The sequence below is a fragment of the Theropithecus gelada genome, chromosome 1 (genome assembly GCF_003255815.1).
Source record: "Theropithecus gelada isolate Dixy chromosome 1, Tgel_1.0, whole genome shotgun sequence".
In the NCBI taxonomy this organism is placed as follows: Eukaryota; Metazoa; Chordata; class Mammalia; order Primates; family Cercopithecidae; genus Theropithecus; species Theropithecus gelada.
In genome coordinates, this window is record NC_037668.1 from 194680041 (window position 1) to 194809811 (window position 129771).

Genomic DNA, 129771 nt, shown 5'->3' on the forward strand with positions numbered 1-129771 from the left:
TATGATTTTTGTTTATTGGATATTAGCATCTCATCAGATACATGGTTTGAAAATCTTTTCTCCCATTCAATAGGTTGTCTCTTCACTCTGTTGATTGTTTCCTTTGCTGTGCAGCTTTTTAGTTTAATATAGTCCCATTTGTCTATTTCTATTACAGTTGTCTGTGCTTTTGAGGTTTTAGCCATGAAATCTTTGCCTAGACTGATGTCCTGAAGTGTTTTACCTGTTTTATTTTCTAGTAGTTTTATAGTTTTGGGTTTTATGTTTAAGTCTTTCTTTCTTTCTTTCTTTCTTTCTTTCTTTCTTTCTTTCTTTCTTTCTTTCCTTCTTTCTTTCCTTCTTTCTCTCCTTCTTTCTCTCTTTCTTTCTTTCCTTCTTTCTTTCCTTCTTTCTCTCTCTTTCTCCTTCCTTCCTTCCTTCCTTCCTTCCTTCCTTCCTTCCTTTCCTTCCTTTCCTTCTTTCTTTCTTTCTTTCTTTCTTTCTTTCTTTCTTTCTTTCTTTCTTTCTTTCTTTCTTTCTTTCTTTCTTTCTTTCTTTCTTTCTTTCTTTCTTCTTTCTTTCTTTTCATGGCATGATCTCAGCTCACTGCAACCTCAAGTTATTTTCCTGCCTCAGCCTCCTGAGTAGTTGGGATTACAGGCATGTGCCACAATGCCCAGCTAATTTTTGTATTTTTAGTAGCGACAGGGTTTCACCATGTTGGCCAGGATGGTCTCGATCTCTTGACCTCATGATCCACCTGCCTCGGCCTCCCAAAGTGCTGGAATTACAGGCATGAGCCACTGCACCTAGTCTTATGTTTAAGTCTTTAATTCACTTTGTGTTGATTTTTGTATATGAGAAGAGATAGGGATCCAGTTTCATTCTTCTACATATGGATATCCAGTATTCCTAGCACCATTTATTGAAGAGGGTGTCCTTTCTCCAGTGCATGTTCTTGGTGCCTTTATTGAAAATCATTTGGCTTAAGCACACGGATTTATTTCTGGACTTACCATTCTAGTCTGTTGTTCATGTCTGTCTGTTTTTATATCAATATTATGCTGTTTTGGTAATGTAGTCATATATATATATATATAAATTTTTTCATATATATATACACACACATATATATGTGTGGTTTTTTTTTTTTTTTTTTTTTTTTTTTTTTTTTGAGACAGTCTAACTCTGTCACCCAGGCTGAAGCACAGTGGCATGATCTCGGCTCACTGCAAGCTCTGCCTCCTGGGTTCCTGCCATTCTCCTGCCTCAGCCTCCTGAGTAGTTGGGACTACAGGCGCCCACCACTATGCCCGGCTAATTTTTTATATTTTTAGTAGAAACGGGGTTTTACCTGCGTTAGCCAGGATGATCTCGATCTCCTGAGCTCGTGATCCACTCATCTCAGCCTCCCAAAGTCCTGGGATTACAGGCGTGAGCTACTGTGCCCGGCCCTTGTGATATATTTTAAAGTCAGGTAGTCTGATGCCTCCAGTTTTGTTCTTTTTGCACAGGACTGCGTTGGCTCTTTTGACTCTTTTTTGATTCCATATAAATTTTAGGATTGTTTTTTGAAATCTGTGAAAAATGACATTGTCCTTTTGATAGAGTTTGCATTGAATCTGTAGATTTCTTTGGGCAGTATGATCATTTTAATGATATTAATTCTTCTGACCCAATAGCGTGAGATATCTTTCCATTTATTTGTGTCCTCTTCAATTTCTTTCATTAGCATTTTGTAGTTTTTCTTGAGGATATCTTTTACTTTCTTGATTAAATTTACTCCTAAGTGTTTTATTTATTTATTTATTTATTTATTTATTTATTTATTTATTTATTTATTTATTTATTTATTTATTTTTGGCTATTGTAAATGGGATTGCTTTCTTGATTTCTTTCTCAGCTGGTTCATTATTGGCGAATGGAAACGTTACTGATTTTTGTATGTTGATTTTCTATCCTGCAATTTAACTTAATTTGTTTACCAGTTATAAGGGTTTTCTGATGGAATATTTAGGGTTTTCTCGATGTAAGATCATGTCATCAGTAAGGAGGGACAATTTGACATTCTCTTTTACAGTTTGGATGTCTTCTTTTGCTTTCTCTTGTCTAATTGCTCTGGCTAGGACTTCCAGTACTATGTTGAATAGGAGTGGTGAAAATGGGCATTCTTGTCTTGTTCCAGATCTTAGAGGAAAGGTTTTCAGCTTGTCCCCATTCAGTATGATGTTAGCTGTGATTTTTCATATAAAGCCTTTATTATATTGAGGGATGTTCCTTCTATTCCGAGTTTATTAGTAGTTTTTATCACGAAAGGATGTTGACTTTTATCAAAAGCTTTTTCTCTATCTATTGAGATGATCATGTGGTTTTGTCCTTCATTCCGCTTTTTAGGTTTATTTTCATTATAGTTAATTTTTTACTGAGTGGTTCTTACAGAGACAGCTTCATTTTGTGGATGTGATATATCATGTTTATTGATTTGTATATGTTGAACCATTCTTGCATCCCTGTATAAATCTCCCTTGGTCATGGTGTGCTATCTTTTTGATGCACTTTTGGTTTCAATTTGCTAGTATTTTGCTGAGGAGCAGGGCTGTTACTGGTACTTTTCTTTTTGTGTTTTGTCCTCTGATTTTGGCATCAGGATAAATGCTAGACTCATAGAATGAGTTACAGAGACTTCTTTCCTCTTCAATTTTTTCAATAGTTTCAGGAGGATTGATATTAGTCCTTCTTTATATATTTGGTAGAATTCAGCTGTGAATTTATCCAGCCCTGGGTTTTTCTTTGTTGGGAGACATTTTATTACTGATTCAGTCTCACTACTCGTTATTAGTCTGTTCAGCTTTCAAATGTATTTTGTATTCATTCAATAAATTTTTTACTTCTAAAATTTCTTTTTGTTCTTTAAAAAATATCTATCTCTTGGTAAATTTCTCTTTCATATCTTGAATTGTTTTCCTGATTTCTCTGTATTGTTTTCAGTACAGAGAAACCTGTATTTGCAGCATTCTCTTGTATCACACTGAGCTGCTTTAAACTCAGTATTTTGAATTCTTTATCCAGGATTTCATGAATTTCTTTTTGCTTGGGATCTGTTGCTGGAAAATTATTGTGTTCCTTTGGGGGTGTCATATTTTCTTGTTCTTGTTTCCTTGTTCACATTTTCTCTTCCCTTATATTGATATCTCTGCATCTGGTATAGCAATAACTTCTTCCAATTTCTTGAAGTTGCTTTTGCTGGGGAGGATTTTTCCTGAAGATGTATATACATTTTTGGTTGCATGGGGTGCTTTTACTTTGATTTTGGGTGCATACAGGAGTGTAGACACCGAATAATTTCTTCAGCTGTAAACAGTATCCATAGTATCTACGATTTCCTCAGTGGCTTAGGGTGTGGTTGTTAGTAGAGTCTAACTCCCCTCTTCCTAGGCAGCAGGTTTGATGTGAGCAATGGCAGTAGCAATGGTGGAGTAACCCTCTGGAGCCCACGCAGTCTGTGCTAGTTTTAGTGTTGGTTGTGACAGGTTGTGTAGGCCAGTCCCCTGGCCTACTGGTAGTGCATGTGAGTGGGTGCTTGCTGTGGTGGTATCAGTAGGTTGGGTCAGCCTGTTTAGGTGCCAGTGAAGGTAACTAGATTTGGCAATCTCCAGGCCTCTGGATAGTGTGTTTGAGTTCTAGAGGGATGGGACTGGACTGGCTGTATTGACCTTGCCATGACTATGACTGCTTGCAAAAAAGAGAAAGTGAGAAGTTTAGAGTAAAAAATTTCCTTTTTTAAGTAAATGAGGGAGAAATTGCGCACATTATCACTATTCATATTCTATGTCAAGAACTTCGTCACATGGCCACACAAACTGCAAGGAAGACTGGGAAATGTACTTGCCAGAGAAGTGACAATGTGACCAGGATAAAGGGAGAAACAGACTTTTTGGGTACAAGCAGCTGCCTGTCAGATTCTCCTTCTGGAAGGCTCCTGGAATTACTTCCCCCTCTTTTTCTGCAGATTGTGGTCTGAAATTTTGGTCCTATCCACTTACTACCCTGAGAATGAAGCTGGCCCACGGAGAAGGGCAGATCCAAGGGAAATGTGGAGAATTCCCATTCTAAGGGAATGTCACCAAAGCTACTGGATTAAGTCAACCCAGAAGCCCTCCCTATTGCTGGACTCCCAATTATGTGAGCCACCAACTGTTTCTTGTCATGCTGGTTAACTTTGAAATTTCTGTTTCTTGACGTAAGATGTTTCATAAATTAACCACTAACACAGGAGTTATTAAGAAATTATTTTTAGACCACTAGAAAGGGTAAAAGAGTTCTCAGTGAAATTTTCCTTCAGTAAAAAGCAGCCCCCAAACCATTTCTTCCCTAACAGAAAGCAGCCTGAAAAGTCAAGCTGCAAGCATAAATATGCAAGCTATAAGCTTTTATATGTAAATGCCAGCAGTTGTACCTGGAAGTCAGGTATGTTCAATATAGCGTTTTGTGCTCTCTTTTCCTTGTCACCACCTGTGCAGGTGTCATAGTGACCGCCAGGTAGAAGCCACATTTGCATAATAAAAAATTAGGGTGGAAGGGCCAGTCTTTTCATGGGCCATTTAAATAGCACACCCGGTCAAACCAATTTTCTGGGTCCAAGGTAAATCAATCACTGTCTCCTCAAGCCTCTGTGCAAAATTGATTGTGTTCCACCCCAAACCTGGAGATCTTCTCTTGGGCAATCTGCTTTCTCAGCATGAGAAAGCTTTCTTTCTCTTCTTTGTCTATTGAACTTTCCACTTCTAAACCCAATCCTTGTGTATCCATGTCCTGAATTCTTTCTTGGAGCAAGACAAAGAACCACAGGTATATCCTCAGACAACGGAGCCATTTCCATATCATTACTGAGAGACACTGTTATTTACACTGAGAAAGGAAATTAATTTGGGGACCCCAAACACATTTAGCCAAAGGGAAAAGTCAAGCTGGGAACTGGGTCATGAAAATCTGTCTTCCCCTTTTAGTTCCTAAATAAGATGGCTACAAGATGAAGAGCTACACACTTCCCCCATATTTTGCCCACAAGGAAATTACTAGTGAATTGTTAAAACTTCACCACGGCAGTGCAAATTGATAGCTTATCTTTATAAGGTACAGTTACCTCGGCTCACCAGACCTAAATGCATATCTGCTTGTTCCCCTACCCCATGTTGTCTGTGTTATCTTATGTAAAATGCAGATTCCTGCATTTTTCCTCTGCTCCTTAAGATGCATTTTTCTCTGCTTACGTAAGATGCTTCATGTCATCTTACGTAAAAAATGCACTCACCTGAAAACTGTGTGCTTCTCAATATCCTGCCCTTTCCACTTTAAATTTGGAGCCCTCAAAATCACCTTTGGAGAAAGGCATAGATCTGTCTCCTGGGTTAGTCTTTAACTTTGGCAAATAAATCTCATAAAATGATTGAGACTTGTCTCATCATTTTTCTTGATTGACATCTGGTAACCACAAAGGGATCCTGAGTGAAAGATACCTGGCTTGCTGCAGTTTGCCTCTTGGTGCTTGGTACTAGCTTGGGCACCTCAGAGCCCAAACCAATAGGATGATTTGCCAAAGTCTGGGACTTCTTTCCTCCAGGGAATCTTCCAACGTTTTTCAGTTGGGGATCTGAAGTTTGAATGCTGTTTAAAAAAAAGGTCTTTATTTTGTGGGAGTTTTTCCACTCGCTTCCATCAAGGAAGGCAAGCTCATCTGCTTCTGTGTCAATGGAGAGTGGTCTTCAGTTCGGGCCCCCATCACTAGGTAAGAAACTGATTTGGGGTTCTGTCTTGCAAATTCCTTTAAATGACTAACAATAGCATTAACAACAAGCTGGTGTTAATTTCTTGCTTACACTTAGAACACTCAGAAATCGTATAATTTGTGTGATCATTGTGAGTTTTGCTTAACTGTTTTGTTTATGTTTTTGTGTATGTGTGTATGTGTATGTTTCCATCCTTTCCCCTGTTGGATTTGACCAATACCAAAACCCTCTAGCTCATTAGTGTGGAATCTTCCACTCTGAAGAAATAGAACACCTTGCTCCCCTTAGCCTTTCTAGGCATTCTCAGGTAACTGAGAATCACATGAGGGTGTCTGGGAGAAATGCTCCCTAAGATGTGCAGTGGCTCTAAATGTTTCCCCCTCAGAAGAACATACTTAGGTTCTAATCTCAGTTGGCAGGTGCATATAAGGAACTGACCCCTCCTGCACCTTGAGCCCCAACACATTGCGCCTGGTAGCTGCAATATGTGTGGACCAAACCAGTTCAGCATGTAATGGCCCTGAAAAGCTAAGTTTCCAAGCAGCACATTTTGGGTGTTCCACATGTCCTGACTTAGTCAAATCCAAAGAAGAACTCTAAATTATGGAGAATGAGGCCTCTAAGACCTCAGCAGCTGCGGAAGATAAACTTCCCCCTTTAGAAACTCTGGCTGGGTATATGCAAAATACTTAATGGTGAATCATCACGCAAATATTTAACCAAGTGGACCACTATAACTAAAGTAGTTTCTAAATTACAATGGCTTAAATGGGGATCTTTTGAGATGCCCAAATTAGTGAACCTGCAAACCAAGATGGAAAACGGAGGGACAAAACCTAAACAACCAGAATGGGAGAGCCATTTTTAGTGGTATCTGGAAAGTAGCAAAAGTGGGAAAGACCATCTCATCTCCCTATAGGAGGTGAACAAACAAGTTAGAAATGCTAGTCAAGAATTCTCTAATCTTTTAACTCCCTTAAAGGAAATCCTCGGGGTCTCTTGCTTCCCCCGAGGCATCTCCCTCACCTCCACCTCCACTCCCACTCTACCCTGACCTCTCTGAAATTCCCGACCAGATCTGTCCCCTACTTCTCCTGCATGTTTAACACTTGCTTAACACAAGGCAGGTGGGAATCTGACTTCAAAGACCCCACCCGCTGATGATTACCTGACAGCCCCAGTGCAGCATCTCATTTGGAAGATGTGGAAAAGGGGACTCCGCAGGGACTTCCCTCATGATAACCCCATTTTGGGACCAACCAATAATAGGTAGGGGAAGCCCATTGGTTGTCTACCAACCCTGGTCAAAGGCCAGATTACTAGGCATAAAGAATTTCCTGACCCTCATAAATATCCAGTTGGGTTTGCCTGAGAATTTGAGCTCATTATCAGAAGCTATGACCCAGGTCATTCAGACCTTTATCAGCTAGTCCACATGTTGATCTCAGAAGTTGAAGCTAAGGAATGGCTGGAAAAAGCATAATGGTCAGATCCTATAGCAGATTTGACCCCTGAAGGCCCCATAGCATCGCAAGAACCAGCCCCACCGAATTCAGAAGACAGGCGTAAAAACATGCAGGAAGGAGTCACTGCTCTTTTAAATAGCATTCCTTCAGTGTTCCAAAGGGTTATGGATTGGAATAAAATCCAACAATTCTGCTAGAACCCAAATGAATCAGTTTTAGATTATTTCACACATTCTGATAAAACTTTAAGACAGTGTTGCAATATGTCAGCTAATTGCTTTAAAAACAATAAAAATGATACATTATTATATGCAAATTTCTTTATTAATTTTTTTTTTTTTTTTTTGAGACGGAGTCTCGCTGTGTCACCCAGGCTGGAGTGCAGTGGTGTGATCTCGGCTCACTGTAACCTCTAACTCCCTGGTTCAGGCAATTCTTCTGCCTCAGCCTCCTAAGTAGCTGGCATGACAGTCACGTATCACCATGCCTAGCTAATTTTTGTACTTTTAGTAGAGACAGGATTTCACCATGTTGGCCAGGATGGTCTCGATTTCCTGACCTCATGCTCCCAAAGTGCTGGAATTACAGGCACAAGCCACTGCGCCCAGACAAAAAATTTCTCAATTACACGGACTAGATGATGATTTAGCCACCCTTGTAAAACACCACATGACAAATTGGGCCATAGCCAGAACTAATGAACTAGTTAACCTAGCTGACCAATTAGCCCACACTATGATAAAAAAGGAAAAACAAGATTGAAGATTGCCTGAGTTATACATTTACAGCTAAAGCAATTAACTTCTCAAACCTCTTGGCCACAGGAAGATTCTAAGCTTCCTCAGTCTGAGAACTCTTCACTCCCAGTCTGTTACTACTATAAAGACTGGGACACCTTAAGAGGAATTGCCTTAGGCTGAAAGAAAAGGCAGGAAAATGCAACTCTGGAAGACAAGGGATGCTCCAAGGAAATGCAGGGGTTTCACCTCTTTAAATATTCTACCCTGACAGACAAATTGGGAGAGACTAATAAAATAAACCGTAAGCTTACAACTGCCTTAATTGACGCAGGTGTGACTATATTTCTGCTAACTCCCATCTTAATTAGAACCCCATTGTTGGAGTAATGAAAGAATTTACATGGCGGGTGTGTCTAATAAAACAATCTTTTGTTTTAAGTCCAAACCTGTACCTTACCGGTTCATCAGGTTCAGCTCCTCCACTGAAGGCTCTAAGTGTGACATGCACAATAGGTCCTATATGTTTCTTATATGCCCTGGGTCCCCTGTCAATCTTTTGGGCGGTGATCTCCTCAACATCCATAATGCCCATATCTCTTTTTCATGAAAAGGTGAACTTTTTTTAGAATTGGAGCCAGGGTACCAAAAATAGCAAATTAAAAAATGTCCTGACAATGTACCACAATTTACTACTAGTAACGTTAAAACATCAGCTTGTGACTGGGAAAATGAAATGGAGACAGAGGAGGAAATATTGGGGGGAAGAGAAAACATTGGAATAAAAAGCAGGAAACATTACAACTCTTTCTAGCTTCCCCAATCGTCCTTTTAACGCCAGAAGCAGAGCACTTACTCAAGGATGTCCCCTCCCATTTATGGTCTCAGTCAAATACAGATATAGGAAAAATATTCTCAGCCACTCCAATAAAAGCAGAGATGAACCCAAAGAAACCCCTACCCAAACTTAAACAATATTTTCTACGACAGGAAGCCATAGATGGAACTGCCCCTCTCATACAAGATTATCTGATAAAGGGGCCTCATTATTCCCTGCACGAGCCCCTGCAACAGCCCTATGTTGCCTGTAAAGAAACCAAGCTGGAGAAGACAGAGAGTTGTGCAGGACTTGAGGGCAACAAACAATACTGTAATACCCAGGTACCCAGTAGTCCAAACCCACATACCCTTCTATCAGCTAAACCCACTACCAGCCAGTATTTCTCAGTTGTGAATCTCTGTAGTGCCTTCTTTAGTATTCCTGTAGATCCAGACAGTCAGTATTTGTGTGCTTTTACTTGGAAAGAACAGCAATATATTGGACTGCAATGTCCCAAAGGGTATACAGAAAGTCCCACTTTCTTTTCCCAAATATTAAAAGCTGATTTAGATTTAATTTTTCCCCAGGGCTCAACACTTACTCAGTATGTGGATGACTTTCTCCTTGGTCCAGACACACTATCTATCCTTTCAGGAAGATAGTCTATATTTACTCAAACAGCCAACAAGGGACACAAAATGTCCAAAGACAAACTTCTGCTATGATTACTGCAAGCTAAGTGTTTGGGGCTTATTATCTTGGTCAAAAGACTGAGTATTAACCCTGACAGAGTGAGAGGAATTTTAGCTTTCCCAATGCCCATCGCTAAGAAAAAACTTAGAGGATTTTTAGGCCTGGGAGGCTATTGTAGAAACTGGATACCATATTTCTCCCTTATGTCTCAACCTCTGTATGCATACCTAAAAAATAAACAACCTGATCCCCTCGGGTGGACTCCAGAGGCACAATCAGCTGTACAACAAATAAAGGAAATTCTAACTAATGCCCCAGCTTAAGGCACCCAAATTGCCTTTCTCCCTTTTCGTACATGAAACTGGAGGTACTGCACCCAAGGTACTGACACAGAGACATGGTGATCATCAGAGACCTATAAGCTATTATAGCCAACACCTGTACCCTGTGGCTCAAGGGCTGCTTCCTTGTGTGACAGCAATATCAGCCATGACCCTTCTGCACAAGTCTGTTGAAGATATAATTATGGGTTCCCCTCTTACCATTTTTGTGCCACATTCTCTTGAGGCCCTTCTAAACTCTCATCATACTCAACATCTGTCTGTCAACTAGTTAGCCTCTTATGAAATTTTGCTTTTATCATCTCCTAATATTACAATTTCCTGCTGTAATAATCTTAATCCAGCCACTCTTTTGCCAGGCCCTTCCAATGAAACCCCCCATGATTGTGTTCTGATGACTGACCGACTTCTCTCCCCCAAGACAAACCTACAGGAGATGCCACTGGATAATGCTGAATGGTATACAGATGGATCTTATTTAAGAGGAGAGGATGAAAATTTTAGAGCAGGATACGCTGTGGTTTCCTTACTAGAGGTAATTAAAGCCAGTCCTCTTCCCCAGACCAGATCAGCTGAAGAGGCCAAATTGATTGCCCTGACCCGACCTTGTCAACTGGCAAAAAGACAAGGCTGCAACCATTTACACTGACAGCTGCTACGCTTTTGGGGTTGCTCATGACTTTGTTATGTTATGGAAAGAGAGAGGATATTTAACCTCCTTGGGGCAACCCATAAAAAATGGACAACAAGTATCAGAGCTGTTAGAAGCTATTCCAAAACCAAAATGTTTGGCAACTGTAAAAATCCCAGGTTATTCAAAATTAGACACCAAAGAAAGTTAAGGTAACCAACTGGCTGATGCTACAGCTGAAAGGGCGGCATCTGAGCCACAAGTCCCAACTCGGGAAATGGCCATAAAACCCTAAATACTTAAAAACATGTTGAAAGAAACCCAGAGCATAGCTCCTACAGAGGAGAAATCTACTTGGAAATAGGCAGGGGGATACTTATCTCTTGAAAGTGAAATATGATGTGGACCTAATAATAAACCCATTATTCCAATGAGATGTCAGGTGTCCCTTATGGAATATGTTCATAATCTAACCCATTGGAATCTAGATAAAATAATACCCCGGTGTAAACGATATCACTGGAAACCATCCTTCACAGTGGCACAAAAAAGTTACTCTCGATGTGCTATTTGTCCCAAATATAACTTAGGAAAGGCCCTCCATGAGGCCTAGGGTCATTTTTTACTTCTGGCTCGACCTTTTGAGGTATGGCAGCTTGATTTTCTCTGGCTGCCATCATCTCAAGGTTGGAAATATGTTTTTGTAATGGTCTGCATGTTTGCCCATTGGGTTGAAGCTTTTCCCTGCAGGCAAGCAGCAGCCATGGCAGTTGGAAAATTCTACTAGAAAAAATTATCCCACTGTGGGGAGTCTCCTGTGAACTTCACAGTGACAGGGGAGCTCACTTTACTGGCCAGGTTATTCAAAATGTTTGTGAAATTTGACCCATATTTCAACATTTCCATTGTGCCTACCATCCCCAATCCTCAGGCCTGGTAGACAGGACCAATGGAATAATTAAAACACAATTGGCTAAGTTCACAGAGGCGTTTCAGCCCCTGGCCCAAAGCTGCTTACACTCTGATCCACCCCTTTTGGAAAACATTAACTTTCCCCTTATGAAATTATAACGGGAAGGCCCATGTGTATGGGAATGAACATAACCAATCCAACTCTTCTCAAGGGAGATATATAGCAATATTGTGAGGGACTCATTTATTATCTTAAAAAAAAATTAAGATTTGGACCAGGCGCCATGGCTCATGCCTGTAATCCCAGCACTTTGGGAGGCCGAGGCAGGTGGATCATGAGGTCAGGAATTCAAGACCAGCCTGGTCAATATGCTGAAAACTGTCCCTTCTAAAAATACAAAAATTAGCTGGGTGTGGTGGCATGCACCTGTAGTTCCAGCTACTTGGGAGGGTGAGGCAGAAGAATCCCTTGAACCTGGGAGGCAGAGGTTGCAGTGTGCTGAGATCTCTTGAACCCAGGAGGCGGAGGTTGCAGTGTGCTGAGATCATGTCACTGCACTCCAGCCTGGGTGACAGAGTGAGACTCCGTCTTAAAAAAAAAAAAAAAGAGAAATCAAGATTTGGTAAATAATGCTTTTCACACTGTGCTCCCTGAAGATAAGGTGCCTGGTCATGGTCTGCAACTCAGAAATTTTGTCTACTGGAAAGGACATCTAATAAAGGATTTCCTTCAACCCCAGTGGAAGGGGTACCGTACCAGGTATTATTGACTAATCCATAAGCCACAAAATTAGAGGGTATAGACTCATGGATTCACATCTCTCATTTTAAAAAGGCACAACCTCCTGAGTGGACTGTAACTCCCACCAAAGACCTTTGCCTCCAGTTCATTAAACATCAACCTTTAACACAGGATTAGAAGCAGACGACAGCTGTTGTGGACTGCTTAAACCCAAGACATAGAACTAGACCTGTATACAAAGAAATGTCTATGTTTATTGTACAATAACCATTACCATTATTGTCCTAGATATGCTGGCAACCACTGTCTTATAAAGAACAGAGCACTTACCTTGTCTGATTTAACACCCTTTAGTAACTAAATAAATTTCACAACCTTGAAATGAGACTTGTCTCATCATTTTCCTCCATTGACAACACTTTTTTGTTTTCACAAACAATATGACAGTGAACATCTTTGTATAAATATCTTTGTATACATGACAATTTCTATAGAATAGACTCCGAGATACATAATTGTGTCAAAGGATACATGTATTTAAAATTATGGACAATATTGCCAAATCGCCCCCAAATACATTTAGTATCATTTTAATTCCACAATGACAACTTTCCTCCCCTAATGGCCTGGAATATCTCCCTTTGAGTCCTTTTATGTCTTGATTTTATAGTATGGCTTTTGCAGAGGAGCATTTTGTTAACATGGATTCTCCTTTGCTGCCGGCATTTAAGATTAGCTCCTATTTCTAACCTCATATTGCACTCGCTCCTTCTCTGTTTACTAATCTGGCTATAACTCTAATAAGAAGCATACTCTTTATAAAGGCTGCTTATACTTCCACAAAAATGAATGTCTGAAATTAAAAATAATGCATAGTTAAATAGTATAAGTTTTACTCTGTAGGAAAATTTGCTCAATAATAGAGGCTGATCTCATATTTTTCCTTTTGGCTTAAAATATTTAGGTCCACTTTAAAATGTCTAACCAAGGTTTCTTTTTTCAGAGGAAGAATTAAATGCAGTCTTCATTCATTTTTAATCAAAGTGCTCTCAAGTTAGAGTATGTTAAAAAATGTATTCTGTCTCATGAGGGACAGGACAACCCTAAATGGTGTTGTTTTTCTCAGTTGTTTACAGCCCCCATGTGAAACTTCCTAAATTGGGAAGCAGTGATTGAGACAGGGACACTGAGGTCAGGAGAACCTAGGAAGCTCTTTATTTTTATCTCCTCTTACTATAACTGCTTCTGAGAATGGCATCACCCACAAATTATTCTGGGGGAAGCAGGGAGACAGGAGTAGAGGGACTAAATGGTGGCAAGAGGACCGGGGAAGCCGGGTAGCACTAACCTAGGCAAGAAATTAAACGGGCCTAAACTACCCAGTGAGGAAGGAGGGAGGGTAAGGGAGAGATGAGTCTGTGAGATATTAATAGTTAACCTTTAGGTGAGCACTGACCACATGCCAGGCACTGGGCTAAATGCTTTACATGTATTATCTTTATTAATTCTCTCTTATAGCAATGCTAAAGTGTTACTTCAATATTTTACAGATAAAGGAGTTGAAGCTAGAAGACACTAAATAACTAGTCCAAGTTTGTGCAGCAAAGTAGGATTCAACCTGGGCCATCTGACTCTACAGCCCATGTGTTTGCACTCGGTACCACAGTGGTCTTTGCTCTGTGTTAGAGACACACTTGATAAGGCTCATAGACTGTTGGATATGAGGCATCAGGGTCAGAGTGTCAAAGGTGATGTCTTTCAGTGGAAACATAACTATTAGTAGTAAATGGTGTTGCTATTCCTTGGAAGAGGTGTTAAAAGATAATTTTCAAAGAAAGTAGAATGGTGATTCATACAAATATAAGATAGACTCATGTTAGAGATTTTATTTCACTTGTCATTAAAAAGGAAATTGGTAAGATGTTACAATCAGTTCAAAAGAAAATTTAAAGATAAAATGCACATGTATAAATCAGGAATGTTGAAATGAATGTGCAAATGGAGGCAAAACTAGTTATCTGCACAGTGGCGAAGGGACGCCAATTAGACCTCTACTGGACATTATCTACATGTCTATAGACAAGAATTATTTTGCATTGCTATTAGTTATCTACAATTTACTGAGTTATAAAATAGTTACCATAGAATAAAAATCGGATAACCTCATTATCGTCCTTAGTCAATGTGTAATTATTCATGGAAATTATTCATTTCCCTACAGAGGATAAGGATGATGACATCAGTAGTTAAGTAAGGACTGTTGGGGAAATAAGGACTGTTGGGAAATGAGGTTAATTTTGGGCATATTGCATTTGAGAGGCCTGTGACATACTGTGGTGTCAATGCCCTATGAGAAACTAGGTCTATGGCCTAGAAAAAATAAATCAGGTGATAAAACGTACATCTTGCTTAGGTAACATAGTAATAATAGCTGTCATTTATTGAACACATACCTTGTACAGTATTTATGCTAAGTACTTTATGTGGATCATGCCATTTAATCCTCATAACACCCTTATGAGGCAAAATAAATGTTCGGAAGATAACTTCTATGTTATAGAAGGGAAAAGTGTGGCTTAGGAAAAGTAAGTGACTTGCTCAAGGTCACACAGCTAGTAAGTGGCAGGGGCGTTGCTCCTAAGCACTGGGCTTGTTCTCCAAGCATCTCCAAGTGACGGGACGTGGAAAGACCCAGAGCATTGGTACATGAGAAGATAGGTAATTTTACTTAAGACTGATCTAGCAGGGGGTACTATTAATAGACATTAAAAATAATTTCAGAAAATGTAAAATTACTCTTGGTGATGAAATGCCTCAGAAGCTCTTCTGATTTAAATAGTGTGCAAGAAACAGAGTAATGTCAAAATGTTTTACATATTTCCTATTTTGCTAGGTTTATGAGAATTCACTCTTTTCTGAACAGAAAAAAATGATACTTTTTTCAGTAGTGTGCATGGAATAATTTCTAGACTAGAAATGAGAAACCTTTCTTTCTTTTGAGTCTGTTCTATAATATAGTCCTAGAGTAGTCCTAGCACAGCCATAGTCAGGAAAAAAAAAGGGAGGAATAAGCAGGGAAAAAGATGCATGTGGAGATTCAAACCCATGGATTCAGAAATGAAAGGTATATATAAAGGGAAAGATATGAAATTCTAGGCACGGCATGAACTATTGACAATTGACAGGCAGACAGGTCCACACACACTCATAGGGAGAGTGAGAAAGGGAGAGAGACCTACAGATACTTTTATGGAGTAACATTCTTGTAATACGGCTTTTGCGATATCACTACTAAGGCTTCTGGAGTCATTTGGACATTGGAGACTGTGGGCTTAAATGGTAAAGAGCCTATGATGTATGTTCTGGAGTCTTGTGTTCTGACTCAGCCACATTTTACCTGTTATCTGGGACAAATCAATTGACATCTCCTTGTCTGAGTTTTCTTACTTGTCAAATTGTGTATGTAGTACAGTCGTCTTCCCAATCACCTAATTATTGTGAGGATTAAGTGAGACAACAGTTGGCATTTTATTAATTTTAAAGTAGTATAAAATGTGCAGCATTATAATTACTGCTGTAGTCTTTACATAATATGTGTTTTGTTTTTGCTGGCACCACCACTAATGTTTGGCACAGATTCAAAGGCAGCAGGGGAGGTTTGGTGTGTGTATGTGTGTGTGTGTGTGTGTGTGTGTGTTTGTGTTTATAGTGAAAGAAAGGGAAGGCTTCAGGTACTCTCATTGGTGGTTGTTGGCAAGGGGAAGGTGGAGGTGGGTTAACTAGAAGCAAGAGATCACATGGGACTGGTTTGGGAAGCTTATTTGGCTTTCTTTGGTCACTCCTGAGTTAGAAGCAGGGGCAACAAGTAGAGAAGCTGGCACTCATTAACCAAGTCCTGACTGTTCTGAGCTGATTGCTGCAGGGGTTGTGGGTTAGAAATCTATTGCTGTAAACAGTCTGGTCATTGTCCATATGTATATTCAGTCTCCCAGTGCAGTAGATATGATCAGGTTCAGGTGGCCGCTTGTGTCATGATTTGCCACTGTGGCCTGGGGAGTTTATCCTTCCCTGTTTCACCTTGGGCACTAAACTTCCCCCCCAGTCAGCTTCATGAGGAAAGTTAAAATATCAGCTTTGTTTCAATGGAGGGAAAAGCATTTCTAGGAGTAATCTAGATTGTATACAGTAGGGGCAATTCTTCATCATGAGTTTCTGTGGTAAGAGTGAAATAGGTCATGAGGAAAAGTAAGAAATGGAACAATACTGAAGAGTTGACAGAGCCAACCAAAGTTGGGGAGAAGTGATCCGTATCTATACAGGCCCCATAGAGCTCACTCTTTCCTGACTCCACAGTTTTTGAATCTTGTCCCTGCATCCAAACTGTGGACCTCTCTGTGAGGTGAGGTTTACCCACAGGGTTTTCCATATAAGCCACAAGATGAAGTGAAGCAAAGCCTTTCCTGGTTATGAGTCATATCTTCATCAGATGTAACTGTGAGATAGGCTGGGTCTAGTTTGGTTGAAAACTGCTGCTTTTGACATGATGTTTGCTTTCGTTCCTCTTTTTCTTTCCCTTTTTTCCTCTCCCTGCTTTCTCTCCGTTAAAAGCTTCTTGGCTGTGCTCTTTATCTAATGAATTCCAGTTGAATTTGGCTGGTTCTCACTGACTCTTTCAAAGGAGGCAGCTCAATTTGCCTCTTACAGCAGGGTAGTCTAAGGAGTATCTAAGCAGGTGGAATTTTTCCTTCGGCTGCTGGAGGCTTGCTCTAAGAGCCCACGGAGGTGGTGGTTTTCTGTGGAATCTGACTGAGGTCTTTGGGAGGCCAGCTGGAGTACCAGCTTTGTTATAAAGAGTGTTCTGGAGGAATGAACAGTCTCAGGCAGGTACAGTCCTTTGGGAAACTCTCAATGTAACTCATTGAACCCCCTATCCTTTTATGGGCTTTATTCATAGAATCCTCATCTTTTTCTCTGTTTTATGAACCTTTAATAAGACAACAAAAGATCACTTGAAACAATCAATTTCTAGGTTTATTTTTTACTTTTAATGAGCCAATACTATAAGAGCACCATTTCAACACAACGCAATCATTTGTGAAGTAAGGGGTTTTAGTTTAGATCTGTGAAAATAGTTTACATGGGAAAGAGGTATGATGGCTCAGAGTGCTGTCAAGAACAGCTTTCTTTCTAAAATGAACCTGTAACTTTCCAACAACCTTCAAATGAACAGAAATCTTAGTTATCATTCTCTAGCGTTAGACACAGTGGAGCTGGGAGAGCCTCAGGAATACCAGTGGTAGCCCTGGGGCCAGCCAGGGAAGCGAGAGGGTGCCCTTTATTAGTGAATATGGTTTATAACTGTGAAGGCAATATTGCTGTAAGAGAGGAATTGGAGCATTGTAAATCTACTCTGTGCATCTGCCATTTAGGAAATCTTCCACTTATAGCACAATCAGAAAAATAGCCACAAGCAAAGCCAGAAAGCTAAAGAGTTTAAGAAAACTTTCAAAGGGAGATGGAGACTCTTGTACAACTCGACCTTTGGTGACCTTGAATGTTCGGTCCCACTGGGTCATGATGGCATTTCTGGCTCCTTCCCATTTTCCTGGGCCAGTCAAGCGGAACTGGTATGGTGAGCATGGGCCAAAGAAGACGGTCAGAGCCAGGTGTGGATCCGTTAGGAGCATAGAGAACAGCTTGGGTTTTGCATTGATATAGGTCAGGAGTTCATCTATGTATGTGATATAATCTGATTGTAAAGCCTTGCAGTAGCACAAGCCAAACCTTTATAAAAGGAAAATTGGGGAAAAAGGTGAAGACAAAAAAATTAATAATGGTAATCTTAGAACAAGTACAAGTGCCCAAAGCAAACAAATACTGCTGCAGAATTTGGGATGGTTTCTGCATTTTCCCCTTTATTTCCCTAGCTATCTAATGGTCGCCTTCTGTTTCTTAAATCAAGATGAGTCCCTTCAAAAGATACTTTATACATATGGCTTTTAATGGGTGTTCTGAATGCTCATAATACATCTTAGTTCTTTTGTGAAATAATTAGCAATTTCTAGAGGAAAATACATTTTAAAATTTCTAAATCTTTATAAAATTCCATTATTCAGAAATAACAAATCTAGTGATTTGTATAATGTGAAAAGCCACAAAAATCCATAGGGTAAAATTCCCTGAAATGCTGGTATTAGGCTTTAATTAATTAATTAATTTTTCTTTTAATTTCGTTTTTCTTTCTTTCTTTTTTTTTTTTTTTGAGACAAGGTCTTGCTCTGTCACCTAAGCTGGAGTGCAGTGGCATGACCATAGCTTACTGCAACCTTGAACTCCTCAGCTCAAGCGATCCTCCTGGCTCAGCCTCCTGGGACTACAAGCATAAGCCACCATGCCTAACTAACTTTTATTTTGTAGGGATAGGGGCTTGCTCTGTTGTCCAGGCTGGTCTCAAAGTCCTGAGCTCAAATGATCCTCCTACATTGGCCTCCCAAAGTGCTGGGATTACAGGCATGAGCCACTGCACCTGGCCCCTAAAATTGTCTGCTGACATGCATGACAAGATTTTCATTGTATAGAAGTTCTAATTAGTTATCTATTACACTGGAGTTCCATAATGAAGATCACATCATATCCCAGGTTGATAAAGAAGAGACATCTAAAATGCTATTATTGTTTTGGAATTTGGTACTTTGACAAGGATAGATCGACCCTTGAAGTTTGGGAATATATATGAATAAGAGAGTGATAATAAGTTCCTTAGATGCAATGATTTTAAAACTTGCTTTTTTTTTTTTTTGCCACAGAACCTTTATTTCAAGTGAAAATGTATATCAAATGCAGAAACAGAAGAACATATAAAACAAAATGGGTACAATCGAAATGTTTTGGTTGGATTGAGAGTGAGAGGGGAGGGCAAAGACTCTACTTTGCTGGCCATCAGCCTTCCATTGTCTCCGGCCTTGAGTGGTAGCCACAGAGCACAGCACAAGCGAAAACCTTTCCCACAGAGAAGTGGTCAATAAACTTTATTCTGAAAAAGGCCAGACAGTAAATGCCTCAGGCTTTGAGAGCCACATTACAGTTTCTATCTCAACTGCTAAACAACTTTGGTACTGTAACACAAAAACAGCCATTGACAATATGTACATTAATAAACATGGCTGTGTTCTAATAAAATCTTACTTACGGCCAATAAGGTTTCCATTTCATGTGATTTTCCACATATCACAAAATTTTATTTTTCTTCTTCCTTTTTTCCAGCCAATTAAAAATGGAAAGCAAAAGCAACAATAGAACGGATAAAGACTTGTTCAATGAATGAATGAATGAGCAGACACTTCTAGTGTCAGAGTAAATAGGTACAACTGCTTGCCTGCTGATTATGGATAAGGCATGGAATAATGTACCTGGTAGATTAGGGTTAATTATGTAGTACTTGGATTGGAATCCAAACTCTATGTGATGCTAGAAAACTATGGGCTGAAGTGATGACTTTGGGGATATTAAAAATTCTAAATTCCCCTTTCCCTTCTCTCTTCTTAAATAGGCTCTCCTAGTATTTTTCTTCTAAGTCTCAGATGCTTCTTTTTTTCTCCAATGTAACTTTCATCTCTCTTCTACATTTTTTTTGTTTGTTTTTTTTTTTACAAATTTCAGTTATAATTTAAAAAGGGTGCATAAGTAGTTAACTTACCAACTGGGCTTGTTTTCTCTCCTTGCATTAATTTCCTCTATCATGACACTCGGTGGTGGTAACTTATTTACACCTGTAGGATTAAAATGAAAACCCAAAATGCAACTTAAGTTTAGGTCTAGCTGTTGACTTATGGATAAGGATGCTTTACTATGGCTCTCCTTTCATGTCCAGTACCAGCTACTCATTGATCCTTCTGGCAAAAATGTTAGCAGCCTGAGCTGACTGCTTGGGACTCCTGGTAATAAAGCCATCAGCTGAAAAGATAAGCATTTGGTCATCTCACTAGTTATTTGACATAGCAGAATCTCACAACTAGTTTGGCTGAATTTTGTCATTCAGTTGCTTGAGTTTAAAAATTTTAATTGAACCAGTTGATTCAGTCAACTGACAGAACTGTTACCTGTCATTTTGCTTTATTCAAAATAACAGGCAGCTGGGTGCAGTGTGCATGTCGGTAGTCTCAGATACTCAGGAGGCTGAGGCAGGAGGATTGCTTGAGACCAGGACTTTGATGGTGCAGTAATCTATGATCATGCCTATGAATAGCCACTGCACACTAGTCTGGACAAGATAGTGAGACTCTGTCTCTTAAAAATAAAAGGAAAAAATATAACAGTAGACTTAGATACAGCCTATATTTTTGACCCTGATATACCATTTATGCTGGTAATGGAACACATCATTATGACGGTATAATTCAGCAAACAATAGAATACATCCTGCTTTTAAAGATTCTGTTATTTTAAATAGAAGCTGGATAATAGTCTCAACATTTCCAGTATCCAGAATCACATGGCAAACCAAAAACACATGCCCTGCTATTTCTTCCACTTACCTTTCAGGACTCGAACAGCCCAACGAGCTTGTGTTTCTCCTGTAGGTATCATGGAGCCCAAGGGTTTGATGAGGCCAATAATGGCCAGGGTTGGCTTTTGCAGATGTGCAGGGAAGATATACTTGTACAGTGAGGCCTGGCCATCTTCAACTTTCACTACAGACTCATCAAGAAAGGGGAAAGCAAATGTGTATCCAGTGGCAAAGACAATGATATCGATAGGCTCTTCCTTTGAAGTGTTGTTAAACGTGACAGAGTTTTCCTTTACCTCTTTTATGCTTGGCCTGATGAACACTTTCCCAGTGATGATGCGGCCTGGGAGCTCATCATTTAGTACAAACTCTTTCAGCTGAGTCCTAAACAAAAACATGGACAGGGAGGAGACCTGTCAGTGAACAATGCAGCCAGCTCTCCCTTCTCTTTACCTTCCTCTCTCATTCTGGGGCTCTCTCCTTGGTTGGACAAGGATTGCTGCAAGTCTTGGGAGATGTTACTTCAGTGGAAGGGGATTCATGAATGTTCAAGAAGGATTATAAAATATGCTTGCCATTTACTAGAGTTTGTAAGCCTGAGGAGGAAGCCAGCACCTTTTCTAACTTCTGTTTCTCTTGCTGATTTTTAGCATTCATCTATCATTGTCATTCTAGAGAGGGTTGAGAGCTGAAGGGCTACAAGGGAAACCAGGGACTTCTAGATTAGATGAGAACTTCTGAAAGCTCTAGTCTCTTCCTAGGAAGCAGCTGCATAAGGGAAACATGCATGTATTTAAAGGAACAAGGGCAGAATTATCTTTTTCTGGCTATACCTTTGGAATCACAAGACAAACACTTTGTGAGTTGATCTTGTATAAGCTGAACCATTTTTGGGGCCAAGGTCAATCTTGACAAAGGGAAGAAGGCTCCACCATTAGAGAGATGGTGAGAGGCAACTGTGGGATTCGGTTTTTCCCACACAGTGAGACTAGGCAAGTGTGTTTCTTTTGTCAACAAAGTCATAGACAAATCATTCTCTTTTTGCTACAGCTGAGGCTCAAGTAACTTGCAAGGTCACAGAGTTCACTTACTACTCAGCGAGCTTGGGTAAATGGCTAAATTTTGCTGTTTCAGTTTCTCCATAATAAAAGGATTATTATAGTAATACTTAAAGTGTTGCTAACAAGGTGAAATACATAATTTCACTTTCTGAGCACTTAAGAACAGTTAGCTGTTATTATCGAGCAACTTTGTATCAAGTGTTCCAACACATTCAGTCATGTTGCTATGGTACTGCCTGGCTTATACAGACTGCTGGAAAGGCCGAGGCGCCTCCTTCCTGAAAGCCCTTGGCAATCACATTATATTTACCTCTCTTCTGGTATTAAGCCGTAATTTGCGTGATTGAGCCAGTTGTTTATCTTTCGCATCATCAACCAAGTCACAATTGGAGTTGGGAGAGAATTTCTCAACATGTTCTGAAATCGTGTCGTGAACACCATGTCCCATGGGTAGCCTGAGTCAAAGATTCGGCTGATCACCCATCCCCCTCCGGTGGTGCTGAGGAACACCTGGAAGCAATCAAAGACATTCCTTCATTTGACACTGTGAAAAGGGCCGGCTGGTTCTGCCAGAGATTCAAGAAGTGCCATGAATAGAAAGGCGTTGAAAAGTCTGCCACTCTGAAAATACATCCCTGACAAGATAGTCTTGGTTCTTCTAACTTCTATTTTAAAGCCAATCCTTTTGAAATTAGAATTCAGAGCATCTAGAGTGTTAAAATGCCTTAAGACATATTATTGAATACTTATTATCTGCCAGCCTTTAGCAAACCATAGGGACCTAAAGTTTATCTGAGGAAACAAGGAACAAGTGATTGCTACTTTGTGAGCTCACTATAATTGTAGGCAGTAAGAACAGGGCATGGCAGTATCAGAGTTGTCTACAGAGTTTCAGTGCAAACCATTGGCTTAACTGACAAATTCTGTACTACTATTACTTTTGGTGTTTGTTCTTTATAACATTGGCTGTTTGAGTTTACCAGTTGACTGAGTTCATGAAGCTAATAGTTTTAGTACTTGCATAATAAGGAGTTTCCTGTTCAATTGTTTACAAAGAAAATAGTTAAGCAATCTGTTACTTTGCTGATACAAAACAGCTGATTTAACAGATTGTTTCTTCCCCCACCCCTCCCCAAACTGGGGCATGATGGCCACAGCTCCAGCGTCCGTGTTTGTGTTATATATTTTCTTTGGCCTCATAATGGAGCTGGAAAGACAACACTGGAAATGCGGTGGCAAGAATTACAGATACATCAGTGGTTCTGAAATGAGCCTTTTGCACTAAACCTGCCTCTCTGTGTCATGATGTAGAATTGGATACAACATTTTGCTAGATGTGAATGATCTTCTAAGCTACAGGGAGTTTCTTTGTTAATAGATAAATGATAATATGTATGTCAAAGCATGTTTTCTGATTGAAGACATTTCTGAACAATTAGCGAAACAGAAATAATGATATGCACGTGTGATGGTCACAGTGGATGGGCCTATGTTAATATTTGTTTCAGGGCCTCCTTTCTCTTCCTTTAGGATAATGCCACCAAATTGCTGAGTTTCTACAAATCAATCAGTCAATGGGCCAGGCATAATGGCTCACATCTGTAATCCTAGCACTTTGGGAGGCTAAGGTGAGTGGATCACTTGAGGTCAGGAGTTCAAGACCAGCCTGGCCAACATGGCGAAAACCCGTCTCTATAATAAAAAAACAACAACAAAATATAATCTTTCGATGAATGAATCAATCATCGAGCCTTGTTTTGAAAGTCCAAAAAAGAGATATCAATGTTACACGCTCCCAACCTTTTTTCTTGACAGCTGTTTTCACTTCTGAAATTATTGGTCTAATTATTTACACTTGTTTATTTGGCATCTGTTTTTCCTACAACTATAAGCTCCATGACAGTGGGTGTCTTGATTTTGTTGGTTGTGTTTGCCAGTGTATCTCCAGAGCCTGGCACAATGTTTGGCACATGAGATGCCAGCATCTAGTATATATTAGTCAGCTGAATGGCCCTCAATGAGTTTACAGCATAGTTGAAAAGAAGATATATATGATAAAAGGTAATTTGCAATATTAAGAATTTAAAAGTGAAAACTGAGGGGTGCAAATTACAATATTACATAAATTCTGAATAGGGAGAGATCACTTCATGTTGGAGTGAGATATCTGGGAATGTAAAGGTAGATTGTAATAGAAGAGAAAGGGGCTCTGCAGAAGAGAGAGGGGTGGCGTGATCAAAGCGGAACTAAAGACAGGAACTGGAAAGCGCTACAGTTGATCATCATGCAGGAAACAGAAGTTAAAATTAAAATGGCAGATTTGGTCCAGATTATAGAAAACTCTCGGATGCAGAGCCACTACATCTGTAATTTATTTTTTTCAGGTAAAGAGAATAATTAGAGGTTTTTCAGCATGAGAGTGCTACAATAAGAGCAGGCTTTTCTGAGGATTTGTTTGTTGGTAGTTGGGGTCTAGATGGCTTGTGCTGGGTGGCAGTGACCTGTGAGTAGTGGTACAAGGCAANCTCTTTAGTAGAGTGGTGGTTCTCAAAGTTGTTCAGGCAGGTAACCAGAAGATGTGATGCTCTGTATAAAGAAAGAGCCACAGAGCACTAACTGATTTCATTCCCCCAAACACACAGAATTCTTACCAGCAGAAAATATGACTCTGCTGTATGTAAACAATGTGAAATAATAGAATCATAGCCATAAGGACACTATCCACAAAAGAGCAAAGCATTACACTAAGCACCTTTGGCTACTTACAAGTGCTTTCTGTTTTTCCAAAGAGCAAAGCCTAAGGCAAACTGAAAAGAAGCGATTCTATTTGCCCTATTTTTTTGTCTCCAGTGATCTGTGAAAACAGACCCATTATTTTAGCAGCTGGACAATTCCACCCAATATCCTGTTGGAAAACACTTTGAGAGCCACTATTTTAGAAAAAAAAAATTCTCCTCAAAGGGTCCTGGATTCTTCTTTTTTCTTCTCCTTTATTACTTCCATCCTCCATTTCAAGCACACAACACGCTAAGGCTCTTTCTTACACTTCCTTTGTAAAAAAATAATGATTACTATTATTCAATAAATGTCTTCACAATGAGATGTACATTAATATTAAGGCAAAATGTTTGATCATATGCAAGGATATTTACTTGTTTAATAAAAAGAATAAATAGCAGTAGTTAAATAAATGAAGCTCTAATTATAGGCATCAATTAGCAAGGTAAGGAGCTCAAACTTCGGCTAGTGAGGACAGGGAAAGACAAGAGCACTGAGCTCTCATAAGAATGAAAGGTGACAGGTTGGGCGTGGTGGCCCACACCTGTAATCCCAACACTTTGGGAGGCCAAGGTGGGTGGATCACCTGAGGTCAGGAGTTCGAGACCAACCTGGCCAACATGGTGAAACCCCATCTCTACTAAAAATACAAAAATTAGCCAGGCGTGGTGGCAGATGCCTGTAATCCCCACTACTTGGGAGGCTAAGGCAGGAGAATCACTTGAACCTGGGAGGCAGAGGCTGCAGTGAGCCAAGATCGTGTCATTGTACTCCAACCTGGGTGACAAAAGCAAGACTTTGTCTCAGAAAAAAAAAAAAAAATTAAAGGTGACATTGCACATTCCAGGAAGAAATGGCTGAGTTCTGAAGAGTGTAAAACTACATAAGGAGAAGGAAGAAACAGTAGAAAAAACTGTTTTATCTTAAGGTGGCTTTCTTAAAGTTTGTATTTCCTCATTTGGATGTAGTATTGATTAATGAAGGATTATCTGAAGTTTGGATTATTGCTGAAGTTCTAATTTTCTCCACCTAAAATTAGGGTATCACTGCCCATTTTTCTATATTCTAAGCGCTTGGATTTATTTTTTAATTAGCATTATGTTTTCATTTTTTCATATTTATTTTATCTTGAAATAATTCAACTCATAAAAACATACAAAATAGCAGTGTTTTTTTCAGCCTACCCTTTGCAGAGCTTTTCCAAATGTTACATCTTATTTAAGCATAGTACAATGATCAAAACCCAAAAATAAAAACATTGATACAATGCTATTAAGTTAATCTACAGTCATACCTTATTCAAATTTTACCGGTTGTCCCACTAATGTTCTTTTTCTTGTACAGGATTCATTTAGTTGCCATGTGTTCTTAGCCTCATCTAATCTGGAATTGTTTCTCAATCTTTCTTTGTCTTTCATGACCTTGAAACTTTCAATGAGTCCCTCAGTTTGTTTTGTCTGATGTTTTCTCATGATTAATTCAAGATATTTATTTTTGGCAAGGATACCATGAAAGGGATCTTGCCCCCTTCTTAGTACCTTCATATTAGGAGATGTCAGATACTGATATGTCTCATTACTGGTGACAGTAACTTCGATGCCATGGTTAAGGTGGCAACTTTGATTTCTAAACTGTTGTTACTCTTTTTCTCCTTGCAATGAGTAAATACCTTGTGGAGATATACTTTGAGAAAATGCAAATATCCTGTTTTTTGTCATACTTTTGTTCATTAATTTTTATATCCAATATGATTCTTGCCTGCAACAGTTATTACAGTGGTGTTTGACAAATGGTGATGTTCTATAGAATTCATTCTTTCTACTTTTTTCTCCCCTCCTCCCTTCTCCTCTTCTCACCTCTCTCCTTTTCTTCCTTCCTTTTTGTTCAAATTGTCCCAATTTAGCCATTGGGAATTTCTTCAAGTTGGTTTACATATCTTCTCAATATATCTCTATCAGTTTTCAGCACTTCCTTAAACCCTGGCACCACAGAATATTATAGATTCTTCCTGTCCTTTCTTTGACCCAGCCCTGGAATCATCCGTTTTTCCAAGGAACCCTGGTTTCTTTTACTGAACAGTATTATTTAGAAACTAAAATCTTGGTGCTTTTTATGTTAATTCTATTAAGTGTCATTGCTTCTAGGCCTTTCCCCAGAGAAAGCTAGGAAATATATGTATATACATACATACACATGCACATGTCTGTATTTCTTTCTATCTGTCATCTATCTATCTATCTAGCTATCATCTATCTGTCTATCCAATCTACTTATTATCTATCACCTGTTAAAGACCATGAGTTCATACTGATATCTCCAATTTGAATCCAATACCATAGTTTTTTTTGTTGTTTTTTGTTTGTTTGTTTGTTTTTTCTTAACCTAGATTTCTCTTCTTCCTTATTTGTAACTCTTTTTTCTGACGGGGGAAATCTGACTCTCATTGTCCACAACATATTTTCATATTTGTTCAATCCCTGCAAAACACATAGAGTAGCTTCAGAACTGCTAAAACATACCACAGTGCAAACCAAGTTTATTAGCTAGAGCACATGTGTGCTACATCCTTTTTGTGCTTAGTCTTATACCATATACTCAAAATCTGTTTCCCAAAGTTACTTAGGATAACTGTGTTCTTCCCCAACCTCTTCATTGTGGCTTGGTTATTCATTTGTTATACGGTTAGGTTTATTTGTTACTATTTGTTTTACATTTTGGGTTGACCTCCACACCTCAGTTGATTTAGTTGTTTATTTATTTGGGGGCTATGTGAAACACTACCATGTTGCTAAACACCCGAACTAAGCAAAAGGATATATCCAGAGAAGTTAGACTGATGGCTTATAATTAATATGCTTTCTGTATTCATTTACTTATTTATTTATATGTTTTCTGGTTACTATTTCAGCCCCACATTCATAGTTAACATTTTTCCTTTTCTGTCACTCTCTTGGGTAGTTTAGTGAAGGGAACTCTAGATATAGGTGATGTTAAAGATAGATATACAGAGATATGCACAAGGATTTATACAGGCACATATTTATACATTAATAGAAATCACTTCCTGCTTCAAAATGATTTTTCTCAACAATCTATATTCCAAAACAATACTTCCACAGCACTCCTGCCTGAGGCAAAGTCATTCAGAAACTGTTGATAGAAGTATAGCAGAGGCTGCTGAGGAGTTTGAAGAGAACTCTGCCCTGACCCTCCTCCTCCACAAAACATAAGGACGCATGGCCAGCTGTGTGATCTTTTCCCCTTGCTGATTTTCTATGTCCTCCTTGAAGCTTTTGGCTGTTCTGAGCACCCTCCTTTTTTTTTTTTTTTCTGGCTCTTGCAACACCTTGTATACATGGCTGCCTTTTCTGTTTCTTCTTCTGTCGCTAATATTCCAAATTATTGTTCTCTATCAGAGAGTATCTTAGCTACTTTTGGTGCCACAAAATCTGAGAAAAAATGTACAACAAATGCAAGATCGAAAATCAAAATTTGCGCTGTCTTTTTTTATACATGGCTACTCTGGCTCTTTCCTTTCCCTCCAAACTACTGCTGAACATTTCCCCAAAATAGCTGGAACACATGGTTCAAAGCAAATCATAAACTAATTAGTGAGCAGAAAATCCTCCCCAGTGCCCTCTTGACCACAGGTACAGAGCTGCACTGAAAGGTCATGAGGCAGTAGAATCCTCAGAAGAGGGCTGGTGCGTGGGCATGCTGGGTGAAGAGCCTGCTCTGGCTGGAGAGTTAAACCATGCCAGACTAGCCAGGTTGTAAGTCTCACAAATGCGTCCTTTCTTTTGTGTATCACACAAATCATGGTATTAAATTTAGTTTTATATGAATATCACAGAATATAAAGAAATCAAAGTAAAACAAAGAATTATGAACTTCAGATGATTTTTTTCTACAACAAAAATTATTATTCACGCTTCAACAAATCTCTAAAATTGGCGCACAATCTCCTGAGAAGCATTGTTAAGTTGGAGTATCATACTGGAAAACTGTATTTAATATTTGACAGGATCTAATGATTCTCTACTATGATATATGAGGAAAACAATTCACCCAAGATTTTTGCTAATTATGTTACTTTTACAGTTTCAAAATGTAAGTCATTTTCTCCTATTATCTGGCTTCAGTTTCATAGTTGTGTAATTCTAACTCTGTACTTAAATAAAGTCACTAATTTCCACCAGTTCTTGTGTCACGGCTTCTCTGTTCCTGGCATCTTGGTGGCTAGATTTTGTCAAGAAGTGTGTTTTGAGATGTGCTAATGAGACCTGTCTTCTGAGTTCTTATAAGCTTGAAAGCAGGTGTTTTTGTTTTGTTTTGTTTTCGACAGAGTCTTGCTGTGTCAACCAGGCTGGAGTGCGGCGGTGTGATCTTGGCTCACTGCAACCTCTGCTGCTGGGATCAAATGATGCTTCTACCTCAGCCTCCTCAGCAGCTGGGATTACAGGTACCTACCACCATGCCCTGTTAATTTTCGTATTTTCAGTAGAGACAGGATTTTGCCATGTTGGCCAGGTTGGTCTCAAACCCTTGACCTCAACTGATCAGCCCACCTTGGCCTCCCAAAGTACTGAGATTACAGGCATGAGCCACCATGCTCAGTCAGCAAGTGTCTCTTGACCTGGACAATGCTTCATCTAGCAATGATATATTTTGGTTTCGCTTTCCTCTTTTAGATATTGTTCCACTGTCTTCTGGTATTGACCACTGCAGTGGTTAAGTCTGACACCAGTTTGGTTTCTCCTTCTTATAAGAGACTTGCACGTCTGTTTTGTTTTAGGGCCTGACTGATTCGATACACTTTCTTTCTCTTTGAAGTTCAGTAACTTTACTAAGATATTTTCCCAAGTATATACCCTGTGCCAGTTTCTCCTGGGATACAGTTTGTCTTTATGTCCAACACACCTTGCTCCTCAACTTGCATCCTCTCAGACCACTTTTCACTCCAATCTTTTCTGTAGTAGCCAACTTGATAAGCTGTGACCTGACAATATCTTGCCTCAAATAATACTCAAATCCATCTCTTTCTGTCTAGGGCGTTGCCGATGTAGGGATTTGGGATTCCTGGGGGGACCCTATAGACTCCTCTTCATGTGCAACTTTGGAAGTACAAGGGAGTTAACTTTGTGCAAGATGGTACCCTTGATTCCAGGGGGGGAAATAGAAAGAGGTGTTGCCCATTTCTCCTTTTGAGTAGTGCAGGGTGCCACAGCAAGGCCTGACTTGGGAAGCACTGATGTTTGTATCCCCTTCCCTCTTATGCTCTTCCAAGTTCTTCTCTTCTAATGCCTGGTATTACTTCCCAAAATAACTACCTGAACATAATACCTTGTCTCAGGCTAGGAAGAACAATTATTTCTAAAATGTCCTTAGATTATAGGTTTGTAACTTTTTGTTTATTCATTTATATTTATTTCACTTTTTCTCCTCTGTAAATGTTTCCCTATCTTCACTTTTTTTTTCCATTTTATTTATTGAGCTTGCCTCAAGCCTACTCCGGGTTTCCAAACAGATTTTCTCAGTCCAACATGACATAAATCTCTGTGATTATTTCATTTGTCTCTTTGATATCTTTCCGGCACTTTGCCAGTCTATTTTTCATTACTTTTAATAGGTTATTGTCTCCTCTTTGATTCCTCGTTTCTCCTATTGGTAAGTTTTTTAAACTTTCAAGGGATCACAGTGTATGGAAGGGTAATTAATTGTGTGATGTATGTTCTTCACCTGCTTTTTGCTTATGTTCATGTCTTATCTATGCATTGTCTCTATGTGAGTTTTTTTCTGCATATCTGTCATTTTTAACGGGTCAACAATTTGCCGGAGTACAGTGTGGAGGAGAATGGTGAGAGTGAGTGATGCAGTCTGTGTTTTGGGGCTTGTGTTATTTCTTTTTCCTTGGGGGACCATCTCAGCTTGGTTTTCAACATTCTAATAGATCATATCGATCACTGCAAAGCTCTTTCTATACTTGCCTGTGCTGCACATTTGTGGTTTCCTTTTCCCCTCCCTTTTCCATCTCTCTCTCTCTCTCTTTTAACCTTTGGCAGCCTCTCTAAGCCAGGAGACCAGAATATAGACAGTAGCTGCTTCCCTTATGTTATTTTGTGGTATTTTACTTGGTATCTAAAAAGAAAAATCTTTGATTTTCTAAGGGCCAGTACCAACCCCTAGAGCTCCTTGCTCTAATTAAAAGACTATACAGGGCTTTTAGATTCCCAAGCTAGGATCTCTAACCAATAATATCAGCATTACCTATAGACTTGTTAGAATTGCAGTTTCTCAAGCCTCACCTGCTGAATGAGAAACTCTAGGGGTGGAAATGAGCAGTCTGTGCCTTTAGGAAACTCCCTGGGTGATTCTGATGCACACTGAAGCTTGAGAAACACTCTTTTAAAAGAATCTCCTCTCTAAAGACAGGACTAAGGAGATTTGTCTCACTTCTGAGTTATCCTTGCTCATTTTAGAGCAAATTACAGAAAATTTGGGGTTTAGGATTGTGGTTTAGGGTTGTGGCTCTTTGTTCTAAGAAGATAGAGGGTATTTTTTTCTCTTCTTATTGTTTTCAGTGTGATTTGAGAGAGAAGGCAGGAATAAAAACATACATTTAAGCCCACAATTTAAAACTGGAATTCTAGGCCATTATTCTGAAAGAGCTATATAGAAGAAGGATGGACTTTCTAGGTATAAAATCATGTCCTTTGCAAACAGTGACAATTTAACTTCTTTCTTTCCAATTTAGATGCCTTTTATTTTCTTTCTCTTGCCTGATTGCTCTGGCTAGGACTTCCAGTACTATGTTGAATAGGAGTGGTGAAAGTGAACATCTTTGTTTTGCCCCAGTTCTTCAAGGAATAGTTTTCAACTTTTTCCCACTTGGTAGGATATTAGTTGTGGATTTCTCATAGATGGTGGCATTTAGTGTGCTGAGCAAATTGCATTTGTTCTATAACTAATTTGTGAAGATTTTTTAATAATGAAGGTATGTTGAATTTTGTCAGATGTTTCTTCTACACCTATTGAAATGATCATAGGGCTTTTGTCCATTCTATTAGTAAGAATGTATTAGTCTGTTTTCACATTGCTGATAAAGACATACCTGAGACTGGCCAATTTACAAAGGAAAGAGGTTTAATGGAGAACTCAGAGTTCTACATGGCTAGGGAAACCTCACAATTATGGCAGAAGGTAAGGAGGAGCAAGTCACATCTTGTGTGGATGGCGGCAAACAAAGAGAGAGCTTGTGCAGGCAAACTCCTGTTTTTTAAAAACCATCTGATCTCATGAGACTCATTCACTATCAGGAGAACAGAGCAGGAAAGACCCACCCCCATAATTCAATCACCTCCCACCGGGTTCCTCACGGGACATGTGGGAACTGTGGAAGTTACAATTCAAGATGAGATTTGGGTGGGGACACTGAGCCAAACCATATCAGAGATGTATCATGCTTTTGATTTGTATGCATTCCACCATCATTGCATCCTTGGGATAAATCCTACTTGATCATGGTGACTAATCTTTTTAGTGTGCTGTTGAATTTGAATTCAGGTTGCTGGTATTTGGTTGAGAATTTCTGCATCTATGTTCATCAGGGATATTGACTTGTAGTTTTCTTTTTTTTCCCCTCTGGTTTTATTATTAAAATAATGCTGGCTTCATAGAATAAGTTTGGTAGAATTCTCTCTTCGATTTTTTATATATAGTTAGGAAACATCTGTATTAGAGTAGAGCGTTTTTAATGTTTGGTAGACTTCATCACTAAAGTCATCAGGTCCTAGGTTTTTTGTTTTTTGTTTTTTGTTTTGAGACAGAATCTAGCTCTATCCCCCAGGCTGGAGTTCAGTGGTGTGATATTTTTAATAGAGTTGGCGTTTTGCCACGTTGGCCAGGTTGATTTCAAACTCCTTATCTCAGGTGATCTGCCTGCCTCGGCCTCTCCAAGTGCTGGGATTAAAGGCATGAACCACTGTGGTGGCCCTGGGCTTTCTTTTGATGGGAGACTTTTGTTGGATTGGTGCAAAAGTAATTGCCATAATGGCAAAAACTGCAATTACTTTTGCACCAACCTATGAAGTCTTCATTCTTTATTGGTATGTTCAGACATTCTATTCTTCATACTTTTACACATAGAAAACCCCAAAGACTCCACCAGAAAAACTTAGAATAAATGAATCTGATAAAGTTGCAGGAAATGAAATCAACATACAAAAATCAGTAGCATTTCGATATGCTAATAGAAAATTATCTGCCAAAAAACAAGAAAACAATCTCATTTACAATAGCTACAAAAACCCTATGAGTTAATTTAACCACAGAGGTAAAAGATCTTTACAATGAAAATTATAAATCACTGATGAAAAATGGAAGAAGACACAAATAGAAAGATGGCTGTGTTCGTGGATTGAAATAATTAATATTGTTTAAATGTCAATAGTATCCAAGGTGATTTACAAATTCAATGTATAATCCCTATCAAAATACCAATGGCATTCTTCATGGAAGTAGAAAAAGAAATCCTAAAATTTGTATAGAACAACAAGAGACCCTGAATAGCCAAAGCAATCTTGAGCAAAAAGAATAGAGCTGGAAGTGTCACACTATTTGACTTCAAAATGTGCTATAAAGCTATAACAACCAAAACAGTATGGTACTAGCATAAAAACAGACACACAGACTAATGGAACAGAATTAAGAGCCCACAAATAAATCTATGCATTTACAACCAATAGATTTGTTTTACGAAAGTGCCAGAAACATATGTTGGGGAAAGAATAGTCTTTTCAATAAATCATGCTAGAAAACTGGATATTCACATGTAGAAGACTGAAACTATATGCTTATCTCTCACCACATTAAAAAAAAATCAAAATGGATTAAATACTTAAATGTAAAACCTGGAACTATAAAACTACTAGAAAAAAAAAAACATAGAGGAAATGCTTCATGATATTGATATGGCCAAGGAGTTTTTGGATAAGTCATCCAAAGCACATGCAATACATGCAAAAATGGACAAATGGGATTGTATCAAAGTAAAAAGCTTCTGCATAGGAAAAAAAAATCAACAGAGTGAAGAGACAACCTACGGAATGGGAGATAATATTTGTAACTATATTGTAACTGTGTATCTGACAAGGGTTTGATATCTAAACTATATAAGGAGCTGAATAGCAAAACAAAACAATGTGCAAACAAACAAACAAACCCCAAAACAATAAATGGGAAAAAATACCTGAATAGACATTCTCAAAATAAGATATACTAATAGTCAATAAGTATATGAAAATCACGCTCAACATCACTAAACAGTAAGGAAATGCATATCAAAACCATAATGAGATGTGGCCTCTCTCCTGTTAGAATGGTTATTATAGGCCGGACGTGGTGGCTCATGTACTTTGGGAGGCTGAAGCGGGTGGATCACCCGGGTCAGGAGTTTGAGACCAGCCTGGCCAACATGATGAAACCTCATATCTACAAAAAATACAAAAAATTAGCTGGGCATGATGGCAGGTACCTGTAATCCCAGCTACTTGGGAGGCTGAGGCAGGAGAATCACTTGAACCTGGAAGGCAGAGGTTGCAGTGTGCCAAGATCGCGCCACTGCACTCCAGCCTGGGCAACAGGAGCGAAACTCCATCTCAAAAAAAAAAAAGAAAAAGAAAAAAGAAAAAAAAGGAACAGCTATTATCAAAAGGACAAAAAATAAGAATTGTTGACAAGGCTGTGGAGAAAAGGGAACCCTTAAACACTGTTGGTGTGAATGTAAATTAGTGTAGCCATTATGGAAAATGGTATGGATGTTTATCAAAAAATTAAATATAGAACCACCATATGATCCAGAAATCCCACTACTGGGTATTAAGCCAAAGGAAATAAAATCCATATGTTGAAGAGATAGCTGTACTTCCATGCTTATTGCAGCACTATCGTCAAAAGCCAAGATATGGAATCAACCTAAATGTCCAGCAATGGATGAATGGTTAAAGAAAATATATACCCAGTGGAATAGTATTGAGCTATAAAAACAAATGAAATTCTGTCATTTGCAACATGGTTGAACCTGGAGGACATTATATTAAGTGAAATAAGCCAGGCACGGAAAGATAAATACTGCATAGTCACACTTACACGTGAAAACTAAAGTTGAATTGATGGAACTAAAGAGTATAATGGTGGTTGCTAGAGGCTGGGGTGGTTGGGCAGGGGATGAGGAGATGTTGATCAAAGAATACATAATTACAGTTAGGAGAAACAAATTTCAAGGTATCTATTGTATAGCAAGGTGACAATAGTTAATTTGATATTTTATATTCTTTAAAAATGTAAACAGTGGATGTTAAATGCTCTCACCACAAAAATGATAACCATGTGAGAGAATGCATTTGTTCATTAGCTAGATTTAACATTCCACTATGTATATATACAAGTCAAAACATCATGTTATATGTGATGAAAACACATCATATTATCTATCAACCTAAAAAAAAAATAAAAGAAAATGATAGGCTTAGCAGCTAGAGGCCCAGCTTGGTTCCCAGTTCTGCATCTCATTAGTTTATGACCTCTGACAAGCCACTTAACCTCTTCAGGCTCCTCTGGGCCATGTAAACTCCATGCCTTTGAGCAACAAAAATGCTCCTTGTGATTTTCCTCCTTAGCTCAAGTTTAAATGCCTCAAAAGATAGGATTTGTTTTCTTTCCCGTAAGAGGTCATCACTGGGGAGTGCTCACAGCCATAGCCTTGAAGCCTAAACTAATTCTACTCTTAATTTATATTTATTCTTGTTCAAAGACAGTGACACCTTCCTTCAGTGAGGGTAATTTATTCAGATTTCAAGTCTTTGTCAAAAGCTATGGAGCCCCTGCAAGGCCTGCTTTCCATTAATCCTGTAACTCTGGTTCTTTAGGAGAGAGAACATAGCTGACTCCTGCTAGCAAATGGTGAGGTGGAGGCCAAGGCACCATAAAATTTATATGTGATTTCTGACTTCTCCTGTGCCTCATCACATTTGAAATAATCACACCCCTTCTTCGTTGGCTAAATGATTGTTGTTAAAAATTTACCATAGTGCTCAGGTAACCCGTAACAAATATCCTAGCAGGCATACCGAAAAAGAGAAGACTCCTGGCCTCTAGTTATTTCTAGGGACCCCTTCTCCCACATCCAAAGGGATTCATTGCTTCCTTCATTTTATTCGTCACTGATTTAATGTCTAGGAAAGTGCCACTTGAGGTGGGCCTGTTAGCCAATCCATGACTGGTCGTTACCAATGTGTGATGAGATAATCCTGGAAATGAACAGTAAACATTTAGAAAAGTATACAGCAATTTGCTTGACATTGCATGATATCCAAGCAGGTGGTCAATGGACTGGTCTCACTGAACAGAGGATAAGCCAATTTGAGTGTGACTAACTCAGAAAGTGAGCTGCATGTGCCTTGAGTTATATTTTTCATGCCAGCAAGGACTCATTACATAATTTCCTGAGCCCAACACAAAATGGTGGGAATTGTGTGAATACACAGGTTCTTTGCCCATGGAGTGAGACCTGAATGCACTGTAGAATAATGTTACGATGTGACATGATTATTTTAAAGTTGGCTCATCATCTGGAAACTAAAAGCATGTAAAAATTTGAGAAAATATAAGCATATTTTTTATAACTTACCATTTTTATACTCAGCTTAAATTTAAATCAAGCCTGGTTTTCAATTTAGCTGAATAGTATCAAGTATAATAGGATAGAAAATATTTGTCTTGTTTATTTTTAATTCTCTTGTTCAGTTTGTACTATGTCATTGGGGTTTTTTTTGTTTTTTTTTGTCAAGAAAAGACACATCTCTTATGAATGTGGCAGTAGTAGAAAAGCAAATGTTGAAAACAGAAGTTATTTAAAAAACTGAAGATCCAAAGAGTTTGTATTGATTTGACATGTAAGTGTGATCCCCCATATATTGATTTTGTAACCATAGTTGAGGTTGAAGTGTGTTATTGCAGAGATGTAGTAGCTGATAAAGCAATGAGACCATCAGAGCAAAAGTACCATTAACATGTGAAACTTGAAGAACTACATTAAAAATCAAACACTTTGAAGAAAGACTATTAAATTAGAAAACTGACAGAGCAGCGCATATGCTCAAATACCATGCTTGTATGTATATAAGTATATAGGAATATGTATAAATACTACACCTGTAAATATGAGGCCACTGTAGCTTTCTTGTAAAGTAACACTTCGAATTGCTAAAACAAACAATAACAAACCCATTTAGAGCTTTGATGGTTTCATTCTTTATAAGCCAGTGCACCTCTGCAACAACACACTTCAACCTCAATATGTTAATATGAGAATGTATTAAAGATAGATGCTTTGAAATTTGGAATAAATCTGCAACCAAGAAGAGAACTCAAGTAGAACTCTCCAATGATTCTGTTGGCTGGTGTGTTCAGGAGTGAACTAGTGATAAGGAAGACAGAGTCATAGAACAAATAAAGCTGGTAAACAATTCTTTACTGCATTTTGAAAAATGCACAAGCACCCCTACCATGATAATTATTTTCATATATGTCCAATTTAATCATGATACGCTGAAGGAAGCACTTGACTTTCAGCTTCATTGCTGACAACCGCAGCTAACTTGTAACTATATAAAACTAGTAAGAATTATATCATCTAAAATGTGATTTGGAATTTAAGTTTTGTGTAGGAGAATGTTCGGATGGCACAGCTGCAATGATGAAAACATTTGGGAGTCTGTTGAAGATTATGGAGCTTGCACTAGAATGTAAACCAATGCACCAGTTTCTCACCAAGAAAATGTTGTTATGAATAAAGTGTCTTCTGATCTAAACAGTGTGATTAGTGATACAGTAAAAATTGTGAAATGCTTAGAGACAAATGTGTTAAATTTGAGAATTCTCTTCATTATTATGGTAATTTGCAAGCTGATAGTAAACAACTCTTGTATGCTGAGATACAATTGTCTTCCTGGGGAAAAGTTATATTGGAATTATTTGAACTATGAAAGGAACTCTTAGTATTTCTGCAAGGTAAAAAACCAATTTGTTTCCATCTTCTTAAACCCATGAATTAAAAATTTAGACTTGCTGATTTTTACAGCATTGTAAAAATATCTGATAGCTACATTAGTATTTCTAATGATTTCAATAATTCCATTTAAGAAAAGAATGAAATGCATTTTTTTAAAGGCACATAAGATTAAAGGACAAAAATGAAAGATAGAAACTTGGAAAAACAGTTTCTACAGATTATTATGACATTTAATTAATTTCACAATAATAGTCCATGAAATAATGATTCTGATATTGCTTATCTGAAAAAAAATTATCAACCTAATAGCTTAGAATTTGATAGAATTTTGGATTTTATTTTTCAACAAAAGGAGATAGATGCTTAGAGTCATGAATCTGAAATCTATTTCTTTCTTTGAAAACTAATTTAAATTGAACTTGAAATTTTAGAATATATTGTTGGAACTGGGTATTGATGGATTGAATTTGAAAATTTAGCAACACTTGCTTTATTTATTTTCAATAAAAGATTAAAATGACTATCCAGAGCTTGCTAAAATTGCTTTAATATATCATCTTCCATTCCTGTCGGTAAAGCTCTGTAAAGGTCTGGTTTCTCTACTCTGAGTGTTATAAAAGCAAAACAAAATAATTTAGATGCACATTATCTCACGGGAATAACATTGTCATAGGTCTAACTACTATTATATGAGAAAAAAGCAAACTCATTTATCACATTAATATTGATATACATAGTATGTTTTCAAAGTGTGAATACGGCATTTAATCGGAAAGGCTATTTTACTTAAAACTTACTGTTTAGTCATAATTGCAACTGACCAAAAATTACAAGTGTAATAGAAGTTATCTATTTTAATCACCTGTCTACACATTTCAGTGATCACTATTTATAATTTTTCTGTTATGCTTATTCGAATTATATTCATTAAAACGTAATGTTTGTTTGAATCTAATAATAAAAAATTGTTATTGTCTGTTTTTCAATTTTATTTTTGAATTATTTTTATTGTACTTTACTAAAATATTAATTTGATATGGACTAGAAATTTAAAAACATTTAGGAAATTTTAAAAGAAAAATTTTAATTTAAAGTTTTTAAATTAAGAAGTTTTTTCAAAACAGCATTGATTTTAAGGGGAAACTCAAAGCTTCCCTCACTCCATCTTCAGCAATGAGGAACTTTAATGTAGACAAAACAAGGAATACATGTAGCAGATACTACCATTTGCGTAGAAAAAGTAAGTCCCATCCCTTAATTTTTAAGATCAAGCCCTCAGTTACATTCTAAAATGCAATGTGCCCAGTTAAAGCATTATGTTTATTAGCCTCTCTGAAAGTACTGGGTGGCCAATGAAACGTAAGCCAAAATTGTTTGGTGAGAACCCTGGAAAACTCTCCTAAGGATATATGTGGGCAGGAGGCATGAGCCTCTTTTGGTATTTTCCTCTTTTCCCTATTTCCTGCTTGGAATAAGGGTATGATCAGTAGAGATGCAGTTGACACCAAGAGCCAATCTAGAGGATAATAACCACCATTTAAAAAAGTGTACCAAAAACATATAAAGAGTCAAAGTTTCTGAAGGCTAGGGTGATTTTATCATTGGGATCCTAAAGCAGGTCTGTTCTGAAGTGAGAGGACATCAGTGAAATAATTCAGTATACTTTTAAAATATTTATCTCTTAATTTACAACTTGGTTTTATTTTACTGATGAACCTATAAACTAGTTTCATCCAAAAAATATTTTGAAACAGTGAATTTTGCTCTAAGAAAACAACATCTATCCGTATGCTTAAAACAAAATTGTAAAAATTCTTAAGTAGGCTGAGTGTAGTGGCTCATGACTGTAAACCCAACTACTTGGGAGGCTGGGCAGGTGGAAGGGATCACTTGAGGCTAGGAGTTTGGGACCAGCCTGGGCAACATAGCAAGACCCCATCTCTACAAAAATATTTAAAAATTAGCTGAGCATGGTGGCATGTACCTACAGTCCCAGCTACTGGGGATGCTAAGGCAGGCGGATCGCTTGAGCCCAGGAACTCAAGGTTGCAGTGAGCTATGATCATGCCACTGCACCTTAGCCTGAGTAACAGAGTAAGATCTCATTTCTTATTTAAAAAATAATAAATTATTAAGTGGATTATCTGAATATTTAAAAATAACAAGTAGAATAATACTGTGATCCGGCTATTTTTCTGCAATATATTGTCTTGCCATATGGTCGTATTATATTTATTTTTTCATAAAATTGTCTTCAACCAGCCTTAATGTCTTTTACTTCATGCTTCTTCAATTGATGCGTCTCTGTAGACCATGTTACTTCTAATTGAGAAGATACTTTCCCACAGGTGCTAAGGTATCTGTAAGTTGGAGCAAATTTCGCTATATGGAGGGTATTCTACATTTAGGTTTTGTGGAATTGACCGGTGACTATCTCAGCCCATTTCACTTGTGCTATCTTTTTGTCTCCATCCAGGGTCCATTTCTTCAAAAAAACAGTTTTACAAGACAAAACGTCAAATAAATTCTCTTTAGCCATAATTCTTTTGAATTTTTTGGTACACTGAAATGTTGAAAAATCACTGACCATCTTAAAATTTTATTTCATCCTGATATGATTGTAAATTCATTTTGTGAAAAATAGAAGCTCCCTCAAAAAATTCTCAGCAAAATTGAGATTTCCAAATTATAATTATAGAATTTTAAAATTAAATCTTACAAACCATTTGAGCTTTAGTCATTATTTTATTGTTATTTCACCCTGGCTTTTGGAGGTATATATTCTAGTCTGTAAGCATTTTTTTCAATATTGCAATCTTATAAAAGCCCCAAATCTATCATTTTGGGCCCTCCATTTATTGATTCTTTTTTTGGAATAAAAATTTTTCATGAATTTTTAGGAACCAAGAAAGGTTTTTTTAAAAGCTATGCATTGGCCGGGCGCGGTGGCTCAAGCCTGTAATCCCAGCACTTTGGGAGGCCGAGACGGGCGGATCACGAGGTCAGGAGATCGAGACCATCCTGGCTAACACGGCGAAACCCCGTCTCTACTAAAAAATACAAAAAACTAGCCGGGCGAGGTGGCGGGCGCCTGTAGTCCCAGCTACTCTGGAGGCTGAGGCAGGAGAATGGCGTGAACCCGGGAGGCGGAGCTTGCAGTGAGCTGAGATCCGGCCACTGCACTCCAACCTGGGCCACACAGTGAGACTCCGTCTCAAAAAAAAAAAAGCTATGCATTTAAGTCAAGAAATTTGTAATAGATCAGGAACAAACATCAAAAATAAGAAAGAAACTACACAATGAATTATTATTCAGCCATAAAAAATTAAATCCTCTCATTTGTAACAACGTGGATGGAACTGAATGACATTATATTAAGTGAAATTAGCCAGACACAGAAAGACAAATATTGTGCGTTCTCATTTATATGTGGGAGCTAAAAAATATATAATCTCATGGAGACAGAGAGTAAAATGATGCTTACCAGAGGCTGGGAAGGGTAGTGGGGAGGAGGATCAAGAAGGGTTAGTTAATTGGGTACAGAAATACAATCAGAAAGGAAGAATAAGATCTAGTGTTTGGTAACACAATAGAGCCACTATAGTTAGCAATAATTTATTGTACATTTCAGAGTAACTAGAAGAGTGGAATTGTAATGTTTGTAACACAAAGAAATAATAAATGTTTAAGATGATAGATGTCCCAATTACCCTGATTTGATCATTATACAGTGTATGCTTGCATCAAAAATCACACATGCCACATAAATATATACAACTATTATGTATCCATAGAATTAAATAAAACAAATAAAAGAACAGGAAAATTGATGAAAGAATAGCAACCTAAACCTGAATCTGAAAAAAAAAACACTGATATAGATGAATCTCATAAGATTAATCAAGAGAAAAGATAGAAGATGCCAATAAACAAAGTATGGAATGAAAAATGGGAAAGAAATACAAGCATAATAGAAGTTTTATATACACATATATAGATATACATGACTATTTTGAATATCTATGTACTAGTAAGTTTGGAAAGCTAAATAAAATAGATACATTACACTATATTTATAAAGTGTCATATTCGCTCAAGAGTAGAGGACTTGAGTAGATAAATATTATTTAAATATACTTATATATTTAAAGGTGATCAAAGACTTATTTTCTTCAAAACCCTAGGCTCATGTAACTTTATAGGTAAATTTTACTGTACTTTTAAGAAATCAAATCTTATCATATTGAAGCTTCCCCCTAAATAATAAAAGAAAATAAAGCTGCCAAGACCGTTTTTGAAGCTATCATAATCTTGATTCCAAAACTGGAAAAGGACAGTGCAAGAAAAAAATATTATGACCCATTTTACTTTGGAACAGAAGGTAAACATCCTAAATACAATGTTAACTAACCAAATCCAACACTGTATTTTTAAAATAATCAATGTAATTAAGAAGAAATGTCCTCCTTAATGAAAGAATGATTATTGATCAGGAAAATCTATTAACAAAATTATAAGAAATCTTTGATCATCTCAAAGCAGAAAACTATTTCATAAGGTTCAATACTCATTTGTGATTTTTAATTATAGCAAATTAAACTACAAGAGGGCTTTTAAATTGAATATAAATATTCAAGTATAAAAATTTAGAACACATAGTCCAATTCTTTTAAGAACTGGAATAAGACATGGTGATTTACTTTGAAAATATTACTCAATATAGAAGTAGAAGTATTTGTCAATGTAATAAGGAGAAAAGGAGATAAAATCATCATTATTTGCAGATGATATGATTGTCAACAAAACAACCAAAACTCTTACCACCAATAAGATAATTCAGAAAGATATCGGATAGGAGACAAACTTATAAAAATCAGCAGTATTCATTGATAACAACAATAACCAGAAAAAAGTATATAGAATAACACAATTTTCACAATGTTAAGAAAAATAATCTCTAGGAAATAATCTAAGCAAGAATACACAAAACTTCATGGCCTTTAATAAGGAATAAAATAGTTAATTTGATTAAATGGAAAGAAATTTCATGCACTTGGATAGAAGGCTTTTATATTACAAATATATCAATTCTTCCTCAAGTTAATCTATTAAGTAAATGCAAACTCAATCAAAATTACTGTTTTATTTTTATGTTTTTTCTATTTGTAGTTTATATTTAAATTTTTAGAGAGGACCAAAAACCTATGAATAATTATAGCAAATTAAAAATTTAAGAGTTAAATGGTGGGATTGTCCTATCATATATTATGGCACACTACAAAGTTGGAGCAATTAGAAAATATGGCATTGGTGTAAGGTCAAATAGGTGGTCAACATCATCGATCATCAGAGAAATGAAAATCAAAACTACAATAAGATATCTTCCTTCCCCAGTTAAAATGGCTTATATCCAAAAGACAGGTGATAACAAATGGTTGCGAGGATGTGGAGGAAAGGGAACCCTCGTACACTGTTGGTGGGAATGTAAATTAGTACAACCACTATGGCGAAGACCTTGGAGGTTCCTTAAATAATTAAAAATAGAGCCATCATATGATCCAGCAATTCTGCTCCTAGGTGTACACCCAAAAGAAAGGAAATTTGTGGCCGACTGCCACAATTACTACTTGAGACCGTCACTATGACAGTTACTACTGTTACTACTTGAGAGTGTCATTACAAGACTGAACAAAGGGACAAATGTAGAAATAAAAACTTGAAGACAAAAGAAACTGTTTTAAAGGAGGGGTCCAGGCGAAGAAGGAGAGCTCCCTGCTTTTGGTGAGCAAAGGCAACCACCCCTGAGCTTCCACAGCCCTTCGTATTTATTAGGTAGAATGAGCAGGGAGGAGGAGGTAATGATTGGTCAGCTGCTTAATTGATCGCAGGTTCATATTATTACTAACAGGCTTCAGATGTGCTTAATCACAAGAAACACTGCACTTGGGGCATGACTGCCCTCAGCATTCCTTCTGGGCGGCAGACACAGTTTGTCAGTTTGCCTACATTCTGCATTCATGAGAAACAGCTCGCTGCTTACTCATATAGGCTCCAGTGGTATATTGAGTTGATCACGACCCTCACTCTTTGAGCCTGTAACAGAAATCAGTGTATCAAAGGGATATCTGCACTCTGATGTTTGTTGCAGCTCTGTTCACAATAGGCAAGATTTGGAAGCAACCTAAGTGTCCATCAACAAATGAATGGATAAAGAAAATGAGGTACATATACACAATGAGGTACTATTCAGCCACAAAAAGGAATGAGACTCTGTCATTTGCAATAACATGGATGGAACTGGAGATCATTATGTGAAGTGACAAAGCCAGGCACAGAAACACAAACATTTCATGTTCTCTCTTATTTGTGAAACCGAAAAATTAAAACAATTGAACTCATGGATATAGAGAGTAGAAGGATGGTTACCATAGGCTGGGAAGGCTAGTTGGGTGATGAGGGGGAGGCAGGAATGGTTAATGGGTACAAAAAAATAGAAAATTAAGACCTACTATTTGATAGCACAACAGGGTGACTATAGTCAATAATAAGTTAATTGTACATTTTAAAATCACTAAAAGAGTTTAATTGGACTGTTTGTAACACAAAGAATAAATGCTTGAGGGGATGGATACCTCATTCTCCATGATGAAATTATTACGCATTGCATGACTGTATCAAAACATTCCATATACCTACATTGTACCCGTAAGATTAAAAATTTTTAAATTAAAAAAATAATCAAAAGGTCAAGTAGACTGACAGAACAGAATATGGAATACAGAGACAAAGCCATTTTTACTGAGCAAATTAATGTACAATAAAGTTGATATCAGAAATCAGTGGAAGGGGAAGATAAATTATTTGACAGATATTAGAAAGCTGGCTCAACATATGAAAAAAAGTACTGAATTCCTAGACATCACATACAAAAATGAATTGTACATTAAATTAAAATTTTTAAAAAAGAATATTAAATTTATGTAGTTAATGGAAAAATGTGATTGAATAATTTAGATTAATATTTCTTAAATCATATTAAATAACATAAGGCAACATAATTGTACCTTTTTCTCTCTCTTCACACACACGCACACACACACACACACTCTCCCCATCTCTCTCTCTCTCTCATATGTATATAATTATGTTTAAATTAACACTTCCCATTCAATGAAAGACCCTTAGGAAAAGTTAACAGTGGCTGGGCGCGGTGGCTTACGCTTATAATCCCAGCATTTTGGGAGGCCGAGACAGGTGGATCACCTGAGGTCAGGAGTTCAAGACCAGCCTGACCAACATGGTGAAACCCTGTCTCTACTAAAAATACACACACACACACACACACACAAATTAGCCAAGCATAGTGTTGTAAGCCTATAATCCCAGCTACTCAGAAAGCTGAGGCAGGAGAATCGCTTGAACCCAGGAGGCAGAGGTTGCAGTGAGCCTAGATCACGCCATTGCACTCCAGCCTGGGCAACAAGAGCAAAACTCTGTCTCAAAAAAAAAAAAAAAATAGTTAACAGATGGATGAAATCATAGGAAATTATATTTCTGATGCCAAAAACTAAAATGTAATTATTTAGAATTTATTGGAAACTCTTCATAATTAACAAGAAGACAAAAATACCAAAGGTATAAAAACATATTTGACAGAAGTGGAACCCCAGAGGACTAACAAGCACATGAACAAGCTACTCATAATCATGACTAATCAGAGAACACAGGCTAGATTCGTGAGCTATTACTTATATGTATTTGATTGGCAAAAGAAAAATGGGTTGGGGAATGATTGGAATGCCAAATATTAGAGAGAATGTGGGTATATAGGAACCCTCAATACTGCAACGAACACATAACAAAGTCAACTGCTGCAGCCATTCTGGACAGCAAATTGACACTATATGCACAAGTCACCAATCTGTACCCCCATGACCTGGCAATTCTACCTAGCCATATTTACCAAAGACTACTCACTCAGGTCAATAAGAGGGCATACTGAAGATGTTCAATTCTGTGTATTCTTGATAGTGGGTGTTTGATGATGAGAAGTTTGAAACACTGTAGGTGTCCATTTCAGGAGAATGGTTAGAAAAATGTGCTGAATGAAAACCATGCAGCAGTTAGAAGTAACCAAGTAGATGAACAGAAAGCAACTTCAACAGATATACATTACCTAATGAAAAAAAAAAGGGAAACAACATGTAATATAAAAATGATCTGTCATAAAATGAGTTAGGGAGGAGTCCCTCTTTTTCTACTGTTTGGAATAATTTCAGAAGGAATGGTACCAGCTCCTATTTGTACCTCTGGTAGAATTCAACTGTGAATCCAACTGGTCCTGGGCTTTTTTTTGGTTGGTAGACTATTAATTAGTGCCTCAATTTCAGAATGTGTTATTGGTCTGTTCAGGGATTACACTTCTTCCTGGTTTAGTCTTGGGAGAGTGTATGTGTCCAGGAATTTTTCCATTTCTTCTAGATTTTCTAGTCAAAAAGTGGGTGAAGGATATGAACAAATGCTTCTCAAAAGAAGACAGTTATGTGGCCAAGAAACACATGAAAAAAAAGCTCATCAACACTGGTCATTAGAGAAATGCAAATCAAAATCATAGTGAGATACCATCTCACACCAGTTAGAATGACAATCATTAAAAAGTCAGTAAACAACAGATGCTGGAGAGGATGTGGAGAAACAGGAATGCTTTTACACTGTTGGTGGGAGTGTAAATTAGTTCAACCATTGTGGGAGACAGTATGGTGATTCCTCAAGGATCTAGAACCAGAAATACCATTTGACCCAGCAATTCCATTACTGGGTATATGCCCAAAGGATTATAAATCATTCTACTATAAAGACACATGCACACATATGTTTATTGCAGCACTGTTCACAACAGCAAAGACTTGAAACCAGCCTAAATGTTCATCAATGATAGACTGGATAAAGAAAATGTGGCACATATACACCATGGAATACTATGCAGCCATCTTTTGCAGGGACATGGATGAAGCTGGAAACCATCATTCTCAGCAAACTAACACACGAACAGAAAACCAAACACTGTATGTTCTCACTCATAAGTGGGAGTTGAACAATGAGAACACATAGACACAGGGAGGGGAACATCACGCAGTGGGGCCTGTCGGGGGATGGGGGCCTAGGGGAGGGATAGCATTAAGAGAAACACCTAATGTAGATGATGGGTTGATGGGTGCAGCAAACCACCATGGCATGTGTATACACCTATGTAACATACCTGCATGTTCTGCACATGTATCCCAAAACTTAAAGTATAATTTTTAAAAAGAGCCCAATATCACTTAGATAAATTAAAAATGCATGCTGTATTAGTCCATTTTCATGCTGCTGATAAAGACATACCTGAGACTAAGCAATTTATAAAAGAAAGAGGTTTAATTGGACTCACAGTTCCAAGTGACTGGGGAGGTCTCACGATCATGGTGGAAGGCAAGGAGGAGCAAGTCACATATTACATGGATGGTGGCTGGCAAAGAGGAAGAGCTTTTGCAGGGAAACTCCTCTTTTTAAAGCCATTGGGTCTCGTGAGACTTATTCACTATCATGAGAACAGCACAGGAAAGACCTGACCCCATGATTCAAGTACCTCCCACCGGGTCCCTCCCACAACACGTGGGAATTCAAGATGAGATTTGTGTGGGGAGACAGTCAAATCATATCATTCCACCCCAGCCCCTCCCAAGTATCATGTCCCACCATTTCAAAACCAACTGTGTCTTCCCAACAGTTCCCCAAAGTCTTAACTCATTTCAGCATTAACTCAAAAGTCCACAGTCCAAAGTTATTTGAGATAAGGCAAGTCCCTTCTGCCTATGAGCCTATAAAATCAAAAGCAAGTTAGTTACTTCCTAGATACAATGGGGACACAGGCATTGGGTAAATACAGCTATTCCGAATGGGAGATATTGGGCAAAACTAAGGGACTATAGGCCTGATGCAAGTCTGAAATTCAGTGGTGCAGTCCAATCTTAAAGCTCCAAAATGATCTTTGACTCCACGTCTCGCATCTGGGTCATGCTGATGCAAGTGGTGCATTCCCATGGTCTTGGGTAGCTTCGCCCCTGTGGCTCTGCAGGATACAGCCTCCCTCATAATCATGACTAATCAGATTATGCCTGATTAATCATATATGTCTAAGCATGACTAGCTGCTTTCATGGGCTGGCATTGAGTGTCTTCAGCTTTTCTGTGCATGGTGCAAGCTGTTGGTGGATCTACCATTCTGAGGTCTGGAAGATGGTGGCCCTCTTCTCACAGCTCCACTAGGCAATGCCCCAGTAGGGACTCTGTGTGGGGCTCTGACCCCATATGTCCATTCCACACTGCCCTAGTAGAGGTTCTCCATGAGAACCCTGCCCCTGCAGCAAACTTCTGCCTGGGCATCCAGGCATTTTCATACATCCTCTGAAATCTAGGCAGAGGCTCCCAAACCCCAGTTCTTGATTTCTGTGCACTTGCAGGCTCAATATCACATGGAAGCTGCCAAGGTTTGGGGCTTGCACTCTCTGAAGCCATGGTCTGAGTTCTACACTGGCCACTTTCAGCCACAATTGGAGTGGCTAGGACACAGGGCACAAAGTCCCTAGGCTACACACAGCACAGGTACCCTCAGCCCAGTCTACAAAACCATTTTTGCCTCCTACGTCTTCAGGCCTGTGATGAGAGGGGCTGCCATGAAGACATCTGACATGCCCTGGAGACATTTTCCCCATTGTCTTGGTGAATAACATTCAGCGCCTCATTATTTATGCAAATTTCTGCAGCCTGCTTGATTTTCGCCTCAGAAAATGGGATTTTCTTTTCTATCACATCATCAGGCTGCAAATGTTCTGAAGTTTTATACTCTGCTTCTCTTATAAAACTGAATGCCTTTATCAGCACCCAAGTCACATCTTGAATGCTTTGCTGTTTAGAAATTTCTTCTATCACATACCCCAAATCATCTTTCTCAAGTTCAAGGTTCCACAAATCTCTAGGGCAGGGGCAAAATGCCACCAATCTCTTTGCTAAAACATAACAAGAGTCACCTTTGCTCCAATCCCCAACAAGTTCCTCATCTCCATCTGAGACCATCTCAGCCTGGATTTCATTGTCCACATCATTATCAGCATTTTTGTCAACAAGTCTCTAAAGAGTTCCAAACTTTCCCACATTTTCCTGTCTTCTCCTGAGCCTTCCAAACTGTTCCAACCTCTGCCTGTTACCCAGTTCCAGTTGATTCCACATTTTCAGATATCTTTTCAGCAGCATCTCCTCTACTGGTACCAATTTACCATATTAGTTCATTTTCATACTGCTACTAAAAACATACTGAGACTGGGCAATTTACAAAAGAAAGAGGTTCCATGTGGCTGGGGAAGCTTCACAATCATGGTTGAAGGCAAGGAGGGGCAAGTCACATCTTATGTGGATGGTGGCAGACAAAAAGAGAGCTTGTGCAGGGAAACTCTCATTTTTAAAACCATCAAATCTTGTGAGACTTATTCACTAGCATGAGAACAGCACAGGAAAGACCAGCTCCTATGATTCTATTACCTCCCATCAGGTACTTTCCACAACATGTGGGAATTCAAGATGAGATTTGGGTGAAGACACAGCCAAATCATATCACATGCCATGATAAGTACACAATATATATTTTGCAAGAACATATTAAAACCGTTATGCGCCATCTGAGAATGTTTGTCTATGTGTAGAGAGAACAATGGGAGTGGGATATAGGAATTTAAGTGTGGATGTGGGAAAAGTGTTCCCTTATACACTGCTGGTGGGAATGTACAACCACTAAGAAAGATGGTATGGAGATTTCTCAAAAAGCTAAAAGTAGATCTACCATTTAATCTAGCAATCTCACTACTGGGTATCTACCCAAAGGAAAAGAAGTCATTATGTAAAAAAGACACCTTCTTGTGCATGTTTATTGTGGCACAATTCATAATTGCAAAGTTATGGAAACAACTGAAGTGCCCATCAACCGATGAGTGGATAAAGAAAATGTGATGTCTATATACCATGAAATATTACTCAGCCAAAAAAAAAAAAAAAAAAATCATGTCTCTTACAACAACTTGGATGGAATTGGAGGCTATTATCCTAAGTGAAGTAAATCAGAAACAGAAAACCAAATACCACATGTGGCTTTTAAGTGGGAGCTAAGCTATGGGTATGCAAAGTATTCAAGAGGTGTACACAATTCTACCTATTGTGTACAACGTACACTGTTCAGGTGATGGGTACACTAAAAGCCCAGATTTCACCACTATATAATTTATCCATGTAACCAAAAACCATGTGTACCCATGAAAGTATTGTAAAAAAAAAAATTTTTTTTTGAGACGGAATTTTGCTCTTATTGCCCAGGCTGAAATGCAATGGCACTCTCTCGGCTCACTGCAACCTCCACCTCCCAGGTACATGTGATGCTCCTGTCTCAGCCTCCCAAGTAGTTGTGATTACAGGCATGTGCCACCATGCTGGGCTAATTTTTTTGTATTTAGTAGAGACGGGGTTTCACCATGTTAGTCAGGCTGGTCACGAACTCCTGACCTCAGGCGTGTGCCTGATTACAGGCGTGATTACAAGTGTGTGCCACCACACCTGACCTGGAAAAAAAAATTTAATAAGATAAAATAAAAACTTTTAAAAGAAATTAATAAACAAACAATAAACAAAACAAGAAAAGACCCGTGAATGGACTCATGATGGTAAAGTGCCATGAACTAAGAAAAGCAATGAACTTTTTTTTTTTTATGGAGTCTTACTCTATGGCCCAGGCTGGAGGGCAGTGGCACAATCTTGGCTCACTGCAACCTCCACCTTCCAGGCTCAAGTGTTCTTTCATCTCAGCTTCCCAAGTAGCTTGACTATAGGTGCCTGCCACCAGGCCCGGCTAATTTTTGTATTTTTTTGTAGAGATGGGGTTTTACCATGTTGCCCAGGCTGGTCTCGAACTCCTGGGCTCAAGTGATCTGTCCACCTCAGCCTCCCAAACTGTTGGAATTACAGTCATGAGCCACCATACTCAGCCAGCAGATGTTTTTATGTTTGTATGCATCAATGCACCTGAAGCAAAAACAAAGAACTATATAAAAGAAAATGAAGGAAGAAAAGAAGGGATGGAGGGAGGAAGAGAGAGAGAGGGAGAGGGCAACACAGGAGCATCAGGGTGTGACTCAGATAAAATGTAAAGGAACTGATGGCAAAGACAAGTTCTGCTTCCAGCTGTCGGGAGGGAAGAGGAATTCTCTTTGATTCCTTCCTTTTCTCACAAAGGTGACATTCAGGATAATGAGTGGGCCACATTCAATGTGTCTCTACATATATTTTCTTCTAAGGAACAAGGCCAATTATGAGAAAAGCATTTATCATTTGTAGCCTCCAATATTTTGACACCATCCCTGTATTTTTATAGTTCTCCACCGCGTTCATCTTGCCTTTCACAGGAAGATGTCAGAACATTCATTTTCTCAGTTCACTTGCAGCTAGGCTGTAGACATGTGACCTGGATCATCACTCAGTCATACCTATTTGAGATTTTAATTTGGTGACTATATTAGTCAGAGTTTTTCAGAGAAACAGAAGCAACAGTACATTGTGTATATATACATACATGTGTTTATATACATACATATATATATTATATATTTTTTTTAAAAAAGAGAGAGACAAAGATTTATTATAAGGAATTGGCAGCAGGGCGCGGTGGCTCATGCCTACAATTCCAGAACTTTGGGAAGTCAAGGCGAGCAGACCACTTGAGGTCAGGAGTTCAAGACCAGCCTGGCCAATGTGGTGAAACCCCATCTCTACTAAAAATACAAAAATTAGCTGGTCAGGGTGGCATGCACCTGTAATCCCAGCTACTTGGGAGTCTGAGGTAGGATAATTGCTTGAACCTGGGAGATGGAAGTTGCAGTGAGCTGAGGTTACGCCATTGCACTCCAGCCTGGGCAACAGAATGAGACTCCATCTCAAAAAAAAAAAAAAAAAAAAGGGCGGGGGGAATTGGCTCATGTAATTCTGGAGGTTGACAAGTTCCAAAATCTGCAGTCAGAAAGCTGGACACCCAGGAGAGCTGATGATGTGGTTTCAGTCTGAATGCTGACTGGCTCAAGACCCAGGAAGAGCCAATATTTCAGTATGAGTGGAAAAAGAAAAAAAAAAAAAACAAAACCCTATGTCTCAGCTCAAAAGCAGTCAGGCAGGAGGTGGGATGAATTCCTCCTTACTCCTGGGAGGGTGAGAGTTTTGCTCGACTCAGGCCTTCACCAGATGGGATGAGTTCCCCCCACATTGGGGAAGAGGATCTCCTTTACTCAGTCTGCTAATTCAAATGTTAATCCCATCTAGAAAACCCTCACAGACCTTCCCAGAATAATGTTCCACCAAATGTTGGAGCACTCATAGCCCAGTGAAGTTGACACATAAAATTAACAATCATAGAGAGCAATGTGAGGAAGAGTATGCATGAGAAATCAAGCACCTTGGTGATCACACAGATGATGGCATCTGCTTCTTTGGGGCTAGCAAGGGAAGACCTTCTAGCATTCCATTGCTCATCATGGGTAGACACTATGGTGGTGGTGTTGAGAGGTGGCACCGGCACTGCTTTGCTAAAACAGATCTATAGCATGGTTGAGCATGGTTGGGCATGGTTCCTGGCTGGGCTATTATGTTCCTAGTTTGGTTCTTCAGCCCTCCCAAATCTCTGTGAGTGCCCTATCTCCTTTAATACTTACAAGGAATGACTTTTTTTCCTTTGTAACTAATAATCCTGATTGATACAAGCCCACAAATACCACTTTCAGGTTATAACTTTTTGCACTGCACAAATATATATTAATGCAAGGCACTGCACTATATGATGGGAGTACAAAGGCAAAAGCCTTCCTGCTCTTTCTGGCATTTGAGTGGGGCAATGCCAGTTATCTAGGATAGAAAACCAGATTGGGGTCAGACCATGATAAGCAACAACTCTATGGACAAAAGCCATGTGCCAAGAATGGTAGAGCAGAAAAATGGAGGGTCTTCCTCCTTAAGTCATCACTGAATCTTCTTTAAGTTACCACACTGCCCTGGATTGCTTTTCTTCAGATTATCTTAAGCGCAGGGGGAAAAATACAACTCAAACCCCTTTTCTCTATAGCAGTGGTTCTCAGCCAGGGACTATTTTCCCCCAAAGATACATTTCTATGAGACATTTTTGGTTTTTACGACGAGGGAAGTACTACTGGCATCTAGTGAGCAGAGGCCAAGAATGATGCTAAACATTTCACAACGCACAGGACAGCCCTTCACAATAAGGAATTATCTGGTTCAAAATTCCATAGTGCTAAAGTTCAGAAACCTTGCTTTATAGCTATGCCTTGTCAGGTTCTGTGTAACTAACAACAGAGCACAATCATATCTGATATGGGTAGGAAGTATTGTAATTCTCATTTTACATATGGAAAAACTAATGTATGGAATTAAGTAATTTGCCTACATCATTGTGGCATAGGCAAATCTCTCCTAGGCTTATTTCCCTATCTATGGCAATTTACATTTTACCTGGCACATCGCTATCCCACTAAGGCTTTACTTCTCAGATTCTGTTTCAGCAAAGAAGAGCCATGTGATCAAGTGCTGGTTGAAGGGCTATGACCGGAAATGATTGATACAACTTCCTGGTCATGCCCCTTAGTGGTAGAAATATGCCTTCCCTTCCTTCTCCTGTCTACTGTCTAGAATGCAGACATGAGAGTGTGAACTGGAGCGGCCTTCTTGGAGCAAGAGTTGGAAACAGAATTTTGAGGGTGGAAAGGCTATTTGAAAAAAGAGATCCTGCATTCCTAATACTGGTAGAGCTTCCATAGCAGTTCTGGACCATCTACCTGGAATTAACAGCCCAAATCACCTCACCCAGAATTTTACGTGTTATATAAACTAATTTCTAACTTGTTTAAGGCACTGATTTTTTTGAATCCCTTTGTTATAGAAGCCATACCTGTAGCCTAATTAATACAGATACACAGTTACCAAATGGAGGACTGGAATTCAAACCCAAATGCACCTTCATGTGCATGGAACCCATGCCCTTAACCACTTGAATTGTATAGAACCCATTGTATCTCTTTGTCTTCCTCCTTCCCACATCATTATCCTATCCCTGCCACAATAACCTCTCTTTATTACTGATTTAGGCATTCCAACAAATCTACTGCCTCTGCCCCTTCCTCACTCCAGCCCTGCACAGAGTAAACTCTAACTACTCCTACAGGAGCAACATCAGAAACTCTAAAGAATTCTTTCTCCATTGACTTTATCAGCTATTGTTCCAGAAGTAGTGAGCCAGATCCCAGTAAAATGAAGCTGTTAGACTGAATGATATCCAGGATCTGTTTAGTACCCAGAATATTCTTATCTTCTCAGGTAATTTCTTCTTACTCTCATAGGCAATCAGGGGATGCAAAAAAAATATCATACAAGCATATGTCACTCTTTAGCTAAGTAAAACCTACAGGCCATTTCAGGTTCATATGTCATGCTATGCATACTTCCCCAGAGGAGAGGATATATTTTATTTTAAATACATAATTTAGGACTTACACCTGAAAATATGACTGATGGGCTTCCCTTTCACAAGCCAAAACTATTTCCAAAGACGGCGTGTCTCATATTTCCCAGAGGACGAAGTGAAGCAGGCTAAAATGAGTTAGAGTTCTGATGGGAAATGGGGTGTGACAGACCTTTTTCACAGCAGATTTTTACTTTAAATGAACATATATGTTTTAGCAAGTCAGTGACCCAAAGAATTATCCTCCAAGGTATTTAGTATTTTCAAGGCAAAGGCATATATTATCTGTGTATAAAAGACTGGAGAGAAGAAAACTAAGGTCTCAGAATGAAAAATCCTGAGAAAGGTCATACTCAGTGTCATAGCAGTGTGGCACAGGTTTCTTGGGAACTGGATTCAGGTTTATACAATTTAGAGATTATCTAATATATTTCGTATATCATTAATATGTATTAGGCATTTAATGTAGGAGCAACACTGAAATCCAAACTTAAGAAAGAGAACGATCAAGCAATGTGATTTTCTTTACACAAAGGTCAGTGTAGAGTTCATTTTGATGAGTTCCCCAATGCAATTCCAGGTTGGTATTCTATTTAGAATGCTTTTGGTTGCAGGAAGCAGAAAATATGCAACTATGAGTGGCTTAAATGTTAAGTAATGTTGAGGTTCTCACATGACAGGAAATCTTAAGGTAGGACAGTTCTGGAGTTGATCTATTCAAAACTCAGGCAGGTCATCAGGAACCAGATGCATCTGTCTCCCCTCTGCTGTCTTCAGCATACTGACACTCCTGGTGGACCCAAGATGGTCAAAGCAGATTAAAACATGAAATGCTGATGACAGCATGGCGACAGACATGCCACAACCTCTCACTGTGTCCTTAAAAAAAAAAAAAAAAAAAAAAAACAGGATGCCCTAGAGTAGACTTTCCTTTAAATATTACTGGCAAAATTGGTTTTATATGCCCATTCCTAAATGAGCTCTTAGAGAGGGGAATAGGATTACTATCTTTGCTTAGACTAATACAGATTGCCTTTGTGGATCAGGGAAGCTCAGCTTTCTCTAAAATACAAGGCCACCAAATATCTAAATTAAAGGAATTATATTTTTACTGAAGCCAAAGAGGAAGATTGGCTATTGGATAGGGAACCAATGATGTCCTTCAGGTTTTGCATTTGTCTTAAATACTTTCAAGGCAAAGGCATACATAGAGAGAGGTTTATAACATCTGCATATATAAGGCTGAACAGAAAACAGTTTAAAGATCCATAACAACTTGGAGTGAATTGAAAGTGGCAAGTGGGTGCTACTGCGAAATGACCATGAACACAAAGCACAAAGTCAATATTACAGTGTAAGCATAAGAGAGGATAAGTTAAAAAAAACCTGTGGTATTGTAAAGTGAGAACCAGATTGGAAATCAGAATTGGAAGCAGCCCAAGTTCTGCCCCTTGCTGGTGTTATGGCTTTGGGCACACATAAATTTCCTTAACTTTAGTTAATTAGTCTGTAAAAATAAATAAGGTTGCTTGCCTTGAAGGGTGTTTCTGAGGGCCAAATGAGGTAATGCAGTCATTTATTCAAGTATTATTTAATAAGTGCTTACTGTGTATTATGACACAATCTTTGCCCTAAAGAAGCACAGCTTAAAGGGCCAATGCAAGAAGGAAAGTGGCAATGACAATACATTGTTCCAACAGGGCTGAGCATTTTGGGTTGTGGGTAAACAGAAGAGAGCCCTCCTCACTCAATCATGATGTGTCCAGAAAGGAGTCCCAGAGAAAATAACATCTGATCTGAGAAAAGAGAGAAACAAGGAGCAGAAATTAGGTAAGTGAAGGAAGGGCAATTCAGGCGGAGAAAGGGGCATAGAGCGAGACAAAGAGAAAGAGTGGTTTAAGAATCTGTTAATAAGTGCAGTATAACTGCATTTGAGAAGGTAGCATAAGTTTGGGGAAATCATTAAAGACAAGACCAGAGAAGTTCACCACAGATCAAAGACTGATAAGCACCTTTTTTGTTTTTTGTTTTTGAGACAGGGTCTCACTCTGTCACCCAGGCTGGAGTGCCTTGCCTCAGGTGATCCTCCCACTTCAGCCTCCCAGGTAGCTGGAACTACAGGCGCACGCCACCATGCCTGGCTAATTTTTTTGTATTTATTGTACAGACAGAGCTTCACCATGTTGCCCAGACTGGTCTTGAACACCTGGGCTCAAACAATCTGACTGCCTCTGCTTCCCTAAGTGGTAGGATTGCAGACATGAGCCACCACACCCAGCTGTGATTAGCATTTTAAACCTCTTTAATTAGGGGGTTCAAAATTTATTCTATTTGTCATATAGAGTCATCTAAAAAGGATTTTAAGCAGAAATTGCATGATCATTTTTTCTCTTTAGAAAGATGACTCTGACTTTCTGGCAGAGACTATTTGGTTGTTACACAATATGTATTTTCTCACACCTTCCTTAATAGTAGAAATAGTAATTTTTAGTTAAATCCACAGGCACTTGAAATAAGCCCCACATTTGACAGGCTTTCATAGCTAAGTGTGGCAGTAGGACTAAGTAAAGTCTGATGAGCTGTAAGCAGAACAAATATGTTTAACTTCTAGGAGGTTAACCCTTTCTTTGCCATTTCCCCTCTTGCTAGTTGACACAGTGGTTGTGATTGTCGTTGCTCAATCAAATGCTTCGGAACACATAGAAAAATTCACATGTTAAAGATGGCAAAGTAGCAAGGTAGAACAAACTTGGGTCCATGCCAAGGAACTCTACTTTTAACCCTGGACCCACCTAACTTCAGACTTCTTTTGCATGAGAGAAAAATAAATTTATATCTTGCTTATTTTAATTTTATTTCTTAAATAACCAGACCTTAATTGATATAGAATGCATTATGCAAAGTGAAATGAATGGCAGCAAAATTGGACATCCCAGTTAGAAAAATGATGCAAGTGAAATAATACCAGTGAAAAATGATAGTTACTTGAAGTAGGAAAGTGAGAGTTAGCATTCACAGAGGCTAGTCATTTATGGGAGGTGGGAGATAACAAAGAATGTTGACACTATTGATATTTTAGGCTGGCAATCCTTTGTTGTAGGGGGATATCCTGTGCATGGTAGGATGTTTTGCAGCATCACTGGCCTCTACCCACTAGATGCCATTACTACCCCACCCCAGTCATAACCGTAAAAAATTACTCCAGACAATACCAAATGTACCCTCAGGGATAAAATCACTCCTGGTTGAGAACTATTGATATATGAGAAATTTTAATGTTTGTAAGTGAGACACTTGCATGGCATCCCTCTGGCCTTAATAATTGTTTCAGGAATTGGCACATAACAGATAATTCACACCAAGAAAATGTGAAAGGAAATTTCTGAGACTTTGTAGGAAAAGTTTCTATGTTTCCAAAAAACCTGTAAGAAGGGATGGCTTTCCGTCTTCTGAATATTGTTTGTGTGCCAAGGTGAAGTCAGGACCAGCTGCAGCCATCTTGTGCCCAGTTGATTCATGTAAGAGAGCAGACCTGTAGCCACAGGATGGAATGATGTCTGATCAGTTTTCTATCCCTGGTATTCCAGTTAAGTGAGCCAAAATTTCCTTCATAATTTAATCCAGTTGGAGTTGGGTTTTCTTGTACTTATAGTCAGACTTCTAACCTACCCAGTGACTTTGGCAGACTGTCATGGCTTGAGAATTAAAGGGGAGGTGAAGAGTAAGAGAGTAAGACCATAGTTACAAATAACTTATTGTATATTTCCAAAACAACTAAAAGACAAGATTTGAAATGTTCCCAACACAAAGAAGTGATAATATTTGAGGAAATGGATATCTCTACTACCCTGATTTGATCATTATAGTTTGTGTGCATGTATCAAAATGCCATGTGATCCCTGTAAATACGTACAACTATTACATATCTATCTATTTTACAAAAGTTTAGCAGTGAAAGAAGGATACATATAAGGCAGAAGATGGAGGTGGAGTTTGACAGAGGCTTATTTGCTTATTAAAATATGTGGAGGACTTGAGTCTGTTTAAATGATAATGGGAAGGGGTCAGTAAAAACAGAAATGGTTGTAAATAGAGCAAGGATGAGAAAAAAATTCGGTACTGCAAAGTCCCTGGGGAGTGGGGAGCGAGGGAAGGGACAAAAAGGATGAAACTCCAGGAGAGGTAGAATGACTCATCATGAGTCAAGGGAAGAACGTGTCTCCCATGCTGACATCAGGGATGGAAAAGAAGATGCAGATACATTTGTAATGTAGATGCAAGATGTTAGAAAAGTTCTTTTTTTGATCATTTCAATTTTTCTATAGAGTAGCAGGTAAGGGGGAAGAGGATGTAGATCAAATGCATGGAGAAATTCTCAGAAACTCTAAGGAGCTGTCCAGATAGAAAATGCTCTACTTAATTTACATATATTGGAGCTGTTAGCAGGTGACTGGTATCACAACTATTGGACAAAGCAAGTTCTTTTCATTCTTCACCCTGTAGAAGGTGCCCTAGAGACAGGTTAAAACAGAGATGCCTGAGATGATAATCAACATAAAATAGAGATGCCTGTGCTTTACATACTGAGAAGTTGCAAAGGTCAAAGGGGGCTCCCAAAACCAAGGCTGCTTCCTCTTGATGACCTATGTTGTCCATTCTAAGCCTGTCTGCTGAGATGGAGTTCAGAGCTGGGGCACTCATTACGGCTATTGTTCATCAAACAAATGTGAGAAATGGCTATTTAAAGTCCATTTTAACATGGCTTTCCTCTCAAACCTCTTGTCTGAACTTTAATAATAGAATGTTTGGAAATCGTTAAGTAGTTGCCTTGACTTGTTTAATGCGATGGCCATAGACATTTCATCGAGCTGACATAGGATTTATGTCTCAATAACACAATAACATTTAGTGAGCACTGTAGTTTCAGAACGATTTATGTCTGATCTGCAATTGGAGAATGATTTACACTCAAGTGAGGGGCAGAGTTATGAGAGACTCTGCTAAGACGCCCTGTATCCTGTTGCTTACCTGCTTGCTTTCCACTAGAGGTGGAGGGAGATGGCAATATTCACTCTCTGACATGTTTCCTTTATGGCTTTTTCGTTAGAAAAAAAATGGAAGTCTGAACTTGCTAGCTTATCTCTGCAAAATGTTTCCAATTACTCTGGTTCCTATTAGTTTTTTCCGTAAACTCCAAATTGGTCTGGGACAGCACCAGGGTGAAAGCAGTCACAGGAACTCCACACCAGACAAGACTCTTCAGTTTTCCCATCGCTAATCTGGCGTTATTGAAGGGACCATGGCGACGGCCAAGTTTTGCACATCTACTTGTAGATCATTTCAGTGCCAAGGTCACTGGATGTTTTTTTCAAGCCTCCAGTGATACCCACAACAAATAAACCAGTGGGTCCTCAGGATCCTAGGGAGATCACAGTCAAAACGGGATGGCCTCTTGGAAACCAAGAGGCAGAAAAAGCCCCAGGGTTGGCTCAGATCATGGTGGCATGCCTGAGATGGCACCCTGGCTGTACTGTTATCTAGCTCTGCAACACTGGCTTGTTGCCTAATCTGTTTGTGCCTCAATTATCTCATCTATAAATTGGAACAATCGTACCTAATTCAGGGAGATATTCAGAGAAAATGTGACTAAGAATATCCAAAATGCCAATAGTGGGATCGTTAGAGAGAAAAAGGAAACAAGTAGTGCCAGGAAATGAACAATCATCTTGAAAAGGAAAAAGAGAATTGGACTTATTGTTAGAATTCTGGGTTTACATTCCAACTCTGTTTTTCATTAGCTATAGAAATGATAACTGGTATGCCATGCAACTGTTACGAGAAGTACATAAAAAATCATTTGTGAAAACACCTAGTAATCACAAATATTGAAGGTATAAGAATTCTCTTCCTTCTTTCCATGCAAGCAAGAAAGTGGATGAGCTTAAATCTTGATTATCAACATGTTAGGTCATAAGGACGATGTCTGTTTTGTAGGGTAAGGCTGTCCTCGGACAAATTTGTGAAGCAATCATAGGTTTCCTCTAGCACCTTCCCACTTTTCCTGCTAGATCTTTTTCTCCAGTCAGGAGCAGCTACTTTCTGACGCCACATAGATTTTCCTTTTCAAATTGTTGTCATAGGTAAAAAACAATACTTACTTCTTGACAAATAATGGTAAAAAAATTGTACAAAACAAGGGTACTGGAATTTTAATACAAAAACTCCAACAGACAAAGAAAAACTGTAGAGATTCACAGGGCACTATAATGATAAAAATGACATTTTTCAAAGGCTTTTTTTGGATGCAAGCCCTTTCAAGCCTTTCCATCTTTTCCACAATATAATGCAGTCTAATAGCCTGAGCTTTCTGTTTTCCACATCCTTCTCTTTTTGCCCAAGCCAGTTCTCACCAACCTGCTCTTTCTTTTTCTTTTTCTTTTTTTTTTCTTTTTTTTGTTGTTTTGGGTTTTTTGTTGTTGTTGTTTGTTTGTTTGCGACAGAGTCTCACTCTGTTCCCTAGGCTGGAGTGCAGCGGCATGATCACGGTTCAACGCAGACTTGATCTCACCTCAACTTCCCCAGTAGCTGTGACTACAGGCACACACCACCGCATTCGACTAATTCTGTATATTTTGTAGAGACAGGGTCTTCTCATGTTGCCTAGGCTAGTCTCAAATTCCAGGCCTCAACCAATCCTCCTGCCTCGGCCTCCCAAAGTGTTGGGACTATAGGTGTGAGCCACTGTGTGGCGCCCAACCTGCTCTTTTCTTGTGTGGTCCTATCAGCCCTAGTCTTTTTGTAATTGGTTCTGTCCTTCAGTGTATCTGTCACTAAGCCATTCTAAGGGCTCTCACCCTGGACAGGAAGGATGATGACTTCATGTTGTCATAGTTTTTTTTTCTTCTTTTTCCTCTGCTACACATTCATTACCATGAAAATAAATGCCCAGATCGGTTCAAATTTCTCACAATGAAAGCACCTGGATTCTTGGTGCTTTCTATTACTAGTTTAAGAAAAATCTGCATAAGCTATTGAACTTGAATTTTATTCAAGTATTTGTTTTCTAAACAATAAGGAAATAGGAAGTGAAAACACACATGAGTTTCAAAAAAAATGCCTCAAAGTTGCCCAATCATTCTTTCTCAAACGATTTTATTTCCTTTGGATCTGAGGAAAAGTAAATAAATTATAACTGATTTAGTTTAAGAAAAATTGTTGAAGGTGAGAAAAATAGATTAGTAAATAGATCCAGAGTTGCACTATTTCTTCAATTTGATTCTGCAAGTAGTTACTTACCACATACGTGAATGTTGCTAGGTATTGTCCAGGGCACAACTTAGATCTAGCACCTGCTCCCTGAGACAGCACACCCTCTGCATATATGCTATTGAGTTTACCAGACTGTATTCAAATTACCTGTCTAGGTTGTCCATCTGTCTCCACTAGTCAGTGAGCTACTCCAAGGGAAGAGTGTGACTTAGTTATCGTTGTGATTCAGATGTCTTCTATCCTCTGTTGACACCTCAAGTCAATTTTGATGCAGATTTCAATACTACTTAATATCCTCCAGGAACAAAAGAAAAAAGCACCAAAAGCATTCTTGAACAATAGAGATTTTGGTGAAACTTTTGTAAGATTATGTTGGGGGTTTAATGTCATAATCCCCACAGCAACCTCTTAAAGCTTTTTATCAGACATGAATTTTCTCCCAATTCCTCTTGTCTCCTCGGAGAGTCAATGCAGTAGTTATGTTAGTTCAGCAGGTGAAGTAAATGAGGCCTCAGATCCCGTCCTTGCCACCCTTTCCAGGTACACAGCCCAAGTGTGGGCGGTAGCCACCCAGAAGCACCAACTTCTTTTTTCCTGCACATAGGCACTGTCCACTTTGCAAACCACATGCCCCTAGGAGCTACTTCTCACCTGAACAAGAACTTTCTTTTTCTACTTCCTATGAAGCTCTAATGACTTAGAGGCCGTAATTCTTCTCCACCCTCTGAAATTGCATTTGTCCTTTTTACGGTGTTCAACTCCTTTCTTGCCCTCATACCCACCCCGTCTGCTACCCTGCAGTCAGGCCACGGTGAGATTACCAATGAGAATGAATTTTTATTTTTTGTATTTGATTCTCTGGAGTCCTGACAACACCAGGCACATAGTAGGCTCTCAGTGCATGTGTGTTAAACTGAACTTCATTTAGAATAAAAATTTTAAAAGTAAGAAACAAGTATAAAACATTACTAGACCAATGCCAAAAGAACATCAGAGATAACAAATGTAAAGTAGTCTTATAATAGAAAGTGGTATCACTTTTAAGTCAGTAGGAAATAATGTGTCTGGGCCAAATTTGCTGTGGTATCAACATAATTCTCACTAACATCCAGTTTTAGCATGTGAACAATTTATCTTTTTTAATAGAAAAATCTATAAAAATACTCTCTTCTTAACTGCCAATAAAATTTAATTCAGGGCAATAGAAAATGGAGAAAGTTTGTTCGCCATTAGTGAAATGTTTGAATTATAAAATGTCTTCAGAGAAATACAGTTGTGTTACTTCCAATTACTGGGTGACATCTAATTAGAAAAACAAAGTTTTGCCAAATGGAGGAACTTTAGTAATCTGTTTTAGTGAGTACATAAAAGTTTGTGATTAAAATATGAATTACTGTACCACAAATAGACCTTTCCAGAATTAGGAAATGTGTTCTCTCGTAAGTGAAATCTCTCTCTTTCTTTCCATTTTTATTAAAAGTCATGATCATTCAGTAAATTACTTGTAAATAATGTAAGAGTAAATTTCATTTTCGCATCTGTGAAAGTGGTCATTTTTATAAATATTGAGGCCTCGGTGTTGACTTTACTTTTTGTTTCGGTGCTGCTGGGTACGTAGGATTACTATTCCTCCTGTTACAACCTCCTGCTCATTGTCCCCACTTTCCAAAATCCTTACACACATAGACACTATTTTCCCTTCCAAGAAATCCTCAGGGAAGAGAATATAGAAGTACCACTATTGGATGTGGTCAGGGCTCATAAATAAAAGAGTTAAATTTCAGTTACCTGGAAATACTTACATTCTGCCAAGGCTGCAATCATTCTCTCACTTATAAATTCTAAGTTTAAATTAAATCAAATCCCAGTCTTTCTTGGTTCCAACTCTTCCCTTTTGGCAAGACTTGTATTCTTGGTTCAAAGAAAGAAAAGCTTTCTTTTTTTTTAAGAGGCTAAATTCTTCTTGGACATTGAATGGCTTTTACAAAGTACCATTTGGTTGTTTAAAAGATTAAAAAACAGCTGGGTTACATTTTCTTTGAAATGCACACTTAGTTAAAAATTAAAAAAATTAAAAGTACTAGAGAAAAAGACTTTTTGGTTTTGCCAAGACCCAAACCATTTAGGAGGAAGATGGGGTAAGAGAGAGGAAAAAAGAATAGTGTGAAATGTGTTGCCAAACCCGTTCCCCCTCCTGTGGCAGTGAAGTTCAGTAAGCCCAAAATAAAATAGTGCAAGACACAAAATTAGATTGAACTGGTTCTGGAAACAGTTATGGGTCTGGTAAGTGTGAAGGGATTTAATAAATATTTCTCATCTCTGTTCTCTTCTATCCCAAGAATAGTTGCAGTCATTTTTTTCTTACCAGTTTCTGAATTTTGCCAGACTCTCTCTGATAGAAGTTTCCTAAATAGAGGAATTGAATTTAAGTAGGAAACTACATTCTAGTCGCTTAAGTTCCTGGAAACATGTTTGTACTACAAATAGTAAATAAATAATAAAAGTGATTCCAGGGAATGAAAAGTTGCTAGCTCCTGCCAAATTGCTTTCATCACTCAACAGAAAGACAAAAAGTCAACCTTGTCCTAAAATCGTAGGTAAAATGGGCCCATATGTGGTGATGTTGACTTAAATTCAATTTAACAAACACTGTTCACCACCTACCATGTTCAAATCACAGAACTAGGTGCTATAAGTGGATTAAAAACATGAGCAAGGATCTAAAAAATGGATAGAGGAAAGAGAAGGGAAGGGAAAAACTAAAAAACAAAGTACAGAATAGAACCAGAAAACAAAAATCTTCTATTTTTCAACATAAAATTGTTTTATTCAGTTCAAAAGTTCTCAAGATGCAAAACTTTATTAAATTATCCTTTTTCTAAAGTAGTTTTCAGTTTGGGGTACAGAAATATATATTAAAAACTTGCATTTGAAGTATCATATAATTATTCAATTATTCCAGAAACAAAGTGTTTCAAAATGACTGAATTGGTGATTAATTGTGCTTTATTTGAAAGGCTCCCTTTAGAATTTCCAGAACCAAGTTAAGCGACAAGAAAAATACTTTTATGGTTTCATACATTTGTAAGGCATGATTCTAACAGCCTCATGCCAGTGTTGGCAAAACTGAGAAAAGCTAATCTATACTTGCAGTTTTTAACCTTTTCAGATTTCTTTTTACCCCCAACACAAACTCAATAGACTCAACATTTTAATGACACTTTCCTGCTGCCTATATTTTTCCACTGAAAGATAATCTGATATGTTAATTAACACTAAAATGACACCATTTTACATTTTCCTGTCTTTCTACTTTTTTTTTGTTATTATACTATTAGTTCTAGGGTACACGTGCACAACTTGCAGGTTTGTTACATAGGTATACATGTGCCATGTTGGTTTACTGCACCCATCAACTCATCACTTACATTAGGTGTTTCTCCTAATGTTATCCCCACCCCAGCCCCCAACTCCCCGAACAGGCCCCACTGCATGATGTTCCCCACCCTGTGTCCAAGTGTTCTCATGTTCAATTCCCACCTATGAGTGAGAGCATGCAGTGTTTGGTTTTCTGTCCTTGGTGAGAACATTCAGTTTGCTGAGAATGATGGTTTCCAGTTTCATCCATGTCCCTGGAAAGAACATGAACTCATCCTTTTTTACGGCTGCATAGTATTCCATGGTGTATATTCCACATTTTCTTAAATCAGTCTATCATTGACGGACATTTGGGTTGGTTCCAAGTCTTTGCTATTGTGAATAGTGCTGCAATAAACATACATGTGCATGTGTCTTTATAGTAGCATGATTTATAATTCTTTGGGCATACACCCAGTAATGAGATCGCTGGGTCAAATGGTATTTGTAGCTCTAGATCCTTGAGGAATCACCACACTGTCTTCCACAATGGTTGAAATAATTTACACTCCCACCAACAATGTAAAAGCATTCCTATTTCTCCACATCCTCTCTAGCATCTGTTGTTTCCTGCCTTTTTAACAATTGCCATTCTAACTGGCATAAGATGGTATCTCATTGTGGTTTTGATTTGCATTTCTCTGATGACCAGTGATGAGCATTTTTTCATGTGTCTGTTGGCTACATAAATGTCTTCTTTTGAGAAGTGTCTGTTCGTATCCTTTGTCCACTTTTTGATAGGGTTGTTTGTTTTTTTCTTGTAAATTTGTTTGAGTTCTTTGTAGATTCTGGATATTAGCCCTTTGTCAGATGGATAGACTGCAAAAATTTTCTCCCATTCTGTAGGTTGCCTGTTCACTCTGATGGTAGTTTCTTTTGCTGTGCAGAAGTTATTTAGTTCAATTAGATCCCATTTGTCTATTTTGGCTTTTGTTGACATTGCTTTTGGTGTTTTGCTCATGAACTCTTTGCTCATGCCTATGTCCTGAATGGTATTGCCTAGGTTTTCTTCTAGACTTTTTATTGTTTTAGGTCTAATATTTAAGTCTTTAGTCCATCTTGAATTAATTTTTGTATAAGGAGTAAGGAAGGGATCCAGTTTCAGCTTTCTGCTTATGGCTAGCCAGTTTTCCCAGCCCCATTTATTAAATATGGAATCCTTTCCCCATTTCTTGTTTTTGTCAGGTTTGTCAAAGGTCAGATGGCTGTAGATGTGTGGTGTTATTTCTGAGGCCTCTGTTCTTTTACATTGATCTATATCTCTGTTTTGGTACCAGTACCATGCTGTTTTGGTTACTGTAGCCTTGTAGTATAGTTTGAAGTCAGGTAGCGTGATACGTCCAGCCTTTTTCCTTTTGCTTAAGATTGTCTTGCCTGTGTGGGCTCTTTTTTGGTTCCATATGAACTTCAAAGTAGTTTTTTTCCAATTCTGTGAAGAAAGTCAGTGGTAGCTTGATGGGAATGGCATTGAATCTATAAACTACCTTGGGCAGTATGACCATTTTCATGATATTGATTCTTCCTATCTGTGAGCATGGACTGTTCTTCCATTTGTTTGTGTCCTCTTTTATTTCACTGAGCAGTGGTTTGTAGTTCTCTTTGAAAAGTTCTTTCACATCCCTTGTAAGTTGGATTACTAGGTATTTTATTCTCTTTGTAGCAATTGTGAATGGGAGTTCAGTCATGATTTGACTCTCTGTTTGTCTGTTATTGGTGTATAGGAATGCTTGTGACTTTTGCACGTTGATTTTGTATCCAGAGACTTTGCTGAAGTTTCATCAGTTTAAGGAGATTTGGGGCTGAGACAATGGGGTTTTCTCAATATACAATCATGTCATCTGCAAACAGGGCCATTTTGGCTACCTCTTTTCCTAATTGAATACGCTTTATTTCTTTCTCTTGCCTGATTGCCCTAGCCAGAACTTCCAACACTATGTTGAATAGGAATGGTGAGAGAGGGCGTTCCTCATCTTGTGCCACTTTTCAAAGGGAATGCTTTCAGTTTTTGCCCATTCAGTATAATATTGGCTGTGGGTTTGTCATAAATAGCTCATTATTTTGAGATATGTTCCATCAATACCTAGTTTATTGAGCATTTTTAGCATGAAGGACTGTTGGATTTTGTCGAAGACCTTTTCTGCATCAATTGAGATAATCTTGTGGGTTTTGTCATTGGTTCTGTTTATATATGGATTACATTTATTGATTTGTGTATGTTGAACCAGCCTTGTATCCCAGGCATGACGCTGACTTGATCATGGTGGATAAGTTTTTTGATGTGCTGTTGGATTCTGTTTGCCAGTATTTTATTGAGGATTTTTGCATTGATGTTCATCAGGAATATTGGTCTAAAATTCTCTTTTTTTGTTGTGTCTCTGCCAGGCTTTGGTATCACAATGATGTTGGCCTCATAAAATAAGTTAGGGAGGAGTCCCTCTTTTTCTATTGATTGGAATAATTTCAGAAGGAATGGTACTATCTCCTCTTTGTACCTTTGGTAGAATTTGGCTGTGAATCCATCTGGTCCTGGACTTTTTTTGGTTGATAGGCTATTAATTATTGCCTCAATTTCAGAGCCTGTTATTGGTATATTCAAAGATTTATCTTCTTCCTGGTTTAGTCTTGGGAGGATGTATGTGTCCAGGAATTTATCCATTTCTTCTAGATTTTCTGGTTTATTTGCATAGAGGTGTTTATAGTATTCTCTGATAGTAGTTTGTATTTCTGTGGGATCGATGGTGATATCTCCTTTATCATTTTTTATTGTGTCTATTTAATTCTCTCTTTTCTTCTTTATTAGTCTTGCTAGTGATCTATCAATTTTGTTGATCTTTTCAAAAACCCAGCTTCTGGATTCATTGAGTTTTCGAGGATTTTTTTGTGTCTCTATCTCCATCAGTTCTGCTCTGATCTTAGTTATTTCTTGTCTTCTGCTAGCTTTTGAATTTGTTTGCTCTTGCTTCTCTAGTTCTTTTAATTGTAATGTTTGGGTATTGATTTTAGATCTTTCCTGCTTTCCCTTGTGGGCATTTAGTGCTGTAAATTTCCCTGTACACACTGCTTTAAATGTGTCCCAGAGATTCTGGTATGTTGTGTCTTTGTTCTCATTGGTTTCAAAGAACATCTTTATTCCTGCCTTCATTTCATTATTTACCCAGTAGTCATTCAGGAGTATGTTGTTCAGTTTCCATGTAGTTGTGCAGTTTTGAGTGAATTTCTTAGTCCTGAGTTCTAATTTAATTTCACTATGTGGTCTGAGAGACAGTTTGTTGCGATTTCCATTCCTTTGCATTTGCTGAGGAGTGCTTTACTTCCAATTATGTGGTCAATTTTAGAGTAAGTGCGATGTAGTGCTGAGAAGAATGTTTATTCTGTTGATTTGGGGTGGGGTGGAGAGTTCTGTGGATGTTTTCTAGGTCTGCTTATTGCAGAGCTGAGTTCAAGTCCTAGATATCCTTGTTAACCTTCTGTCTCATTGATCTGTCTAATATTGACAGTGGGGTGTTAAAGTCTCCCATTATTATTGTTTGGCATTCTAAGCCTCTTTGTAGGTCTCTAAGGACTTGCTTTATGAATCTGGGTGCTCCTGTATTGGGTGCATATATATTTAGCATAGTTCTTCTTGGTGAATTGATCCCTTTACCATTATGTAATGGCCTTCGTTGTCTCTTTTGATCTTTGTTGGGTTAAAGGTTTGTTTCATCAATGACTAGAATTGCATCCCTCCCCCACCCATTTTTTTTGTTTGTTTGTTTTGCTTTCCATTTGCTTGGTAGATCTTCCTCCATCCCTTTATTTTGTGCCTATGTGTGTCTCTGCATGTGAGATGAGTCTCCTGAATACAGCACACTGATAGGTCTTGACTCTTTATCCAATTTGCCAGACTGCATCTGTTAATTGGGGCATTTAGTCCATTTACATTTAAGGTTAATATTGTTATGTGTGAATTTGATCCTGTCATTATGATGTTAGCTGGTTATTTTGCCCATTAATTGATGCAGTTTCTTCCTAGCATTGATGGTCTTTACAATTTGGCATGTTTCTGCAGTGGCTGGTAATGGTTGTTCCTTTCCATGTTTAGTGCTTCCTTCAGGAGCTCTTGTAAGGTGGGCCTGGTGGTCACAAAAATCTCTCAGAATTTGCTTGTCTGTAAAGGATTTTATTTCTCCTTCATGAAGCTTAGTTTGGCTGGATATGAAATTCTGGGTTGAAAATTCTTTTCTTTAAGAATGTTGAATATTGGCCCTCACTCTCTTCTCGCTTGCAGGGTTTCTGCCGAGAGATCTGCTGTTGGTCTGACGGGCTTCCTTTTGTGGGTAACCCAACCTTTCTCTCTGGCTGCCCTTAACGTTTTTCTCTTTATTTCAACCTTGGTGAATCTGAAAATTATGTGTCTTGCTGTTGCTCTTCTCAAGGAGTATCTTTGTTGTGTTCTCTGTATTTGCTGAATTTGAATATTGGCCTGCCTTGCTAGGTTGGAAAAATTCTCCTGGATAATATCCTGAAGAGTGTTTTCCAACTTGGTTCCATTCTCCCTGTCACTTTCAGGTACATCAATCAAATGTAGATTTGTTCTTTTCACATAGTCCCATATTTCTTGGAGTCTTTATTCGTTCCTTTTAACTCTTTTTTCTCTAATCTTGGTGTCTCACTTTATTTCATTAATTTGATCTTCAATTGCTGATATCTCTTCTTCCACTTGATCGAATCACCTATTGAAGCTTGTGCATGCATCACGAAGTTCTCATGCCATGGTTTTCAGCTCCGTCAGTTCATTTAAGGTCTTCTCTACAATGTTTATTCTAGTTAGACATTTGTCTAACTTTTTTCAAGAATTTTAGCTTCCTTGTAATGGGTTAGAACATGCTCCTTTAGCTCAGAGAAGTTTGTTATTGCCAACCTTCTGAAGCCTACTTCTGTCAACTTGTCAAAGTCATTCTCCATCCAGCTTTGTTCCATTGCTGATGAGGAACTGCAATCCTTTGGAGCAGAATAGGTGCTCTGGTTTTTAGAATTTTCAGCTTTTCTGCTCTGGTTTCTCCCCATCTTTGTGGTTTTATCTACTTTTGGTCTTTAATGTTGGTGACCTACAGATGGGGTTTTGATGTAGATGTCCTTTTTCTTGATGTTGATGCTATTCCTTTCTGCTTGTTCATCTTCCTTCTAACAGTCAGGTCCCGCAGCTGCATGTCTGTTGGCGTTTGCTGGAGGTCCACTCCAGACCCTGTTTGCCTGGGTATCACCAGCACAGGCTGCAGAACAGCAAATATTGCTGCCTGATCCTTCCTCTGGAAGCTTTGTCCCAGAGGGGCATCCCCCTGTATGACGTGTCTGTTGACCCCTACTGGGAGGTGTCTCCCAGTTAAGCTACACAGGGATCAGGGACCCACTTGAGAAGGCAGTGTGTCTGTTCTCAGAGCTCAAATGCCATACTGGGAGAACCACTGCTCTCTTCAGAGCTGTCAGACAGGGATGTTTAAGTCTGCAGAAGTTTTCTGCTGCCTTTTGTTCAGCTATGCCCTGCCCACAGAGGTGGAGTCTATAGAGGCAGTAGGCCTTGCTGAGCTGCGGTGGGCTCTGCCCACCCAGTTCCTGCTTCCTGGTCTCTTTGTTTACACTGTGAGCTACTCAAGCCTCAGCAATGGCGGGTGCCCCTCCCCCCACCAGGCTGCAGCCTCACAGTTCAATCTCAGACTGCTGTGCTAGGAGTGAGTAAGGCTCCGTGGGCGTGGGACCCGCTGAGATAGGCACAGAAGAGGATCTCCTGGTCTACCAGTTGCTAAGACCTTGGGAAAAGCACAGTATTTGGGTGGGAGTGTCCCAGTTTTCCAGGTACAGTCTATCATGGCTTCCCTTGGCTAGGAAAGGGAAATTCCCTGACCCCTCGTGTTTCCTGGGTAAGGCAATGCCCCACCCTGCTTCGGCTCGCCCTCCATGGGCTACACCCACTGTCCAACCAGTCCCAATGAGATGAACAAGGTACCTCAGTTGGAAATGCAGAAATCACCCATCTTCTGCATTGACCATGTTGGGAGCTGCAGACCAGCGCTGTTCCTATTCGTCCATCTTGGAATGGATGTCCTGTCTTTCTACTTTTTAAGAAGATACTTGAGAGAGGGCTTAAATAACCCAGAAGTATTGTTTTCTCTCAGGATTTGTAAGTAGTCCAGTATGATAGGAGCTATCAGGAGGCCCAGGGTAGTAGTGAACAGATGATGACTTGACAGCAGCAGGACTGAGAGGTGGCTCATCATGGCTAAACATTATTGTGGTTTTCAGTCAATTTTCAGGCACATGGTTGGCACTGAGAACCAACATGATGGAGCAGGAGTCCTGCAGATGAATAGGACCCAGAAGAAAGGAATCTTGACCCCAGATGACACTCTGATCCTAGAAAGCCACACTGACTTGCAGACAATATCCAGCCCTAACCACTAAGTTGGGTCTGCGGGAGGAACCCCACTGACTGGAGAAGGAAAAGGCAGAAGCTGAAGAAAAGACCTGGAAAAACTACAGAACTTCTCAGAAGGGGGCCCAGAATGAAAGCTCCAGTGTAGACTGGGACAGTGATAAGTTTCCTGGTGATTATAAGGGCTAGGAGGGTATGATGAAGAGTGAGGTGCTATTATAGACTCAGAATCAAAAACAAGAACCTCAGGCTCCCAAAGCTGCACGTTCTCTAGGAATTAACTGCAGGAAGTAGCTGGGAATCCAGAACCAATGGTGGGAACTCCTTTGGCCAACTCTGGGACTGACTGAGTCAAGTTAATTCAAGAACAGAACCTGCAGCCACGGAAAGGCACAGAAGGCAAGGCTGGAAAGAGGCATCAGGAGCAGGCAGAAATGGATCCCTTTACTAGTGGGAGAAATATAACAAGGGTGAAGGAAGGGACTTCCTTTGGTGGTCAAAGGGTGCTTCTATTTCTCCTTCTGAGTTGACATTTAGCTTTGGGATAATGCTGATTTTGAAGTCTGATACAATACTTCCTTTTCTCCTTTCAGCAGAAGACCCTGGGCAATGGATTATCTAAGCTTCAACTTTAAAACTTAATAGAATAGGATTTACATACTTTCTAACAAGGTCATTGCAAATATTATAAAGTGGGAGCTCTCCAAAAAATTCCAGTAGGATAAAAATTTCATTTTTGCAAAAGCTGATAAAATTTGATAACAGAGTCATAGGAAATAAGAAATTCCTGGGTAAACTTAGGATAATAAAACATCCATTAGGGGCCATGCCTATCATTCCATTATTACCCTCTTAAAACCCTAGAAATACTGGGACTGATCCCTTTGAGACTGGGCTGGACAGGATGATCCCATACATGAAGAAACTGCTAACATGGTGGCAGTGGGTGGCTCTCCACATAATCTCACCTTACCTTGCCCAGCTCAGATGTTGTCTTGCTAAGGACCCCATTCTAGTCTGCCCACCCTCTCAGGCTTTTGTCTTTCCTTCCTGTGTGGCCCTTCTAGAAATGGCCTGCCTCCCAGACTCCCTGCACCCCAGCCCAGCACCATCCCAGCCACCACACTGGCCTCACCCCAGAGAATCCTTAAGTCCAGGATCTTCCTTTGTTCTTTGACAGTGCCTAATAGTACTTGGCACTATTTAAAGGTATTTTAAATATTTAAAATATTAAAAAGATACTTAAAACCCTTATTATATTTAACTTAATTCTGGTTGCAGTCTTCTTTTTCCTAAGAGTTAACACTAGTAGGATTTCACAAAGTATTCTGTCTTTAATATAATGAAAAAGCTTCTAAGATATACCTGGGGTCAGAAGTCTGAGAGCCATGAGGAGCAAGGCAAAAACCAATTATGCTACCTCTGTTGTGTGGGCAAGTCCGTGAGATTAATAAAGCCTGCCATGCTGTATTCTATGGGTTGTTATAAAGATCAGACTGAAATAAGAAAAACAAATGAACAAAATTATTTTGCAAATTTTGTTATTAAATTATAACATAAACCTAAATATCATCGAAAAATGTGTTTCTGTGGCACATCTGTTTTGAAAGGGGCAGGATAAGTGAGATATCGCTGTGTTTGAGTCTGTTTTATAAACAATTTAGGACTTTTAAGAAAACCCTCTGAGCTTCTCTAGTAAGGCTGAGCCTGGCCACAAGCCACTCCTGCTGCAGACTGGAATACTAAAACCCTCTTTTTAAAAAAAAAAAAAAATTATTATTATTATATTTTAAGTTCTAGGGTACATGTGCACAACTTGCAGGTTTGTTACATATGTATACTTGTGCCATGTTGGTGTGCTGCACCCATCAACTTGTCAGCACCCATCAACTCGTCGTTTACATCAGGTATAACTCCCAGTGCAATCCCTCCCCTCTCCACCTTCCCCATGATAGGCCCTGGTGTGTGATGTTCCCCTTCCGGAGTCCAGGTGATCTCATTGTTCAGTTCCCACCTATGAGTGAGAACATGCGGTGTTTGGTTTTCTGTTCTTGGGATAGTTTGCTGAGAATGATGGTTTCCAGCTGCATCCAGGTCCCTACAAAGGACACAAACTCATCCTTTTTTATGGCTGCATAATATTCCATGGTATATATGTGCCACATTTTCTTAATCCAGTCTGTCACTGATGGACATTTGGGTTGATTCCAAGTCTTTGCTATTGTGAATAGTGCCGCAATAAACATACGTGTGCATATTGTTTTATAACCCAAACCTCAGCCGGTCTTCTGCATGGCAGTTCATCGTTGTTGCTACTGCTGGTTAACTTACAGGTTTTCAGAAAGGAACTGTTTCCTATTTTTCATACCAAGACATTTGGGAACCCCTCCTCCGTGTCTCTCCTCTGAGTCTTCACCTCCCCTGCCTACCCTGTGCAACCCCCACCAGCAGGAATGTGTCACTATAAGCACCCAATAAAAAAAGCAACATGTGCCCTTCAAAAACAGGTTTATCAACTTGAAATAGTACAATTCAGAGCAGAAAAGCTTCCTTTTCAAGTGTAAAGTAAACGTGTGCCTATTTTTCCAAGAACCAGATGGGGCCATTGTTCTTCCAGGACCCATTTCCTCAAAATACTATATTTTGTACTTTGATAGATTGGTGCTTGTCTCCAGTAGAAACTGTTAATAGCCATCGGATACGCCTCCTACCCCTTAAAATGCCCATAAGTAAGAAGCTGTTGAAATCAAACTATTTCTATCTTCGTTTTACTCATGGCCCCCCCAAAATATACTCCAACTTTCCCCACATCTCAAAATAAGATGATCAATGCAGGGTTTGCAAAGAAGGTAGTTAAATACAGGTTTTGAGGCTTTGGCCTGGCATCCACTTGAGAGCACAAAATATTTGAAGTTAATGGGCCTGGGGGGTATACAACTTTAAAATATTTTTGAAAAGAGCTATTAATATACTGTGCATTTCTTTCCCATCCCCCCTTCAACCATCATCCTAGGGACAGAGGCATTTTGGAGAGTTTGATACGTGGCCCTTGGAGCCCAGGATATCTAGTGAACTGGCATTTGGCTCATACCTGAGAGATCTACAAGGCAAGAGACTGAGATGGACTAGCTGTTCCTCTAGAAGAACAGAGACAGTATTGTTTTGGACAACCTACCCTTTCAGAGAAGGGTGCCTCATTCCTGTGAGTCACCAGAGAGAGAGATGCCCTTTCATAATAGTCCCAGTTAAGCAAAACCATTTTTTCCTCCTTTAGAGGTACTAGCTGAAAGATGGGAATGCGAATGGATTACCAACCCTGCTGCAGGTGCTTAAAGAAGATGGAATCAGAGTGTGGGAACCAGGCCTGAACTACATGACTGACCGTAGATGACCGCCACTGCCATGGGATCCATAGGGCCCACAAAGGTGCTTTTCACTGGACTGCTATACTTATTCTCAGGTGACATATTGCTTTGAGAATTTAACCAAAGTTTCAAGTTTTCTTCTTGCACAACATTTTAAAGAAGAGTTCAGGGTTTTTCCAGACCTCTTGAAGGCTGTCCTTGGATCACTGTTCTCTCTCTCAGGCCACCCCTTCCACCAGATGAAGAACTCTCGTTTTAACCCAGCTTGTCCCGTGAAACCAGCATGATGTAACAGCAGGTTTCTGTCCCTCTCCGCATTGTTCACAGCTTCCCCTGAACCACTGGTCCTGGAACCCTCGTCTCATGCTTCTGCTTTCCAACCCGGGCCCCTTCTTCCTGGTATCTAACCTGAAGTCTTATTTCTTCACATTTATGTTGCCCCCCCTTTAGATTTGATCTAGTGCTTTGTTCTCTGCCTGATCATAATTTTTACAGTTCCCTGGTTAAACTCTAGTAATCCCTCCATAATGTCCAATCTAGCCTCTGGGAACTCCCTACTTCCCATCCAACATCCAGGCATCCTTGTCTGGAGAACACTCCTTTGAAAACTTTTTCTAAATTTTGCTTGGTTTAAGGATTGGATCCACAGCAATATTTTTTAAAACACCTGTGGGAAAAGTAACAATTAACCTATTGTCTTTCATTTGGATTCCCGTGTCAATAAGTTTTAGGTCTTTGCTTCAGAGATTATGTTGAGGAGAGTTTGAGAATTAAATAGAATGAAAAGAAGAAACTCTGCTACCAAAGGAAAGGGGCTTTTGAAAGCTGGAGTGTAAAATCATTAATTTTTCCTATCCCTCGTTCTGCTTCAGTCCCACACTCAGCTGAAGTGTTGAAAACTTAGTACAGAAAAAGTTTTTCTGACAGAAAAACATTTGAGTTCTTGCTGAGAGTGCCTTGAGATGGTGTGGCACGCAGCCAGGCCTTTGGCATTGACTGCCACTAGGTAAAAACTGTGTGTTTATAGTGTTGATGTGTGCCTGATGAGCGAGAGACCAGCCCACTAGGCTCAACCCCTGAGCCTGGCCTCTCTTAAGACCTTAGAAGGAGCATAGCACACTCCCTAGGCTAGAGCTCTCCGTGGTTCAACAATTGACTTAGGTCAGCATGCCAGTCAAACTAGACAGCTGACTTTTTCTTCCCCAACAGAAACTTGAATTTATAAAATGTATTCACATCTCATCATTTGGGGATTTATGCCTGCAAGTTCACTATCATTAAAGAGTTACATGCATACATTCTGCTTTCCATTGTAGGGATTACAAACGCCTAACGATAGTAAATTATTCTCTTCTGCGTTGTACACTACGATTACCCTGGGAATGTTTCAGACTGTTTTGTAAGGCACTACAGCACTAATGAAGTGTTATTTATACTACACACTGATTTTCTGTTTTGTTTTTCTTGAAGTTTCTCCTTGTTCCATCTTTTTTGATTTATCATACATTTAGCAGACTTGAGTATGAAAGCCATTTTTCTGTCACTCTTCAAACTTTAAATGAACAAGACTTTTTATGAAGTGTAATTTTCAATAACAATGAAATATTAGAAGTCCCTCTTGGAGTTCCTTGTTCCATTCGTGTGTGTGTCTGTGTGTGTGTGTGTGTGTGTGTGCATGTGCGTGTGTTCTGTTCTGCTTTCCCACCAGTGCTGCCTGTGATTGCCTTAGCCTCTGATATATGGAAGCAAGGATCCAGTGGGAGATCACAGAAGTTTCCTCTTGCTCAGAGAACACCGAGAAGTAAAAACATAGACAACTGCACAACACGCTGTGCATACAACTAACGGATGAATGACTTAGCTTAATTCGGGGTGTTGAGAAGGTTGGAGGTGCAAAGAGGCATTAGACAAGCTTTCCAAAAGATGGGAGTTATCCTTCAATATTGGTCTGTTTTATACTTGCATCTAAGGTGAATAACTTCCAGCCATTCTCCCCTAAAGGGAGAAGTTATACACCTCAGATACAAGTATAAAACAGACCAGTGTCTCTAGAGAGCATGTACTTTCTAATCAGTCATTTTGAATTCAGATCATCACTGCCATTTTCAAGTGTGATTTGAAGGACTTAAAAGAGCTTCTAGAAAATGGGTAAAATAAAAGCACCATGTGAAGGGCATATTGTGAAGTATGTAAAAGGAGCTAACATTAATTCATGGAAGTGCTCAATACATTTTCCCTCTCTCTTCTCCCCTCTTGTCTGTACTCCGCTCTTCTCCCAACCTCCATTTCCATCAGCCATATTAAAACTAAATTCATCCCCAGAACAATAAGTTGGTGGTAGTGCTTGTGACAGACAATTTTTTTTCCATAACAACAGCCATCACCAGCCCTCTCCCAGTGTACCTTCTTTTTTTTGCTGGCTAAGGGAAATTGACATCTTAGACAACCTCAGAGAGTGAATCATGATTGATGTAAGTTAATCATAGTAAGACCAAAATCTTGGAAGGTGATTGGATTTAGGCCTAGATGTGTGACTTATGACTAGCCAATAGCACATGCAGAGAAACCTACTGGGGGCACTGGAGGAAAGATTTTCTCACAAATTAAAAAAGAGATTGATAAAGAACATTCTCCCTCCTCTTAAACAAATGTAGTCATGGCTTCCTAGGATGTCCGAAACTGCTAGCACTATGCTCTTGAAAATGAAAGGTTAGCAACACATAGGGCAGAGTAGAAACGTGGAAATCCATAGTTCTTGATGATACCACTGTGCTGCTGAACAGCCCTCCTTCCAGATTCCCTGCCATGTTAAACAACATATGCTTTAGGATTTAAGGGATTGTCAGTATGCTATTATCTGCAGCAGATATCAGCTAACTGCCGAAGGGTTCCATAGAGCCAAGTTCAAGTCCCAGCTTTGTTTGTATGTGAGCTTGGGCAGGTTACCTAAACCCACGTGCTTCCATTTCCTCATCTATACAATGAAGACAGTCATTTTACCCATTACTTAGATTACTGTGAGGATTCCATTAAATCCTCAGTAAATGGTAGTTAAAAGTATTTTATTTTATTGTTATTTTTTGAGACAAGATCTGTCTCTGTTGTCCAGGCTGGAGTGTGGTACTGCAAACATGGCTCACTGCAGCTTTGACCTCCTGAACTCTAGCGATCCTCCTGCTTCAGCCTCCTGAATAGCTGAGATGACAGGTACACACCATCACACCGGCTAATTATCTTAAATTTTTTTTGTAAGATGAGGTCTCATCATGTTACCCAGGCTGGTCTGAAACCTGGGCACAAGCAGTCCTCCTGCCTCAGTCTCCCAAAGTGCTGGGATTAAAAGTGTGAGCCACTGCGCCTGCCCCAAAATTATTTAAAAACTTTACCCAATTCACATGCAGATTATACCTTAGTCTAATTACAGACGCAGCTCACTGTGGATCATTTGGATAAAAATGTTACTGATCTTTATTATTAAATTCTGCTACTCTGGTCATGGTTGTTCTCTTTTCTCTCCCTTCTTCATTCTTCATGTTGAAGCTATGAGCCCCACTAGCTTATGGTCACCCCATTATATACATTCACGCATCAAAGGAAACATGAAGCGTCTTGGTGCTCATGTGACTCAGTCAGGAATTTGAGGTTTTGCTTGAAAATGTGAAGCCTGAGCAGCCTTTTAAATTTTTTTTGGTGCGGGGGAGAATTTGGAACTTTTAATTTCCTTTTGGAATAACTCTGGCACGGTGCCCTAAAGTCTCTCCTCTGTCTCCCTCTAACTTTTCCTATAACCAACCCTGATGTTTCTATTATGATCTCTAAATCACAATCTCCAACACTGTTCATTAATATTCTCTTTTTTCTTATTCCCAAGTATTATATAAAACTAGTCTTGCTTTTGCAACCTTTCTTAGGATCCTTTCCTAGATTTTTAATATCTGTGTTTGTTTCCTTGTCTTAGTCACTTTGATTACACTTGAACTGCTCCTTAATGCTTTCAATTCTGGCCTGCTCCTCATCTTTAGGCTTGTTCTGTATCATCTCAATTTCCCATAAATCTACACAGATATATCCCATACTTGAAACCCGTATCTTTCCTTTCTGCTACTAAACTGGCTCAGAATTTGGGCACAGCCAGGTGGAACAAATAAAGCCAGCCTCCCTATTTTCTATGTTTAAAAAGTACTATGTTTATTGCTTTGGAAAAGTTAGCAGGGTTTAAAAATGAAACAAAACAAAACAAAATCCTTAAAGGGCCAGGCACAGATGGCTCATGCCTATAATCTCAGCACTTTGGGGGGCCGAGGCAGGAAGATCACTTGAACCCAGGAGTTCAAGACCAGCCTGAGTAACCTAGTGAGATCCCATCTCTACCAAAAATGTTTAAAAAAAAATAGCTTTGGCATGGTGGTGTTTGCCTGTGGTCCCAGTTACTCAGGACGCTGAGGTGGGAAGATGGCTTGAGTCTTGGAGGTCAAGATTGCAGTGGGCCAATTGCACCACTGCACTCCCGCCTGGTGACAGAGTAAGACCCTGTCTCAAACAAAACGAAACAAACACCCTCAAAGAATAATCATCAGTGGATATTTGTCAACTTTTTCTTGGAGGCCTAGTTGCAGAAACTTCTTCCTTTGTTGGAGAATCTGGGACCATAGGCTTGTGGTGGAAGGGGCCCCAGAGGCCAGATACCTGGTGTCCCTGGTACCTAGCCTCTAAAGGAACAGCACGCCTGCAACATAAAATTAAAGCATCACCACAAAGAAGCAGGGACTGCTTAGCATCAGCTTGGGTGACTGTGATGGCAGAATTCAATGTCTCAGACCCTGACCAGGGGCTGTGGTGGCTTACTAACCTGGCTGAGCTACTAGAGACTCAGCTTGTCTTCTCAGACCTTGCCCTCTAGCCACCACATCAGTCTCAGAGCTACCAGGTACCCCTCCAGTCACTTCCTTTTGTCTTAAGTTAGGCAAACTCCCATTCTGTTGCTTGCAACCAAAAACAAAACAAAACAAAACACCTGAGTAACACGATTTACTTCTCCTGTTTCACTGTCATGGAAATAGTGTGACATAATGAAACAGGAGAAGTAAACTATGTTACTCTTAACACTCTTAAGAGAGTAAACTGTGTTACTCTCTTAACTTCTCTCTTCACAGTGAGAAGAACATGGGATTAAATTCTCTCAAACTTAGGCAATTAAATGAACATCTCTGAGTCTCAGCTGCACATCTGAAACAAGGGAAAAATAATATCAAACTCACTGTGCTATTGAAGGAATTAAATGAAATTTTATGTGTAAGTCCTTAGTTGTTTTTAAAGTAAAACTTGATTCTGCCTTCCAATAATTTACAATTTAGTTGGGAAACTATGGCGTGCACACTTGTTGGTAATAGGTAACATAATGATGCTTAATAATATCTAATGCACTGTTATAAATAAATGTACTGTTATATTTATTAGTTCACTTAACTTTTGCAACAACCTAGTGAAGTAAGTATTATTAATCATGTTTTATAGATGAAGAAACTGAAACTTTTAGAGAGGGCAGTAAGTATCGAAAGCTCACACAGCTGGAATTCAAACACAGGCACTCTTACCCCAGAGCCTGTGATCCTAAACAGCTCACTCATGTGAATAGGTATTCCACACTTTGAGGATGGCATAGAAGGGCCAAAAAAGAGATGCAAGCAAGATATTTGGCTGAGTTCAGAGGACAGAAGAACACTGTGTTTCAGAGAAGCAAGGGAAATCTTTGTAGTAGGATGACGCATGGCCGGGTGTGGTGGCTCATGCCTGTAATCCCAGCACTTTGGGAGGCTGAGGCAGGTGGATCACAAGGTCAGGAGTTCAAGACCAACCTGGACAACATGATGAAACCACATCTCTATTAAAAATAAAAAAAAAAAAAATGGTAGGCGGGCATGGTGGCGGGTGCCTGTAATCCCAGCTACTCGTGAGGCTGAGATTGGAGAATGGCCACAACCTGCGAGGCAGAGGTTGCAGTGAGCCGAGATAGTACCACTGTAGTTCAGCCTGGGCAACAGAGTACGACTCCATCAAAAAAAAAAAAAAAAAAAAAAAAAGGACGAGGCACATTTTAAAGATGTCAGATTACATGGGTAGTGAAATACCAGACTATCTGACATTAATGTTGTCATGCTGTCGTAAGATTTTTCCTCTGTCAATTCCTTCCCACCTTCCATGGGAAGAAATATCTAATTCTTATTTGTTCGGAAAACTCAGCCAAACATTATCGCCTCCAGGAAGGCTTCTCTGACTTTCACTGACTGAGTCAGGCACGTCTTTTATGTGCATCCATAACTTATACGTCCTATACATAGGTCCTGTAAATATTGGCTTATTTGTCTATTTATAGTCATTGGTTTGTGGACCCTGTGGATGCAGAGGCATTGTGTGTCTTACTTACAACTCTTTTCACAACATCTAACGTAGTACCTGGCACGTGGTGAGTGCTCAGTCAGCGTTTATTAAATGAATGTGAATGAGGGCCCCCAGCAGAGAAAACCACGGAGACAAATCTGGCTGAAGACAGAATGTTTGGAGTGAAAACATTTGCAATATTACCAATGTCGAAATATCCTGGCCCCTTTCAGAACTTGATTGCAAAAATATAGATGATCAAAGATGATCAAGATAATTAAATTAGAAGACAGGGTAGAGAAAACTTCTTGGGGGTTGTATAAAAGACATATGAAAATGAAATTATATGAATACATTCAGTATAAAAATTAAAAAAATACATCAGGGTGATAACAGCTAGTCATTTTGAATGGATAGTGGCCATTATACGCTCAGTGCAAGTGTGTGTGTGTGTGTGTGTGCACGCGCATGTACATGTGTGCTTATGTGTACGTATATCTGTCAATGAAAGTTTGTGATTAATCATTTTGCAGACAGTCAGAATTCCGTGTGCACTGGTATTTTGTCCTAAGTTATCCTCCCAAAAGTCTCACACTCATAGAAATAATATTGGCTTTTTTTTTTTTTTTTTTTTTTGACATAACATTTTGATTACTCTGGCTCCAGCAAGTCTGGAGTTTGTTCTCTATCTGCATGCTTTTTGAGGAAAAAACTTTCTGGTCATGACAGACCAATATATGCACCTGAAACATTTTTAAAATAATCTAAGTGTTAGAATACGTGCCAAAAATAAGGATCTAGAGGAAGAGTTATAGGAATTGAGACATGACAAGGCACAGGGAGCCAGAATTATTAGTGAAGTTTTCATGGGTAGGAGAATAGGAATCATGAGTGCCCTTGGGGAGCGATTTCGCTGAGATGGAGAACAATTTGTTGAATGTTATGGAGTAGGTAGAGGAAGTGGGTGAGGGTCTCTGTTGAAAAGGATTGCAAATGGCAATAGATGCAAGAACAGAGACGGCATTTTGTTTCATAGAGAGCCTGGCAGGGTGCTGTTCTTAAGAATTTTTAAAATTAACATACAGTTAAACTGACTTTTTTTCATGTACAGTCCTATGAATTGATACACATAGAGGTTCATGTCACCACCGTCACAATCAGGAAACAGAATCATTCTGTCGTTCCAGATGATTCCTTGAAATACCCCTTGGTAGTCGACTTCTTTTTTCTTCCCTACCCCCTGAAAACCATTGATCTGTTCATCACTATAGTTTTGTCTTTTCTAGAATATCATATTAATAGAATCATACAATATGTAAAAATTTGAGACTAACCTCTTTCAATTAGTGTAAGGCCTTTGAAATTTATCCAATGAATGTATCAGTAGTCCATTGCTGAGTAGTATAGCATTGCCTGGATATACCTCAGTTTGTTTATTTATTCTGCTGTTAAAGGACAATTGAGTTGTTTCCAGCTTTTTGGCAATTATGAATAGAGCTGCCACAAACTTTCATGTATAGGTTTTTATGTGAACATATGTTTTCATTTCTCTAAAGTAAATTCCTAGGAGTGGAATTGCTGGATCATATGGTAAGTATACATTTAACTTTATAATAACTGCTAAACTGTTTTGCAGAGTGGACGTACCATTTTGTATTCCCAGTGGCAATGTATGAGTTTCAGTTGCTCTGCATCCTTGCCTACATATAGAGTTATCTCATTTAATTTTAATTTGTATTTATCAAATGTCCAAGGATGTTGAACATTTTTTTCTTTTTTATTATTATACTTTAAGTTCTGGGATACATGTGCAGAACCTGCAGGTTTGTTACATAGGTATACACATGCCATGGTGGTTTGCTGCACCCATCAACCTGTCATTTACATTAGATATTTCTCCTAATGCTATCCTCCCCCCCCCCCCCCCCCCCCCAACAGGCGTGTGATGTTCCCCTCCCTGTGTCCATGTGTTCTCATTGTTCAGGATGTTGAACATTTTTAATGTGTTTTTTGCCATCAATATATCCTCTTTGGTGAAGCATCTATTCTACCCTTTTGCCTGTTTTTAAATTGGGTTGTGTTCTGGTGGTTGAGTTTTGAGCGTTCTTTATATATTCTGGATTCAATTCCTTTGTCAAATATGTAATCTGCATATATTCTTTCCAGTCTGTAGTTTGTATTTACATTGTCTTAACAAATCTTTTGCAGAACAAATGTTTTTAAGGTCAGATGAATTCCAGTTTATCAATTTTTATATTTAATGGATCATGCATTTGGAATAATGTCTAAGAATTCTTTGCCTAATCCCAGTTTACAAAGATTTTCTTCTATGTTTTCTTCTGAAGGCTTTATAATTTTACATTTTCCATTTAGATCTATGATCCAATTTGGGTTCATTTTTGTAACAGGTGTGAGGTTAAAGTGTATTTTTGCATATTAATGGACAATTTCACTCTTTATTAAAAAGACTACTCTTTCCTTTATTGAATTACCATTGTACCTTTGTCAAACATCAATCGGTCAGAATTTGGTGGGTCCTCTTTTGTACTCTCTATTCTGTTTCATTAATCTATGAGTCTATCACTCTGCAAATAGGAGTATAGCCATATATTAAGTCTTAAACTGGGGCTAGTGTTATCCTCCAAATTTATAGCTCTTTTCACAAAATTATGTTAGCTATCCTAGATCCTTATGATTTTCATATAAATTTTAGAATAACTCTGTTCATTTCTACAAGAAAAATTCTCCTGGGAATTTTATTGGAATTGCACTAAATCTCTTGATCAATGTGTGGAAAATTAAATGTTGTTTGTTTATGTTAATTGACCGTACCCTGTGACAGATCTATACCTCCAAACATTGTTTCCAATACAGAATTTTGTCTCCTGCCTGATTCAGGGATGCATTGGGCTGGGTTACTATTATAGCTGGTTCTTGAGAATGCAAATATCCAAGTAATTACTCACAGTAGATCATAAATACAGACCTAAAAGTTACAGGAGGATACACACCTATCTTATCTCTTTATGCTGTTAGAGACATCTGAGAAAGGTCTTAGGTTAGGTTTAACTCTCTAGATGGAACCACTGACTTTCCATACAAGACTGAATAACCCAAACTTTGAGAGACAGCACAAGGTCAGGCTATTGTGATGTCACATTCCTATGATTGAGAATTAGATTTTTACATTCAGAAGTAGTATACCTCCTATTAGTCAATTGGGGAAGAACATTTTCTTGACCAGTAGATGTAGATTAGAGTGGCTATTCTTAGACTAAGAGGAAGAAACAAATTTCTTCTGCTTTGAAAAATTGTTTAAAACTTGTGAGGTATTCTCTAAATATATAGAAAGGCACTGTTTAACAGGTACCCCAAAGATTATTTAGTTATCTAGGGAATGTACTTTATTCGACTCACTACTTACTATGAACTCAAAGTTCCAGATTTAAGTGAAGCTATGAGTTGATAGATTTTTGTTTCGTAGATATGGAGCTAACTTTATCTAACAGAAAATATAGTCCCAAAGTCATGGTTTATTCTTCTTAAGGACATTACCAGCTTTGTATCTAATCAAGAAATGTTGTTCTACTATTCCTTCATTAAGTTGTCTATAAATTCCCAGCTTCTCAGATGCTCTTTGAACCTACTAAGTTACTAGTTAGATAAGGCTATCATAATAACATACCATAAACTGGGTGCTTTAAACAACTAAAATTTATTTTTCACAGTTTGGGAGCCTTGAAGTCCAAGATCAAGGTGTTGGCAGGGCTGGTTTTTCCTGACGCCTGTCTCCCCGACTTGCAGAGGGCTGCCTTCTTGCTGTGTCCATACGTCGTCTTCCCTCTGTGTGTGCACATCCATGGCATCCTTGTATGTCTACATTTCTTCTCCTTTTAAGGATACCAATTAAACTAATTAGGGCTCACCCTAAAGACCTCACATTAACTTAATTACCTCTTATCTCCAAATACAGCTGCATTCTGAGATACTACTGGGGGTAATGACTTCCATTTTTGAAGATCACAATTCAGTCCATAGCACCATGCCATCATCCTATTCCCTCATAATTAATGAACTGAATGCAATCTTAGACACATATTCATTTGTATAAGAGTGATCATTTTAATGTTTTTGAAAAGTATCTTTTAACACTCTTCAGTGTAGTTTTGGTGTGATATTTGACCTTATTTATGAAACACAAGAATGCCTTGAGAATTTCCAGTGTAGCAGTAGGGGGGCCAAGAGTGGGAGAAAACTAAGAATAACACTTTACAGTATAATTTTTCTCATGTATTATCCTTAAACCCATCTCCGCAGATCTTGCCAGTGTATGTTGATCAATAATAACAATGATTACACTGACTTTTGTGTTTTGTTCCTGACTGCTCTCATAGAGCCTCAGCATCATCTAAAATATCTCTTAGATGTTTTCTTTATTGGACCCAGATAATGTCACAAATGTCCTTGTGAGCTAATCCTCTGCTGCCAGGCACAGCCCAGCAGGGCATCTTTGGTGTGCAGTCACATCCACTATGCATTGATGGTAATGCGGGACATTCAGGCCTCACCCAGACCAGTTACTCTTCTGAAAAATATTCTTCTGATGCCACTGGTGCTTCCTAGACCTTTGTCTCCAGTTCTCAAATGCCCTGAGTTTCTAAATCTGTGAAGTGGCCTGTGGCTAATTAAGGGAGATTCTTTTTTTGTGCCTTCCTCCATCAAAGGAATCCCAAAGCAGCTTTTTCTTGTGCCACAAAGCTCTACAAATAATTTAATGAATAGCTCTTTCAGTCTTTATGCTCTACTTAGGATTTGATCTTAATTTCAGTGGAAACTAAGTTGGAAGACAATTTCTGTCTTCCATGATTAACACCAAATTCTATTTTTAATTTTTACTTCTATCCAAAAATTAAGTTTTTATTAGTTGGTCAAATTTATTACCACTGGCTCCTTCTTTTCTGAGCATGAATTTTCTTCCTAAAGACTTCTTATTCCCCTGAAAAGACATATGTTCAGGTTATCTCATCGTTTCTCCAGACATACCAGAAGATTCCAAAGCACCTGTGCAAATAGGTTTCTGGTAGAACTCTCCCATCAACTTGCCAATCGTTTTGGACTACCATTTGGATTTGAGTTAAGATATCCTCTAACCCAATACCAATTTATATAACATAATGCCTGAAGGAAAATATGAATACTGTTAAATCTATAGGCAAGAAGACTAAGGCTCAAACCCATTAAGCAACTTGCCCAAGGGATTCCTAGACCTAGGATTTAAATCCAGACCGTGTGACTTAAAATACCATTTTTCTTTTCAACAAACCATAAACAAAGGCCTAGAAATCATCCTAGGAGATCACCTGCCAATCTGTCTACCAGTTCCAGTGGAACCAGCCAATCATTCAAGATTCTGCAACTGACTATGGTAAAATCAGAGCAGGATCTGAATATAAGTCTGCTTGACCACAGCATCAATAAAAATGGTGTGCAAGGAAATTAAGGGCAGAGGTATTGTAGCCACGAAGAACCCTATTTGAATTCTACTTCTGCCACTTGGACATCTTTCTTAAACTCTTTAAGCCTCAGTTTCCCATGTACAAAATAGAGGTAATAATAACTACACCGTATTATTCTTAAGTGTCAGTATAGTTTTTAGTCTTGGCCCTAAAGAGTAATAGTTCCTCACTAAATGACAATTGTTGTTATGAGTAACAAATAATAAATTGTTAATTTATTATTTTATTTAAACATATTAGGAATAATATTAAGTATATATTTGAGTATAGTAGGTAAATTGCATTCAATATATCTTCTTTTTATGAACAAAAACATTTAATGGGTAATAAGTTTCCACAGTTTAAGTGGTCTCCAACATTTGCAATTAGACCAATTTTGAAACAGCACTCAGGATAGCACCAAATTGGACTGCCAAGCAGGGCTCAGGAAATGAAATGTAAAGAAGAGAGTTTCCTCAAAGAAATGAACTAAAAGCTTGGTAGGATTTATGCTATTCAGAGTATACTGAAAATGGAAGATGATTAAATTTCAGCCCTCTTTACTCTAAAGAAATATGTAAAGCAAAAAATTAATTTGAGACACATTTTCCTTTCAAAAAACTTTAAAATGTTCATAATTATCATTTTCACTCTGTTTATTGCTGGGAAGTAAAATAAAACCATCAGTCTTGTTCTCTGCAATCAGTTGCTTATTCTCTTTTGGTAAAAGCTATAAGTGAAAGTTTTCCTGAAGTCAGACTTTCTTTTTCTTTCCTATTTTTGGAAAGAAAACAACAGATGAAGAAACAAAATACCATTTTCCTAATATCATATTTAGAGACCATTATCATTATAGAGAGATCATGTCGAAGAAACAACCTGAAAAGAATGTGTCAGATGCTTAGTCCATGTTGAGTAATATGGTGAATTTAGATTAATGTAATATAGAATATTAATTGCCTAGTTAACACAGGACTGAAACACATACAACAATAATAAGCAAAGCAGTTTCATAATTCAACACTGAAGGTGATACACAAAAATGACAGAATGATGGCATCAGATCTACATGAAGCTGACTTGAAAAGACAGAACAATTCCTTGAGTATGGTAAAACACACCCATGATATTATGTTTCCAAAGATGTAAATTCAAAGGGAAAAGTCTGTTAAAATTATAGAAAGAAGTCTGAGAGGGAACAATTGGTTGCATGGGCTTACAGACCAGCCAACAATGTTAAATTGATAACAGGTGCATTTCTAACAGCAACAGCTTATCATATAAATTTCTGTATTCTCAGTGTAAGTGCTATGTTTGGTTCTGTGTTGATGTTTGTTCCAGACACTTTAGAAGGCTCAAGCAGCCTTTATATCTAGATAGATAGATAGATAGATAGATAGATAGATAGATAGATAGATAGATAGATAGATAGATAGATAGATGATAGATAGATAGATAGGCTAGTTTAGATACATAGATAACAGATAAGCCCAAAGCACTAATAGAGCATATACAAATAAAGAATAAACCTGAGAGTGATGAATGCTACCAAGGGCCATTGTTATACAGAAAAACTGAGGGGAAGAGGATTTTCACTGAAGCCTTCTCTGAGCAGTTGATAGATATTTCAGCTGAGACCTGAATGGCAGAAGAAGCCAGTCAAGAAAGGATGTGGACAAGCATCACAACTAGAGGGAACAGCTAATGCAAAGGCCCTAACAGGAAACAATTTTAGTGTGGTGGTGGAACAGAAAGAAGGGCAATGTGGATTTGAATGCAGTGAGCAAGAAACAAGGTGAAATGGAGTTGGAGATTTAGAAGGGGGCTATATCATATAGGTGCTTCTACACTGAAGTAAAAATTATTCTAAATGTGATGGGATGGCATTGGACATTGGGCAATGCCCAGATATTACTGGCATTTTTAAAAGATTACTCTGGCTGATGTGTGTAGAATAAATTATAGATGGATAAAAGAAAGGTAATTTCGGCCGGGCGCGGTGGCTCACACCTGTAATCCCAGCACTTTGGGAGGTCGAGGTGGGCGGATCACGAGGTCAGGAGATTGAGACCATCCTGGCTAACACAGTGAAACCCCGTCTCTACTGAAAAATACAAAAAACTAGCCGGGCGAGGTGGCGGGCACCTGTAGTCCCAGCTACTCAGGAGGCTGAAGCAGGAGAATGGCGGGAACCCGGGAGGCGGAGCTTGCAGTGAGCAGAGATCACGCCACTGCACTCCAGCCTGGGCGACAGAGCGAGATTCCGTTTCAAAAAAAAAAAAGAAAAGAAAGGTAATTTCAGTAGGCAAAGGGAAAGTTAATGATAATTTGAAGAAGAATGATGATTTGTTAGACAAATATAGTAGTTGACACTTATTGGCACACAGATATACAAAGTAAAGGGGAGAAAGGATTAAAGATAATAAAAGAATGTGGAACCTGGGTGACAGACACCTGATTCTGTGACAGTGTGAAGGCTAGAGTCATGAAACTTAGAAGAAGTGGGTACCATCAGGGATGAAGGTAAATTCTGCTTGGGACATATTAAGGCAGAAATAATGATGAAATATATAGTCCCATGGGTCTGTGAATGATTTAAGACTGAAACTAATGAAAACTAAGAAAAATCTGGAAATGGCCATTTATAAATCATTCTAACGAATATGATGGCAAAATCAGATGAGTGAAAAAGCATAAAGGGGAGAGAGGAGAAAATGAGATCACCTTAAGAACCATTTCCTAAATAATGTTAATTTTCACTTAAACCTACAGTCTAATTTCTCTCATAGTTGAGGGTTGCAGCTGTGTAAGTGAGAGGTGCCAAGATAAGTGACCTTGAAAACATGACCTGTCGTTTGTTGCCTTGTCACTCCTTTACCATAGTCTGAGACAACAGGATCACATCACTACCCAGTTTACATCAAATGTCATGTGTCTGATACCCACCCTCAACCCATGAAATGTTGAGTTCTTTAATTTGTATTTCATTTGTCTTTAAATGCTCTGAATTTCTAGCCTGGGGACTTGCATATATTAACAAAAAAATAAATGTTTGTTGTCTTAAAGAGACATAGTCTATTTAAAACTTGTTTACTCATCTCTATATTACTAGTATACCTCTTTCCTTACATTACACCATAAAACTATATGTCTCCTATTCCTTAGCTTCCCCAAATCCCTTGTCACTCTTGGTATAGGTACTTCTCACTCTGGGTACTGTTGTAAACCTAGGCTGTCTTTAATGTGATTTGCATGGCTGCAGAGAAGCCATATGAGATTATTATAGAAATCCTCAATAGTTGGGCCTAGATAATACAAAGAAGGAATTAAAGGTCTGTCCTCCTAAAGATCCCAAGAGAAGGTAAGAAAAATATCATTCTAGGCCAGGAAATACTGGTCACCCAAGATTATTACACACAAGAAATCAAGAAAACAACCAAGATGCTACAAACACAGGAGTGGATTCAAAATCTGAGTGACTCTAAGGGCTTGATCTTAGAACCTTTGGAACTACCACTAGAAACAAATAAATCCAAGAAATACTAGAAACCTGTCTACTGTTACTTAGAAGTGCCACCTGACAAACAGATATAAACATAAGGTACTAACAAGAGGCCCCCATCATTCCCATGAAATTCAGAGATCCAGGTACTGAATGAAAGTGACGACAAAAATATTGCCCCAAAGCACAAGCAACCAAAGGCCTTATGCTATTCTTCCCTTATCCCTTCTTTCTACTCACCTACATTCATTCCTGACTAGTGTCTCCCTTGAGGACGTTGAGGCAGAGAAGAGACTATGCTTCCCTTTTTACTGATGTGGCCTCAGTCAGAGGGGATGTTGTGCAGTTACTTTACTTCCTCTAAACATCAAAATGCCAAGGGATTCATACAAAAATCAGGCCAACCATGAACTCAGGTTTTGTAGTCAGATAACTGCCAACAGATGGTGCCTTAGACACCACAATCCTACCCTATTTTAAAACGTGCTTCACTTAGCTGGTATTTGGCTTAACTTTCTCTATTTCTCCATTTCAGGAGCAGTTTCTCTCCCAAGTAAAACAAATAACACTGTCAGAAGGTTTATCCTAATTATTAACTTGAATTTATTGCTCTAAAAGCACTAAGTCTTTCTCCTTCACAGATACTGCAAAGTTTAAAATTTTCATGCATTATTACCCACATCACTCCTGAATGAAGATTCAATTAGGCAGTCTCTAATCTCTCATTATTTTCTCAACCCAACTCTCAATCCTCAAAATCACTCCTGTCTTTTCTACACATTCTTCATCAGTCACCAGCATCACTGTTGTATTGAGGACCACAGCCCCAACATGGAAGGTCCTCATTCTTTCCCTAAAACTCAGTAATGGCCTTACTAATATCTCAAATATTGACTTAACTTTCCATCTAATGTAATCTACAAATGGTTTTCATAACGCAAGTTTCTTGCTGGATATCAAGATAAAAGGAAGTATGTTATCCTGCGTTGTTTTAGAGAATAAGCTTCTGATAAAACCACTTACCTTCATTTTTAATTCTGCTGTGTTCATTTCGTCAGAGGGGTCACACCTATTTGTATCTATAGCTTTGAAATATTCCTAAAGCTCTTCACTGAGCAACCCAACTGATACACTTGGGTTTGGATCTTTAACTCCATTTCAGGCTGTGTCAGTAACAGCCAAGTAGAACTTTATCTTTAAGTCAGACTAAGCCAAGCTGATTGGGACAGACATGTGACAGAGTTTATCAATTCACCAGGATTCTTACAATTCTATTAACTGTGACTATTCCCATTTAAAACTCATCTCTTATTGCTTAGAATTGATTCAATTGATTGGCAACACTCCCCACTGTGACATTATCCCTTAGTTTTGCTTTGCTTGCCAGAAGTTCTCACGTTGTTTGACACCATATGATCCCCAATTTAAGAATTAGTCAGAGATGGCACAGAAGGATTTGAATTCTGTAGCAGTAAAAACAGTACAGTCATTAACTTAGCTCTTTAGTTTGTTTATCTTGGAATTCATCTAGTTCCAAATATTCTGACCAAAATTTAAAAACAATAACAAAAAATTTTCTGTTAATTTTAAAAGTATAAGTTGAATCATAGCTACCAAGCTAACAGTGGAATGCAATCTCAACACTTCAAAGAGAATGAAATCTGAATATGACCAGCATGTTATTTGAGACTGTGAGAACCTAGATTGTGCCAGGGGTGAGTCTCTTACTATATACCTGACATCAGAATAAGACACTCAGAAAGTTTAGCCAATACCATGACTTTCTCTAAACATTTTCCCCAAGTATCCTTTAGTGGAAGTTTAAATTTCACATCTTCAGGCTAAAATGAAATTCCTTAAATCTTTCCTTGCATGACTTGTTTTGAAACAGAATAAGCTTTCTCCTGATTGACCAAAATAATTATGCCTGTGTGCAGCTTCCAAGATTTAAATTGGGAATAAATCTTAGCAGGATAAAAAGTCTGGTACTGTTCTTTGTTGGGTCTAAAGAAGTGGTGGTGGGGAATGTGGTCTTAGAAGATTTTGGAGAGAATTCAGTCTTTTGACACTGAATGCAGCACCACCACGTGGAAACCTCCATTACCACTAACCGCAAATCACAGAAACTTGGGCAACACCTGAGCATTCCTGTTCTGTGGCCAGCAGGGACATTTCATGGCCTTTATGCTTTAAAAACCTTTTTCCATTCCTGTATATTTCCTATACTTTCTTCTACTTTTTTTTTATGGTTCTTATTTTTTAAAACGTTAACTTTTCCATGTATTTAGAATTTTTTTGCTATTTAAAGTAAGGTGAGAATCTAATTTGTTTTTCCCCCTAAATAACCAATTTCAACCCTGTCCTACCTCTAATTGAATTATATTTTGACTTTAAAGGTATCAAGTTAAAAAAAATCAATAACTAGATAATCAGATGTTCATGTGACCTACTAACTTATGCCAGTCAAATCCTATACTTAATAATAACACAATCTAAACAAATACCTATTGGCACAAATGGCTGAAGGAATAGTCATCAGTGAATATAAAGTGCTTTGTTTCTGTGAAATAGTTTTAAAAATAAAAATATGGAAGCCCTATTTACCTTTCTGTCTCCTTTGAATAAATATACCTCTCATCCCCTACCCACTTTTTTTTTCTTTTTTCTTTTTTTTTTTTTTTGAGACAGAGTCTCACTCTGTCACCCAGGCTGCAGTGCAGTGGTGTAATCTCGACTCACTGCAACCTCCGCCTCCCACATTCAAGTGATTCTTCTGCTCAGCCTCCCGAGTAGCTAGGACTATAGGCATGCACCACCACACCCAGCTAATTTTTGTATTTTCAGTAGAGATGAGGTTTCACCATATTGGCCAGGTTAGTCTTGAACTCCTGACCTCATGATCCACCTGCCTCAGCCTCCCAAAGTGCTGAGATTACAGGCATGAGCCACCACGCCCAGCCCCTACCCATGTTTTTGCTACCCTAAGCCTTCTACCCTGTCTTCCAGGACCTAAAACTCTCCTTAGAGTTCTATTTTCATATTTCTCTTAAAATTCTGCAAGGAGGACATTTACTTTTCGTTGTTCTAACCTTTCCAGGATGGAAAGGAGAGAGAGAGCTTTAGAAGTGAATAAAACTGGTATCACATCTTGGCTTGACTACTTAGTCACTGGTTGCTTTGGGTAAAGCACATGACCACTCTTGCTCTCACTGTCCATATATGTCCCTCGGGAATCTCGGGGACATGAGAAGATAAGTATTAATGCAAATATGCTCCCCTGTAACAGAAAACCATGGTGATATTTTGTTGCATGATCTTGCTTAATCCATAGGCTGCAGACTCCTGAGACAGGTTGATAGCAGAGTTCATGGATAAACACTTGCTACTCAGAAATTCTCGAGGTGGATGCAGTTTGGAGTTATCCACCTTTAGAGAGAAGATGAACATATTTTCATTGTTTGTGGAATACTAACGTAATGCTAGGTTAAATCCTTATTGAGGGTTAGTAAACAGGAATAAATTTGTGGATATTAAGATCATCAAGGGTCTGGAGCATATACACATTTGTTGTTTTTTTCATATGGCAACAGCTCTCCATCCTCCTCCTAATAATACTCATTCACAGGTTGATTGAACCATGAATCAATATGCTCCGTGCTCCTCTATCTGAAGAATGAGCAAAAAATCTCTAAATTTGGCTATTCAGATATAAATTTTCTGAAACTTGGGTATAGAACACATTGACTGAAGGCAAAAACTCCTGAACATTGCATTTAGGGGCCAGAATGCTAGAAAATCAACCATCTCTTCCTGCTTTTTCGATGTCTGCAGCTACTCTAATTTCTCAACTTTCTACTTCTTTCATCCCCTCCTAACTCACACACATTGTTCCCAGCCTCTGGTAACTATCTCTACCTCCATGAGATCCACTTTTTTAGCTCCCACATAGGAATGAGATATTTATGAGACAAATGTGATATTTGTCTTCCTGTACCTGGCTTATTGCACTTAACATGATGACCTCCAGTTCCATCCATGTTGCTGCAAATATGGCCAGATGGGATTCCATTGTGTATATATACCACATACCACATTTTCTTTTCTTAAGGTAAAATTTTATTATTTTTTATTTTAAAAATTCATTGGTAAAATATGAAAACATAAACTTTACCTTTTCAACCATTTTCTTAAAAGCTTTTATTTTAGATTAAGGGGTACATGTGCAGGTTTTTGTATAGGTAAACTGTATCATGGATATTTGGCGTACAGATAATTTCATCGCCTAAGTAATAAGCATAGTACCTGATGTGTAGTTATCTGATTCTCTCCCTCCTCCCACCCTCCATCTTCATGGAGGCCTGGTGTCTGCTGTTTCCCTTCTTTGTGTCCACATGTTCTCGTTTAGCTCCCACTTACAAGTGAGAACATGCGATATTTGGGTCTCTGTTTCTGCATGAGTTTGCTTAGGATAATGGCCACCAGCTCCATTCGTATTACTGCAAAGGACATAATCTTTGTTTTCTGATTCTCTGCCTCCTCCCACGCTCCAATGTCATGTAGACTTTGGCATCTGTTGTTTCCCTTATTTGTGTCCGCGTGTTCTCGTTTAGCTCCCACTTATAAGTGAGAACATGTGGTATTTGGGTTTCTGTCCCTGCATGACTTTGCTTAGGATAATGGTCTCCAGCTCCATCTATGTCACTGCAAAGGACATGATCTCAATTTTTTTAATGGCTGCATAGTTTTCAATGGTGTAGATGTACCACATTTTCTTTATCCAGTCTACCATTGATGGACATTTAGGTTGATTCTATTTCTTTACTATTGTGAATAGTGCTATAATAAACATATGTGTGTGTGTGTCTTTATGATAGAATGATTCATTTTCTTTCAGGTATATACCCAATAATGGGATTGCTACGTCAAGTGGTAGTTCTGTTTTAAGTTCTTGGAAGAATTGCTACACTGCTTTCCACAGTGGCTGAACTAATTTACCTTCCCACCAGCAGTGTATAAGTGTTCCCTTTTCTCTGCAACCTCACCAGCATCTATTATTTTTGACTCTTTAATAGTAGCCATTCCGACTGGTGTGAGATGGTATCCTATTGTGGTTTTAATTTGCATTTATCTAATGATTAGTGATGTTGAACATTTTTTCAAATGCTCATTGGCCGTGTATATGTCTGCTTTTGAAAAGTATCTGTTCATGTCCTTTGCCCACTTTTTAATCTGGTTGTTTGTTTTTTGCTTGTTGATTTGTTTAAGTTCCTTATAGATGCTGGATATTAGATCTCTGTTGGATTCATACTTTGAGAATATTTTCTCCCATTCTGTAGGTTGTCTGTTTACTCTGTTGATAGTTTATTTTGCTGTGTAGAAGCTTTTCAGTTAAAGTAGGTCCCATTTGTCAATTTTCATTTTTGTTGCAGTTGCTTTTGGTGTCTTTGTTATAAAATCTTTGCCAGATCCTGTGTTCAGAATGGTATTTCCTAGATTATCTTCCAGGGTCTTTATAGTTTAAGTTTTACATTTAAGTATTTAACTCATCTTCAGTTGATTTTTTGGTATGTAGTATAAAGAAGGGGCCCAGTTTCAATCTTCTGCATGTAGCTAACCAACCACATTTTCTTTATCCGTCCATCTACTGATGAACACTTAGGTCGATTCCATATCTTTGCTATTTTTGAATAGTACACATGCCATTTTAGATCTCCTGAGAATACTCTCCCTCAAGATAGCATACTGGTGCCAAGGTTTAGAAAAACAATAACAGCAACATCAACAATAAACAAAGAAACAAAAGATACTCATTGGAGAGTTATCTCTTAAGTAGCCTTCTTTTTCTCTGGTTACAGTACATATTTTTTTGTATCCACACACTGTTTCCAATGAGTCTGAAAAGTTTATGTTTAATTTTTTAGCCACAGTGGGTTATTTTCCACTGGTTTACAGCCTGTTTCTAAAACCTGACATAAAAAGTCGCAAATCCAAGCAAGGTTATCAGTAGCTACATCTGCTGATTCCACATTCATACTTGTCAGAAAACAAAACAAAACAAAAAACTACGGATCTGAATCAATTTCTGCATATTCTACCTAAGAGAATTCTTTCTTTCTTTGTTAATCCATTAATTTAGTAATTACTAAATATTTGCTCTATGGCAGCACCTTACTATTTGTCCAATTGCCATATGCTTTTTAGGGGTTCTCTTCCTCCTCTTTTCTGTATTTCCTTTTCTACTCCATACTTCTCAGAATCTTTATCAGTTTCTCCTATTTTAAAAAACAAAAACAAATATCCCAAACTAATGTTTTCCTCTGGCTTCACCTTCTTTCTTTCCTTCACAACATTTTTCAACATTTGGGTTCTCAATCTATCTGGAATCAATTCTTGTGTATGGTTTGAGGTAGGGCTCCAAATTATTTTTCTCCCATATGAATTACAATTGTTCCAGTTCATTTGCTAAATAGTTTCTTCTTTCTCCAGTAATTTGTTATGCTGCCTACATCATATATCAAAATTCCATTTATGTATACTCTGTTTTGTGAGCTATTTTGTTCAATCAGTTAACAATTCATTCCTACACTATACCTTTTAAACTTTAAAATAGCTTTATAATCTTTACAATAAAGTTTTTTTCTCTCTTTCTTCCTTTTGAGAAATAAATTGCCTATTCTTTGTCTTTTGCTGCTCCACATAAATTCTAGAACCAATCTGCCAAAAAGTCCTGTTGGGATTAATATTTTTATTTTGAGAACATAGAGCTAATTTTTCTGCATTTCTAATTGTCATATACTTAAGTTATTTCATCAGGAACATTCTGATGGTAAAAATTTTTGCCACCATTTGTCATTAATTCCTTAAGGCAATTTTCTAGGTATTAAAATGTTTAGTAGAATATGTTCTCTCCCCATTAAACATTGTATTATGAAACATTTTAAATGAACAGACAAGAGTGAAGCAATAATAAAATATATTCAAGGTCAAAGATCTAGATCGAAAAATATTAACATTTGGCCATTTCAAAGTAATTTGCAGACATCATGACACTCCTGAAAATAAAGACATTTGTACATTTCTTAAAAATAAGAACATTTTCTTATATAACCATATTATTGCCCTAAAGAAAATTAAATATAAATCCCTAATAAACCGTAATACTAGTTCATTTTTAAATAACCCCCAATTGTCCACAAGATATCTTACTTGGTTTTTTTCCTGAACAAAAAAATCCAATTAAGATTTACCTATTGTATTTGGTCATTATATCTTTTTAGTCCCTCTTAATTGAGAAGAGCCCCAATACCTTTTTTCTTTTGAATAACATTGAATTTTTGAAGAGACTGGATCAGTCATCTTGTGGAACTTCTAAAATCTGAATTTGCTTGACTGATTGTTTCCATCTAGATGCCATTTTTTTTCTTTTATCTCCAATATTCCTGTGAACTGGAAATTTAAATGAATAATTAGCTTCAGATTAAACATGTTTAATAAGAATATCTTAAGAAGAATACTGAGCACTTCATATTGTATTACATCAGGTGGCACATGAAATCCATATTGTCTTATTATTGGTGATGCCAAGTTTGAGCACTTGATTGAGATGTTAAGAGTCAGCTCCTTCCACTGTTATTTTTTTCTAATTTTTACAATAAGACAGTAAACTGTCTGGCTCCATGTTAATGTATCATTCTTAATTAACATTTTATGTAATGGTTTTAGTACATTTGATAGTCATTACCACAATGAATAATTTTATTATGGAGTTGCAAGACAGTGAATATTTCTCCCAATACTATAATGTTTTTATGTTTACTAGTTGGCATTTTTCTATAAGAGAAAAAAATTTTTATCAACTAGAACAAAACAACAGTTTCTCTTCTAAAATTGAGTAAACATCATTTTCATTTATTTACCAATTTACACAACAATATTTTTATATAATTACCACCTCCAATGATTTGTTCTGTGGAACCGCCTTCGACTAGACACATCCCTATAGTCTTTGAACTCTTGCTTTCTAACACAGAAAAGTTCAGGATAACCTTGTCATTTCCCAAATCATGACGCAGAATCAATCATTTTACCAAAACACCCTGATTTTTTAGTGGAAATTAGAGTAAAAGCAAAAATCTGGACACTATGTTATTTATTGTCACCAGGAAGATTTTTTTTAGGCATCTTAAGTGAACAGGGCTAAGGAATATATTTTAAAGAAAATTGTGAGTTTTAGACTTCTCTTTTTGGCCAAGGAGGACTAATAACCAAAAAATATATTGAACCATCTGTATGAAACAATTTTCAAGACACTGAATATGAGACAACAAAGGACAGAGTTACCCAAGAGATGGAAAACAAGTAAGATGAGTCACATGATTATCAAACTTATGCCTTTAAGAGAGCTTCCAGGCCCCCATTCAGGAAGTGGGAGCCCTGCAGGGTCCAGTGGATTCCCTGAATTGAGGAGAAAATGAAAAATCCAGAGAGAATAAGGCAGCTAGGGTTTTAAGCCAGATTACTGGAGAGGAAAGGACGTAGAAGGGAAACTCTAAAAACAGAGGTTTTCTGTCAAGTATACAGCTAAGTGAATGTATGTAGGATAACTACCTGAGGCTGGGGAAGATCTACCCAAAGGATTAAAGACGTGGCAATGTTGCTGGTGACAGCAAAAATGACCCACCAATGGAAACAGCTGGCTTCCCTGCATAGGTGATTATCCTGAACCATCTAGGCCAAATAAGCGCTGGCTATGTCCCTGTATTGGATTGCCACACAGCTCACATTGCATGCAAGTTTGCTGAGTGGAAGAAAAAGATTGATCGTCGTTCTGGTAAAAAGCTGGAAGATGGCCCTGAATTCTTGAAGTCTGGTGATGCTGCCACTGTTGATATAGTTCCTGGCAAGCCCATGTATATCCACCTTTGGGTCGCTTTGCTGTTCGTGATATGAGACAGACAGTTGTGCTGGGTATCATCAAAGCAGTGGACAAGAAGGCTGCTGGAGCTGGCAAGGTCACCAAGTCTGCCCAGAAAGCTCAGAAGGCTAAATGAATATTATCCCTAAAACCTCCCACCCCACTCTTTTTTTTTTATTATTTTTTGAGACGGAGTCTCGCTCTGTCGCCCAGGCTGGAATGCAGTGGCCAGATCTCAGCTCAGTGGTGGACGAATGGTCTCAGAACTGTTTGTTGCAATTGGCCATTTAAGTTTAGTAGTAAAAGACTGGTTAATGATAACAATGCATCGTAAAACCTTCAGAAGGAAAGGAGAATGTCTTGTGGACCACTTTGGTTTTCTTTTTTGAGTGTGACAGTTTTAAGTTATTAGTTTTTAAAATCAGTACTTTTTAATGGAAACAACTTGACCAAAAATTTGTCACAGAATGTTGAGACCCATTAAAAAATTTTAATGAGAAAACATAAATAAATAAATAAATAAATAAATAAATAAAGACTGCTACATGTATTGGGCAGGAAGTAGTGCCTATGCTTACCAGGCAGACTGGAAAACCTCAAAATTCATGGGTCACTGAACAGGATACTCAGAAGGAACTCCTCTCAGTAGTGGAGAGTAATTCACCCAAGATTGAGCGTGTCTCCAGTCCCATCTGAGAAAAACAATCCAAAACAAAATGAAGCAAAGGCATAAATCTCAAACTATCTCAAACTCTTTCCACATATCTTAACTTTATCCGTGAATAAACTTCGACTACTTATAGAAATATAAAAATGTCCAGCACCCAACGGATTAAAATTCACAATGTCTGAAATCTACACAACAACAACAAAAATGTCAAACATACAAAGCAATATAACTTCTAATGAAAAGAAACTTCAAGCAAACAAAAATGACCCAGAATAAACATAGATATTATAATAAAATTATCAAGAAAGGACATTATCAACTGAATTCCATATATCCAAAAAGTTAAATAGAGTTATGGAAGGCATAATATAGACAAAAATCAAACTTTTAGAAATTAAAACTTTGCTGTCCGAGATGAAAAACACACTAGAAGGGATTAATGGCAGATTAGACACTACAAATGAAAAAGTAGTAAAACTGAAGACCATAGAAACTCTTCAAAATAAAATACAGAAGAAAAAATAATTTTAAAAAGTAAAAGGTCATTAGCATACGGAGGGATAACTTTTAATGGCCTTATATATGTATAAGTGGAATCCCAATAAAAGAATGGTCACAGAGAGAGTATTTGAAAAAATAATGGCCATTTTTTTATATTGATGAAGACTATAGATCTACAAATCCTAGAATCTCAAAAACAAAAACAAAACCTACGACAAGAGTCATGATGAAAATTACACCAATCCTATTATAATCCAATTTCTCAAAAACAGTGATGAAAAGAAAAGTGTAAATGTATCTAAAGAACAATGATACATTACAAATATAGGAACAAAGTTAAGGATGGTCAAAGATTTTTTATCAGAAACTGCAAGTGAGAAGACAGTAGAACAACATCTTTAAAGTGCTGAAGGAAAACAATTGTCAATCTAGAATTCTATAGCTTCTGAAATTGTCATTCAGAAATGAAGGACATTTCTTCAAAAAGAGATTCTCAGGCATACAAAAGCTAAAAGCACTCTCCAGCAGACCCATACTACAAAAATGTTAAAGAAGTTTCTTCAGGTGGAAAGAAAATGACACCAGATGGAAACGCGTATCTAGACAAAGGAACAAAGAGCCCTGGAAATGGTAGCTGTTGGATAAATCTATAAGAATCTCTTATTATTATTTAAATGTCTCTAAAATATAATTTTAGGCTGTGTGCAGTGGCTCACATCTGTAATCCCAGCAATTTAGGGGGTCAACACAGGAGGATCTCTTGAGCCCAGGAGTTCAAGACCAGCCTAGGCAACACAGTGAGACCTCATCTCCACAAAAAAATAAACAAAATTAGCTGGATGTGGTGGTGCATGCCTGTAGTCCCAGCTACTCAGAAAACTGAGGTGAGAGGATCGCTTGAGCCTAGGAGGTCAAGACTACAGTGAGCCGAGATGGTGTCACTGCACTCCCGCCTGGCGACAGAGGGAGACGCTGTGTTAAAGAAACAAAGAAATAAGATAAAATAAAAAATTGATATTAAACAAATTATAAATAAAATAATAGCAATGTAGTTATATATAGTTGTTAATAGAGTTAATGTAGAGTTTATAAGATCTATTAAAGTAAAATGTGTTACAATAATGTCAGGATGGGAGAAAGAGACATATACATGTTTAAGGTTGCTACAGTATCCCGGCCCGCGGGATCGTCGAAGCAGGCCCTGGAGGAGGGAGTGGGAATTTGGGGAACAAGAGACATGAGAAATGGAGACAAGACAGTGCTCTGATCAAGTCTCGTTTAATGGCGGTAATGCAACGCCTTATATACACTTGGAGGGGAAGGGGTTGGGCCAGAGGCGGAGATGATCTCATCGCGGAGGGCATGGCCAGGTAGGTATTGGTTTCTCCGGTCAGACGTCATGTTGCGCCTGCGGGCTGTCAGTTGGAAACTTTCCCGGGCGCGGGATGGCGCCTGCGCTACAAAGTAACAATTTTCGCAGGCGTGGGAAAAATAGGTGAAGAAGAAGCAGGAAGAGCGCCATCTTGTGCTGGCATATGAGACAGCAGATCAGGGAAAAAGGTAAATCTAGGGAGGAGGCATGGGGTGGAAATGAATAGAGCTCAGGCGTTTTTAATCGTCAGTTATTATTTGCTATGGCCGGGGCGCACAGCTCCGGACAGGTCCCCCTTTTTATTATTTTAAGATAAGAAAACAACCCCTCGGGAACTGCGCCTGTCTTAGGTTGGGTCAACTCATCCCCACCTTCTAGGCCCGTCATGGGATAAGGCAGCAGCAAGGGCGGCCCTCCTGTCTTAGGCTCTGATGGAGATAGTGTCCTCTTACCCGTCATTGACTGTCCAGTTCAGCTCACAGGGGAAGTGGTCTTATTAAGGCAAATAAGACTCACCATTTTCAGTCATCTCAAGGCGATGATAATGGACCTGTATAGGTTTGGCCTGGAAGGCCTCGATTTGTTGTCTGACGAATGCCATAAGCTTATTGAGGATTATAGGCCCGAGAGTGAGGAAGAGTAGAAGAGTAAGTAAAGGACCAAGAAATGGCAGGAGATAGGGGAGAAGTCCATCGAGTCCAGTCCACAATGGATTGGCGGCCAGGCCTTTTCTGTGCTTTTCTAGTTCTTCTTGTAAAGTCTTTATCTTATCTCTGACGATTCCAGATTTGTTGGCGTAAAAACAGCACTTTTCATTTCCATAACTGGTTTGGCATTAGGTAAGCTGTCTTGCCCGAGCAAGTCACCTGGGTGATTCTGTCTGACGGAGGTTCAGATATTTGTCCTCCGCTGCAGTCACAAGGCTGGCCGTATCGTTTTCGTATTAATTCTCTTGCTTTACGAGGGTCACCAAAACCTGCATAGACCGTCACTATGCTATATAGAGCGATTATTTTCCAAAGGAATCTCATGTTAGGCTTCATTTTCTGAAAAACAAAAAGGAAGAAACTTCTCAGGGAGATTTATCTTCCCTGGACTGACAATGGTTATGATTTATTTGTCTTACCAATCTTTCAGGCAGCCATCTGGCTGCATCATTTTTTTGTGAGAAGATGCATACTGAGCCTCTTCCCCAAATTAAAACTGGATCGGGGCCATGCCATGAATTATCAAGTGGGTCTTTCCATTTTACCATTGCAAACTGTTTTTGAGATTCAGGATGCCAGAAACGATCGGCAGCCGATTTTCCATGACTGTCCAAATTTAAAAAATTAAGGATAAACAGGGCATGATTGAGTATGTTTCTGGGGGTACCCTTCACGGGGTACCAGCTCCCCCCTTTTAATTTTGTGATAACAGTTTTTAATGACAGATGAGCTCTTTCTACTATACCTTGTCCTTGGGGATTGTAGGGAATGCCTGTGGTATGTTTAATTTGTAGGGTATTGCAGAATTGTAAAAAGGTTTTGGCTATATAACCAGGGCCATTATCTGTTTTGATTTGTTTGGGTATTCCTAAAATAGAAAAGCAGTGTAATAAATGAGCTATGACATGTTTGGTGGCCTCTCCTGTTTGGAGAGTTGCAATAATGAATCCACTATAGGTGTCTATGCATACATGGATATATTTTAGTTGACCAAATTCTAAGTGGTGAGTAACGTCCATTTGCCAAATTTCGTTGGGGATGAGTCCTCAGGGGTTAACTCCTAGATGAGGAACAGGTAAATACGTTATGCAGTTGGCGCATTGTTTAACTATTTGTCGAGCTTGTTCTCGGGTAAGTTTAAACATAAGCCTTAAGGTTTGGGCGTTTAAATGATGTAAGGCATGTGCTTTTTGTGCTTGTTGCAAATTGTCTGTAGTGACTGTGGCTATGGTTTTTGTTGCCGTGTCGGCTGTTGCGTTACCTTGAGTTAAAGGTCCCGGTAATCCTGAATGTGCTCTAATATGCCCAAGGAAAAAGGGAGTAGTCCTTTTTTGAATAAGTTGTTGGCATTGTAGAAATAGGTTAGCTGTGTCTGAAATATGTTTAATTTGAGGCACGGTCTCTAAGAGGGGTATTGAATGAGCCAGGTAGGCGCTGTCTGTGTAAATGTTAAGTGGCTGACAAGGAAAAGCTGATAATGCTGCAATTATAGCTTGCAATTCGACCAGCTGAGCTGATGTATAAGTGGTCTGGAATTTAACGATTACATTATTGTAAGTGTACGCGGCGAGTCCTGTAGAAGATCCATCAGTGAAAATTAGTAATGCGTCATTGAGAGGTTCTTTACTGGTAATATGGGGAAACACAAATGCATGAAGTTTGCAAAATTGAATGAGTTTGTTAGGTGGGTAATGGTTGTCAATTGTGCCAGTGTAAGAAGCGCAAGCAATTGGCCAGGCTTCCGTATTTTGTAACAGCCAATGGATGTGTGATTGAGTGTAGGGCTGTATAATGGTAGAGGGTTCTATTCCAAAGTACTTTCTACTGTTTTCTCTTCCCAAGATAATTAGACCAGCTATGGCATCATAATAAGGCAACAAAACCTTTTTAGGGGAGGAGGGCAGGTGTACCCACATAATGGGATTGTTCTGCCAGAATAAGCCAGTAGGGGTTATTGTTGTGTTAAAAATAATGAATATTAATGGCTGAGAATAATCGATACTGGTAACAAATTGTGTTGCAATGGCATATTCTACCTGTTGGAGTGCTATTAATGCTTCTTTAGTAATGGACCTGAGAGATTTTGGATTAGAGTCTCCATTTAATATGTCAAAAAGAGCTTTTAACTCCCCTGTAGTGAGTTTTAAGTACAGCCGAAGCCAATTTATGTCTCCCAGTAATTTCTGGAAATCATTTAAAGTTTTTAAATGATCACGACGTATAACGGCCTTTTGATTAATGATTTTGGGTCCATTAATTTGAAAACCAAGATAGGTGTATGGATCTTGTAATTGTACCTTTTCTGGGGCTATTTGTAGTCCGGCTGCTGTTAACTTTTGTTTGAGTTGGGCAAAGCACTGTAAGACTTGTTCGCCAATTTCTCCTGCTATTAAAATATCATCCATATAATGTATAATATACATTTGTGTCCATGTTTTTCTGACTGGCTCTATAGTGGCAGCTACATATTTTTGACACAAGGTAGGACTATTGGCCATACCCTGAGGTAAGACTTTCCATTGATAACGCTTCATTGGTTGTCTAAAATTTGTAGATGGAAGACTAAAGGCAAATCTTTTTTGGTCAGCAGGGTGAAGGGGAATTGTAAAAAAGCAGTCTTTAAGGTCAATAATGATTTTAAAATATTTTTGAGGAATCGCAACTGGTGAAGGCAATCCCGGTTGTAAGGCACCCATAAGGATCATAGTGATATTTACTGCTCTTAAATCTTGTAAGAGTCTCCATTTGCCAGACTTCTTTTTAATAACAAAAATAGGTGTATTCCAAGGAGAGTTACTTTCTACAATATGTCCTGCTACCAGTTGTTCCTGCACTAACTGTTGGGCAGCACTTAGTTTATCATTAAGTAAAGGCCACTGATCAACCCAAACGGGCTCATCTGACTTCCAAGTAATGGGGTCAGCGCACCTTTGGGGTGCAGGTATGTCAGTGGCCTGAGCTAAAAACTTCCAAACCCCTTTTTATCAAGTTGTCCTGAAACCAGTATAGGCTGTGAAATACCGTTTTCTCCAAGACCTTTACCAGGGGTGTATCCTTGAGTTAACATTTGTGCAGTAACTATATCATTTGGACTACACATTATAATTTTCATTTGAGAGAGCAGATCTCGCCCCCAAAGGTTAACAGGTAGGTGAGGGATAACAAATGGCTTAATAAGGCCTGAATTGTTTTCTTTATCTGTCCATGTTAGGTATTTAGAACTTTGTTTAGGATTACTGCTTTGTCCAATTCCTCTTAAGTGAGTTAAAGTCTCTGTAGTAGGCCAATGAGAGGGCCAATCTTCTTGTTTAATGATAGTTACATCAGCCCCTGTGTCTATTAACCCAGTGAATGCCTTCCTGTCTAACCATAAGGTTAGAGAGGGTTTTTGATTTGTAATTGGTTGCACCCAATATATCTCTGATGATCCGAAACCTTTTATATTTCTATTAGAGTGTTGGATATTATTATCTGTTTTAACTAAGGGTAGCAAAACTAACTGTGCTATTCTAACTCCTTGAGGGACAGTAATAATGTTGTTAATAGCTCTGGCCATGATTTTAATTTCCCCTTCATAATCATTATCGATAACTCCAGGGAGGACTTGTAAGCCTCTCATAGTGACACTACTTCTTCCTAAAAGTAGCCCCAAAGTGTTAGGTGGTAAGGGTCCATATATTCCGGTATTTAAGGTTTGTGGTCCCATTTCAGGTGTTAGTACTATGTGGGAGGTGGAACTGAGGTCCAGTCCTGCACTTCCTGGGGTTGCTCTACTAAGCTTTGAAATGGATTGCTGTTGCTGGCTGGAACAAAGCTGACTGCCCCATATGCTTGTTTCGGGGCCTGGGGCTGGCCCCTCATCCCGTTTCCCTGCCTGGGGGGTAAAGGATTTCCTTGACTGTCAGTTTTAGATTTACATTCGTTTGCCCAGTGCCTTCCTCTTTTACACCTTGGGCAAAGGCCTGGGATTTTTACTTCTGGATTTTTATTTTGGTTTTCATGGCAATCTTTTGCAAAGTGTCCCCTTTTACCGCATTTAAAACATCCCCCTTTATCTCTACCTTTGTTAATGAGGAAGTCTCTTACTGTTTGGCCGCTAAAAGCGGCGGCCATTGCTAGGCCTTGTTGATACGAGGGCCCAATATCTGAACAAAGGCGAATGTATCCTGTTAAATCCGTTTTCTTTCGATAAGGTCTGATTGCCGCTTGGCAGGCGGGGTTAGCGTTTTCATAAGCTAACTGTTTAACATAATCTACACCCGTTTCTGCATTTCCAAAGATTCTACCTGCCGTGGTCATAAGTCTATGCACAAAGTCTGAAAATGGCTCATCGGGTCCTTGTTTAACCGCTGTGAGCGAGGCCCCTGGATCTCCTTTAACAGGAAGTTTTCTCCAGGCTTTTGTAGCAGCAGCCTGGATTTGTGAGAACAATCCAGGGTCATATTGCATTTGGGCCCGAGTGTCTGCATAATTACCTGAACCAGTTAACATATCAAAATCCCAACCGTTTCCTGCCTGTTGATTTCTTTTAGCTGTATCTCTACAATTTTCAAAGAACTCTGACTTCCAAATTAAATGGTCTCCCCCAGAAAGGACTGCCCTAACTAAGGTATTCCAGTCTGTAGGAGTGAGCCAATTCTCAGCTACAGATTCCACTATAGCAAGAGTATATGGAGCAGTAGCCCCATACTGAGAGGCAGCAGCCTTTAACTCTTTTATGATAGTAAAGTCAAATCCAGTATGATGCCTCCAAGCCTGTCCCTGTTCATCTATGGTTTCAGTGACCGGAAAAACGTCTTTGGGGGAGGAGTCTTCTCTATGTCAGCTAGCAACCAACCCCCCTCTTGGAACATGTTGTCCAAGCCGCTGAGGTGGGCGCAAGGAACCCTCCATAGCGTCTGAGTTGGGTATTTTTTCATTTCCTGTCTTTAGCTTTTGGAGCCTAATTATCAATGATTGATGTAACTCTTCAAGTTTAATTTGTTCTTCTAGTTGAGCAATTTTTTGTTTTAATTCTTCTTTGGGATCTATTGCTGCCATAACAATGGGCGCAGAAGCCTCATTATGTGTCTTATTATATGGGGGCGGGTATGAAGTAAAGGGAGGCAAATCAGGGTTGTGATATTTAGCTGCCTCTTCCTCTAAATCATCCCAATTTATGTCTGATTGATTAGGCTTATTAATTTCCTCCTCTTTTTGAAGCATCTGTAAAATTGGGTATTTTTTTGGTTTGTTTTCGTGTGGCATTTCTTTATCTGTTACTGAAGGAGACTTAATTTCCTTATGATCACTTTCGAGGGAAATGAGATCCTCCTCCGTATCTTGCGGAGACTTCGCGAGGTTAGAGCGGGAGCTAACCTTTAAAATATGTTCTGTCTGAGCGACCGCAGCCATGACTTGCGGATCGGCCTCCTTCTTATCTATTAAATCTCTAATGAGGTTCCAATAAGAGAAGGCGGTCACAGGAATTTTTTCTGGCCCAAAAGTATTATAATAGTCCTGAAAACAATCCCCTACTCTATGCCATCTTTTAATATCAATGGTTCCTTCCTGTGGGAACCAAGGGCAAGTGTCTTTTACAAAATCAAAAAATTTAAACAAATCATTACCTTTAACCTTTACTCCTCGTATCTTTAAAGCCTCTTTTAATTGTCCTACATAAATTTGATGCTGACTTAATTCTTGTCCCATTTCGGACGCGCCACTTACCTTCAATTCAGACGCGGCAGGTTCCCGCGGTGATCGGAAGAGTTTACTTTCTATTGTCTTTGTTAACGGTCGACCATCCTTTGGCGTCCTCTTCCTCACGGAGTCCCTCGTTTCCAGGTCCCTGTTCGGGCGCCACATATCCCGGCCCGCGGGATCGTCGAAGCAGGCCCTGGAGGAGGGAGTGGGAATTTGGGGAACAAGAGACACGAGAAATGGCGACAAGACAGTGCTCTGATCAAGTCTCATTTAATGGCGGTAATGCAATGCCTTATATACACTTGGAGGGGAAGGGGTTGGGCCAGAGGCGGAGATGATCTCATCACGGAGGGCGTGGCCAGGTAGGTATTGGTTTCTCTGGTCGGACGTCATGTTGCGCCTGCGCTGTCAGTTGGAAACTTTCCCGGGCGCAGGATGGCGCCTGCGCTACAAAGTAACAATTTTCGCGGGCGTGGGAAAAATAGGTGAAGAAGAAGCAGGAAGAGCACCATCTTGTGCTGGCATATGAGGCAGCAGATCAGGGAAAAAGGTAAATCTAGGGAGGAGGCATGGAGTGGAAATGAATAGAGCTCAGGCGTTTTTAATCGTCAGTTATTATTTGCTATGGCCGGGGCGCGCAGCTCTGGACACTACAGTATATGTGAAGTGATCTATCACATGAAGGTTGACTGTGATAAGTTAAAGATGTATACTATAAACCTTAAAGCAATTACTAAAATTTAAAGAAACCCACAAAGTTACAGCTAACAAGCCAATAAAGAAGAGGAAATAAAATCATTAAAAATAGTTCCAAAAAATACAGAAAAAGACAAAGAACAGACTAGACAGAAAACAAGTAACAGGTTGATGCCATAAAAAACCTTAGCTTTACACTCTTTCTGCTTTACCTTCACCATCCAGCCTCCAAATAAATTTCTAGCTTCTAAAATATTTTCCTGTCTTCCAAAGCCTGTTCCTGCATGCTTTCCAAGTTCTTTTCTTTTGACTCCGAAGTATCCAATACTTGGATACACCACATCTTCTTTTTTGTTTTTAGTATTTCCTACTCAGAATGGGTCCTGTGCCTTATGAAACAGCCCTTAATTGATGTTAACTGTGTTCTACCACTGCAAGGACCCCACTAAGTTTTCTTTGCTTCTTCCAAGGCCTTGACTGACTCTCAGCTCCACTGTGAGTTCTGGAGCCTACTCTACTAATCTTGGGTGATTATTTCTCCAATTACATGTTAATCGGATTTTACATCTTCTCTATTTTCTTATTATGTGGGTGATTTTATTTATTTTTTATTTCCGTTGTTCTTAGTTGAATGTGTAGATAGGTTAAATTTTGGCAGCCACTATTATCTACAGGAACCCCTCATGTCTTTCTCCTCATTTCCCATTTATACTTTAATGGTATGAAAGCTGGTTTCCTACTTAACTACAGGGTTCTTAGCTAGGTCAGCTATGCCCTTGTTGCAGACTTCAACAGGCAATGACTCGATCCTTACCTTATCAAATTGTCTGTACATTCAGATATTTTTAGTAACTTCCCATTTCTTGAAGCACTTTATTTTTCTTTAGATTCTTTGATATCTAAAGATTTTATGGTTTTCCCTCTATCCTTTTGCCTACTTCTTGGTCTTTGTGCATTATTTTTCTTTTATTTGCCTCTGTCTGATTCAGGATCCTGTCCCAATCCTGACTTCTTATCACTCTAAACATATTTTCTTCTTTTCATAACTTCATTTTTCATCTCTATGCTAATGATTCTCAAAATATTTTTCTAAACCAATAACTCTTGCCCAAACTCAAACTATATAGTTACCTGCCTAGTGAATATTTCTATTTATTTTCCAAAGCTATTCAAACTCATCATGTCCCAAACTAAATTCATTATGATTTAAGCCTTCACTCTTCCAAATCCTACTCCTCCTCTTAAATGCCACCTCTTAAATCACACACAATTATCCAAACCTGAAATCTGGTGAGTATTTCTACTACTTCCTCCTCCCTCTTCCTCAATGTCCAGTTGATTGTACCTCCTTGGTGCCTATGACTTCATCAATGTATTACAATTACTATTATCACTACCTTAGCAAGTCTTTATCATCTCTCACCTGAATTAGTTCACAGCCTTCTATCTTCCTGCCTACAATAATTTCCCCCATCCAATCAATTGCTTATAGTGCAGTCAGAGTAAATTTTCTAAACTCTAACTTAATCATGGGTTTCAACTCCTTAAAAATTTAACTATTTGGTGTGACCTCAAGATAAGTTCTGTGCTCCTTACACTGCATACAAAGTCAATAATTTAGCCCTTCTCTGTGAATTCAGTCTTTAATGTCATTACTTTTTCACCTCACACTCTACATTCCAGTCATGCTGAACCTTGTGCAACAATCCCAGGACTTTGTCTGTACTGCTCCTCCCTTTTCACATAATTAACTCTGGATGACCTTTTAGGGCTCATCTTAAATATTCCTTCCTCTTTGAAGCCCTCCCTGATTGCCTTCTGCCTCACAAATGAGTTAGGGGCATTCCCTTTGATTTCATTATACCTGGTACTTATTCTTTCATACTGTAATTGTAACTTGATTACAGTTCTGTACTCTCTACTACATGATGAGCTATTTGGTAAAATAAATGCCTTCACTGACTTACGCCTAGCAGCTAACACAGAACCCAGCATGTAACAAGCACTCGATGAATAACTGTTAAATGAATAAAGTAATATATGCATACAAATACAAATGATTGATTTACACTTACGTGTTTATTCTCAGTTGCTTTTCTACTGATAATTCTCATCAAAAAATTTTAAAAAGTGTAAACATTCTCAGATGAGTATGATTCTAAGACTTGTAAAACTCACAATGTCAATAAAATTGGTTATCTTTATTATTTTAGACTGAAAGATTTTTAAATCCCCTAAAGTAGCAACTGTATCTTTCCAAATGAAACTGAAACTCTGCTAGGTTCTACTCTGTAGATGATAATAAGAGATTGTACTTATTGAACACTGACTGTGTCAATCAGTGTTGTCGGAGCTTTATATGTAGGAAGTTATAAAATCCTCACAATTACCCAATGAAATCGCAAACCGAGGCATAGTTAGATTTAGTAACTTCCCCGAAGTTACACAGCTAGTAAGCAGAGCTGGGATTTGAACCCAAGTAGTCTAGCTGCAGAATACTATTAAACACGATGTTCACTGCTACTTGGCTGTCTTGGTTGGAGAGCCTTGGTTGGAGAGCAAGAATGCTCTTGTTACCCTTTGGTTCAACTTCCAATCTTTAATATGCTTACATGTATAAATGTGTAACCCATTTCATTTAGATGCTACAAAACCAACTCAGAATTAACTTTATCCTTTGAAACCAAAAGCATAAATGCTAATACCTTTTTTTAAAAAATTTTTTTAAATACAAGGTCTCACTCTGTCTCCTAGGCTAGAGTGCAGTGACATGATCAAAGCTCACCGCAGGCTTGGACTCCTAGGCTCAAACAATCTCTTGCTTCAGTCTCTTGAGTAGCTGGGACTAATGTACACAGCACTACACCCAGCTAATTTATTTTTATTTTTTATTTTTGTAGAGATGGGGTCTGCTACATTGCCCAGGCTGGTCTCAAACTCCTGGCCTCAAGTGACCCTCCCACCTAGGCCTCCCAAAGTGCTGGGAGTACAAGTATGAGCCACTGCACCAGGCCTAATGCCTATTTTTAAGATAGAGCATGCTGGCCAGGTGCAGTGGCTCACACCTGTACTCCCAGCACTTTGGGAGATTGAAGGGAGTGAATCACCTGAGGTCAGGAGTTCGAGACCAGCCTGGCCAACATGGTGAAACTCCACCTCTACTAAAAATACAAAATTAGCCTGGCCTAGTGGCATGTGCCTGTAATCCCACCTGCTCAGGAGGCTGAGGCAGGAGAATTGCCTGAACCTGGGAGGCACAGCTTGCAGTGAGCCGTAGTTGCGCCACTGCACTCCAGCCTTGGCGACAGAGTGAGACTGCGTAAAAAAAAAAAAAAAAAAAAAAAAAAAAGATAGAATATGCCTTCATATATGACATCTTTTTTCTTATAAATTTGAGGAAGCATGCATGCAGCAGAGAATTTCCTTCCTAAGTCTCAGGACCGACTGTGTAATTTGCAGGGCCCAGTGCAAAATGAAAATGTGGGGCCGTTATTCAAAAATTATTACGAATTTCAACATGTCAACAGCAGAGCATTAAACCAAAAAATGGAGCCCTTCTAAACATAGGGTCCTTTGTGACTGCTTAGGAAGCATGCCCATGAAGCTAGCCCTATTGAGTTTTCTTCCTAAGAGGGACCAGACAATCACTGTAGTTGATGCTTATTTGAGAACAATGCTGCTTAGCGTTTCTGTATATATGACTGAGAATTGCATCCCCAACTTAAAAAAAAACCACACACACTTTAAGTAGTTTTAAGATAGAATCCTCCCTAGCATTATCACAGGATAGAAATTTTATAATCAAACAAGGAATCTAGAATATATAAAGTATATATGTGTTTTACCCACTGTAAAATCTACCTATTCACAACTCTGCAAAAGAAATGTGTTATTTTACAGATGAATAAATAGACTGAAAGATATTAAGTAACTTCCATAAAGTCACTTAGCTAGTAAATTGAGGCACTACTAGTTAAGCCCAGAGCCACCTGCCTCAAAACCTGGGGTTTTTCCATTATGCCATGTTGCTTCTTCTGCAGCAATGGAAAAAAGTGCGATCAGTCATGGACTAGCACATTGAATTATGAGACATTAAGTTTTTGCCCTGAGCAAATAAAAGCTTACTCTTATTTTCCCTATGTGTCTCCCCTGTTAATCCAAGATTCTTCTGTCATAGGCATGTATGCACAAGGACGTATATGATTTTCAAAAAGGACAAGGGTATCTTCTGAGGCTTGGTGAGATCCCTATTGGGAATGCTGTCATGGTCACTCAAATATCAGGAGCAGATGCAGTCTATTAGGAATTACAAGGCCAGCTGTTGTTTCATGTCATTAGACTTTTGCAACCAAATGGGAAAAATCGACTTCTGCCAAGAGACAAGTCCCCAGGCTCGGCAACAAATATCAATTCCAATTTGGTTGAAGTTCTGCAGGATTTTTTTTCCTTTTTTTCTCATGATTATGGAAGTGATTCTCTGCATACTGGTTGGAGCTCAACCTAAAGTATGTCACATTTTCCATCTATATTGAAGAAGATGTGCATTTATTCATGCCCTCTAAAACAGAGCAGGGACATAAAACTTGTCTGGGTTTTTGAGCTAAGAACAGTGCGTGATTTGCAGAACCAATCATCTTGCCTTGGACAAGAAAAAAAAAGAATTATAATTTGTTGTTCTCTCTTGTGAACAGTTACATTGTCCAGTCAAGATAATTGGCCATCCTGCAATTCACAAATGGCTCTCCTTGGCAAAGCTTGATTTTGAGTTTGACAGTGACTCAGATTATTTCATAACATCTTAGAATCATGAAGCGTTAGCCCTGGAAAGGACCTTAGAGATCGCATTTTACAGATGAAGACACTGATGTTCAGAGATGCTTCAAGGTGGCTGAAGTCATAAAGCCATCATACAAGCTGGTCCTGGAAATCTGAGCTCCTGCTCTAAAGCCATCATACAAGCTGGTCCTGGAAATCTGAGCTCCTGCTCTTGGTCTCGTTCTCTTTCCATTCCTCTACAGCTGCCTTGTTTTCCTAAGTTAATATGTCAAACTCCATTTGCTCTTACTCTGCAGGTAGTTTCCAGTTCAGCAGGGAAACTCTTTGAAATAGGAACACTTAAATGAATCAAGTTTTATTGAGCACATATTTTTAATTTTAATATTCAACACAGAATTCAGCGTGGTGCCTTGTGCATAGCGAGCCTTCAATCATTCTTGTACATATTTATTCAGTCAACAAATATTTGCTGAGCATAATAAAAACCACAATAAGTGCTCATAAGGATAAAATTTATTGTTCGTTTCTGCTAAGATAAATAACACATAATCCCTGCCCCAAAGGAGCTAACAGTCCAGTGGGCCATATATATAAGCAATTAAAATTATTTAATAAGTTATATATGTAAGTTTATATAAACTTTGGCAAAAGGCTATACTGACTATACGGCATGTGAGATCAAATAATGTTACCAATAGAATCATTACTGGATTGATTCTATTGTGAGGAATAATACTACAGTTCTGAGGAAAGAGCATGAACAAAGGAACAGGAGCAGGAAGGCCATACTTTATTCTGGAATTTTGGAGAGGCACAGGCTGCACAACAGATGAGCAGGATATAAAGGTGGAAAGGCAAAATTACATCACATCTTGGAGGCTACTGAACATCAGGCACAGAAATATAGATGGTACCATGTAAAAAATTGGAATATTAAGGTAAGAGAACTAAAATGATTTAACTCGTATGTTTGGAGAAAGTGTAAAAGTTGTACTGGAAAGGCAAGAGAGCAGAGAAAATCAGTAAGCAATTACAGATTTATCTCTAGCCAGTGTAAATGAAATAATCCACTAATTTTGTTTGATCATGTCAGTTTAGGAAACTAAAATAGCTCTCTATTGTTAATCCTGTACAGTCTGAAATTTTCAGCCCTTCAGTAAATACCTGCCCCACACCCTGTAGGCATGCACAGAAGCAAATGCAACGTAACATACATGTTTTCACACTGGTGCATTGTTTACAAGGCACTTCCTGATTTATTGAGCCACTTGTCCTTTAAAGTAGAAAGTGAGAAGTTAACATCTTCACCTTGTAAATTATAAAATAAAGGTTTGGAATGATTAAGGTTAATTTATTGAAGTCCTTTTCAGCATTTATTCTAGTCCTCAACTTTTCTGAGGTTATACATCTAATAAATGGCAATGACCTCTCAGATCCTTGGCTTTTCTCCTCTGATAATCTTGTTCTCCCTAACCTTAGCCACACCCTCCCATGGACATTGCCTGGGCTTTGCCACTACCAATAACTTCAGTCTTTCCAATTTTATTCATTCTAATCCCATTTGTCCCATCTGCTCCCATTGACAATCCAAATCCAATCATCCTTTATCATTACCACAATTAATAACCCTACCACTTTCTCACTGGAATTCACTCATGTAATGTTCTTATTCTTTTCTCTTACACAGCCTAAATTCTATAGCTAGTTACTAAAACCATTCTATTGCATATGCCCTCAACAACCTTTTCATTTCTCACTTTGTTGGAGCCACAACTCTTAATCCCACTCTCCATGTATTCTGTGCCTGCACTTCTGCTGCTTAATGTGGCTGGAAAAAAATAAAAACACCACACAACCATGTTTGCCTGGTCTCACCTTAACTTTGTGACCACTGTCAGGAAATCAAGCTATCAATACCTAGTTCATTTACTCTCCCTCTGCTCCAACGAATAACACCTTTTTTGCTCAAATATCCAATACATCTCCCTTATGCCCACTTTCAGTTGATGACCTTGCTTCCAGCTTTACTGAGAAAAGAAGCAATCAGAAGAGAATTTTTAGACATCTGTCATCACATCAACCTACTTATCAGCATATGCAGGCAAATATCTGTCTTCCTGCCTGTTGTTAAACATAAACTCCCTCCATGATCTTACCTAAAAGAAATTTATCCACTTGCGTAGATCAGGTCCTACCTCCTCTCACCTGTTCAAGGGCATTAATGAAGAAGTTGTCTCCTCTCACTCCTACAACATCAAAATTCCCTTTGTACTAGAAAATTCTAATCAGGATGCAAATGTCTTCTTACTTCTTCCATATTAAGACCAAAACCAAAAACATTGTTTCACCCACCAATTCTAACCCCATTTCCTTGCTTCCCTTTGCAGCAAAGAGTTGTCTATACTTGATGTTTCAGAGTAATGTCATTTCTTAAGCTCATTTTAATCAAGCTGTTGCCTCTCCATATCAAAATTGCTCTTGATAAGTTCACCGACATCTTTCTTATTGCTAAGCCCATTAGTCAATACTCAGGCCTCATCTTCTTTGAACTGTCAGTAACAATTAACACTGTTAATCATTTCTTGACATATTTTCTTCACTTAGCTTCCAGATCATCAGCTTTCTTGTTTTTCCTCCTATTAGTGCTGCTTGTCAACTCCCTTTTGTTGGTTTCTTCTAGTCTCCTTACCTCTCAATATTTCAGTGCTCAAGATCTCAGTCTTTGGTCTTTTTGTTTTTTTTTCTTTCTCTACTTTTCTTGCTCCCTTGGTGACCCCACTCAGTTGCATGACTTTAAAGATAATTTGTATGCCAATGACTTCTACTTTTAACATTTTTAGCCAAGAACTCTTTTCCAGACTGCAGGTGTGTGTGTCTACTCATCTATCTGGTATCTGAGGGAAATAATATATACAGTGCTACATTTCCAAGATAAAGTGCCTCAAATCAGCTTAGGTCAGCAAACTACAGAAGAAACGGGATACACTAGACCCCTGCCTGGGTAGCCGATGCCTGCTTGTTAGCCTCCCCCTTCTTCCCCCTTCCCCCACCTCCCCTTAGTTGCCTTCACCCAAACCAAAGAAGTTTAGTCTAAAATGAAAGTTTACTAGCCTGCCAAATAGCTTGCTTTGTCTGTTCTTATCAGTCTGCCCAGCTGCTTAGGTCATAAGTCAAATTATTTGAAGAGCACCTGAGCAAACTAGGATTGTAATGCATTGTGGGCTGCAACAAAATGCAATAAGACAACCCTGAAAAAGAAAACCTACAGCCCCTACCCAGCAGTCAATAGGCATCATCCAGGAAGATTGTGACCCCATAGTACTCAGCCTATAAGGAACCAGGGGAGGGACCTATGCACTAGGAGATAAATTGCTTGTTAAAACTGTACTGGGTGTGCCTGCCTATCAGACACCTGATCTTGCAAGACCATCATTAAAAGTCTCACTTTCACTGTTCTCCGGGTCTCTAAGTCCATTCTTTGGGTTTAGATGGATGAGTTTGTTTCTCACACATCCTTATTTGAATGCCTACTTAATTGTCCCAAGCTCAAGCTGTCCCACACTAAACTCCCGGTTTTCTTTGCTGGGCTCCCTAAACCTACCCCTCCAATAGCATTACATGTCTCTATTAATGGCAATTCCACCCTTCCATTTTCTCAGCCAAAACTTTTGAGTCATTCTTGACTCCTGTCTTTTTCTCACAGTCTATATTGAATCTATCAGGAATTCTATTTTTCTCTACCTTCAAAATCTCTCCAGATTCAAAGCATTACTCACAACATCTTCTGCTACCACCCTAGTCTGAGCCACTACGAGCTCTAGCCAGGATTATAGCAGTGCCCTCCTAAAAGATTTTCCTATTTCTACTCTTGCCTCTCAGTAGTCTATGCAAGTAGTTTTCAACTGAGGAAGTTCTCTCCACCCCCTGCTGCTGACCAAGGGACATTAGATATTATCTGGAGACATTTTTTATTGTCATGACTGGGGGAGGTAGTACTACAGGCATCTAGTAGGTGTGGTTAAGGATGTTATGAACAATACACAATACACAAGAAATTGCCCAAGCAGAAGTTTGATGCAAAATGTCAATAAAGCTAAGGTTGAGAATCTTCACAGCTGCTAGAGTGATTTTTTTAAAAAAGTTAATTATGGGTACTAGGTTAAAAACTCTTCAAAGTTTCTTTATTTCGTGCAGAGTAAAAACAAAGCTCTGACAATGCCCCATGAGGTCTTATATGATCTAGGATTTTGCCCTAAGCATTCATTCTGGCTGGGATGCTCTTCCCTCAGATATGCATTTCACTAAATCCCCTCACCTCTTCTTAATCTTGCCTACTCTTTCAAGTTAGGATTACAAGCTTCTTTCTCCTCTGACATTTCTGATTCTCCTTATTCTGTTTTCTATTTTCCACAGCAATTATTACCTTCTAAAATACCATAGCATTTTCTTTATTATGTGTTGTTTATTGTTTGTCTCTAGCACATAAGCTCCACAAGGTCAGGGCTTTCTATTTAACCAAGCACCTAGAAGTGTGCTTGCATACGGGAAGCACTCAACAAATATTTTTTGACTGAATGAGGATAGTTTGAAGTCAAGAGGCTCACTAGGAAAAAAAAAAATGAATATATTGGCATACGTAGGAAGATCAGGCATTCTCATAGCAAATATAAGAAGACATTCTTAACCCTATTCTCCCAGTGAAATAAGAAGTTTAAGTGACATGCCCAAAGTCACACAGCTAGTAAATAGGGAAGCCAGGATTCAAACCCAAGTTTACTTGAGTTCAAACCCTCTTCTCTTTAACAGTGTGAGCTGCACCTCAATAATCAGCATGAGATTAATACAGGGCTGAAGGCAGAGAACTCTATATGACCTTTTCCACTATGAATTAAGCAAAATAAAGGTGGAGAAAAAAGATACATAACCAAAGCTGACAAGATCCTTTAACTTTTATTTTAAGTTCACTGTACATGTGCAGGTTTATTACATAGGTAATCGTGTTTTATGGGGGGTTGTTGTATGGACTATTTCATCACCCAGATATTAAGCCTAGTACCCATTAGCTATTTTTCCTGATCCTCTCCCTCCTCCCACCCTTCACCCTCTGAAAGGCCCCAGTGTGTGTTGTTCCTCTCTAAGTGTCCACGTGTTCTCATCATTTAGCTCCCACTTACAAGAGAGAACATACAGTTTTTGGTTTTCTGTTCCTGTGTTAGTTTGCTAAGGACGATGACCTCCAGCTTCATCCACGCTTCTGCAAAGGACATGATCTCATTCTTTTTATGGCTGCATAGTATTCCATGGTGTGTATGTACCACATTTTCTTTATCCAGTCTATTATTGATGGTCACTTAGGTTGACTCTATATCTTTTCTATTGTGAATAGTTGCTGCAATGAACATACGTATGTATGTGTCTTTATAATATAATGATTTAAAAGAATAGAAGTAATGGGAGTTGTGATGGTTAATACTTAGTGTCAACTTGATTAGATTGAAGGATATAAAGTATTGATCCTTCGTGTGTCTGTGAGGGTGTTGCCAAAGGAGATTAACATTTGAGGCAGTGGACTGGGAAAGACAGACCCACCCTTAATCTGGGTAGGCACAATCTAATCAACTGCCAGCACAGCTAGAATATAAACAGGCAGAAAAGTGTGCAAAGAGAGACTGGCCTAGCCTCCCAGCCTATATCTTTCTCCCCTGCTGGAATCTTCCTCTCCTTGAACATCGGACTCCAAGTTCTTCAGTTTTGAAATTCGGACTGCCTGTCCAAATATATATATATGAGTAAAACAGAAGGAAGCTACAGCCAGAGATTGAAGGTGAGTTTTCATGAAAGTTTAGTGAGGCATTGCATTAGAGGAGTTTACAGTGGAGTGGAAATCACACAAACAACGTAGCTCTTTCCCTAAGGTAATTAAACAATTATTAAACCATGCTCACCCATTCCTTGAATCGTGGAAATCCAAAGACTTCTTCAAGACTTCTGCAAATTTCTTGGCAGAGGTGGAATGAGGAGTTGGATTGATATTCTAATGATTACCTCTGCTTTTGTTCAAATTGTTACACACAGTGACCCAGATATAAAACATAGCTCCTTCTCAGCCCTTCCATTTCCACACAGCATAGAAATTCCTAGGTCAGAATTTCTCAGCCTCAACAGGATTGACACTTGGGCACTTGGGGTTGAATAATTTTCTGTTTTGTGGGGCTGCCTATGCACTGAAATACACACACACACACACACACACACACACACATCATATATATGTGTAATCTTATTATGTGTTAAGTATATATGTGTATACTTATATACATAAGTATATATATACACACATATATATTCCATTAGTTCTGTCCATCTAGAGAACCCTGACTAATACAGGAGTAAAAGAAGGAAGAGCAAGATGAGAAAAATCTAGTATTCTCAGAGATTCACAGAGCTGGCAGGAACTTAGAGGTCGTGCAGCTCTCATTTAATAGGTGAGAATGATGAAGTCCAGGGGCAGGACTCTTTATTCCAGTTCAAAAATAGTTCTTATATGGCAGAGCCAGAATGGAAGCTAGGACATCCTATTGTAACCTAGTTCACCTTTTACCATATCTCCATCATCTTTCCATAGAAAATAGAACTGCTTTTCAAAATGAAACTGGGCATTGTGCAAAAGTATAGTAAAAACTGTAATAATTTTATTTAACTCAAGGGTGCGAGAAGTGACAGCTCAAAATAATGTGCTATTTTTAATAGATTATTTTCAAATTCATATGAATTAAACTATGCTTCATTGGTCGGTTTTAATTAGCAGAGTGTTGTTAACACATAGTTAATAGATAAATATATAAATAATATATTGTTAAGATATAAATATTCTTTCTAATGTAACTAAAAGCTGTTTTTCCTCTTAAATTATTAAACATTTCCACAAGCTATGATCCACACCTTTATTCTAGCAGATAGGCATTATTTATGTACATACACATATTATATATGCACATGCATTATTTATCTCTTGTCCCTGAGCATTCCAGGAATATGTACTAATTTCCAAGATTATGATACTACCCACCCATGTATATTTATAATCATGAGGACTGTGTAGACTATGGATGGATTCTTCAAACCACAGTGTGAGGCAGTTTTCTATAGCATCAGATTCTCCTCTCTTTTCAGTGGCCAGCATATGTCTGGTATTAGGGATTTCATTCCTGCTGGGTGACAAACAAGCATGGCAGCAATAAAATGGGAGTAGAGGAGGATATAAATTGGATTACAGAGGTCTGTCCCTTGAGGTTAATCTCTTGAAAACTATTGAAAAACAAATTAAGACATATGAGTGCATCTTCAATTAATTTTCAATATAATAAACTAGAAAATGCATTCTTTTTAAATTAAGTATGTGAATACATCACAAAAAAGTTGCACTTGAGCTACGGCTATAAGGAATGTTTCTTGACCCCAAAGCAAGGCTACTAGAATGTCCTGAGATAGGGCTTGTGGTCATTTACATAAAATGCAACATGAGTGTCCTCAGGCCTCACTTGGAATTATAGGGATAGAGTGACATACAACTCTCCAGTATTCTGCACTTACCTGGTTATGCAGACCTCTGGCTTCCACAGTCTCTCCCAATTATGTCTTGAAATCTCTAAGCAGTGGTGTATATGCCGACAAATCAGTCTTCCCACTACAGCTACCATCACACATCTGTTGTGTTTTTCCTCCCTAACTTCTTTCCATCTCCCACTCTCCCCACTGCCTGTCAGTAGATGCCTTCTCACAAAGCCATGGGACAGTTCCCCTTAGCTACTACCCCTGCTGTCCATGGTGCTGTCACCTGATGCTCCTCATTCTGCCTATCTGCAAGGTTCCAGGGCCATCTCTGTTCTAAGGAAGCATGGATAGAATGCCTTTCTCCTCCATCTCAGTCTCTACCCAGCAAATAAAAGTTTACTATCCTAATAGCTAGCACCAGATTTTCTCTTACACAGACAAATGACTGTTTAGTAAAATACTCTGATAAGCAACCTAGGTTTGAAGATAAGGCCTTGTAGCCATGGATGTTGCCTAGATAGAGGCCTGAGAAATAAATAGATGGTTAAATTCTTCTGCACGAGACTGTTTTACACATGAGAGGGAAGGCAAGCATGAGCAAGTAGCTTCTTAGGTTATGTGAGGCTGGCATCTATGTGGACCAAAGAAAAAGATTCCGTTAGTGAATTTGTGGGCCAAGGGAATATCTGTAAGTCCATTTGTAAGTGGAAGCTTCTTTTCTTTTTCTTTTCTTTTCTTTTTTTCTTTTTTTTTTTTTTTTTGAGATGGAGTCTTGGTCTGTCACCCAGGCTGGAATGCAGTGGAACAATCCTAGAGATGGAGACATTTTTAGATTGGAAAAGTATGACATATAATTAAACATTGTTTCCACTTCTGTATTGTGAAGCTCTCCTAGGTCTCCCAGTTACCTCCAAATACTTCTCTGCATGCTAAACTCATGCCTGTATGCTGTGTGGAAATGGAAGTGCTGAGAGGGAAGGAGCTATGTTTTATATCTGGGTCACTGTGTGTAACATATAGACACAATTTGAACAAAAGCAGAGGTACTCATTAGACTATCAATCCAACTCCTCATTCCACCTCTGCCAAGAAATTTGCAGAAGTCTTGAAGAAGTCTTTGGATTTCCACGATTCAAGGAATGGGTGAGCATGGTTTAATAATTGTTTAATTACCTTAAGGACAGAACTACGTCGTTTGTGTTATTTCCACTCCACTGTAAACTCCTCTAATGCAATGCCTCACTAAACTTTCATGAAAACTCACCTTCAGTCTCTGGCTCTAGCTTCCTTCTGTTTTACTCAAAAACTGGTCAAAAGAGCCTAGCAGGAAACAGAAGCCACATTACCCACCTGAGAAAAGGAAATACGAAATAATATTGTGAAGGGTTTTCAGATATTGACCTATGAGATCATAAAGTGAGGAGGTAAGATAATTAAAGCAAATGATGTCCAAAGTGCCCCTAACAGGAGCGGAGTTAAGGGAAGAGATTTTCCTAGATCAGAATTTCTCAGCCTCAACAGGATTGACACTTGGGGTTGAATAATTTTCTGTTTTGTGGGGCTGCCTAGGCACTGAAAGATACCTAGCAGCACCCCGACCTCTACCCACCAGAAGCCAGTAGCAGTCCCCTAGTTTTGACAAGCAAAAATGTCTCCAGGCATTGCCAAGTGTTTCCTGGGAGGCAAAATTGTTCCCAGTTAAGACTGTCCTGAAGGAAGTTGGAAGAAAAGTGAATTGTCACTAAAATATAATTTGGGAGAAGCTAAAGAAATATCTATACACAATTGTCTTTGTTGCCATTCTAGAACTTTATTTTTTGGAAATGAGCACAATGTAATAATGGTATACATTCTCTGAGCAACAGAGCTCTTGGCTACTTTTCACTGTACCACACATATCCTACCAGGATATTTACTTGGAATCATCTTCCTACCATTGGTCTAATTCACCTTTTAGATTCTACTCAGAGATGTCTCTACATCAATATCACTCTCTCATCAATTCCACAGATAGCAATCAAACGCCTACTCCTTTTTTCCCCAACGTAGTCACTCCATCCCAGGTTTTCCAAAAAAGTTTTATACTGGTTCTCTTGGAGCTCACCTGACTATTTTAAAATTATTTCTTCCTTCAACAGTAGACTGTGGAGTCTTCCAGAGCAGGTTTCGTTTATATTTAATTTTACGCTTTTGATAATAGTAGTAAGAGCAATAATTCCTAATATGAGTACAAAAATTCACCGTTTCAAAGACATCTCCTAGAGTCTGTCTCATTTTATTCTTACAATGTTGCAAAGTACATGTATTTAGAAGCTAAAGTCCGGAGAGTTTTAGAGGGACTCAGTTAATATTATAAAATTAATCAACTGTGGCTCTGGATCTAGAAGATAGAACTTTTACTCCTTCCAATGTTAAAAAATAAGATAATAGTATTATAAAAGTCCATGAATTTTGGCGATAAGAAAGTCTTTGGGAGATCTTCAAGAGTACATTTAGTTCCTGTAACATGATGGGTAATAAACAAGCTTTGCAAGTTTGTAATGTTTTCACAGTGAAGAAATGTGAGAACCTGTGCAAGGAACATGTGAATTTTGACAGTAAAATGGAGAAAGAAAAGATTATGTTAGCGAATTTGTGGGCTGAAGGAATATTTGCAAGTCACAAAGCTATAAGCATATTGTTACATGTAGTAGGAGGGATTAGAGATAGGCTAGGAAAATTATATAAGTGTAATCCAATGAGTGTCTTCCTGAAAAGATGGTAAAAGAGAAGATTAAAAGAAAGAACAAAGAAGGTATAAAAAGAGCATTTTATTTTAATCCTTACTTTTCATTGAGTTTTTGAAAAGATCCACAGGTTTCAAAATGAAAAACACAAGCAGATATTTTTCAGTTGAATCTTACATCTAAATATTCAACAACAAATAATAATTTATCTGCTATATGCTGGGCACTATTCACCCATGAACTCACCTTCCTTGCAATGACTCTGAAGAAGTCATCGTTTTTAACCATTTGCAGATTAGGAAAATGAATATAATAAGTAAATAGTTTTCTTACAGTCATATAGTTAGCTCTGGAAGAGTGAGTGCAGAAACACCTCCATCACGGGAACACCTGCTCTTTCCACATAGCCTGCCTTTCAGAGATGAAACACACAGCTTTGTCCTCAAGAAAGTTCCTACCTCTTGGATGAGAAAGACAAGTAATCTGGTTGATTACCGTGCAACACGGAGTGCTGTGTTGTGTGGGATTGCCTGTGCATCGTAAGATGGCTTTCTGCCTGGGGACCAACAGAGAAGGCTCCATAAAATATGACCATTTAAAATACTTATTTGAAACATTTAAAAAAACTGTCCCTAATATTCAGCAAATTTTCCATTTTTAACTGTGCGTGTTTTTGTGAAATTCACGCAATGCCTTGAAGAAAGGCCCTGCAGGGGAGAAAACTGGTAGATGTTTTATACTCAGTGCAGTTCTTTCCAGAGCCACCATGTGGTATTGTTGTGCAATTAAAACAACTCCTTTTTAGCATTCTGGCCTTTTCTTGATTAGTTCTCATCTAAGGCATATCTTATCTGAATTTACTCTGTCAATTCTATAACAGGTGCTTGTATTTTTCCTTTTAAGTAGGGCTTTTTAAGTGTCTACATTCTTAAATTTCTCCAGCAGCTGTGGGAAACAGTTGGCCAGATATGTTTGTTCAGAAAAAGCCACAAGGGCACCTTTGCCCATGCCATTGTTTCCAGAAAGAGGGACAATTCCATAATTATTGGCTAGCTACCTTTCATCACAGCCCCACATGGGATAGCAACGCTCGGCCCCATAGGCCTCCATCGGGACAGAATCACTTGCACACACCACCCTGAGCCACATCTTTGATGCTCTCCAGCTCTTCCATCATGAGAGCCCCATAAAAGCACATGAAAAATTAGGTCTCACTTCATAGCACCCTAAGGGAGTACTGTCTCTGGGAGAGGGCAGTGCAATAGAAGGAACACATTGACCCTTGGAGTTTGCATGAGTCCTGGAATCTCCTTGGAGACCTCTGGAAAGTTTCAGGCCTCAAATTTTCTATCAGTGCTTAAAAGATTATCTTTGTTTTCTCTCCATCGCAAGTATCATCATTACTTCTTATTAGCTTTTATTCAGTTTTTACTATTTTGTTGTTACATCTGGACCCCCAAAGGACAATTCCTTAGACTCCATCTAAGATTGTATTAGAAGAGAGGCAACACCTCAAATCAAATGCCAAATAATGATAATCCATAATATTTTTGTATTACTTGGGAGTTTTCAGAGCACTTTCTCATACATTATTTTGTTTAGCCTCACAGCAAATCTGTAAGGCAGGTATTGAGAATTACAAATCAGGAAACCAAGTGTCTGAGAAGTTAAATAATTTTCCTCAAATCAACAAATGACAGAGGCAAGGTAGAAATCAGTCTTCTGATTCTCAGTGTACTGTGTTTCCACCGTACCTCAGCAACTTAAGCTAAGTGGCAGAGTGTGCCAACAAACTGCACACCCAATAAACAGAGTTTGGGATAAAGGGCAAGGGCATAAGCATGGGTGAGAAACTAGGGAACCAGAACTTCCATGATGAGTGAGATTTTAATCATCAAAATGTGGTAGATGCTTTGAACTCTCTTTAGGCAAATTCTTATAAAATAGCGTAGTAGACAGCCAGAAAGTTGATTCCACAGCTTTAAGAAAAATCGTTTCATCAGCTAATGTTTGTCATGATGTCTTTCATTGGAAAATGTGCTTTGCACATGTGAATGCCTAATACATGCTAGTTGATCATGACAATGAGGACTGATGGACTGAAATCACCTTTGGCACTAAACTTGTCAGCTTTCACGTGAGTAGAATATGATGAAGAATGGTGTGTCCCATTAACAGCTCACTAAGCATTTGGGTCTGTAATAGTAACTTTTTGAACCCAGTGTGGCATGAGTGCAGGGCTGATAACATAAGGCCATATATACACAATGCCAATCATTCCAATGAAAACTGAAAAATTCAGTCAATCATCTGGAGATTTATCCACGTGATACCAAACATCTGGATGGACTGAGTGTTTCCAGTTTCCACTAGGACCGTGTCATGTAGATGCTTACCTCTACTCTTAGAGACAAGTAATGCTTCAAGATAAATAAACTTTTACATAGTGTGGCATACTTGGGACCACAAGAGTATATTTAATTTATTGATTCCCTCAGTAACTATATTTATAAGAGGGAATACTATGTGTCACCAATCACACTTTTGGTACAAGAGACCAAACATGCACAAAGCATTCGTGATGTAGTGGAGAAAGACAGTGATTTCAATGCAGAGTAACAAAGGCCATCAAAGAGACATAAACAAAATGCCAAGGGACTGCAAAGCATAAATGAGCTATCTCTAGCTAAGAAAGTTTGCAAAGCTTCAAAGATAAAATGACATTTGAACAAGGTCCTATTCAAACAGAGTAGACGTGGGTGTTCTACACAAAAAAAGAAAGCCAGAAGGAGTGAGGGAATAAGGTATGCAAAGATGAAAAGATACTAAAAAGCACTTTTTAGGGAAAAAGAGAAACTGGGAGAGGGGTAAAATATAGGAAATATTAGCAGTATCTGTCCTGGATCCTGTGTGTTAGAGGACCATGTTTCAGCCCTCCTCCAGCTGCATGCTTTGTAAGAATAAGAAGTCCATGGGCAAGAGGACTCGCTCACCCAGAGCCAGCCCTACAACCTTTGCAGACCAGAGTTTGGTTTCCAGGGATCCAGAATTCCCTGCCCACATGGACCCCAAACCCAATTAAGGGTCTGCACAAACTTTCCCCAAAGTCCATCCTCCTAAAGACAGATTATGCTGCTGATGTGGACAACCCTACACTGAGGTGGAGAGCTATTTCTGGAGCTATGGATGAACTTGGATGTGTGAGCTGGAGTCTACATGGTGTATATAAGGGCCCTCACACTGAAGGCTGGAACCACACATAGAAAGAGAAGGACTAGCAGACTGTAGGGCTCAGGCTGGGAGCCAACTAACCCTGCCCTACCAAGCTCAAGAGTGGAGCTTCTAGGAGTCCAGGAATTCTAAAGTTAAACCTAGCCTTTCAGATTGCTATAAATGTAAGATAATCACCATAGCATAGTATGATGTGTTTTATTTACCTGTTTGTTACCTTGCTTTATAACTTTTAAATATCTAAATACATTGTATGTGAGCCTCCATTGACACTCTTTTTCATATTTATTTATTTATTTATTATACTTTAAGTTCTGGGATATATGTGCAGAATGTGCAGATTTGTTACATAGGTATACACACGCCATGGTAGTTTGCTGCATCCATCAGCACATCATCTACATTAGGTTTTTCTCCTAGTGCTATCCCTCCCCTCGTCCCCCACCCCCCAACAGGCCCCAGTGTATGATGTTCCCATCCCTGTGTCCATGTTATCTCATTGTTCAACTCCCACTTACGAGTGAAAACATGTGGTGTCTGGTTTTCTGTTCCTGTGTTAGTTTGCTGAGAATGACGGTTTCACCTTCATCCATGTCCCTGCAAAGGACATGAACTCATCCTTCTTTATGGCTGCATAGTGTTCCATGGTGTATATGTGCCACATTTTCTTTATCTAGTCTATCATTGATGTTGATGGGCATTTGGGTTGGTTCCAAGTCTTTGCTATTGTGAATAGGGCTGCAATAAACATACGTGTGCATGTGTCTTTACGGTAGAATGATTTATAACCTTTGGGTATATACTCAGTAATGGGATTGCTGGGTCTAATGGTATTTCTGGTTCTAGATCCTTGAGGAATCACCACACTGTCTTCCAGAGTGATTGAAATAATTTATAATCCCACCAACAGTGTAAAAGTGTTCATATTTCTCCATATCCTCTCCAGCATCTTTAGTTTCCTGACTTTTTAATGATCACATTCTAACCGGCATGAGATGGTATCTCATTGCGGTTTTAATTTGCATTTCTCTAATGACCAGTGATGATTAGCTTTTTTTCATATGTTTGTTGGCCACATAAATGTCTTCTTTTGAGAAGTGTCTGTTCACATCCTCCCACTTTTTGATGGGGTAGTTTGTTTTTCTCTTGTAAATTTGTTTAAATTCTTTGTAGATTCTGGTTATTAGCCCTTTGTCAGATGGGTAGACTGTAAACATTTTCTCTCATTCTGTAGGTTGCCTGTTCACTCTGATAATAGTTTCTTTAGTTTAATTAGATCCCGTTTGACAATTTTGGCTTTTGTTGCCATTGCTTTTGGTGTTTTAGACCTGAAGTCTTTGCTCATGCCGATGTCCTGAATGATATTGCCTAGGTTTTCTTCTAGGGTTTTTATGGTTTTAGGTCTTATATTTAAGTCTTTAATCCATCTTGAGTTAATGTTTGTATAAGGTGTAAGGAAAAGGTCCGGTTTCAGTTTTCTACATATGGCTAGCCAGTTTTCCCAACACCATTTATTAAATAGGGAATCTCTTCCCCATTGCTTGTTTTAGACAGGGTTGTCAAAGATCAGATGGTTGTAGATGTTTGGCATTATTTCTGATACCTCTGTTCTGTTTCATGGGTTTATATAACTGTTTTGGTACCAGTACCGTGCTGTTTTGGTTACTGTAGCCTTGTAGTATAGTTTGAAGTCAGATAGTGTGAGGCCTCCAGCTTTGTCCTTTTTGCTAAGGATTTTCTTGGCTATTTGGACTCTCTTTTGGTTCCATATGAAATTTAAAGTAGTTTTTTTTTTTTTAATTTTGTGAAGAAAGTCAATAGTAGCTTGATGGGGATAGCATTGAATCTATAAATTACTTTGGGCAGTATTTTCACGATATTCTTCCTATCCATAAGCATGGAATGTTTTTCCATTTGTTTGTGTCCTCTCTTATTTCCTTGAGCAGTGGTTTGAAGTTCTCCTTGAAGAAGTCCTTCACATCTCTTGTAAGTTGCATTCCTAGGTATTTTATTCTCTTTGTAGCAATTGTGAATGGGAGTTCACTCATGATTTGACTGTTTGTCTGTTATTGTTGTATAGAAACCCTGGTGGTTTTGCACATTGATTTTTTTATCCTGGGACTTCGCTGAAGTTGCTTATCAGCTTAAGGGGTTTTTGGGCTGAGACAGTGGGGTTTACTCAATATGCAATCATGTCATCTGCAAACAGAGACAATTTGACTTCCTCTCTTCCTATTTGAATACCTTTTATTTATTTCTCTTGCCTGATTGCCCTGGCCAGAACTTCCAATTATATATTGAGTAGGAGTGGTGAGAGATAGCATCCTTGTCTTGTGTCAGTTTTCAAAGGGAATGCTTTCAGCTTTTGCCCATTCAGTATGATATTGGCTGGAGATTTGCCATAATAGCTCTTACTATTTTGAGATACATTCCATCAATGCCTAGTTTATTGAGAGTTTTTAGCATGAAGGGGTGTTGAGTTTTATCAAAGGCCTGTTCTGCATCTACTGAGATCATCATGTGGTTTTGTCATTGATTCTGTTTATGTGATGGATCACATTTATTGATTTGCATGTGTTGAGCCAGCCTTGCATCCCAGGGATGAAGCTGACTTAATCATGGTGGATAAGCTTTTTGATGTGCTGCTGGATTGAGTTTGCCAGTATTTTATTGAGAACTTTCATGTCGATGTTCATCAGGGATATTGGTCTGAATTTGTTGTTGTTGTTGTGTCTCTGCCATGTTTTGCAAACTAACCAGCTAGCATCATAATGACAGGATCAAATTCACACATAACAATATTAACCTTAAATGTAAATGGGCTAAATGCCCTAATTAAAAGACACAAACTGCCACATTGGATAAAGAGTCAAGATCCATTGGTGTGCTATGTTCAGGAGACCCATCTCACATACAAAGACACATAGGCTCAAAATAAAGGGATAGAGGAATATTTACTATGAAAATGGAAAGCAAAAAAAAAAAAA

The 129771-nt window shown here is 38.6% G+C and overlaps 1 protein-coding gene and 1 pseudogene across 1 annotated transcript; one reads left to right on the forward strand and one right to left on the reverse strand.

The window, feature by feature from the left end:
• Positions 1-17119: 17119 nt before the first annotated feature.
• On the reverse strand, positions 17120-59199 carry LOC112633660 (dimethylaniline monooxygenase [N-oxide-forming] 1). The gene is made up of 5 exons (XM_025400498.1): positions 59146-59199; positions 21985-22184; positions 20642-20997; positions 19804-19876; positions 17120-17891 (listed from the first exon to the last, which is right to left on the reverse strand). Exons 1-5 carry the CDS (start codon positions 59197-59199, stop codon positions 17549-17551), a joined length of 1026 nt encoding a protein of 341 aa, XP_025256283.1. The 3' UTR covers positions 17120-17548.
• Positions 59200-61813: 2614 nt separating this feature from the next.
• LOC112633716 lies at positions 61814-99025 on the forward strand (annotated as a pseudogene).
• The last annotated feature ends 30746 nt before the right edge of the window (positions 99026-129771 follow it).

What these genes read in the sequence shown, in the direction of transcription:
- LOC112633660 (XM_025400498.1), bottom strand. Translation starts at nt 59,199, where the DNA reads ATGTCAGAGAGTGAATATTGCCATCTCCCTCCACCTCTAGTGGAAAGC. An exon ending in CTCTAGTGGAAAGCAAGCAG is followed by an intron (nt 22,185 to 59,145) that starts GTAAGCAACAGG and finishes GATTGCTTCCAG; the next exon opens with GTGTTCCTCAGCACCACCGG. An exon ending in GGCTTAATACCAGAAGAGAG is followed by an intron (nt 20,998 to 21,984) that starts GTAAATATAATG and finishes GTTTTTGTTTAG; the next exon opens with GACTCAGCTGAAAGAGTTTG.